This window comes from Callospermophilus lateralis, chromosome 11 (assembly GCF_048772815.1).
Source record: "Callospermophilus lateralis isolate mCalLat2 chromosome 11, mCalLat2.hap1, whole genome shotgun sequence".
NCBI lineage: Eukaryota > Metazoa > Chordata > Mammalia > Rodentia > Sciuridae > Callospermophilus > Callospermophilus lateralis.
The window spans coordinates 93943009-94087187 of record NC_135315.1 but is presented as its reverse complement, the minus strand read 5'-3'; the positions used below and the strand labels follow the sequence as shown (position 1 = coordinate 94087187).

The following is a 144179-nucleotide window of genomic DNA, read 5'->3' as shown; positions in this document are numbered from 1 at the left end:
TATGTGCAAATATTTCTTGATCTGATTCTGGAGATTCTGAGGAGTAGTACTGGAGATGCTTCTTCAACAGATAAATTTCATTTGGTGCTACACATGCTATTACAAACTTGGGGGTACTAGAAACTCCTAGAACTAAGATTTATGGCTCAAAGTAAAATCTAAAGTTAAAACTGTCACTGGTTGATAAATTAATCTCAGGATCTTTGTGTTAATTTCTGCATTACATTCAACAATTTTCTTTCAGATATGTTATTGGGGGATATGGCACATGTTAGACTTGAAACCACTTAGTGTAAAACAAAAATCCATAACGATGTCCATTTTCTCCAGGATTTAAGTAATGAACTTGGGTGCACTGTGAAACACACTACTGGCATCATTGAAAGACTACATACATTTGAAACATATTTAATTAACAAAGGGAAAAATTAATATCATTATTCTCCTTTTATAAAAGAAGAAGTGCTAGAGCACCTCATTAGTTTCCCATTTCCTAACACTCATTTCTACAATGGTAGTGTCTGAATAGTAAAGCCCACACCAATTCTGATAAGGTGGGATAACATCATATCAAAGACTTCCTGCTGTCTTTGTTTGATTTGCAATTCTCAGTACCTGAAAAAGATAATTGGGATGATAGACAGTAATCTAACAGATAAAGTACCTGAGCTGTGGAGGGTCAATTTTTACAGTTTTTCTTTCTGTTTTTTTTTTAAATTAATTATTGATCATAGTTTTGTGACATAATAGGAAGAGCTGCCAAGAAATTAGACAGGTCTGCTATGTCAGCTAAGATGAATTCTTGTTACATCAGAAAATCATTGTCTTAAACAATATTACACACTTTTGCATAGTTTTTAACTTATGTTGGACCAACTGCTTGTAACAATTCATCTGTCACTATTTCTGATGGTGTAAGTAATGTTGTTTCTGGAAAACCACATTTATTTTACTCGGAAACAAATTGCAGTGTCCATTAATGTCAGATGTAGTTTAACCTATACCTTAACTAAATTAATTTTATCTCTATTCCACATATAAAATCCTCTTCGATACTAGACTTATAAAACTAATCAAGATAAATTATTCATATAATTGAACAATGTAAAAATTAATAAAGCTTAAGTACTAATTGGAGGAACCTCCTCAGTTGGATTATCTATAAGTATTTGGTTCCTTTAATTTTTTTGAAATAAAAAATATGGAAGTAACTCATTCACTTTGTTGATTTTCCAATGCTGTTTTGTATGATCTTCTTTTCTGTCTTGTGATGGAAGAGTTAATAAACACGAATGATGTGGGGAAAAAAAGTTTGGAGAAAGTAGAGGGTTTATTTTGGGGATGATTGACATCTCATTTATATAATTAGGTATAAATTCATTTCAGAGAATCATTCTTCATAATGAATGGCTGAAATAAAAATAATGATCTTAGTAATTTTATGTAGATGAGTCTCAAAATGGCTGCCATTTTTGTTTTATTAATTTAATTACTGAATTGACTTTTTGCTTTTTTTTTACAAAGGAGGACATAAAATTATTTTGATTAGTAAGTATTAATTGTCCACTACTTATTAAAATTGAAATGAATTACTCTTGTGATTAAAATATAACACCAGTAGGAGTGCTTATTTTCCTGTTAGGATCGACTTATCAAGGTTAATGCAATATAACTCAGAAGTACACAACTACTCACATTCCTCTTTTTGCTGTAATTTTAAATTTTGCTAGAATACTTGTGGTATTCTTTACACAAGTATTTGCATTTCCCTAATATTAATTCTTTAGCTCTTCCCTATTCAGAAATTTAAGGGATTTCATTGTGGTGTTTGCAATGATCTTTTCACAGAATACACACTTATCCTAAGTGTCCAATCTGACAACATGTCCCTCTCACAAAAAGCTTACTTATTCTGGCAGACACACTTGTGGCTCTTCTCTGCTCTGCATCCTTTATTCCTATCAAGATAGTCATTCTTTAGGACATCCCCATCTAGAAAAGAAGTTAGGTGAAACACAGAGGAGGCAACTCAAGAAAAAACATGAAATCACAGAAGCAGTGTATCACTTACAGATCCAAGAGAAGACAGGTATCAAGAAGTTAAACATAACTCAGTAATTATGGGTTTTGATAAAAGTGAGTTTTGATATAGCTCCTAGTCTTGGTACCTTCTTATAGGAGTGTTCCTGCTATGCTAGGTATGGCACTATGTGAAATGTGACATCAAACATTGTATCTTCCTTGACAGTGGCCAGTGGTACTAGCTCTTATGTTCTTGGAATCCTCCACGTGGTGATGTGTTTCCTACAATGGATCCTCCTGTCTTTCCCTTCCACACCCTGATCTGTGACAGAAGGGAATAGGAACTGCCAAATTCATTAAAAGGCAATCAGACAGCAACTCTTTATTCTTTCCCCATCCAGTTTCCTTATACATTGTCAAATGGGTACTTTTCCCAACATAGGAAACATTTTATTAATATTGTTGTTCTAATGTTTCTCCTAATTCTTGAGGTGATTAATTCTTATAAAAATAAAAGGAAATCTTAAATGAATAAGCAAACAAACAAAAACCAAATAAACAAATATGTCATTAGTTATTTAAAATCATTATTCTTGTTTTCTTATATGGTAAGATAGAAGAAATTTAAAAAAGGTTGAAAGGAGATAAAGAAAGGACAAGGAAATATAATTTTCATTTCAAATTCTGTATGCCTTTCCTGGCATGTCACTCCTTAAGCTAGTGTCTCTCTCAGGCCTGTGACTCCTAAATTTCTGGTAAAATTGTAAATCTTAAGAGTTACGGCAAATTCACCCACTTATAAAAATTAAGTAATGCACTGACAATTACCCTACTAATAAATAGATTAGGTAAACCGAGATATGACATTTAAAGAAAACTTCAATTTAGACTATCCAATAAAATCTATTGATCAGATGATGGACCATATTAGCCTAAGGATCCTGAGAACAAATACAGGGATGTCGTCTTCACGTGACTTTCCATGCCCATTCCTCACCAAATTTCCTTTAAAAGAGGCTAAGAACCCCTAAAGTGTCTTTCACCCTAGAGATGGCCTGCATTCTCTCTGGAATGTGTAACCACTTTCTTAAGTACATCTTTCTGTGTGTCTCTGGTTTGCATGCTGGAATTCTTTTCTGTTGTATGCCAACTTGACCTGAGATAAGTTCCCACCCTTCCCTCTCTGGATACTCCTCACTGGGACTCTCTTCCAGTCACTCCATTAGTGACAGAATCCATTTACTATCTCCATTCATTTGGTTAATTTTGGCTTTAGACAAATTTTTAGCTAGACAAAGGCAAAATAATAAAGTCATTCAGATCATAGATTCTGGAACCAAGTAGAATTGGATAAGAATTAGAGGCCTGCATGAATAAATTTGTGTGAGCTTCCAAAAACTTTTTTTTTATTCTGGACCCCTACTTCAATGGAAAATTAAAATAACAGTGATTTTTTGTTTATTTTATCGGGATATTATGATTGTCAAGTAAAGTAATGTAATATTATTAGCTTAGTGAAGATCTAGGTTTAGTAATCCTTGAAGAATGATTTTTAAATCACTAAAAAAATGCTGACATTATTATAACAACAGATGATAATTGTAATAGTAACAGTAGTAGAAGAGGAGGAGGAGGAATACTGGGAGACAAAGAAAGAAAAGATAAAAAGAGAAAAAAGTTAGATGACAGAAGATACAGATTTCAATTGCTTTTTACCAAATTAAATAATTCAAAAAATAAAATTATAGAAATCATTTTATTTTATCTTAAAAGCTTTACTATTTTAAATTCATGTATTTCATTGCTGGGCCTTTTTAAAAAAAATTCATTTAATAACTGACAGTGTTTATAACTGTTTCAATATGAACAAATTGTGAAAATTAATCATAGAATTTTAAATTTCATTTACTGTTCCTTTCAGTATCAAACATCTTTGCTCTATGGTTTCTTAAAATCATCTTCAAGGAGTACATGTAAATTATTGGATGTCAGCGCCACAGTTTTTTGTCATTCTCTCATCCATAAGAAATTTAATGTCTTTGGGGTAAGCACAGTGTTATCCTACATTATTGCACAATAGTTGTAATAATAATGGGGAAAGAAATTTTCATGGGCCCTGTCTTGCCTGAAAACTTTACATAGATGGTGGAGGGACGTGGGCCTCTGATGTATCACTTCCTTGCATTTATCCCCTATTTTATTGCTGAAAGTCATAGCCAAGTAGGTATGATGCATGGCATTTTGGGTGACCCTGCTCAGGAATTAGGGTGTATCCTGCTGGGAATAGGGCGTATCCTGCTGCCTCAGGCGCCCACTCCTTTGGAGTTCCCTTTGAGTTCTTGCAGGGTTCTGAGAGAATTGGTGAGCTGGGTAGAGCCATTGTGTTCCCGGGAAGTGTAGGGAGAGTGCCGGTGAGAGTTCCGGAATACAGAGTTGCTGTTTGAATCTACAAGGTTTTGTGGTGGCTCGGTTATTTGTGCCCAGCCAGACTGTGGCATTTTATTTGTCTGAACCAGATTCCCACTGATTGCTACCAAAAGTCATTTTCATTTGGCAGCTGTTCAGTGGTCTTGGTGAAAAAAAATTGTTTTTTTAGTTTATTTCTCATAGAATTGTCCCATTTTGTAATGAGATGCTTATGCTAATTGTTTTCCTCCAGTAGAAAGACCAGGATTTATTAACATTCCAAATGAAACATGACAATTGCCTGTGTGTTTTATGTAAATGTTTGTGGCTATTAGTATGAGTGATGTTATTTTTTAAATATATAAACTTGATATAAACCTTTATCTTTACATCTTTGAATTTTGGTTTATGTGAGCTAGGCCAAGGTACCTGTGTATAATATTATGTCACATTGCTCTTCTTTTACTCTCTCACTCTTGCTCTTTCTTTCACTCCAACTTTCTTTTTCTCTCTTTCTTTTTGACTTAGTGTGAAATAAATATCCTTATTAGTGTTTAATTCAGATTTCTTTTTGTTGCTGCCTGATATTTTGTCAAAGTTTTATTGATCTCTGCAAGCATGATCTCTATAATAAACCACATCTCTCTGATGTTAAATAAGACATAACTGGGGACCAAACATAGGTGAAGCTTGGTGTTTGGGTTTTCATCTCTAATTCGATCTCTTCATTGCAGTAAGAATGATCTTGTTAAAACACTAGTAGAGTTTTGTCATTCACCTAAAATTCTTTAATGGCTTGCCATTGCTCTTGAATAAAAGACAAACCACTGATTTGGTCTTATAGCATGGTTTTCCTGTGCATCCCTCAGTATTTCTGCAGTCTTTTATTTTGTCTACCCACCCCATATCCCACCTGTATTATACTTTTTCAGTTTCTCAGATTCATCAAGCCCTTTCTCCCATCTAGGCCTTTATGAATACTCTTCTCTTGGCTACAAATACTCTTTCTCCACAATTCTAAGTGTATAACTCTGACTTATCCATCAGGTTTCACTGGAATCTCTATTATGTCTGCCTGTTATTTCTATTCAGAGTACATTTCATTGACCAAATCTTATTATGCGTTTTTGTAATTACTTGAGTCATTGTTCTCTCTAATAAATTTTAAGCTCCTTGAGAGCACAGGCCTTGCCTAACTGTTTTACTGTTATATTTGCTTTTTTAATCATTCTAGTACTTAGGATGCATTAAATACTCAATAATTTGTTCCCAATTGATGAATTATTAGGTGGATAGATGCATGGGTGAGATTAAGACTATTGGATGCTTATTCAAGCATCAGCTGAATTCACTTGTAACTGAATCTATCTAAAAGTGTTAGCATTAGTAACTGCTTAGAATCATAAATCTGCTTAATATTAATTTCTTCTTTCATTCAACAGTTACTTATGATGTCCCAAATAGTGTGAAAGGCATTGTAATAGGTTTAGCCATTTCAGTAATCAATAAACATAAAAATCTCATGCAGTTCACAGTTTAATTAGCAAACAATATCACATCCAAGCAAAACTTTTAATTATAAACATGATAATGATAAATGGACATTTTCACTGAAGGAGATATATACAAAGAATAAGTCACTTTTTCTCTGTTCTTTGTTTTTGTTTTTATCTGTTATTGGTCATATGTTTTCCTACACATTTTTTCATATGGTTTGTATTCAAGGGAAATTCTGTCAAAAAGCCAGGACACATTCATTTTTTGTTGTTAGGGTCAATTCTTTAGGGAGAGCTGGTGGTTTGTTCATGGACAGGGTTTCAGGAGAAAAGAAAGGTTATTGGCCAGTTTTCATGATGTCCTGTAGCAGCCACTATTGTGGAGTCGCTGTGTTGTGTAAAGGCTCTGTATTGCTCCTCCAGAGAACAGCTTGACAACACTGAGCTGAGTATCAAAATCAATCTTTTCCCTTTAATTGCTTCAAATCCTTTGTTAAGAAGCTCCATCCTCTTTGTATCCTACAGAAAACACAGATTAAATGCTTTATGTAGCTTTACAGTTTTTAACTAGCTGCACTTTGCAATTTTAGATTTATTCAGCCTATGGATCAATCATTATTTTAGCCTCTGTGAAGTTTTGTTCCTTTAGATATATATCATTTTATATGTTAATGTTATATTATTTTGAAGAATGGAAAACAATGATGCAAAAACAAAAAAAAAATAAACTAGTTTTTTGAATAGCACATGAACTAAAAAGAAACACCAATGTCCTTTTATTGTTTGTTTGTTTGTTTACTACTTGGAAATTTACTTTGCAGCCTCAGGTGGATCATCCCAACAAAGGTCTCTTGCAGAACACTAAAAGCAGAGTAAACAAAAAGGAGCAGGACAGTACAGAAATACTTTCCTTAACAACTCATAGTGATCCTTAGAGAGAAAATTTAAAAGATACATGTAGCTTCCTGAACATAATTTTAACCAAGTTCACAGTATACAATTTTTACTTGATATTATAATTTGTGATATTTTCCATGCAAAATTTCTACTGACTTTATAAAATCATTAGTTTAAATAACTTCACCTACTATTTTATATATATGAACCTAGGCATTTATTAAGCAATACATTTAGGAAACATATTAAGGTAGAGAAATAAATTAGATAGTTCATCTTCCAAAAATAGTGGAGGGGAAAGATATAATCACATGGTAGGTCTGTTGTAGGTTCTCAGAGAATTTCTTTCATGCTCGTTTTTTAGTGCATTCAGTTACATAATATTCCTGTCTAAAGGGATCTGTGTCTTATTCGTTATTAAATTCTCAATTTCTTCATGATCTAGGGATATAAATTTATCCTCAGGAACACTGAAGGGACTGTTTAGGTAACTTTCGGAATGTCTGGTCCCAGATTTTCCCTTTCTCTCTCCCCACCGTCTGTCTCTCCCTCACTCATACACACATGACAGGCATACATACACACACACAAATGCTTATGTGGTATGCTAGAATTCAGTCCAATATATATTTAAATGAAAAATCAAGTCTAAACTGTGGATACTCTGTATGTAGTTTGTGAAAATTAGAACTGTGTTTGGGCAAAAGAGAAAAATAATTCATAACTATAATTTTTCTACAAATGTTTCAAACCAAATTAAGTTAATGGTCATAATCAGGGACAGTCTAGTTTAGAATAATTTAGTTGGGTAGACAAAGGTAGAAAAATACCATTCTTTCTACAAGCTGTGTATATTAAAAAAATATTTCACACATATTTTGCTGAGATTCTAGATAATGGTAACACATATAAGAGAAGACGCTATTATATTTTTTAAATATTTGGCTTGGTACCATTGGTTGTCAAAACTTATCTAAAAATACCTTATGTGGCATATTTCAATTTGCAGAAAAAAGTGGACCATTAAGTTTGTAAAAGGCACAACCTAAATCTCTTACTTGATTTGACAATTGGGTGGCTGTTACCCAGCCCTGTTAATTTATATGTAGAAAAAAGCTAAATTCTTTCAGAGCCTTTTGATGCTGCTTTTGAAGTTGAGCTCAAATGAAAGTACCTATATTGGTTTAAGACATACATCATTGGAAGAAAGCCCATCCACCTACAACAAATTTGCTTAATGCTTGTTAATTAATGATCAGTTTACCCAATATGTTAACTCAAAAGTTCTGTTAATCATACTTTTATGCCATATATAGAAAGAAGGCTTGATTCCCTCTGCAACTATTAATATAACTGTCTATCAAAATAAGTTTTTCAGTTTTCACATACTTTAAGTTATTTTGTGTAAGTTAATTTATATATTATATACTAATTACTTCTTTAGTTTTATTTTTTTTGGCAATTTCAAACTTATAAAAGACCAAATACTTATATTCTTTAAGCCCAAAATCATCTCCCATGACAAAGAACATATATCATTCCATTGTTTTTAAGCTTCCTCTGATGTTTGGAGTTGCTCCTACTGACTTCTTTGGGTTTAGGACTCATAGCTGTGAATTCAAGCAAAGCACAGAGTTTGAATCTCAGAGAAAATCAAATGAATTCATGAACAAAGAAAGTTGAAACAGTATGCATTTTTCTAGTTACACATAAGTGATTACTCATTATTTTGTAACATATGTCCAAATTTTTAATATACTCAATTTCTTACTAAAGCACAGTAGCTGGAAATTTGTTTTTTCAGTAAATTAAAAGAAGACTTTCATTAGTATACTTATCTAGAAAAAAATCATAACTGTTTACAGAGTAGAAAAATACAGTAAAATATAAAAAATTTAAAATGTAAAATAACACATATGGAATAAAAACAATCTAATTCATATAAATTCTGACTCATGATTTTAACTTGATTGACAATTTATGTATATTGACTTTACATTACTTGGTTTAGGTATAAATTTATATTAGTTAATAATGTCAGTATAGTGTCCAGACTTTTTAAATAGGGTTTGGATATATCAGTGTGTGTGTGTTTGGGGCCCATTATGTTATTTATATGGAATTTGAATTTAAAGCAAATATTAGTAGATTTCATTACCCGGCATCATTACATCTTCCAAGGAATGGACTTTTGTGATTGTGATTCTTTAAATGTCTACTGGTAACTTAAGAAAGATAATATTAAACAGGAAAATTTGTAGATCATTTATTTGATACTTGATATCTCTCACATTAGGAGAGTTAAGAAAATCTCCTGACTGAAATTTAAACTCAGAATGATATTTTATTAAATATTATTTAAGCTTCAAATTATTATCAAATCCAGTCAACTTCTTAGCATTCTCTATTACTAGCAATCTATGCAACAAAACGGAAGTCCCTAGGGGTTATATTTCTGAGGAACTTATCTTATTCTCACAATGTTAGTATTATAGTATCTTGAAGTTTGGAGATTGTGTTTAAAACTCATTATGTAATCTCTTTATCTATGGAAATTTTTTCTTCAGGTGACAGTAAAATTCCAAAACAACAAAAACTTGTCCCTAAATTACTTAGATTTAAGGTGCCATGAGAATACAAGGCACAATCAAAAGCTGAACATTCTTGTGCATGACTATAATCCCAGATACTTAGAGGCTGAGGCCAGAGGATCACAAATTCAAGGCCAGCTTCTAGCACCACTGTTTCAAAATAAAAATAATAAGGAATGGAGGTATAACTTAGTGGTAAAGTGTCTCTGCGTGTAATCTCTAGTACAAAAAAAATTAGTCACAAAGATTTTAGTTTGTGATTTATGAAATTATTTAGCAGTCATATGCTTCTGTGTATTATTTCTATGATGAAAATATAATACAAACTTATACATAAAATTTAAGAATGAAATGACAGTCAATTGGAGGGGAGGGTACTGGGGATTGAACTCAGAGGCATTCAACTATTGAGCCTGTATTTTATTTTATTTAGAAACAGGGTCTCACTGATTTGCTTAGCACCTTGCATTTGCTGAGGCTGGCTTAAAACTCGAGATCCTCCTGCCTTAGCCTCCCAAGCCTCTGGGAATATAGGCATAATTCAATGCACCTGGAAAAATTCTTGATTCAGTACTGTAATGAGTATTTAAAGACACTACATACAGGGAGCATTTCTATTAAAGATTTTCAGAATTTTATACAAAATATATGAGTTCATTGTCCAAGAGAGCTTGTTTTATTTGTCCTTCATGATCTAACACACTTATTTCTTTATCATCTTTTTTTCCCAGAAAAATTTTTACCTGCAGGTACTTTTATGTAAGTGTATATAAGAATATTAAATATATCAAAGAGAGACTGAACTCGATGTTAATTTTTATCAAGTTTTTCAAAATATCATGGAATAATTCCTCATTTATTTTTGGTGGTTTCTATAATCTATTTTTTTAATTAAATATCTTAGCAATAAAATGTGAAGTTGTTTCAATACTTTTATAAACAATTTGAACTTATTTTCTAAATAATCATAACTTGGATCCAGATATAATAAATCATTAAATGTAAGGATAATTTCTGTAAATTTTCATTTCTTGTAAGAATACAATAAAAATTTTCAGAGCACAATCATGAGTTACAGACTATTATTAAGTCTAAATTAGTTTGATTAGATTCTTGACAGACAAGTGCTATTAATTATGCCTATCATTATTCATATGTATATTTTTATTTCAATTTTTATTTAACATATTGTTAAAATGATACATGTGCTTTATGAAGTAGTCAAAAATAAAAAAAAAAACTATAGAATAATGTTAAGTATCATCCCAAATCCATCCTTTCAGAATGAATGGAAATTTAAAAATTTTAAATGTCTGTATGTAAAAATGAATGTGTGTATAAAATTTAAATATTAATATATAACTGTAAAAGAGTATTTAAAATTGTCATTTGCCTTCATTTAAATTTTTAAAAGTATTTGAGGTCAAAATGAAGTTATTGTTATAACTTAAGCTATGACTTTAAGGAGCTGGGAAAATAGCAAATTAAATTCAAAGAAAGCAGTTGGAAATTTAAAAAGAAAAGAGTGGCCATCAATGAAATAAACAACATAGCAGATCAATGAAATTCAGAGTTGGTTCTTTACAAATATTGATAAAATTGATACCCTTTACCCACTCACTTCTTACATTACTAAATCTTCCTGGCTTTTTTTTTTAATTAGTGAAACATGAGAGTAGAATGCATTTTGACCCATCGTATATAAATGGAGTATAACTTATTCTTCTAGTTGCAGAGGATGTAGAATCACACCGGTCATGTAATCACATATGTACATAGGGTAATAATGTCTGATTCATTTTACTATTCTTCTTATTCTCTTACCCTCCCTTCTCCCTGCACTCCCCTCTGCTTAATCCAAAGTACCTCCGTTTTCCCCTACCCCCTCACCTTATTGTGAAATAGCATCAGCATATCAGAGAAAACAGTCAGCCTTTGATTTTGAGGGACTGGCTTATATCACTTAGCATGATATTCTTCAGCTCCATCTATTTACCTTCAAATGCTGAGATTTCTTTGTTCTTTAAGGCTGAGTAATATTCCATTGTGTATATACACCACATTTTCTTTATCCATTCATCTCTTGAAGGGTACCTAGGTTGGATCCATAATTTGGCTATTGTGAATTGACCTCCTATAAACATTGATGTGGCTGTGTTACTGTAGTATGCATAAAGCTTCCTGGCTTTTTAAAATCATTGTTGTTGTAAATTATATAGCAGGGGATCGTGGAATGAGTTATTGTCCAGATTTGTCAGTTTGTCTAGAGATTATAACTGATATTCATCATCTTCTCAGGAAATCATTGTAGATTTTTCTCATCCTCAGGTAGTATGTCTGCTAGTACAGGTTATTCATGTGGGGAGGAACATGGTAAACCAGCTGGTTTTCCCTGAAGAGTTCAAATCCTCATTGTCATGCCCATACCAACTCACTGTTATGTCGACTGGTGCTTCACAGCTAACATGGGCATGGAAACAACCTGGGGAATCCCACTGAATCCTGCAAATGCCAGACATGCTCTTACCTGCTCATGTTATTCTCCCTCAAATACTGTGTTGACTGCTTTCTGGTCTAAAGAAATGAGGAGTCTAAATTACCAGGTAATAGCCAAAGCTTTAGGTTTAGTAAACTTGCACTGTATTAATGAGGGAAGAATCCTAATGTGGGAACTAGGACTTTTAGACCCAAGGAACTTAAAGCTGTGTTACAGGAAAACATTAATTGAGTATGATGATGAATAGGGCCACTTCTACTTCCATTTCCCTGTTTCTGAACTCATATTTTCCCTAAAGTGTTATTCATGACCATGATGCTTAATTCTTTATAATGATAGCTTTAAGAGTCTTTGCCAGTGGCTCATCAGGCTTGGAGCTCCTGGGTGATATCATATATGATGAGATTATTGTATATTGTGGTCATGGGTCTGCTGATCTACACTTTTGCCACATCTTGTGAAAATCACAAAGATTATATTGAAATGTCCTAGTGAAATGGTCACATCCAGCACGACACTTGCCATTAAGACTACTATGATAAATTACTGGCAATCCACTGACACCACCATGTCTTACCTGTTTCCTTTTGGTCTCTACAGATGAATTGAATGGATAAATAATTATTCTTATGATCCCTGCATCCTTGAAATCTCCTTAAAAATCAGAAATTTCCACTTGAAATTATGTATCATTTTTAAAATTTATTTATTGGGGGAGAATTTGTCCACTTGGCATTTTTGTACTGTTAGTTCTTACTCTGACTCTCAAAGACCCAGTGTGAACATGCTTCCAGATTCTCAATAAACTCAGCTGAATGGTATATCTAAAACTAGAAACATGACAAGCTGTTGTATTTGTGGACCAATTGAACCTACTGTGAAATGGAATCTGGCCAGACTCTACTTATATCAACTCCACTAACTTCTTACAAGGCATCAGAATGGTGTCTAGGGCTCCCAGTGCATGAGCAGAGATCTCAGCCTCTGTGTGTACTATGTTTGCACTGAGAGAACCTTGAGGAGATCCTGCACAGCAATGAGTGTGTATTTGAGTTTTCAATATTAATAAATTAATTAATCAAAATTAGTGCCCATCTTGCAGCTCCTCTTATATATTTCAAGAATTTATAACACTTGCCCAATTATGCAATTAAACCATGGGAAATAGTATAATATAAAAAATATGGTCTCTAATTCATAAAATCTATCAAACCTGTGGATATCAAATTTGAAACTTAAAAGTTAAATGACATTGGGCAAGTAATTTCATCTTTCTGATTATTAGTTTGATTGTTAAATAGGAACATGCATTCCTACTTCATTTAATTATTTAATAAAATAGCATGAAATAATACTTCTAAATAATATTTTCATTTACTAAAGTAAAATAGAAGATCAATGCTTTCTTTCTTCCATAGACTTTCATCATATATCTATTTTTTGAATGAGTAATAACCTTCAAATAGGGTTGGGGCTATAGCTCAGCGGCAGAGTGCTTGCCTAGCATGCATGAGGCACTGAGTTCAATCCTCAGCACCACATAAACATAAATAAATAAAGGCATTCTGTCCATTTAAAACTACAAAAATTTTTTTTAAAAAAACTTCAAGTAATGAATAGTCTCCCTTGAAGACATTGGAATCCAAGTAAAAATAATAACTAATGAGATATTTTGATAAATCATTTCATCTAAATGGCCTTGGCCTTATCTTTGATTCCATAGCCCTAACAGGAGAGTACAGAATGCACATAAAAAAAAAAAAAACTCTTTTTCATTTATACTGAGTAGCCCTCCAGGGGACCACTGAGTAGCCAGCTCAAACGTCTTCTACTGAAGATACTAAACATAAAGAGTCAGGCTTTAGCCTCCTTTGACTTGTACACAACTTTTGAACAAAGAACAAGCCCAGAGAGAGATTACTGCATCAGTGAATAGTTATTTGATGAGCAAAACGAGCAAGAGAATATTTGTGGCTTAGATAAATTTACAAGAAGTATACTGCAGGTGCTGAATTACTGTAACCAACAGAGCTGGATAAATGCGCACACCTTCATGACATATTCCTGGCTTGCTTTCTGCTGAACAGTTTGACCAGTGCCTTGAGTAAAGAAGCCATAGACATGGTTATCAAACTTACCAAAGACCCTGCTATAAAAACATAAGTAGGAAGTAGCCCATCAAAATTATTCAAAATAAATATTCTAGTGCTTTTCGTCCCAAGGTATAGTAATCAGCTTTACTGACCATCATTTTTAATAGATTTTGTATTATACTAGTACCTCCTTTTCACAATGCACCATTTATAAATACTCCTTTCTTGGCTGGGTGTGGGGAGCATGCCTGTAATCCCAGAGACTCAGGAGGCTAAGACAGTAGGATCGATAGTTCAAAGTCAGCCTCAGTAACTTAGTGAGGCCCTAAGTAATTCAGTGAGACCCTGCGTCTAAATAAAACACAAAAAAAGGACAGGGTATGTAGTTCCGTGGTTAAACACCCTTGAGTTCAAACCCCAGTACCACTAAACAAACAAACAAACAAACAAACAAATAATCTTTTCCCTCTTTTCTAAGACTTCTTTTATTTCCCTCTTCAACTTGTATTTTCTTTTCTTTCTAGAAGGATCTTTCTAAAATGAAATCTTATTTTTTTCACTTCAGTATTTTAGACTGCTTGTCTACTATTATCAGCAGAAAAAAACTGAAAACTTTAAACAGTTGAAATTTCTTAGGTAAAATCTTCTTTATCTGACGAATCCTATTTAGTGTTGAGCCATAATTAAATATGATTTTATGTGAATTCATGAATAACTGTTTAAATTTTATGTAAATGTCTCAAAGACAGATAGGATATGTTTTATCTGTAGATCTGCAGCATCTAGCAACAATATTAATAACAATTTACATTATTCACTTACTGTATATTAAGTCATTTTTCCTCACAACTCTATCATATAAAGTGTGTGCTATTATTGTCCACACTGCACAGATGAGAAGATTGAGTATTCAATAAGTGTTTGTTTAAATCATTATCTAATCTTACACCATTAAGAAAGACTGTTCCTTATGCATCAGTACAATAAAACAAACTTCTACAGCTTAATTAGAAAGCAACTGGGAAGATATTTCTCACTGGTATATAACTGCCACCATTTAGCAAGACATTTCTTACCACTCAGTCAGAATTATCTTCAAAAAGAAATTGCTCATTGGTTTGGATAATTACAGGTCATAATGTACCAATTGTACACAGTATGGCAGATAAAATTATGATATAATAAAATTTGTGCACCAAAAAGAGGGAAAGTGGATTTCATGGAAGGTAAAAAGGCATGATTTTTAGGAATGTGTTTGCTATTTAGGAAGATCACTGGATTTTTCTACCTATAGAAAAGGCTTCTCTTTTAATAAAAGGAAAATCAAGGACTTCTATCAGTTTTCTAGTATTTGGCTTTTAGATGGCACTGATTCTTGAATCTGAAAATTTCTAGTCAGATGACTGATATTCACAGGGACATGTCTGTCTCTTGCTGAAAGTGTTAGAGTAATTACATGTTCTGCTACGATTCCAGCTGGGGAAGAATTGACAGCTTCCACAGAGGCTTAGTCAGATGTCTCAGATATTTAGTCATTCATTTCCAACACCTGCACTTCTAAAATGTCCACCTGCATCCTCATTATTAACACAGAAGTTCATTTTTTTATTTGATTATTAATAAGTGGAGCTGATATACCACTTAGGAAAAGCCAAATCAAGTAAACACATTTGTGTAAATATCCATCCAAACTAAATTTATTTGAAAAATAAAAGAACATTTATATATGATTTTTCTACCTTTGATCTTTTTATCCACACCACTGGATAAAAAGGTTTTATAGATAACCTTAGGATAACAAGGTTAATAGACTGGGAGACTATGGTATCTTTGTTCACTTTTTTTCTTATTGGGACTTTAAGAACTGTACTTCCAAATTGTGAATGGAATATATATTTTGTATTTTATATATGTACCTTCTATTTAACAGATAAAATTAATCCTGATGCTTTTTTCCTCCTTAATCTTTAGCTGAAATTAAAGAGTATGTTCTAATTTTTAAAATATTTTTATACTCTCAGTGATCTCCTGCACCTCTTCTTTTATTCATTTTGGGGAAACATTTGTGAGAAAATGGTAAATTTCATGTTGCATTATTCTCAGACACTCTGGTATGAACCTGCCAAGGACAACAATGTTGGCATAGAGAGTCATCATAGAACTCTCCAAAGATGAAAAATCATGGTAATAGCTCACTGCCAACCAACCTACAATTGTTTACCATTCCTCCAAACAATATCTCTTTTCTGTCTCTAATTCAGGATTCTGTCCAAGAATATGTGCCACATTCATTTCAGGTCATTTCAGTCTATAAGTTTCCTCATTTCTTCCAAATCCCTACTGTTCTTTTCATTTTAATAGGGCTGATTTTCAACTGTTGAGCACATGATGTTTCCTATGACCAGACTCAGATAATGCGTTCTTGTAAAGTTGGTGTCTGCCAGATATTTCCATGACAAATTATCAGTTTTCTCCCATTACAATGAACAAAACACAATGTGAGAAGATACTGAGGGACTTTACAAGTGTTCTGTCTCTGAAAAACTATCCAGCTTCAGCATTCATTGATGATGCCTGCCTAAATCAACCAAGATGCCATTGCTTGTCATTGATGATCTCCTATGAGCATAGTTCCTCTAAATTTATTATTTGGTAGTTTATCCCAAAAGAGCTTTTGTTTGCTATTTACACTTTATTTATTGTTTTGTATTTTGCTTGTTTCTTTTTCTTTTTTATTGATTTAAAAAATGATAAAGGAACGCATTACAATTCTTATTACAGATATACAACACAATTTTTCATATCTCTGGTTGTATATAAAGTATGTTGACACCAATTCATGTCTTCATACATGTACTTTGTATAATGATGACCATCACATTCCACCATCCTTGCTAATCCCCTTCCCCCCTTTTCCCTTCCACCCCTCTGACCTATCTAGAATTCATCTATTCCTCCCATGCTCCTCCTCCCTACCCCTCTATGAGTCAGCCTCCTTATAAAAGAGCAAACATTTGGCATTTGATTTTGGGGGATTGGCTAATTTCACTAGCATTATCTTCTCTAACTCCATCCATTTAACGGCAAACACCATGATTTTATTCTCTTTTATTGCTGAGTAAAATTTCATTGTGTATATGTGCCACATTTTTTTAATCCATTCATCCACTAAAGGGCATCTAGGTTGGCTCCACAGTTTAGCTATTGTGAATTGTGCTGCTATAAACATTGATGTGGCTGTGTCCCTGTAGTATGCTGTTTTTAAGTCTTTCAGGTATAGACACCAAGGAGAGGAATAGCTGGGTCAAATGATGGTTCCATTTAGAGATTTCCTAGGAAATACTGCTTCCCATATTGGCTGCACCAATTTTCAGTTCCATCAGCAATGTATGAATGTACCTTTTCCCCACATCCTTGCCAATACTTATTGTTGTTTGTCTTCATAATAGCTGCCATTCTGACTGGAGTGAATGATATCTTAGGGTAGTTTTGCTTTGCATTTCACTAATTGCTACACATGATGAACATTTTTTCATTTATTTGTTGATTGCTTGTATTTCCTCTTCTGAGAAGTGTCTGTTCAGATCCTTGGCTCATTTGTTGATTGGGTTATTTGTTTTTTTGGTGCTTAGCTTTTTTGAATTCTTTATATACCTTAGAGATTAGTGCTCTCTCTGTTATGTGAGGGGTAAAAATTTTCTCCCAGGATATAGGCTCTCTTTTCACCTCACAGATTGTTTCTTTTACTGAGAAGAAATTTTTAGTTTGATTCCATCCTATTTATTGATTCTTGGTTTTAATTCTTATGCTAAAGGAGTCTTATTAAGGAAGTCGGGGCCTAATCCCACATGATGAAAATTAGGGCCTACTTTTTCTTCTATTAGACACAGAGTCTCTGGCTTAATTCCTAGGTCATTGATCCACTTTGAGTTGAGTTGTGCATGCTGAGAGACAGGAGTTTAATTTCATTTTGTTGCATATGGATTTCCAGTTTTCCCAGCACCATTTGTTGAAGATGCTATCTTTTCTCCAATTCATGTTTTTGGTACCTTTGTCTAATATAAGATAATTGTAATTTTATGGGTTAGTCTCTGTGTCCTCTATTCTGTACCATTGGTCTACCAGTCTGTTTTGGTGCCAATACCATGCTGGTTTTGTTACTATTGCTCTGTAGTATAGTTTAAGTTCTGGTATAGTGATGCCACTTCTTCACTCTTCCTGCTAAGGATTGCTTTAGCTATTCTGGGTCTCTTATTTTTCCAGCTGAATTTCATGATTGCTTTTTCTATTTCTACGAGGAATGCCATTGAGATTGTGATCAGAATTGCATTAAATCTGTATAGTGCTTTTGGTAGTATGGTCATTTTGATAATATTAATTCTGCCTATCCAAGAGCAAGGTAGATCATTCCATCCTCTAAGGTCTTCTTTTATTTCTTTCTCTAGGGTTTTATAGTTTTCATTGTATAGATCTTTCACCTCTTTCATTAAGTTGATTCCCAAGTATCTTTTTTTTGAGGTTATTGTAAATGGGGTAGTTTTCCTCATTTCCTTCTCAGAGGATTTGTCACTGATATTTTTTAAAAAACCCTTTGATTTATGGGTATTGATTTTATATCCGACTACTTTGATGAATTCATTTACTAGTTCTAGAAATTTTCTGGTGGAGCTTTTTGCGTCTTCTAGGTATAGAATCGTATCGTCAGCAAATAGTGCTAATTTATGTTCTTCTTTTCCTATGTGTATCTCTTTAATTTATTTCTTCTGTCTAATTGCTCTGGCCAATGTTTCAAGAACTATGTTGAATAGAAGTGGTAAAAGAGGGCATCCCTGTCTTGTTCCAGTTTTTAGAGGAAATGCCTTTAATTTTTCTCCATTTAGAATGATGTTGGCCTAAGGCTTAGCATAGATATCAAATGATGAAGTAGAATACACCATCAGAAGCTTACCAACCAAGAAAAGCCCAGGACCGGATGGATACACATCCAAGTTCTATAAGACCTTTAAAGAAGAACTAATACCAATACTCTTCAGTTTATTTCAGGAAATAGAAAAATAGGCAGCACTTCCAAACTCATTTTATGAGGCCAATATCACCCTGATCCCCAATCCAGGCAAAGACACATCAAAGAAAGAAAACTTCAGACCAATATCTCTAATGAACATAGATGCAAAAATTCTCAATAAAATTTTGCCAAATTGAATATAAAAACATACAAAAAGATTGTGTACCATGATCAACTGGGATTCATCCCAGAGATGCAAGTTTGATTTAACATACAGAAATCAATAAATGTAATTCATGACATCAATAGAGTTAAAGATAAGAATCATATGATCATCTCAATAGATGCAGAAAAGCATTTGACAAACTACAGCACCTTTACATGTTCAAAACACTAGAAAAACTAGGGGCAACAAGAACATATCTCAACATTTTTTGCTATTTATATTCATTTTTTACTTATTTTCACATGAAATCACAAATTATTATTTCATGTAGCATTTTTAGATGTTCAAGTTGTCCAAATTTTTGGAGTCAATACTAACTACTTTATATCTTTTTCCAAATCTGTATAATTTCTTGATCATACGTACATTTTGGTAAAATAAGATGTTCCATATTGCTTGGGAATCATTCTGGTTCATATTGTTTACATTTTATACAGACATACGCACACATACATATACATATATATGTATTTGTGTGTATATAAAATATTAACATTAAACACATGAGTATATATATGAAATGAACAAGAGATCCAGAGATCCTTGGAGAAATATATTGATATAAAAATAGACTATTATATAAGTATCTATGTATATTCATATATGTGTATAAATTTTCATATTACCATTTTTATTTTTCACATTTAGCTATAAGTTTCCTGTCACCTCAACCTGCTCATTTATTTGAACAACTAATTTAATTGTTTGTCCAATATTACCAGTATTTCAATCATGCTAGGATAGCCATCTCCATGGATTGAACCCTACCTCCTCCCCCATCACAGTTACCTGACAATACCTTCATAATCTCTCATGTACTACCCCACCTCCCCAAATTTCTTTAATCATCAGATAAAATAATGACCAGAAGAATGGGAAAAGCAAACTATGTTTTAAAATACAAGAAACAGAAAAGATTACACAGTGGCATATTCTATAGAAACATCTTTAAAGAATTATGATAGAATTTGCAGAAATTAAGTGTATGTTAAAATAGAATAGTCAGGGAGACTCACAGGTTTTGGTTGGAGTAAGTTGGCAATTCAGTTGCTGTCAAATGATACAAGAAATGTAAGAGGGCCGGGAATTTAGTTCATTGGTAGAGTGCTTGCTTAGCAAATGTGAGATCATTGGTTCCTTACCCAGCAAAAGAATAATGGCCACAAAATAATGACAATGATGATGATGCAGGAACAATATCAGAATGGATGGGAAATTAAAATCCCTTTTTTGGATATACTGAGATTAAGTTGTCTATTAAGTATTTACAAGGAATTTTAGAGTAGGAAGTCAGATACATGACCCTGGATTTTAGGTAGGGGTGCCAGGCCAAAATATATATATATATTTGAGACTCATCAGTGTAAGGATCATATTTAATGTTGTGGATTAGATGATCTCACAAAAGAAATAATTGAATCCAGACAGAAATACTTTAGTTATTAGTGAGAGAACAGTAAGATGAGGATTGAGAATTACATTTTGAGTTAGGTTTCTAATCTGTTTTCATTGTGGATATAATACAACATATGTGTGGTAAGAAGACAAGACAGAATGGGAGAAATTTTAGACAGAAATATAAACAAATCTTAGGAGCTGTTTTACTGTATGTAACAAGGACAAGGCAGAGGCATGAGCTGCAAATAATTTGAGTGTCTTTTTTTTTCTTTTTATAATAAATTCTACCACAGGAGTCTGGTGATAGTCAAGGATTCACATGAAGAGAGGCAATTGCTGAAAGTAAAGAAGAGAAATACAGAGTAAAGCCCTTTCTTAGGAAGAAGAGCACAACACACAGGATTTGAACTTTATCTTGATAAAAGGAAATTACATTTTTTTAAAAATAACCAGACCAAGAACAAGTTTCATGGATCCAAATGCAGGTAAGTGGTTAGATTTAGAAGTACAACAGTAAAATTCTCTTCTTACTTTTAAAATTTTCTTAGAAGCAAAGACCAGCTAAAGTTAGGAGGGGGATATATTTTGGGTCAATAATAATAAAGGAAAGAGAAACTTGAATGATCTTCTTAGCGAGTGTGTGAGTTAATGATCTATGAAAACAGAATGGAATTTTGTTATATAACTGAAAGCATACTTGAAGTAGTAAGGAATTTAAAGTATGAAAAACATTATGTATTTGTTCATGTTTGAAATCAGAGAATGCAGAAAGTTGAATATATTAAGCTTGGGGCTTTTAACAATTTCACTGGGAGGAAAGGTGAGGAGACCAAGAATTTAATTAAAAATCTGACTTAATAATGAATTCTAAGTCAGATAAAATGACATTTTCATATATGTAGTATAAATTAGACCTCACAAGGTATAGATTTCAGCAGATTTATATTGACCCTTTTTTTTTTTAAATTGAGGGAATCGGGGTTCTAGAAAATTGTACTGAAAAGATAGCAGGTGCTCATGAAAGAAATTACTTGAAATTTTGATTTTGTGAGGTGGTATAGTTATAGTTAACATTTAGGTACAGCTATGACTGTAGGGATGTGGCAGAGGAGACAAGAGAAGAAGCTCTTTGGTCATCAGGAGGTCAAATAACTGAGAAGGTAGAGTGTGTCAGGATTTAAGACAGGAAAGAATGTGATAAATCCAGTTCAAAGTTAAAATTTTTCTCCACTTAAATATATATTTTACAAATAATAAGTGCCATGGATAGAAAATAGTGATTGAGTAAAAATGCTCCCTTGTGATCCCCTAATCTTCAAATAATGGTCTGAAATTAGTAGTTATGATGCCTGACAGTTCAGATGAACTTGGAGCTCTGTCTCTTATACACATATAATGAGGACTAGCCCTGCTAATGCTTGAGAACATTTCTCCACCAAAGAATGATCCCTTAATGCACTCTATATCCAAATACACATGCATGTTTTATGATCACAAATCACTTGTGCATTAGCCTAATGGACTGGATCTGTGTGAACACGGAAACAGAAAAACATGGAGCATTAATTAGGAGAAGAGTATTAGAGAAGTGGTAATTTGGCTGATGACAAAATATTCATTTCTACCAAGGAATTTGAGATGACTGGGGAAGGAGAAGAGATTGAGTCAAATCAGTGTATTTACAGAGTGCTATGGGAATGAGGTAATGATACTGAGAAATAATCTTTAGGGTGAGCCTATGCAATACATCAGGTAATTCCAGGCTAATTTGAAGCCAGGGATAATCAAAGAATAATAAAAGCAAAACCAATTAAAATTCCAACTGAACTCACACTGAAGGCAGGAATGCTGGTTTCCAACATAAAAACTACTCATCCCAAATTCTGCTGCTCTACACATTAGATCTAACAATCAATCAAAACGTATAAGACACACAAAAAATTCAAAAAATATAGCATACTGCCAAAAGACTAATCAATAATATCAAAGTCCAATGTGACTCAAAGGTCAAAACTATAAGAAAGGGATTTTAAAATTACTGACTTATGTTAAATGCTCTAGTTAAAAAAATGGACAACATATGCTAACAGGTAAGGATTTTAGCAGAGATGGAAACTAAAAGAAATTGCTGTATAGAGAATAAAAATGTTCACAGAGATGAAAAATGATTTTGATGGTCTCATCAGTAATCAAAAGCAGCGGATGACTTGAAGAGCAGTCAACAGAAATGACCCAGATCAAAAACAAAAATAGAGGAAAAGCAGAATGTAGCATCCAACACTTCAGAAGGTTTAACCTCTCTCTGAATAAAATCTGAAAAGGGGGAGACAGAGATAGACAGTACAAATATTTGAAGCAGTAATGGCCAAGAATTTTTGAAAAATAAAGCAGACGCCACACAGTGATACAAGAAACTCAGAGAACACTAAGAAGAAACAACACATCCCCCCAGCCTTCCCTGAACCCAATTATTTCAACTAATGAAAACCAAAGATAAACAAAATCTTGAAGGCAGTCAAAGAGGGGGAAAGCATCATAATTAAAGAATCAATTTTAAGAACCATCAATTGTATTTTCTCAGAAATATTTTGAGAGTTCTGAAAAAACAAAACCATAAGTATAATACAGAATTCTATACTGGTGAAATATTTTTAAAAAGTGAAAGAAAAATAAACATTTTTTAAACAATAAATGAGAAGTTTCATTACCAGCAAATATGAACTACAGTGAAATTTCCAGCAAGTTCTTTGAATAGAAAGAATATGATACGAAATAAATATAAATATCAATATGCATACTGATATACCCATAAAATGTTTATCAACAAATATACCCAGACCTACAAAAAGCAATAATATCACCATTAATAATTAAAATGAAGATAAATATAGAACATTTTGGCTTATTTTTTAATATCTCTAATAGAAAATTGAATATAGATTTAAAAAAAAACCGTTGCAATATGTGGGCTTCTAAAATATAAAAATAAAAATGTATTTTAGAAGTAGCCAGAAACATGGAAAGAGGAATTAAGAATATTTGATTGTAAAGTTCTTACAACACATGTGAGACAGTACAATATTTTTGAAGACAGACAATTATTAAAGAATGATGGCACACGCCTGTAATCCCAGCAGTATAGGAGGCTGAGGCAGAAGGATCGAAAGTTCAAAGCCAGCCTCAGCAACTTAGTGAGGCACTTAACAACTCAATGAGACCCTGTCTCTAAGTAAAATATAAACAAGGGCTGGGATGTTGCTCAGTGGTCAAGCCCCCCTGGGTTCAATCCTCAGTACAAAAAACATGTGTGCGTGTGTGTGTGTGCGTGTGTGTGTGTGTGTGTGTGTGTGTGTGTGTATTATAAGCACTACACAGTTACTGAAAGTATTCATAAAAAGGATAAAAATAACCACTCAATATTAGAGCTATAAAATATTATTAGTCCTTGTGGGAAGAAATTTTTTAAAAATCATAAAAAAACACTAACAAAGCAAATTAAAAAATACCAACAATATAGTAGATTGTGACTCAACCAAACCAGTTAACTATAGTGAATATAAATTAGCTAAATATTTGCATGTAGATAATCAGGTTTGATGAAAAAAGACCAACTATATATATTGTCTTCACGTTGAACATTTAACATACAAAGATACGTAGATTAAAAGATAAAAATGGGAGATGGTATAAATTAAACCTAAAGCAAAGCTAGAGTAATCACATAAACAAAAGGAGACTTCAAAACTTGAAATATTACTCTGGTAAAGAGGATCCTTATGTGGTGATAAAAGAGATAATTCAACAAGAAGAAATCACAATCTTAAAAAGTTTTTTGTCCTAACAACAGAGCTCCAAGTAACATGGATAAAACATTATAGAAAACATGAAGAAGTCGATTAATTTATAATTTTTACTCAATAATTAAGTTTAAGTAAATAGATTAACAAAATAGTAAGAATATAAAATGCTGAAAGGACATTACCAACTATGTCAACCTAATGGATGTTTATAGAACTTTTGAACCAACAAAAAATCAGAATACACACACTTTCCATGCACACATGAAGCATTTGACAAAGTAGGTGGTCTATAAAATAATTCATAAGAACTTTTAAAGGACTGAAGCAATACAAAGCATGTTTCTACTATAATTCTAATATAGAATTATATTATAAATCTATAAAAGAAAGATATTAAAAATGCCTAAACATTCAGACATTAAACATCATACTTCTAAAAAAATATGTATCTGAGGAAATCAAAAGAAATTAGAAATTGATTTAAAATAAACTGCCAGGAAGGTAAATTTGTGAGATGTAAATAAATTAGTATTTTGTGGCAAATATATTACTATCAGTGAGAATATTATTTAAAAAGTTCCAAAGTTATCTACACTTTTACAAAAGAAAAATAAAGTAAGTTAAGTCCTTTAAAGCACGCAGAGAGGAGAAAGTTATAAAGATAAAATAAAAATCAATCAAGCAGCAAAGAGATAAACAATAGAGAAAAATCAATGAAACCAGTTCTTATTCTTTGAAAAGATTAATAAGATAGAGTAAGAAATAAATGATAGAAAACAAATAAACAATCTGAGGAGTGAAAAAGGAGCTCACAGGCAATCTGAAAATCACTACAAATAATAATAATAACAATAACAACTTTATGGATCTCATGAACAACTTCATGTTCAACTTTTAATCTTAAATAGATGAATTCCTGGAAAGGCTCAAACAAAGCTCACTCAAAGGCAGTTAGATAACAGTAATAGCTCTTTATCTATTAAAGAAAGTGCATCTGTTGTTTACCATCTCCCAAGCCAAAAATCTTCCAACAACGAAAATCTCCTTGGGTCTCTCTATTCCAGATTCAGTTCACTTTCTGTTTCTGAAATATCATTAGTATACATCTCCCAACCTCGCTCCTTTGCTTTACTTGTGCCTTTTCCTTGAAATGTCCTTCTTTCAGGTATCTGGCTAATGATTCCTTTCCACCATGTCTTTGCCCAAATTATATCTTCTGAAACAGTAGAGCATGACCACTCAATATAATGTTGCATCTTTCCCCACCTTTTCCTTAATACCCCTAGTTCCCTTTCTTATTCTCTATTTTTTTTTCTATACCACATATAATCTTCTAACATCCTGCAAAATCACATATTAATTGTGTTTGTTCAATGCTTATCTCTCTTGCTCTAGAAAACCTACAATGCAAAGGGGTAATACTGTCCAGGCCTTGTGGCACACAACCATAATCCTAGCAGCTCAGGAGACTGAAATAGGAGGATTGCAAATTTGTGGACAGCCTCAGCAACTTGGTGAGGACCTGTCTCAAAACTAAGAAATTAAAAGTGAGAATGTAGCTCAGCAGAAGAGCACTCCTGTATTTCCTAGTACAACAACAACAAAATAAATTTTTTTAAAGGGACAAATAAAAATAAATGATTCCCTGGCATTATGATTTAGGCTGTTTCTATCTTATCAATTTGTATTGCTTTGATTAAAATAATATAAAATAATTTATATGACCTGAACCACTAAAGAGTCTAATATATTTTGACTGAAATATATTGTTGCTTATATTAGTTTAGTAGTTCAAGTTTCCATTGTCCTTATTCCCTCCATCACAGTTGCAAAATAATGCTTTAAGTAAAAACTGTGAGCTTCTTTTTTTTTTTTTTAACTCTAATTGCTTTTTGTCACCTTTAAGCCCACTCGAAGTCATCTGAATGATGAATCACGTGGAAGGAATCTGAATTTATGTGGCAGTGTTTTTGTATACTGGAAGAAAATAAATTCTCCACTACTATTTTATAAATGGCCTGACAACTAAGTGATATATTACCCAAGAAACAAAAAGAATGCAACTAAATTTGCTGTATTTCTATTAATTATTTCATTTTTTTCAAGATATAAACTAATGAAAAGAGAACATTTTATTTTGGATACATACATGATAAAATGATAAGCTAATATTTTGATTCATTTGTGAAATGTAGATAGATTTGTGTTTATGTGAAAGCCCAAGGTAATATTGATCCACATAAACCATTTCTGATCAGTTACATTTTTGAAAGGATAATATTCTTAAATGGAAAACAAGTATTTTCTTCAACCTCTTTTAAAGATCCCTCCAAGGGAATAAGCACATTCTACTAAGGTTACCCAGTGCCTTTACTTCTGAAGTTTTTATTTTTAATGATATTATATTTATTGTATGGAAAAGGTAAAATTTTAATAAAAGTAAAATCATCAGACACTTTCATATTGATTTTCAAGTTAGTTACCTCACCTGTTTATGGAAACTGTTATCCAAAATAGACATATACAAAATAGAATAAACAATCTCATAAAATTCTAAGTTTTAAATAAAGGTTTAAGCATTATTCACTGATTTTGACAGCATTTTTATTCCTGTTTTTATTAAACTTGTTTGGAAGAGTAATTATTCATTTTAAAAGGTAACCACAGAATGCAATACAAATATGAAATAGTGGCATGCTCAGGAATATTCCCAACACTCTGTGTGCAATGTCTTTGCTGGTGAGCATGTTTGTTTGTTTGTTTGTTTGTCTATTTGTCTATTTATTTATTTATTAAAAGGGAAAAACAAAGTTTTATTGCTTTGCTACCAAAGAAGAAACACAGGGGACTCCCTCTCCCAGAGTGATTCTCCCCATCAAGGGGAACAGAGGATTTTTAAAGAGTTTATCCAAACATTCCTGTTTCCCATGAGATTAAGAAGGGTAAGTTTATGTAGGAGAGATTAGGGAGAAAAATCAGGGAGGAGAAGACCAGAGAGAAGATCAGGAAGGAAAAATGAAGGATGAGAGGGGGAAAAAAGTCCATTTTACAGCAGCAATGGCTATATTCAAAGCGTAAAGTGGACTGATGTTACAGATCTCCACTGTCAATTTTTACATTATTCCTATAAAATAAAGGAGGGGGATACAACATCTCCCAGCTGCTTCCTGCTGAGAAAGGGCAAAGTTGGGGGGAAGTGACTTGATGCCCTTGTTCTCCATCAGGTGGGGCATGGACAGTTAAGGGTATTCAGCATCATGGAAGTTCCAAGGTATATGGTGGGAATTAGCAGGTGACTGGGCAAGGAATGCACAGGGCAGGGATTGTGCTAGGACAACAGTAAACAAGACTGAAAAGCATTACATTTTTGTAAACTATTAGCCCAAAAGCAATTATTATTTCAAACAGTTTATGATACTCAGGACAAAACTGTGATCCTAGAGATCTTTGTAATAGTTGTTATCAGGCACTTCCACACAAGAATCCTTCCTTTGTAGCCTCCACCTTTCTTTACTGACACAATTGTACATTTTAAGTTGCATTTTTTTAAAATTAACTTTCCATTTAAATGTCTATGAATGACTGTGCTTTGGATATATAATATATGCTTCTATATTTAACTGACATTTGGGGCAAGGGACAAAATGTGGGCTAGTTTCCTTAGATCTTTTACTTTCTTGACTTTTGTCTTTGAGTTTTGGGTTTAAACATGCAGCAGGCCTGTTTAATCAGTCTTAAAGTGGAAGTAATGGGTTATAACTTCAATGTCTATAATTTTATAGTTACCCCTTTCATTTAATTAGGATCACTATTAGTACAGGAAATCAGCATTATATCCTATCTGTCCTGAAGGTCTTAAATTAACTCAACACTGTTCTGTTAGAAGAACTACTTCTTCAAAACACTAACACGCAACATTTATAAAGGTTACAAGGAAAATGCAAAATGAACAGTAATATATCTTTAGTAGCAGTTCAGCCTCTACAAAGACATATTTACCAACTCAATTACATACAGGTTTTACTTTTTAAAAACTCTTTTATAAACCTAAATACCTTTTACAATTTACCTAAACCTTTGCTTAATTTTTGTATTTTTATCTCCTTTTATTTTGAGATCATGGCAATCTTTACAACAACAACAAAATATATCTTTTGAACACAACTTTAAGTAAGCTTAATTATAGCCTATTTTGGAGCAATTCTAACATGGAGAAGAATGGGAGGCAGAGCCTTAACTCAGGTGAGGGTGGCATGTTGAAAATCTTGAATCATTTTATTTCTTGAAGCCGATCTTCGCCTCTTTTCAAAAGTATTTTTTCTGTAAAGTTCTCATGAATTATTCTGTGAGTCTATCTGAATATCAGTTAACACAATACAACATTTAATCCAAAACACAGTCAAATAGAAAAGCTAAAAGAACTCTTAAATTCCTTTTTATGGAAAACATGGCAAAATATTTCAATGGTACACATTGTCAACCTTTGAACAAATCAGACTTTCCTTACTATCTTCTAAAAATTCATTTACATTTCTATCCTACTGAAAAGAGTAATACAAAATTTTATATATAACTTATTGATAACAGGTTAACTTCTTTCCAGTTATAAAACATAAAATGGCATAAATAAACATAAACCCAATTTATTATTTCTAAATAAATCTGAAGGAGACTGTTGCTACAGAAAAGTTTAGTTTGGAGAACATCAATTTGATAATGTTTCCTCCTGAGCTTTACATTTTAAAAGGCTTATGTACTTGACAACCATGAGTACATCCAATGTACAAAGAAGCCAGTAATGTTTAGTATCTCAGTTACACAGATATCCATACATTAACTACTTTTAACTTTCGAAGTAAAATTTAGAATTCATAGTGTATGGTACTATAATCATGTTTGCATATATATGTACTAGCAAAAATCAAAGGATAGCTTTGAATCTCTTATACATTTAAGAAACAATGTTAATGATCAGAAATAGACTTAGTCTGTTGAACCCCAATGCAATGAAAAGACCACCAACTCCAATTTTAAATCAAATTAAAGCAAGCTTGTATTGTGTACACAAAAAAGAGGTGATCAGCAGCTGTCTCTCCCTGTGCAGGCTGGAGGTCAGCCCTAGTTTTCCAGGAACAAGGTTTTATAGCACAAAGGGTTACAAAGGGGAGGGGTGCGTGTCTTGAGAACTTACAGCTAACAGGAGTTTGACAAACATAATACAAAGGCTGATAGTAGGTTAATGATCTATATAGCATGATACTTAAAGGTAGGGGGTAAATGCAGATCCCAACATCAGAATTTATGAAGTACCACTGAGGTTTCAGAGAGGGTTGTTATCTGATCAGGGGGAGCCAGGATTTATTAGGAGCCACTAAGGTTTTAGAAAGAGTTGTTATCTAGTCAGGGAAAGCCAGGTGTGGAATTCCAGGCAGAAATTCCAAACAAGTTCAGAAATCACAGTAATTTATAGTAAAACAGAAATTAACTTTTCATGACTTTGTGATGAGATGGCTCCCAATCTTAAAATGGAATTAGGCTGGGTCCAAGTCAAAACAAACAGATATAAGCCAAGTCTTCAAATAGCTGTTTGGCCCTTCTAAGATACAATGTATTAAAAAGGGCATTTATTGGTTACCTTTTGCATGACAAAGCTCAGACAAATATAGTTCTCAGTTGCATACATCTAGTAACATATATTTAGGGGGTTGACTCGTTGTAATAACCCAAAATAACAGTTCTTAATTTAACCAGTTACAAAGTAATAATTTAAAAGACTTTAAAACACATACAAGGGTAGGGGTTGTAGCTCAGTGGTAGAGTACTGTCTTGAACATATGAGGCGCTGGGTTCAATCCCCAGCATCACATAAAAATAAACAAATAAAACTAAAGATATTAAAAAAACACATGAATTCTAATTCCTTTACATCTTAATTTCTTTAATAAAACCTAACAGATATAAAAGATTATTTTGATAGATAATAGCAGATTAATTTTTTAAGATGTGGATTTGTTTCAGTACATTAAAATCTGACCTTAGAAAAACTCTTATTAAATAATTTTTACTGACTATGCTAATTATAGCCAACTTAATCATATAACCAGACTACTGAGATTTAACTTCCACATTGTGTAACTTACTTAGACATTCTACAACTTGTGTACATCCCTAGCTTTGTCCTTCCTTTCTTAGACTTGAGCACAAGAATATTATTTGACCATATAAAATACTTTCTAATTTGGAAACATTTATTTTTCTTTCTAATTTTGCATAATAAAAATATTTCCATTTTTATAACATTTTTATGTTTCTTTTCTAGTTTCAGACCCTTTCTTAAATTCATATCTAAAACAATCCTTCTGAACATTAACTGTTTAATTTACATGACAAATTTCATCCCAGGAGAGGAATTAGACAATGTGACACATACAAAAAATTGTGCCTCAATCTTTTTTTTTCCAATGTTGCATCCAAAAGGTTAAAACACAGGATATTGTACAGCCTGACCAGTCTCCCTTATCGTGAGTTTCCCACTGTCAATTGTACTCTGAGTCTTTATTCAGGCCTTTTTTTCTTATAGTGGCATTTAATGGAGGAGACTCTTCTCAAGTGTTTCTTTAGGTTTCCTTAAAGATCCTTCTACATGGGAAGATAGCCAAAGGTATCCTGACTTTACTATACTGTTTCATTTTTCTCAAAGCAGAACAATTGATGGAGTAAGGCACACAGTTCAGGCAAAGAAGGCAAGAGTTCCCCAAAACAAAAAAGAGCTTCCACAGCTACTGGGATGGTCCCTTAGTTCCTCCCTTTATGGGAAACAGCTCCCCTGGTTCATCTCCAGGAAAACTCACCCTATCTCCTAATTCTCCAGCAGTCAGCTCTCAGCAAGCTCACAAGTTCACCTTGACTTTTCTGCATAGAAGGGGGGGGTGGCCTAGAGAACCAGATTTGACCAAGAAAACGAGAGTAGGGGTTGCTCTTGTGTCTCCATTCGGTCACCATCCCCATGCCAATCCAATAATGAAGACAAGGTTTTGAGGAAAAGGAAAAAGAAGTTTTACTGCTTTTCTAGTAAAGGAGAAATACATGGGATACCTGTCCCAGAGTCTGTGATTCATAAGCATGCTTCATTCTTCGTGTTTCAGAAGTATTAATAATTAAAGAGTGCTCGCTACGAGCCTGCATAAATTTCACTGAGCAAGACATCCCAAGCCAATTGTTACTATCTAGGGGTGCTGGTTTCATTGTCTCTACTCATCAAAGAATTGAAGAACAGGACACAAAGATAGTAAGCAAGCAACAGGTTTATTGTAAAAGTGACAGAAACAGACTTCTCTGAAGAGAAGGGGTCCCAAGCTCAGAATCCAGTGGGGAGGTTTGGGCTTGTTCTTTTTATGGTCTCTGGAATTTCCTCTTTCCCTTATCTCCTCGCTGCCTACACGCTCCTCACTATTATTGATTGGTGTCCCCTCTGTTCATGCATCTGTTTTGGTTTTTCTATTGGATCCCCCACTTTGGAGCAGGAATAGGGAAGTGTCTGATTGGGTCTCCTGCTTGTGTCCAAGAGCACTTTTGTCATGCAGGAAGTTAACCCCATCAGAAAACCCTCTCCATGCTCCTTTTTGTGGTCCTGTCCCCAGCCTCCTCACTGGCCATCTTGCCTTGCTTTCCTATGCCCCTATATGACTCCTCACAATCACACATTTATTGGATAGATGTATTACATGTGGAAATGAGGTAGGCACAATGTCTAATCCATTCTGCCGGCTATGATAAAATCTCATCAACTTGGGTAGTGTATAAAAAAATAGCAGAAATTTACTTCTAAGAGTTTTGGAGGCTGGGAGTTTAAGATCTGGGAGCCAGCATGGTTGGTATCTGGTGAGGGTCAACTTTGTAGCTGCAGACCACCAACCTCTTGCTGTGTCCTCATGTAGGAGAAAAGGGGCTTGAGCGAGTTGCAGGGTCTCTTTTATAAGAGGTTAATGCCATTGGCTAACTGCTCCAAAAGGCCTCAATCATACTATTACTTTGGGGCTAGGATTTCAACACATGAATTTAGGGATGAAAATCAAATATTTAGTTCATTGCACACAGTATCTGTAAATTTTAACAACAATGCTTTTAAATTAGTGTATCCTGTATTCAAGAATCCAATAGTGGATAGAAAGTAAAATAACTATAGGCATATCATATTTAGCTATACTGCTAGAAAAGCTAAACTAATTTTACAGCATTTCTCCTTATGTCCAAATCATAACTAGAATAAAAAAGGAAAAGAGATGGTTGAATACCGTATAGCTATAAAACATACAAAACACATTGGTTTTCAGACTAACATCAGTTTGTTGGCAGTTCTAATAAACATTAAAGTACATTTCATTTTCAGATGCTATGACTCTGAAAAAGAATTCATTCATTGTATTTGGTCAACTATGATTATGAATATTATGATAATTTATAGTCTTTAGATTTATAAAATCCAAATGGAATGAAAACCAACTTGTAAATAATTGACCATAAATTGTACAGATAATGTAACAGAAACTTGAGGCTAAGCAATTCACTGCTCTCTGTAATAACTAAAATCAGTAATTTCTGTTCAATCTGCATATGTTAAGTAAAAGGACATCAATTAATATATTCTAGCCCAGTTACCTAAGATGCTGAAAAATCTGGAGAGCAAACTGTGAGAAAATAAATGGCTAAGGAAAACTTTAAGGCCTTCTAGACTCAGGAAAGGATAAAGTTCTATGGAAAAACAAACTTCACTTTGAATAATTTCTCACATTTGGAAAATGAATTCTATAAGTTCTACATTGTACAGAAGACCCATAAAAACATACTGGTTCAAAGAGGTTTTCCATGATCTACCAAACAATTCTTAATTTTGTATCCTGAAAATTGTTTCTTTTCCTCACAGAGCTTATGATGATTTGTAATTATGTCTTATAAATGGATATGGGAGTTAAAATTCATTTTTTTGACAGGCAGCTCTAATATTAGCTGAGAGAACAGTTTGGCTTGGTTTTGTAAGGTAGGAACTGAGATCTAAGCCATTAATGGATGATTCTTAGGGTCTTCCTGGAAGAAATCTTTAATGATGACTGACATGCCATTCTTAATTAGTCAAGGGAAGATTTTTTTGGCAACTAAGAGAGAGATGATGAGCAAAATGATTAAGATGATCGAAAGATGACGGTGATAGGGTATGACCTGTGGTATGAAGGGTCAGTCAGAAAAACATGTAACAGTAGTCAAAATAATTTGAAGATGCTAAATTTTGAATTTTATTGCTTAAAAAATTTTGAGCCATATAGTGAGAGTAACCTAGCACAGAATACATTAATACAAATTAATCATTAATATAATTTTTTAAAATTTATTTTTAAAAGCATGGCTGAGATGACAGCAAAGCCAAAGAAATTATACAGAGTTTTGATAAGACCAGATAGCAAAAATTGGTGAAGGTAAATTAGAGGTAAAGATTCTCTCTGGTATTATATACCATTATGTGGTCCCAAGAGGGGGCTAAGGATTAAAGACCATCAGAGTAGGATACCAAGGGCCTCAGTTGGCTGTGAGAATGGGCAAAATTCTCTCAATAAATACAAACATTTCAGGAGCTGAAACAGGCAAAACAGAAACATAAACAACCATCCTGATTATAAGACAATGTTTTACCTTTCATCTTAGTGAAGTAAAACAACATAAAACAAAAATGTCTTCCATGGATCCTTAGCTATAAGTTAACAGTTTAGGCTAAGGGTATGAATTTATATTACCTGTGTATTCCAAGTAAACTTAAACAAAAATTTAGTTAAATTTTCCTAGACTGGGGGTTGGGGATATAGCTCCATGGTGAGTATTCACCTAGCACTTGCAAGGCCCTAAGTTAGGCTCTGCTTTGGCCAGTTTTCTACTATTGTGACTAAATGATATGATAAGAACAATTTTAGAAGAGTAAAGCTTATTTAGAGCTCACGGTTTCAGATGTCTCAGTCCATACAGGGCAGGCTCCATACTTGGGGATTAAGGTGAAGCAGAACATCATGGCGGAAGGGCATGGTGAAGAAAAGCAGCTCACATGATGATCTAGAAGCAGAGAGAGAGAGAGAGAGAGAGAGAGAGAGAGAGAGAGAGAGAGAGAGAAAGAGACTCTATTCACTAGATACAAAATATACACTCCAAAGGCATGTCCCCAATGCCCACCTCCTCCAGCCATACCCTACATGCCTTTAGTTATCACTCAGTCAATCTCAATCAAGGGATTGATTTGATTTACTCATTGGCTCGCTGAAGCCAATCATTTCACCTATGAATTTTCTTGTATTTCTCACACACAAGCCTTTGGGAGATACCACATATCTAAACCACAACAGATTCCCCTCACTACTAAAAAAAAAAAATCAGAGAATGATCATATCCTTTATAAAGGTTTCAAAACACAAGAACACAAGAAAAAACTATACTTGCCTTCTGATAATGGCTTAGTGCCTAGACATGTGACTAAATCAGTCAAGGTCACTCCAGGAAAACTGGGCTGGCATGAAATACTGACACACAGACAAATGCCTTTTTCTTTGGGTTCAGTGATGTGACCTCTGACCCAGATCCCACAAAGGGGTCAAGGCAGGCAAGAAAGAGAGGGAGTCTGCCTCAAACCCACGTTTTATTGGGGAAGGCTGTTTGAAAGAACATTTCATCCATATAAGGCAGAGGAGTAATATTACAAGGGGCAGCCCACTCCCACTGGGTAATGCCCACTCACAAAGCTGGGCTCCTCTGCTGAGCAGAGATGGGGATCCACCTGCCTCCTACTCAGCAGAGCCAGTCTCCACATTCCCATTATTCAAAACTAGGGGCACTCAGCCCCTATGTGGCAGCTCCAGACAGCCTAGCATAAAAGGTGTAAAGCAAATATTGATAGAAACACAAGGAGGAATTTATAGAATCATTATTTTTAAATAAAATTTTGATACTTTATTATTCCACAAATTTGTATATAAAAAGATATCTTCTTTGTATGTACATTATTTTGAATCACATTTCAATGATAAATAACAAAAAAGCCTATAAAGTTTAGACCAGGTCACACAGAACACACACACTGCAGAGCCAGGGTGGCTTCAATAACCCCCAGTTCCACCATACTTATCTCTGAAACTTTTGAATCTTAAAACTTCATGAGATAAATCTCTGAATCATCTTTGCTTTGAAGCATACTTCAAAGGGTAGTGGGACATTCTTCCTTTGCCTTTTCTTGAATGTTTTCTTCAGAATCTTTCTCAAATACAGAGGTATTTTTTCATATATTTTCTGTTTCCCCTTATAAATTAACTAAGGGAATGTATTGTCCCTCTGTGTTATTTACTGCAGAAGAGAATAGATAGAAAGCCAGGCACAGTGGTGCACGCCATAATTCCAGTGACTAGGGAAGCTGAGGCAGGAAGATTGCAAGTTCAAGGCCACCCTTAGCAATTTAGTGAGACCCTAAGCAACTTAGTGAGCTATTCCCTCAAAATTAAAACTAAAGAGAGCTGAGGATGTGGCTCACTGGTAAAGCATACCTGGGTTTAATCTTCAGTAGCTCCCCTCCAAAAAAAATACCCCCAGAGAAAGTAGGAGCTCAATTTAGGGGGTAATCAATGCCACAAAGTTTTCAACAATGTATAACCATGTAGGAGAAAATTATGGACACATCACTGTGTGGCACAGAATGAATTCAATCTCAGCTATCTCAGAAGACATGCAGACGCCAGTCAACATTCACGGCTACCGTTATTTCTCTGACTGCTCTATTTAGGACTTTATTCTTCTTTTAAATTTTAACCACTTAGAAAGCAGTAACTATGTTGAATTTGTTCACACCAGCAACACAGTATTTTACCGTCTTCAAAGAATTTGGGATGCTTAATAAAATGTCGAAGACCAGTAGGTAGAAGAAGATAAAGGAAGACAATTTCTAGCATTTAGAACCTGCTTAAAAATATAGCAAGCAACTTATTAGGATTCCTGAGAAAAACTTGTATAAATATTTATCAGGAATATGACAATAGGAGTTATTGAATATATACAATAGAGATTGATTCTTGTTCTTTTCAAATAAACATTATAAGAAAGAGCCTTATAAGAAATTATATAAGAAAATCTTTAAGAGCTAGAAACTTTTCTGAATGATCTACCTTGCATTTCTGGCTAAGGGAGAAGAAGCAGTCAGTAGAAAACTGCCATAAAAGGAGGCACATTTGTGGGGAGCAGGTTGCAAAGGGAACAGCATCAGAGACAGAGGGAGAGATTAGACAAGCATGATTGCCAGGTCAGGAGTTCTCTTGAGAAAAAATGCCTTAAAACTCCCACCAACATCCCAATTCTGACTACAACAAGAAATCTTTTTTTTTTTAATATAAGGAAGTAATATTTATTTTTTTCATCATGGATCTGTTTTCTCAATTCATCTTACCTTAAAAAAATCCACTTTAGAAGGAAGGTGAGGAACCCTGACTAAAAATAACAGAAACTATTCTAATCATTTATTTTTTTCACTACTCAACAGGGGTCTCTATCACAAACACCACCAAAGATTGGCTGCCTGGTTTTATGTTTAAAAGTGTTTTTAGTAGAGATGTTTTGAGTTGAGCAGTCAATCATAAATATTGCTTCCATAAGTAGCTCCTATTTCTTATCGGATTTTCATGCTCTACCCATATCTGCCATTTCTCTCTCCATTTCTGCATCTCTGGGGACTTCATTATATGGGCTGTATTGATGACCCTTTCCCCTGCCTTGCCTCTGAGTCCACTCCAGGCGTTTCTAGGTATATTCCTTTATATTATATTTTGTTTGAAATTACCAAGGTCACGTCTTTGATAACAGTCGCCTCAGACTTCAGTGCTTTGCCCTTTCTGATGCTGTTTGGGGCCTTTGCTCCTTCATCACATTTAACCTTGCTCGCCCAAGCTAGTAACCCTCCGTCTTTTGCTTCTGTTCTCCCTCCTTGATTTATTTTCCATTTCTTGACATTTCAGAACGTGCACTTTTGCTTTTACAACAATAGGAGCTGATGACATATGATGCAAATGTAGTTTCTTTTCATCACTTATAAGGGCATTTCTCTTTTCTTTTTTTTCCCTGGTTTCTGGATTTCCCCAATATATTTCAGTATAACACTCCTGCGTGCAAAAGTCTTTTCTTCTACCATGCAATAAAGTTAAAACTACTATCACATTAAAAGTAGATTTTATAGATTCATTAAGATAGTTCTAGATTTTCTTTAGTTACCCATTAAAAAAATCAAAATACCATTTTATACTACTCAATTCTTAGAAAAATTTTACTTCTCATGTTTTATTTGGTGATTTGGAAGTAAAAACATTTTTAATGAATTAATACTACCATATCTGCCTTTATTACATGCATAGATACACATATGTTTATGTGTGTGTTTATGTATATGTATAATGTTTATGGATAATCATACATATAATCATAAAGAAGCCTTGGGAGACAATTCTAACAATATTTTTTAAAAATATTAAAATAAAGAACACTCAATTAGAGAGATGATTGTGTAACATCTTAATCAACCTTTCTAAGCAGAATAACAAATCAACTTTTAAGAATTTGCCATGGTTTTATACGGAGACTTGTACATTAATTACAAAATAATTTTCCAGTTATTATAAATTGAAATATGACAAAACATGAGTTAAATTCAGGGGACAATATTGCTAAACTTAACACCTGTTCTTTAACAGATTTTACTGTAATGATGATTATGGGAATAGGAATGATATAAAATTTACAACTATTAACAACTTATGTAAATTTTCCTCTAATAAGATTCAATTCATTCTCAAGTCAACTAAAGGCAATGAGCAAAAGTTATTATCATCACAAATATATTTCACTATAATTCACAAATGTAAAAATGATAGTCAATATTCATAATTTTGAAAATAAAAGCACAATATAAACATTAATTAGGTTAACACATTTTAGATTTTAGATGTAAAATACAAATTTAAATAATATATACCTAAGCAGTCTGCACAGCATCTGAATTTCAACAGTTGAAGTATAATGATATGATTTTTGTAATTAAAATAATAGTCCATTAATGAATGGTTTATATCCAAATACCATTTACATGCTTTTTCATCTATTAGTACTATAAAAACATATGGGTATTACTTTGCATAAAGACTAAGCACACACTGGATGTGGTGGCACACGCTTGTACTCCCAACAGCTTGGGAGGCTGAGGCAGGAGTATTGTGAGTTCAAAGCCAGCCTCAGCAACAACAAGGCACTAAGTAACTTAGTGAGACCCTGTCTATAAATAAAATACAAAAAAGGGCCAGGGATGTGGCTCCATGATCAAGTGCCCTGAGTTCAATCCCTAGTGCCCCCCAACCAAAAAAAAAGAAGTAAACTGAAATAAAATGAATAAATCTTGTATTAAAATGTATAGAATTGAGATTACAGCATTTTATCTTTATATTTTCTTGTCAAAATCCATGTAGTACAGTAGAATACACTGATATAGTAAGTACAAGATTCCTCTTTAGTATAAATAGAAAACCTTTACCTATTTGAATTTTAAACATTTAATTGCTTTTCAATTACTTTTAAAACTAGACATTTTAATAAAAGTCATGAATAATGTACCAGATCTTGTATTCTAGATTAAGATAGGTTTTTAAATGATGTCCTAAAAGGTAACACAAAGTTGAATTCTGCATAGGCAGTCTAACTTCACATCCAAGGACAGAAAGGACACATAATTCTTTGCAGTGAACTCTGTACACCCTGGTAACAATCTATTACTGTCAATATGAGGTTGAGTGAATGTCAGACAATGTTAGTGAAAACTGCATCTTTCACTTCTAAAGCTATCCTTCTGTTGATTTGAGCTGCATCAAAGATTACAATAGGAATTGAAGCACTCATAAGTAATTCCTCTCTAGACAGGAATATGTGAACTGTCCTTCTGGGAATATTTAATGTCAAATATAATACAATGATTCTCCCCTGTGCTTTCACGATGACTAAGCCTACACTGCTTAGTGGACTGACCACTTGTTATTATACCTGCTTTAAAATATAGCTCATTCATTAAAATAAAAGAAAAGAAAAGATAAGAAAAAAAAACAAGCCACAGAAAATAAGTGATTTAAAAATTCTCTTAGTAGTTAAATTCATTTCAAGGTTAAAGGTTTTATTTTAAAAAGAGAGTTGTGACCTCACTGCTATAGGGTGAGGCAGGCAAATGTTAAGATAAACACAATTGGCAGTTTTGATAGGAAGCGTATTTTCATATCTCTTCCAAAACACTTGTGAACCAAGAAAAAACAAAACAAAAACTACTTTCGGAAATCATTAACTGCCACAGACAATAAGAGATAAATAAAATAAAGTGATCCTATCTTCTCGTCTGTGAAGACACTATCTTCTAGTGTATTGTGTTCTTGGCACCAGCCCAGATCTTTAAGAACAGATTTTTTTTAAAGAGAGAGAGAAAGAGAAGAGAGAGAAAGAATTTTTTAATATTTATTTTTCAGTTTTCAGTGGACACAACATCATTATTTTATCTGTATGTGGTGCTGAGGATCGAACCCAGCGCCCTACGCATGCCAGACGAGTGTATTACCACTTGAGACACATCCCCAGCCCAAGAACAGATTTTAAAAGTCACAGATACCAAGGATTATTCATAATTGAGCCTAGGAAAAAAGTAGGAAACAAACTATTTCCCATAGAAGCAGCAGTTGGGGTATATGTGTGCCAGGAGTACCTATAATAAAAGCTAATTATTCACCTATTTCTCAAATCCACTGTATCATGAAGACTTCAGCAATGACAAGATCAGAGTTTTTCATGGTTTCATTATTTAAATATATAATATAAAGCTTAAGAAGTCAAAGAAAACAGAATGAGTTTTTTTTTTATATTTTAGACATGAAGGTAGAAATATTATTTTACAAGTTTAGATTTAGTCTTTTGTGAGACTGTATTAGTGTCAGTTTCTGACATTGTATTAGTAGTAGTATTAGTGAGGCTTGGTAGCATTCTTAGTAAAACTTATTCTAACTCTCCCACTTACAGGTGTGTGTGACACTGAAAAATACTGTGTGTGCTTAATTATTTTCTAGTTAAAAGAAAACTCAGGGTTGCAATGTATAATCTACATAGTTTCCTTCCTGGATAAGAATATATAATTTTGTATCCATTTGGAGTTATCCTAAATGCCAAAAGAAGAGAAGCTACCATATGAGAGGACAAGCACTAGTGAGAATGTGGTGCAAAGACAACTTCTGCATATAGTTGGTGGGAATGTAAATTAGTACAGTCATTATGGAAAAGAATATGGAGGTTTCTGAAAACATTAAAAAATAGTACTACCCTAAGATCCACAGATCCCACTACTGGGTAGACAGTCAAATAGCTGCATGACCATGTTCATTGCTGCTCTTTTTACAACACCAAAGAAATGGAAACACTCTCAGTGTCCATCAACTAATGAATGCATAAAGAAAATATGGTGCAAATAAACAGTGTTCTCCATAACATGGATAGAACATTAGATCATTAAGTTAAGTGACCTAAGTCAAACATATAAAGGTAAGTACCACTTTTATGTATATCCATCCAGAAGGCACTAATTAATATATATATTTTTTCTAATATCTATATATCTATCTATATACTTATATATATTACATATATATACCACATTTATGATGTATATCCTTCTAGAAGGCACTAATTTTATATATATATATATATACACACACACACAAAGATCAGTAGAGTAGAGGAAAAAGAAACAGTGGGGGGAAGAAGGGAGAGAAAGGGGGAAGTTCTGGAAACTGAATTAGACCAAATTATATTGCATGCTTGCATAATTTTGTCAAAATGAATCTTAATGTTAGGTATAACTAAAATGAACTATTAAAACAAAAGAAAAAAAGTTAATCTCGTAGAAGTGGTGAATAGAATGGTGATTGCTAGAGACTTGGGAGACTAGAGGGGAAACATTGAACAATAGGCGCTAAGTTACAGTATATAGAAGCAATCAGTTCTGCTCTGTTGTTTTACAGTAGAATGACTATGAATTATAATAACATAACTGTACATTTCAAAAACCTGGAAGAAATTGCTTTTAATTTTTTTCTTATAAAGAGACAATAGATTAGTTAGAGGTGTTTGACTTGACTTAAACACTTTACAATATCTAAATGTATTGAAACATCACATGTTACCCCCTTTAACCTGTACAAGTCTTATATATTTATACATCAGTTAATAGGTAGGGGGTTACAGGGAGGTAATGGGGAGTAAAATTGATCAAATTATGTTTTATGCATATATGAATTTTCCACAATGAAACCTACTATGCTGTAATATTAATATGTACCAAGACAAATAAATAAATTTAATTTTTAAAAAGGAGGCCTTTACCTTTTTTCAGATATTAGAGTTCCTTGTTCCAGTTTTCTATAATCCTGGATTATAGAGCTGAGAGAGCAAATACACACCTTTCCAGACCTACTTGTCAGTACGGCTCAATCTGTGATGCAAGTTCCACAAACAGGAACTTTAGTCTTAAAGTAAGGCTCCCATAAATGTAGGAGGAATGTGAGGCAGTAACTGAGAGATGGAAGTCTGATCCTTCTGAAAGCATGATGGTAAAAACATTTGCATCTTCTAAAACCACTATGATTGAGCTACTCCCACCAGTTTTCAAGTACTACTGAGGATGCTTGGTAAATTTTCACCACAATGGGTCCTTAGTATAGTGGGTAATCTTCCTGGGTAAATATCCTCAACCATTCTCCGCTCCTGAAGGCTATTCCTGACACCTTTTTATACTCAGTCTTTCTGTTGAAACCATGGTTTCTGCTGTCTTTAGCAAATGACCTCAACAAAATTCTGAAAGATAAGAGGTTGTTCACTTCCTCACTGTATAGTAGATATGATGCATTATGTTTGCTTCCAAATAAGTTTTTCTCTCCATGGGCTTTTGATTTTCCTATTTGTTGCTATGCCTGGTTTTATGTGGAGGTCCATAGAGATTAAAATCTCCCTGTGGCTGTCAGTCTCCCATAATTCCCAAGAGTTATTTAAAGTTATAACAAGACATAACATGATATTGTAGCTGGGAAAGATAAACAGAAAAAAGCATGGATGTATTAGTAAGCCCAGGAACTGATGCATATCTACATGCATCATTGATATATGACAGTTGCAGAAATTGCTACTTGCCTTACACCTCGCAACAAGTAAAAATCTTGCATTCTTCAATAATTCATTTTTTATATAGCTTATAGAAAATCTGCAAAATTGGGACATAGAACTTCCATATAACATTAACTCAAGCTTGCAAGTGTGTTAATGTTTTACACATTCATTCTCTTCCTCTTTTTCCCTATTACTTCCCATTTCCTCTCCCTTCATTTTTAAATGTATATATACACGCACACATACATGTTCATATGGATATGTGTGTTTATGTGTGTTATATGGCTCTTTGTGATCTTTGAAATGTTGATATTAAGCTGAAATGCGATATCCTATTACTCTTAAACGATTTAGTGATGGCTTAAAAGTACCCCCCCACACACACACACACACACTCTGGTCCAGGATCTGGTTTAGGTTCACTGCTACACTTGCATGCTATTTTTGTTTAATCCGCTTTAGTCTGAAACACTATTACTGAAATAATGCCTCGGTTTTCTTTCCATTTAAGGATCCTGAATTTATTTTAGGAATATATATCAGTTATTTTATAGTGTGCACTCAATGTGGATTTTTCTGGTGTTTCCTCATAATGATATTCAGGTTATAAATTTTTGGCCACGCTACCACATGAGTGAGGCCCTGGGTTTCTCAATGTGCTGCATCAAGAGGCACATAATGTGCTTATCTCTTGGCTGCTGTTACCTGCCTATCTATCTTTCTTTCTTCCACAGTGCTGGGGATCAAAATCAGGGCTTCATGTATACTAGGCAAATGCTCTACCACTGAGCTGCACCTGCAGCCTGCTGTTAGTTTTAATCATGTGTTTAAGGTGGTTTCTCACTGAGTTCTCCATTATAAATGCAATGTATCTCCTCTTGTAATTAATAAGTAGTTTGTGGGTGATAATTCCACCCACTAGTATTAACATCCCCTGATGATTCTTACTGATTGTTGCTATGATGGCTATTACCAAATGGTGATTTTCTAATTTCCCCATTCATTTTAATTTGGCATTCCTTGGCATTTCACTGTAAGGAAAAGTGTTTACCCTCTTTTCATTAATTTTCTGTTCATTTATTTGATTAGTGTGTATACATAAACATACGTACCCATATCTATATCAATACATCTGTTAATTTATGTACCTATTCATCTAACTATCTAGGATAGTGTATTTACGTACGAATTTCTAATCCCAATTGTATTTGAGGTTTATTCAAGTCTCTTCCCTTCTTTCGATTATATCTCCTTTCCTTAGCAGTGAGGATCCTTGAAACCATTACCTTCTCTATATATGCTTCATTGCTTCTATTTCCTTATGTAACCAAACAACTGATCACAACAAGCTGCATCCCAAATTCCTAAAACACTGTTGTCCTCCTGTCTGCTGTCTACAGATACCTGAGCCTCCTCACCCCAAGCTCCTCATCAACTTTTGCTCCATCCGTATGATTTTCTGACCTCCTAGGCCTCATCTGCTTTCTTGCTTATGATCACTTGAACCTCCAAGGTCTACAGCTCCTCAGGCTTTGCCTGCCTTTGTGGTCCAAGGGGGGCTTTCTCACCATCTTGACCATATTCCTTGCCCTACCCCATATGTTCTACCAATTTTTTTTTCAAGGGAAAGGAAGGAAGAGTAAAATGAAGAAAAATAAATGAAGGTCTCAGATGTTTAAAGAATCAAATTTACACTCAGATAATATTTATATTTATATACACATTCATAAATACATATATGTGTATGTGTGTGTGTGTGTGTGTGTGTGTGTGTGTGTGTGTGTGTGTGTCATTTGAATCTTCCTAAAATGTCATTTGGAACTTCCTAAAATGGTGCTATAAAAATACTCAGAATTTCTTCCAATGGCCCATTCCAATCCATTTCTACTTCATCTGTTCTGTGGTCCATTCAGAAAGTGGACTGGTGGACTACCCCAATGGGCTAATTTTCTTTTTTCCTTTTTTTTAGTTTCATTTGATCATAATAAGCCCTGGAATAAGACTACAGAGAATGAGGGCACTGATGCTATTATTTTTATTCTCTCAGCATCTTCTCTATGCCCCAGCCTCTAGTTGGCTGTGCCTCTTAACTGTAGGTCACAGCTCTCCAAGCTTTCTCCATACATCTCTCTCCTCCATTTTGGGAACTTTCCTTTCCATTATTCCTTCAGGCTTAGGCATACTCACTACTTTGTTTTAATCCATTAAGTCTCAAATTTTCAATTCTAAAAGGGCATAAGGGGCTAAATGCCTGGGAATGGTAGACTTTAGTTTGTATTTTACCTAAGCCCTTAGTATACACTCTTTAAAATCCTTTTAATACATCTACTTATAATTGAGCACACCATGTGTTGCTCCTTGGACCCTTTAACTGATACTTTAATTGGTATCAGAGTAACCAGAAGCAGACCATCACAACAGGATTACAGAATTGGGTTTCTTATGTGTTGGAGGAGCACAAGGATAATCTATTTGCTGAGAGAATTCAGCTAATCCATATAATCAGGTAGCATCATATTTTCTGAAATTATCACAAGGTTATACATAGGGTGCAGAACTATTCCATGACTGCTATGCCAGCAATAGTGGTAATAAAGATGATGTAGTCATTTTGTTTCTTTTCAGAGATAGTCTATAAATTAAATTATAAATTAATATATACAAACAAACAATTAAATTAATATATACAAACAAACAATTAATAACATGTGTTTATAATTCAAGGGCACATGATATCTTTGTAGTCACAGGGCAGTTAGGTTAAGGTCCAAGCCTAAGACATGATGGTTTGTTCAATAGTAAAAATATTCCCATTGGATACCTAAATCAGCCTACCATTTAAGCTAAAGTGAATGAAGAAATGAGATTCAAGAATAGGGGATTGTAATATTTGAGTAGACATAGACAATATGCAGAATTTGTTCCTCCAATTTCCTTCAAATTCTTTTGTTAGCACTAACAGCTCTTTTACTCTGCTAGAGTCTGAATCATCATCATTAGCATAAAACATTCTAGTCATGACCCTTTGGATCTCTCACCTCAAAAGTCGATCTCATTTCTCCTCAGGTATTATCCTCAACACATCTTATTATTGATTTTCAGGCCCACAATTAAATGTAGACACTAATGGAACCTGGAGATCATGGTTCAGGGTCTTCCTAAACATGAAATTAGATTATATATTTATAGAGTTATGAGATAATATCAATCAACACTCAGTTATGTAGTGAGGAGTATATGTAGGAGTTAAATTTAAGGCTCAGATCAGATAGATTTATCGGCAAGGGTGCATTCACCCAGAGTAAATGATTTACTGTGTTGTGCTCAGTCTTTTAGGAGTAGCATCACAATCTAGTAGTTTGGCTAATTAAATCCTTGACTTAATGATGGATATAATAAATATGGTGAAATTAATGAAGCTTCCTTGGTATTTTATAGAAAAAGGCATGAAGATTCAGGAAGATGAAAATATCAGAAAGTGCCTATTAGTTCAGACTTGCTCACCCATCTAACTAACTGTATTTTAACAGTTTGGGAGATAAGATTTCAGAAGTTTTATAGTGGTAAGGGAGAATATTAGAACCTTTGAAGGGTTTTATAATAGCTCCCCTCGGACGACTTAAAAAGAAAGAAAGGATTTCTGTAATATAAATAGGTTTTCTGATTTCAGTGGAAATAAAGGATGTCCGAATGGTAAAGAACTGGTGGAAAGAGTCAAGGAGAAGCCCCTAGAATTGCTCTGATTTCAGCAAAATAGTATTCCTAAAGAAATATCTCATTTTTCTAGAGAAATGGCCAAAGGAAGTGCCACCATTCAAGGTATGAAAGGTAAATGGACGTGGATTCTTTTTACATCTCCATTTAATGTTCCTGTCTGCCAGGTGCCAAAGGTCATAGATAGAACACAAATTCATAAAATCTTAATTATTAGGTTATAGTAACTTTATTTCCCAAATCAGAGTAAATAATTCCAGCATTGTTACTTTTTTTTGTCTCCACTTACAATTAGAAACAAGACAAAGCCTGATGTGCATCCAACACCAGTGCTAATCAGTTAGCTCACCTCCAACATGACCATGCCAAGCACCTCCAATCAAAACATATCCAATGACTTCCTTTTCTCTTGCTATACAAGGCTTTCTACCCATCCTAGCGGCATAAAATCTTATAATGGCAGCTTACTCTTTTGCTGTAGCAAACTGTTCTTATTGTGACTTCTGAAAGAAACATTAAAATGGCAAATACCAGAATCACTATTAATTAGAAAGTGGCTTTTAGATCTAGTTCGCGTACACACTAGCTGTGCGACTTCCTTGTTTTAAACCAGGAAAACCTCAGCATGACTAGCATTTTGATTGAGATGATTCTCTGTCATGGGGCTTGGTGTGTGCATTAAAGCAGGTTTAGGAGCACTCCTGGCCTCTCTTCCCATGAGATGTCAATAACATCCTATATCCCACTTTTGACACAACCAAAATGTCCCCAGACCTTGCCGTGGGATGCAAAGCTTCTTTTGTTAACCACAGTCTTCAGCCTGACTTTCCCTCTTCTGTAAAGTGACCCTAATGAAAGTGGAGAGAGGCTGTTTTTTAAAGGTGAAATGATGCATCTGTTACATAAATATTAGGTGTTACTGTTTTAGAGGCACATTTGTTTATTCACATTGCCTTTAAGAAATCTTCACTGGTAACAGGTCTCAGATGGCAGAACATGATGAGGGTGTTCAGGAGAAATGTATCCCCTTTTTAACTGCAAAATCAATAGTTAAGAATTTACAGACACATCTATGATTTGAGTGTGAAATGGATATTTGATCCAAATTACCACTGAGGTTTATTCTAGCTTTGCAGATCCTGTGGGAGGGAAATAAAAATAGTGTGGGATTATTCTTTCCAGAATAGTAAATACCCATTCTCTAGAAGCTTATTGATACCCGGTTGTTAGAACAAAATTGACTTGCTTTAAAACTTTGTGCTGTCCATGTCTATACGTGGTCTCACAAGCAATCTGTTCAGCTTGAAGCTGTAGATGTTTTCTGGATATTCTCCTGCAAAGATATTCCACCTTTAAGAAAACTGAAGGAAGTTGGTAGTCATGATTTTGGAGAAGATGACTTGGAGAAAGTATGGCTAAAATGGTCCATTGAAGACCAGACACTTAATTATTTGATGCAGCTAAATAGACCCCCAAAAAATGGAGACCAACTCCATGCACAGCAGGAGTAACAACCATATTGAAGGCAGAAAATGGAACAGTCCTATTGTGGGTAAATCTTAAAGGATAGTGAGTCTGGATCATTTTACATTTTTCTGAGACCTATAACTTCAAACACTCCTCCTGGAAATCTTAAAAGTTTGACAGTTTTCCTGCAGTGTTCTTTTTAAAAATAACAGGAACAAAAACATCTATGGGTAAGAAGAGATGTTAGGCACTCAATTTTTGTTCTTTTATTATTTCTTCCACACAAAAAGAGGAAGGTTACTGAATTCAATTGTTAGATGCAATTGTCTCTTTGTGCAAGTCATTTTTTGCATAAGGTCAAGCAAACAAACACAAAAGATTCAGAAGCACAGACAAAATGAGTTAAAAGATGAGGAGAGTTTAAAATAAATATCTTCTTGTTGCTAGCGACATTCAAGTAGTACACAAACAGGCTTTAAATGTTGGAAAACTGAGGTCCCAGAAGTGAAGGACATCAACTGAGAAAAGGTGACCTGGCTTTGGGGTTTACTTAACTCCCATAAATGAAATATGAACAAATAAACCCACAGATTTGGAGCAATGACAAAATATCTGGAAAATTAAAACATTTTTTTCCCTTCATTTTAATCCTGTGTTAGGTTTCTCAAGAAATATTTACATCCCCGGATATAGCATTTATGATAAATGCACAATTGCACAACATATTTAAAAAGAAAAAAAAAACAACTAAATTTTGTTGTTTTTGATGGACAACATTGGAGAAGAAACAATAGTTTTTCATACTAGAGTATCTGGTCCTTTAAATCTTGGCAGATAAAGGAAACTTCCATGAAAAAGAGACATTTTTCCTCTTGGGTTTAAATATAAAACGTTGCTGACAGGCTAATTATAAATGTCTTATATATTTCATGCATATGTGCCTCCTCTCTAGACCAATTTAATTCCCATTAATGCTAATCTTGTTAATACCACTCAGAGACCAAAGGAATACTCTTAATAAACTCTTGATTTATTTGAGTGATTTTAATGAAGGAAGGTGAAGAACAGACGGGAGAAGAGGAAAGTCACTATTTTACCCAGAACTGCATGTCTTAGAATATTTTCCAAATGTGAATGAGCAGTAGGTGATAATTGGTAGAAAGAGGAAATGGAGAAAGAAAGAATAAAGGGACCAAGTATCAGTCCTCCACCCATGAAAAATAAGAGAATTGTAAATGAGCTGTTAATTGATCATTTCTTTAGTACTAGCTCCAATGTTTAACAGTGTGATATTACAAAGAAAGGTAGATTTTCTTTCTTCAAAGAGAGAGAAGGAAAAGTGAGATTGGTACTTGTAGTTTCTAATTGAAGTAGGTCTCTCTTAAAAAAAAAAGGATAGCCAAAAATACAAGAATCCAGTGATTTCTGGCAAACTCAAGTCAAGTATTGGTCAGTTAAATTTTTGTGTCTCAAGGTATTTTGATCAGGCAATAGCTAAGACAGGCTCTCCAAAGAGGTTGTGTCCAGGTCTTAGTGGTTTTCTGGAGTACAAGTATGTAATGATACTGGATGCCATAAGGCTAGCCTGGAACTTAGAAAGCAATAAGAAATCTCTGTCTGTCCCTTTTCAGATCATCCTAAAACTAACTTCTAAACTGGAAAGCTTAGTTCTCATTCTCCCTAGAAAAAAGTGGCATAGAATAGAAAACAAATGGAAGATGGGATTTTGTCCAGGATTCATCATCTGGCCTTACATCATTTAACCTCCCTGAGACTCAGTTTCCCTTATCTGTAAAATCTGAGATTATGATCTCCATGTACTATGTTCTTGTACCAACCACTTAGTTCTATAAGGATCAAAACATGTATCTGAAAGCACTATAAAAACCTTGAAGTGATGCGCAAACATATAGTATTATTAAATGATAAATGACTTATGGGGAAAAATGTGGCAGAAGAAGAAGGGAGAAAAACACAAGGATGGATATTAATTTTATCAGGGTCTTGTATTAAAGAGAGAGAGAAAAGGGATGGTGGTGTGGGGGAGATTACCCTCATGATTTTCTTCAATTTTTTTAATGGAAATTAAAATGCATATACTTGATGATTGGGTATGTAGAACATAAAATAAAATTGAACGTATTTATGTGAGAGAAGGAAGGTTTCCTTTTCTGTTTATCCAAATGCATGACGTCGATTGTACATTAAGATGGGGCGGAGTAAACAATCATTCATTGCAAAAAAAATACTGAAACAAATATTGTCAGCACAAATATTAAACTGCCTTTTCTCTACCGATTGGTAAAAAAAATATATTATATTTCCATACTTTTTTTTTCTTTTTTTCTTTTTAAATTATTTTTGTTATCCATCCCAGCCAAAGTCGTGCCCGGTCATCTGGTAGAACTTCAAGTTGAAGGGCCGGTAGAACTCGCGCAGCCTCTGCACCACCTCCAGGGCGATCTCAGGGTGGGTCCTGCCCTTGGTCTTGCCCAGGCAGTGGGGTTTGCTGCTGCCCTCGGCCTTCTTCAGGCAGGGGAAGCCCTTGGTCTTGTTGAAGTAGAAGTGCTTGTCCGTGATGATGCGCTTGAGGCCCAGGAAGTCCTGCTCGCGGCCCAGCTCGCCGGCTGGGTCACTGATGAGCCGCTCGCCGCTCACGAAGAGCATCTGGCCGATGGGGAAGTGGCGCAGCCAGTGCTCCAGGTGCTTGGCGTAGATGCCGATCTGGATGGCGCTCCACGATGAGTCGATGAGGCCCGTGCTCCTGTTTTTGAACGTCAAGCTCTCGAAGGTGGGGATGTCGGGCCGCTTGGAGAGCGTCTGCGTGTAGTCCGAGATGGCCCGGGTCACCGGGTCGCGCACCACCACGATGAGCTTGGTGTCCTTGGACATGGCCGAGATGCGTGCGGGCGCCTCCCGCGTGACAAAGTAGCTGGGCGTCTTCTCCATGGTGATCTGCCCGTCCAGGGTCCTGGGCATCAGGTCCCTGAGGAAAGCAGAGAAGTATCTAAGTTAGTAATGGAAGAGCTTTACCTTTACGTACAGAGGTGGTTCCAAGGACATGCAGCTCCACCTGCAATCTGATCCAGACTTCCTGGGTTCCAACTGCACCTCCCATTTACTAACTGTGGAGAAGTCACCTAATCACTCTGACCTCTAGGTGCCGAATGCATAGAGTGGAGAATAATGTCGCCTTTTTCATGCAGTTGTTGAGATGATTCATTGAGTAAATATACCTCAATAGCTTAGAAACATGCCCCAGGCACAGAATAAGTACTCTGTTAAGGTTTTTATTTTATTTATCTTAATATTTATTTTTTTTTTAGTTATAGATGGACACAATATCTTTATTTTATTTTTATGTGGTGCTGAGGATGGAACCCAGTGACTCATGCATGCTAGGCAGCCCTCTACCTCTGAGCCACAGCCTCAGCCCAAGTTTTCATTTTTTATTATGGATCTACAATGCTGGGAGAAAAATAACCTTGGTCAAATTCTTTAGGTGAATCAGAATACTCTGCTATTTAACATGATCATGATGATTTTTGTCTTGTTAATTATTCCTGAAGAATAATATTACCAGTTAGTCATGTTTGAATAGAAATCCCACCAGAGTCTGGATGGAGCAGTAATAAACCCAATTACACTGCTATGAGATGATATTTACTATCCATGCTCTTCCTATCTACATTTTACTCTATTCCTGATAACTGTCCATCTTGCCCTTGACACAAGAACCCAGTAATTTCTCTCAGGGTATTACTATGGACAAAGCCATGATATTTAACATTGTATCATAACAGAGTTGCCCTCCCTTATCCACCATTTTTCTTTCTTTGGTTTCAGTTACCTGCCCTTGACTGTGGTCCAAAAATATTAAGTGGGAAGTTCCAGAACTAAGCAATTAAAAAACTGTAAATCATATGCCATTCAGAGTAGCATGATGAAATCTCACCATGTCCCACTCTGACTTGCCCAGGATATAAATTGTTCCTTGGCCCAGTGTAGCCATGATGTTTGCATTCCTATCCATTAGTCACTTGGTAACAAATTTAGTTAACAACTTGACTGTCACATTTGGCAGTGCTTTTGTTCAAGTAACCCCTATTTTATGAAATAAGAGCCCCAAAGTGCAAGAGCATCAGGTGATACAAATGAAAGTACAGATTAACTCTGGTACTAGTAACAGAGCTGCAGGGCATATAGGGAAAAAAAAAACATGAGCAGGAGAGAGAAAACCTACTTGCTCTTCCAATTTAAGTATGGTTCCATTAAAAGCATTATTTATTTGAAAAATGTGCTGTGTATTTTTTTCTAACATTAAAGCATTGTCTTTCTAATTCCAAGTTTTCTAAGAAATAGATGTTGCTCCAATCAGTATTAGATAAGATGAATTTGGGAAATTTATTAGAATGACTCAATGTGTTTTGTCCTTTGACCTACTGATAAAAAGAATCCCACTTATAAATATCCTTATATTGCATTTACATTTATTCCTGGAATAAACTCTGTTGTTGATGTGTGTTGTTAGTTGCATATCATTTTGGATTTGACTTGTCATTATTTTGTTTTGAAGTTTTCATCCACATTCATTAATGAAATATTCCTAACATTTTTCTTCTGTTAATAGCTTAATAAATTGTTAGACTATAAATTATTCTACATTATTCTACATATAAAATGGGTTGAAACCATTCCATATTTTTCTTTAAAAAATTTAACAAAATAATTTTCTATAAATATTTCTTGGCAGTCATCTATGAAGCTATTTCATATTCCTATTCTGGGGAATGAAAGTAGCAAAGATAATATGATCTTTAAATATTTTCTCACTTTCTTGTATACGTATTAGCCTTTTGCAATGCTCTGCCTTGTGTTTTGTTGATTTGGGAAATCATTTTTTCTAAAAGTCATTCACTAAGTAGCTAGAGTTATGTCCCCACTCTCAACCATGTTTTTGTATTTTTTTTCCTTTTCTTCTACCTTCTTGGTTCAATTATCTTTTCTAATTCACTGATTTTCATTTTTATTTTTCTAATGTCTCTCTTTAGTTTTTAAAGTTATATTTTTTATGGTTCTTCAAATTTACTTTATGGATACTTACCTCATTGATTCCAATTTATCTTTTGAGTAATAAAAGCATTTTCAGGCTATATTTTTCTCTTTAGGTACAGTCTTGGTCAAAAATCCCCAAAGCTTTGACTTACATTCTTATTATTATGGTAACTAAGTCAATATTTAGTGATTACATTTCACAGTTTTGATTTCCCTCTTGATTCAGGCAAGCATTATCCAGGGGTGTGCTTATTTTTAAATCTGTTGATTCATCATGTTATTAATTTTGTAATCAGTGTCTGCTATGCATTTGCAATGAAAGGACATATATTGTGTTGTGAGTTTGGCTTTGTAACTGCCTCAAATTTTGTCCCACTTACACACTTATGTCCCGTTTACACCCTTTATTGAGCATCCATTGTAGAAAATGTCAAACATAAATGTAGAGAAAATTGTAAACTGAATTACAGGTACCTTACATTCAGCTTCAAAAATTAAAAACTATCCTTCAAAAATTAAAAACTATGGCTTTTTTCATTTATCAATCCCTTCATTTCCATAGCCCCACCATGTCAACTGGATTATGTTGACAACACAGGTTAGCATATCACTTGGTTTGTAAATACTCCATCTGTATGATTATCTGACACAAATCCTGCAACTTTTATGATGACCTGTCACTGATAATCCTTTCCTCTTAATGACACAGTTTTTCTGCTACTTTCATTTTCTTCAGTAATTTTAATGAGGTTAATTTTATCTTTTGGGGGAGAGGGTAGAGAGATAATTAGATATTTGATTTCTCTTGCTTTTTTTAATGGTCAAAATAAATTTGCAATTTCTTTTGTTAACATAACGGTGATGTTCCTCAACTAGCCACATATGAAATATACCTTAAAGTTTGGGTATATTAAACAAAGAACAGGGAGTTTGAGAGGGGACACACATTGTCCTTTGTCACCTATGCATGCCTATTCCCTTGTATGACTCTGGTCCTAGAACTGAGAAGTTGGTCAGAGTAATCTTCTTTGTATTGTAATATCCTTTTTTTTAATTTTTAGATTATCTTCTTATTGCAGTTTGGATTTTAGTATCCAATTTTGTCTCTCACACAAAGACAAAATGCAATTCTAGCCATGCAGAGATGGCTGAAATTCTCTGAAATTTGTCCAAATGCATGGAAAAATTTCAGGCTATAAAAAAAGCAAACATCGAATACATGAAGTGATAAGAAAGAAAATTGTTGATTAAAAAAATATAATAAGTCAGCATTCCTTCTTCTTTCCTATAATCTTTGATTTTGACTACTTTATTTCAAGTCTTGGCCAAAATCTAAAGTCCTGATAGCTGATTTCACTCCGGATCTCCTGGATGGCTTCCCTTGCAGGGTGGAGGGGGAGAAGTACACTTACTACTACTCTCAGAGATTGAAGCTATAGATTATGCTGCCCACCTGCCCCCCCCCAAAATACTAAGATCTCTGAAAAAAAAGCCATACTTTAAATTATTTTAATAGAATAGGGAAAAGAGCTAACCCAAATAGGAGTTTGAAGAGGAAGCAGCTAAAATAGAATTTTAAAAGGAAAACACATGAACTATATACTCTCATCTGCAGGAGAAGGAGAACCAACTGGTTAGCATGGGGTGGGGGGAGAGTTGGGCTGAACTACAAGCTGCCTACAGGTTACTTTTTTCAAAAAGGATAAAGTGATAGTCTAAATAAATCCTAAACAAAGTTTAGATTGTAAAGAAAAGTTGCTTTTTTTTAATGGCCACACTGCAGGATTCTTTAAATTGTAATATCCTTTTTCAATTTTTAGATCATTTCCTTATTGCAGTTTGGATTTTAGTATGCCCCCAAAGTACTCATCTTTCACAAAAAGACAAAATGCACGTGTAAATTGCAATACTGCATTTCAGGTGTTTAGGAAAACTTGGAAATTGTCCTTTTTTTTTTAATCTGAGTAAGGCCCATGTTTTGACTTGACTCTGTGTAAGCACATGGCCCAGGATGGGCAATGAAGAGTCTGTTTCAGTAGAGAAAGAGGTTTGAAGAAATACCAGACAGGCTATGGGAGAACAAGGTGTGAGAGAAGACACATAATGTTTTCATGAAGGTAAAGCAGGTGAGAATTAAAAGGTGGGAAGATGAGGCCTGAGGAGGACTTTATTTCCAGACTATATAGTATAGATTATTCCAACTTCAGTTCTAAATTATGAAGAATTCTATAATAGGTATGGGGATGGAGAATTCTATAATAGGTATAGGGATAGAGGAATATTGTACAGAACAAAATTACCAAAAGAAATTAGAAAGGAATAGTTGATTTTCTTAAAGAAGTGAAATGTAAGAAGAGCTTTCACATGCAAATTAAGGATTATTACAAGATGAGTTATATATATTTGTTCTTTGTCTCCAAAGGGCTCAATGAGAATTCACCATAGCCCCAATTGGAAAGCAGGCTAAGGGTCCACCAACAGATGAATCATAGGCAGAAGGTGGTAAATCCATTCAAAATGAAATATTATTCATCCATAAAGAGAAAGGAAATTCTATCATATGCTATAAAATGGATGAACCTTGAGGATATCACACTAAGAGAAATAAGCCAGTCTCAAAAGACCAAATACTGCCTGGTTCCACTTATATGAGGTAGCTAGTCAAAACTATGGAGTCAGAAAGAATGATGGCAACCAGGGGCTGGGAATGGGGAATTGTTTAATGAGTACAAGAGCTTTTAGTTTGTTAAGACCAAAAGTTTCAGAGATTGACTGAGTAACAATGTGCACGTATTTAATGCTACTGAACCTAAAAATAAATTTAGCATAGTGAATTTTATGTTATATATAAATATATAATATAAAATATATATTAATATATAATATTATATATAAATATTTTAAATATATATAAAATATATATAAAATATATATAAAATATATATATATATATATATATATATATATATATATATATATATATATATATATATTTATCTAAAGTTTTGTTAAATAACAAAAAAGAACTCAAGAAAGGAAAAAGGCTTTAATGGCATTATAAGATTTAGTTACACAAAGGGTCATTTGGCCTTCCAGATAATTAAACATGAGAACAAGCACTAGAGGAAGCTGTGGTTTTTTTCTTTCCTCTTCCTAGACCAAAGAAAAATAAAATAATTCATGACATTTTGTGAAGTTGATCTGAAATCAAAAAATGCGGTCTGGGGCCTATCTCTTCCCACTGCTTCTTGGGTGACCACGAGCTAGTAATTTAATGTCACTAAATTCCGTTTATTCTTCTCCGCAAAAAAAACCAAGCCAAATGTCCAGGAAATCAGGATCTTAATGGAGAGCCATACCTGCGTGACCGTGGCTACAGAGAATACACCAAGCATTGTTTTTAAGAAAATGAAGTCCAGTGCTGTGATCTCCCCACTGCGGGGAGAACCCCATTCAGCACAGATAAGAAGGGTCCAGAGGAAGTCAGAGATAGACCTGGGGCATTCACACATCTGCCCATTTGATGTTTAGACAATGAAGCAGTCTGGTTTGAAGGCCATGAGTTGGCCGCTTTCTTTGGAAGGACAGAGACTAGCTTGTTACGGTGTGAGAGACAGGAGCTTAGTTTCTAAGGGGATACTATTTCCTTCCGTACACATCCATCAGATGCAAACGCCGTGCCACCCTGCTATGCTGCAGATTTCATTTTTGATCTGATCCACCACCCTGGGTAATCTCTGTGGGCCTCGAGTTGTTTGTGCAGCTGTCCATCTCTGGTGTGGGAAATGTTAGGACCAAGGAGGAACTATGATAGACAGGCTAAATAGACCATTCTTTTCTATTCAAGCCCTAGACCAAGTCAGTAGTTTAAGGTTGGAGTACTAAAATGAGGCTTTTCCTCTGACATGCTGCTCATAGGATGGACCTGCCTCACTGACGGTCTAAGAGTCCCATCCTTCCTTTGGATAAAATAGCCAATACATTAGTGCTGGCCACACCATGACACTTCTCTGATTAGGAGCACCATCCAGAGGAGCCTTCAGTAGATGCGACAAATATTTGTTATTTATCTAATATGTGCAATAAGTATTAAAAAAGAACCCACCATTGCTTCACCCTTCTTGAAATCCATTTGGGCCATTTCCACTAAATTCTCACTACCCCCATGTTTTCTTCTCCTTTCTCTACCCTCTCTCTAGAATTGCTATTGGACCTTTCTGTAAGTAGCCCCTCCTAAATAAATAAACAAATAAATATTTTTCCCTTATTGCATTTTTTAATAAATAGTGTTCTGTTGATGGGTCCTTCCCAAGGAAGAATAAAGATTGACCTCTGCCTCTTACTATTCATAAAAATCATTTTATATTGTTTGCCTATGTAAATATGAATGATAAATCAATGAAATGTTTGGAAGAAAATCTAGAATAACACGACGATTTTGGAAAAAAGCAGATTTTTAAGTTTTATTAAAGGAGTGACTATAATAAAAGTGACAAATTAGACTAAATTAAAAATAAGGACTTTTGTTTTATCAAATGGTACTACTAACTGACCAATAGGAAAAACTCAGAATGGGTAAAACTATTTAAAATACATTTTTCTGATAAAAGTCATCCATAGTGTGCAGGGATCCTATAAATTAGTCATAGAAATTTAGTCACAGAAACACTAAACAGCACAAGAAAAAAATTGAACAAGAACCTTGAATAACAACTTCATAGAAGGGACAATAATCAAGTGTTCAGTGAGCTCATGAAAAGGTGGGGAGTTACATAGCTGTCCTAGAGATCAGGTAAGTATTATGATCCCCCAATTTTTCTGATGAGGACGCTGAGATTCAGAGCAGCTCAGAGCATGTTGAATTTCTCATAGTCAGAACATGGAAGATGATGGGGATCCTCCTAATGCTGCTACAACATTATTTCTGCTAGAGCAGATAAGAGGTAGTCATCAGTCAAAGGGGCTCAGACAAAGAGTAAGCAGACAATGATCAGATGGAATAAATTCAACAGATGGAGAACAAGAGAGTCTGAGTTATCCAGAACATAGCTGAGAAGATCCTGAAAGACCAAAATTCTTAACACAATAAAAATGAGGTGAAGGAATTTACGTGTTTGGACTGGGGAGTCGTATGAAATAAGACTGAAGAAATGATGTATAATTATCGTCAGGGATGCATCAAATCTGAGGCAGGGTTCAAGTTAGAGTGGAGCAGGAAAAGAAGGCAGGTGGCCTTGCTAAATTGCTGAGGCTGGCTTTGAACACTTGATCCTCCTGCCTCAGCCTCCCCAGCCACTGGGATTACAGGTGTGCCAATGTGCCCCACCTAAACCTTGTAATATTGAAGAAGTTACTTTCAGTTTCTTCATAAGCAAAACAAAGCTATTGTCCTCAATGTATCTAGAAGTGTTCAACTCTAAGATCCCACGTGGGGCTTGGGACTTTAATCCATTGTTAATTTCTCAAATTTAAAGTTCTGCACAGCTTTGTAGAGTTTTGTGTTCTCCAGTGCAATTCCACCAATCAAATTAAGAGATTTGTATAAATAATTATGCAGGGCAATTCCACATCGACAGAATTGATTTCAAAAATCAATGAAGCCTGAAAGAATGTAGTTCAGATAATTGATGCCAAGAGAAAAAGCGCTGAGGTTAGTTCAAGTGAAGTCTAACTCGGCACTTCCCACGTGCTTGGGGGCAGGAGAAAAACCAGGAAGTCCATCAGCTTCGTGGTCTTAGTATATCTGATAAGGCAAGTTTGTGACAAAGGAGACCTGTGTCTGTATCATGCTTCCCCCATGCCTGGAACATCAAATAAGATGTCACTCTTGGAAGATGAAGTTCATGGATTGGGCTACAATAAAAATAACAGATGCAAGGCAGCCAGGAATTCAAGTTCAAAGGCTTTAGGAAGACTGTGATAAAGACAACAGCAAATGCATATTTAGTAAGCCTTTACCGTGGACCAAAGACCTGGTGTCATATTCCCTGAGTCTCCCAGCCACAGTGAAAAACTGGAATTATTTTCCTAATTTCACTGATGAGGACCTAGGCTCGGGAAGATAAAATGGCTTGTCCAAAGGTAAGTGGTCATGAATAAGAGAGAGAGAGTGAAAATGTAGGTCTGTTTAGTCTTAAAGTGCATGTTCTTTCAATATCCCCCAAAAGCCAGGCAACATGACCGTGACTCCCACCGACTTTGTCACTGACCGACTTTGACACTCTGAAAGAACACATTTGAGGACTAAGTACATGGCTTTCCTAATCGTTGTAGAATGCAAATCACCGTTCCCTGAATCTCACAAGCAACTAATACACATAACATGTTTTTCAAAAGCTGTCTTCTGTCTGTGAAGAATGTACTGCCAGAGGAACTCCCGAGTTGTAATGCAAAAGCAATTTACCTTGAGGAATAAATAAATCGGGCCCCATGTACACATACTTTTTTTTTTCTTTTTTAGTCTGCACAGTTCAACAAGAACTTGTGTCTGTTTTTGTAAGCCTCCAACAGCAGCAAATGCTAGAAAGAGCATGCTCTTTTCATGGCCACTGCATGAATGCAGATCCAGGGGGTCCCTGATGGCATGTGCCTGGGAGGGGAGGAAACTGTTGCAAACACAGGGCTGTCAGCCCACTGTCCCTGGAGCCAAGCCCCACTCACATTCATATTTCTTTTCCTGCTGTTGCTATGTGAGACCTCACTCAAAACGTGACTTGTGAGGCTGGAAAGAAAACTCCCATTAGGTGATGTTTGAGTTGGCTTCTGTAGGAGAGGAAGATTGAGGTTTCTGACCGGCTCCCACACTGGCCAGCCTGGATGTGCAAGTCCAAGAATCAAACTGTCATCAAGCTAAACATCCGATTTAGAGGCTAGACCCTTTGCAGTGCTACGGATAGTAGATTCCTTCCAGAACTCTGAAGGATCGAGTAACGAAAAGAGAGAAAAAAAATGGTTCTGACTCTCACCAGGATTTAAGATATAATATGCCGATTTTAGGAAAGCAATACAACGTTCCTTAAACTCCAGAGGAGGAGATACAGGCTGAGAATTCTTGATTGCTAATATTGGGAGGTTGCAAAAAAAAAAAAAAATAAAGGACAGAGAATGAATACATCTGTGGTCAGCTCAGGTCAAAAAGCTATCTTGAGAGGGAAGGAGTAAGAGTTACCTTGATGATCAGTTCAAGGAAAAAAATCGTTCATGTTGATTTTTGGAGTTTCCCAAGTGAGTCCACTCATTATCTCATTCATTGGGGAGAAATTTTATAAATAGAACCATATCTTACAAAGCTTATTGCTTCACCAGCATCATCTCTTCTATGATTACTTCATTGGAAAATTCATGTATCCCTAAGATTTAAATTATCGTTTATAACATTGTATGCACTGTCCCAAACTTTGTTTCAAGTGTGCTTAGGAACCAATGTGTTCCTTTTAGTCTACAGAGCCTAAGAAGCCCCTTGGAGAAGGGGCCTCTCCATAGTGGGGGCCTGTCTGTCTTAAGACACTAGTTATATTCGGAGCAAAAAGTAATGATTGTTCTTCAACTTACTTGCATTTTCTAAGCAAAGTGCCTTCTTATATTTTTAAAATCTGAGTGTATATCTTGCCTTATTCCTGTCCTGCTCCTGGTATTTTGAAAAATACTAGAATTCTTTTTTTTTCAGAGTTTATGATTAAAGAATTTCATAAGTACTCATAGACAAATGGAAACAAAGAAACCACAACACAGATAATGACAAATGAAGAGGTTGGGGAGTGTACCTTGAACTTCAGTGGGAGTGCCCAAAGATAGTAAAACTTAAAAGGAGAAAAAGATCTTTATACTCGGCTGAGTGTCATTCATTGGAAGTAATATCAAAACAACATTTTCAGATATGCAAAGATTCAAAAACTTAACACCTGTGTAAACTTTGGAAAAAAACAAATTTACAAGTTCATGTTAACTGAACAGCAGAGGGCTGGGGATGTAGCTCAGGGGTAATGAACTTGCCTAGTCTGCATACAGTCCTTGCTTCAAAAGCAAACAACAAACTGAACAACAAAAAGAGCAAAATTAAAAACCCCAGAATGAGGAAGTTGGAAGTCTGAGTACAAAAAAAAAAAAAAAAAAAAAAACAAAATCTAAAAATCATGTAGAATAAAAATAGGCCCTTATGAATTATTATTAATGCAGCTATAAAAATGAGTACAAATATCAGGAATGAAATAGAACTGTACTAGTTAGATCTAGAATCTAAAGTCTGGTATTAACAAGCCCTTAGAAGAGCGTGTGTGTAAGAGAGAGAGAGACAGAGAGAAATGGGAAGAGGATAAAGAGAGGGATAAATGAAGACATTACAAGCAGAAAGAGAAGAAGAAATCAAGAAGGTGTTTGTGTGTGTGTGTGTGTGTGTGTGAGAGAGAGAGAGAGAGAGAGAGAGAGAGAGAGAGAGAGAGAGAGAGAGAGAGAGAGAATCATCCAGAGACAGGAAAGTTCAAAGCCTGCTGTTTCCTAAAAGGCTCCAATGAACATTAGAACTAGGAGGAGTCTCAGAAATTCCCTAAAATTCAGCTCCTTAATTTCACAGATTTGCAAAGATCTGAGAACTGCCTCTTTTACTTTCTGTAGACAAATGGACTTGAAGCTGGCCTTAGATTCTGTCTCCTGACACTTAGGTCACTGTTCTATCTACATGTTGTCATTCTGCCTTAATTCTGGAAATATAATGTTCCCAGGGCTCCACCACCCTGAAGTTTCAAGTCCCTGAAATATAAAATATTTAATTCATCCACGGAGGTAAAATTCCCTGTCATGTTTTGAACCAGAAAAGTCATATTAAATGTGTGTCCTCACTTTAAAGGGAGAGACGGGTTTTTTTACACTTATCTCGTACTTTTAACCACAATATAAGGTCAACAACTTAGAAGAGGGAAATGGAATTCTAAGGGGAGGCACTCTCTCGAGTCCTTGGTCACTGCCACAGCAAACCCTCCCCACGTAGGCTCATCTTGGCTCCTGACAGGAGTTTTATAAATGATTAGTTCAAGAGCTGCGCTATCTGCTTTTGTGCTACTAGGGACAGCTGCTTCAGAATAGCGTCTTTTCATCAGCCTGGAATTATCAGGTCTCTGCATTTGTGCAGCTGAAGATAAAGGGGGCAAAAAAACGTGCTTTCCTTGTTTGGAAATCAACAATCAAAGGACAGTGGAGAAGCTAAGAGAGGACCATGATAAAGATAAATCTGAAATTTTAAAAAGGATCTTTGTTATATTTTGGCCAAGATGGGTATTTCTTTTTCTTTATTTTTTTCCTTTTTTTTCTGTTTGTTTTATTCTGTTCATTAAGATCTAGACACAACATAGGTGCTAAGTCAGAAGGTCTTTTAACTTTGAAATAGGAAAAAGTATCTTATAGGCATGATTTTAGTAGGGGTGTGGGTGGTGTGGGACTTGGACTACCTGGTTATTCTTTCTAAAATCTGCTGTGAGCACTCTAGTGAATATTTCAGCTTCCTTGAAAAAGAAAAATGATATACTTTGTGTCTAAGATCCAAACAGAACTTCTGGAATAATTTCACTCTTATGATAAAAAAAAAATCTCCAGAATAAAAAAGTCATTCTGAAATGAGGCACACAGGCAAGACAACCTTCAGGAAAGTAACCGATGAGTTGCATCAACACAAAGGGGTAAAGCCACCTAGCCATAAAAAGTCAGACAAGGTGGAGTCTAGTTTAAGTCCACAATTTAGAAAGAACCACAAATCACATACTCACATGCACAAATTCATTACAGGAATCATCACTCAAACATTAGCACCGTGCAACTTGCAGCCCTAAACAACCAATCTTGTGGCTAATACTGATCAGACCCCAGGGAAATGCTTCTCCAAATACCTTGCCTTGTAACCTTCAAACCGAAAGTTCTGAATGCTGAAAATGTGCACAGGTTTTGTTGCTACTAACACTGAAGAGGAACCATGCTTCCAGAATGCACAAGGATGTAAGTAAGGTAAGTGAGTTAAGAAGAAAAACAAATTTAGCAACTTACCAAGTGTTTTACATCAGGTAGCATGAAACCACTTCTCAGTATTCACTTCTCAGTATCATTTCCTAGTATGAATGAGTGTTCACTTCTTTGCTTCACCTCCTATTCTAGTTAATTGTCCTAGAGGAACCCACCCATTACCCCAGTACTCACAACATTTGCACATGGAGGCAGAAGGGCATTTCATATGGTGAAATGAATGGGGCTACCCGGACACTCATACATATCTGGGTCTTGGTGAAACAGGTCAAGCATGACACTAATTCTTTCTATGGGCAGCTAGATGGATTTCAAAACCTGAAACTAAGAACAGTTCTCATTTCACAAAAATAATTAGTAAGAATCACAATTTTTAAAAAATGTCATAAAAAGTCCATTTTAAATATTTGTGTTTCAAAATTTTATACAGATTAATTATACTTTGTATTTAGTCTTTGGATTTTGATAGTTAACTTGGAATATTTTTGAAAAAAAACAACTTTTGAAGACATGAACAAAATTTCTTTTATTTATTTATCTACTTTCGGTACTAGGGATTAAACTCAGGGGCACTCGGCCAATGAAGCACCTCCCCAGCCCTATTTTATATTTTATTTAGCAATAGGGTCTCACTGAATTGCTTACCACCTCACTTTTGCTGAGGCTGGCTTTGAACTCATGATCCTCCTGCCTCAGCCTCCCAAACTGCTGGGATTACAGGCATGCACTACTGTGCCTGGCAACAAAATTTCTGAAGTTTTACATTTATTTTAATTTAAAATTTTAATCAGAATATATTCCAGTTCATACACTTGCCCTTCAAAAAAAAAATCTTTTTGATCAAGGGTCAATGAGCTATGACCCACAAGCTAAATCTAGATATTTTTTTCTATTATTGGATGACTTCATTTATATGAAACATCAAGATAATTGAGCCCAGAGTGAAAAAAAAAAGCAGATTAGATGTTGCCAGAGACTGAAGGGAGGAGGTCATGAAGATGTTCTGGAATTAGGTAGTGTTGGTGATCAGCTATTTCCATAAATTATATTGAAACAAAGCCATACCCAATTGCTTATGTATTGTCTAAGGAGTTTTGAACAGGATTGAGTAGTTGTGACAGAGAACATATGGCCTGCAGAGTCTATAATATTTATTGCCTGAACCTTTTCAGAAAACATTTCTCCACCCGTGATTTAGACCATTACCGTCAATAGAATAAAATTAATATAAAAATCATGATTGTAACATAATTAGTATTTTGCCGAAATTGAGGGATGAAAAATAAATCGTGCTGTGTAAGTATATCATAGGTCATGATTTGTGTATGTCTTTATTTTATTACTCACCCAAACATTGCTGGCCATCAATGGAATACCCAAATGAGCAATAATAATTAAATTGAGTCATCTTTGGTATTTTGCCAACTTTCTGACATAAAAAAGAAACAATAGATTGAAGCCTGTTTTTTTTTTCTATTTTGTTGTTATGAAGAAATATTTGTCAAAATAGGAGAATAGACCGTATTTCGTTTAATCGTATATTAGCTTGATTTATGACTTTTTAAATGTTTAGACATATGGTATGTGAGCCTTCATCTACACTTTTGTCCAGGGACTTGAAAATGTTAAGGGTGGGCCTCAAGAAAATCCAACAGGACTCAGAGAAGCCATTATAATGAAAAGCAAGGCAGACAGATAGGGCTTTTGGTTCCAAATAAGCCTGAGGGCTGTCAGCAAATGAACTTCTCAAACAAAGCACTCCACTTACGCTCTGAGGTTCCACCACAGTGGAGATGTCACCCACATCTTACATCTGACTGACTAAACAGGGATCCCCCTCTCAGCACAGGAAAACAAAACACCACAAATTCTAGGATGAGACCAGAGAGAACACAGTTGCCTTCCAAATGAGTTTTCTCTTACTTAATTAAACATTTTTTTTTAAATCACACAAGTGAAAAAGGTCCATTAGAGGAAAAATTTTAGAAAATTCAGAGGGGCACAAAATTGTCCATAATAAAATAACTCACCCATCCATCTGGTGTAGCATTTTAAAATACACCCATCCAAATTTTGATCTATTGTAGATCTTTATAATTTATTTACTAAATAAAATGATATTATCTATATATTTATTCTAAATTGCTTTTGACCTTAGGAATAAATAGAAAACATCACTCCTACTATTAAATACATTTCTACCTCATTTCAAATGATTGTGCAGTATTCTATATACTAAGTGCCAATAAAGTGTTTAATGAATCCTATATTGTTGAATACATAGCTTGTTTTTGAAACCTATATTTTCATTCACATGTTTATTTCCTTGAAGTAGAAATAAAAGCATGCCTATTTTAAAGGCTCTTGAATCATATTGCCATGTAACTTTCTATAAAATTTTGTCTTCTAATGTTCCCATGTTATTTTAAATATTTTAGTTCTGTTTCAGTATATGTGTTTTCTTGTGTACTCATTAATACTGTGTTATATTGCATGATTGCTACCAGTAAAGATAAGGGAAACTTTTTTCAATATTTAATACTTATTTTTAATGCATGAACATTTTCCCAGATTACTTATGAAGAATATGCTTTTTAAGAGCTATTTCCTGGTTATGTTTTGGTTTCGTTCAGCTTAGTGTTTTACCTATTATTTTCCATTGGCATGATTTTTTTCCCCTAGATTTTAAACATTTTCTTTATATTAATGTCATTTACCCCTTATTCTGGTTTCTCATTTCTTATTTCTCTTTTGTTCATGGTGTTTTCAATTTTCTATGAATTGAAATTTATCCATCTTTTTCCTGTGTCTTTTGGTCTACCTCTATTATGTTTTCTGAGTGAGGGCTTCCTTAACTTAATATTAAGTAAATAAATATCTGTGTTTGATTTTATTTTTACTCATTTGGATATTCACTTTAAATTACGGTTGTGGTTGAATTCAAAGTATTTTTTTTTTTCTTTTGGAATACAAACCAGGTATGTACCCTTCATCCAGTATGCCACTGTGTCAGAAACTAAATTCTCTTATAACCCTCATTTTGTGCATGAACTTTTTATATTCTGTTCTATGTTCATTTTGGCACTAGTAGAACCCTCATTTAATGCAATTTTATACATCTCAAATCTAACAAGAAATTTTCTATTTATTCTACTTTCGCATGTAATTTACTGGATATATTCTCTTCCAAATGGACTGCAGAATTACAATTTTTTTCCCTTTATCTTCTTCACTTCCACTGAAATCTGAATTTCATAAAATGTCAGGACTAATTTGGAAAGAAAAGACATTTTTACTATACCAAGCCCCATCAATCTAAGAAAATGATATATTTCATTTATACAAATGTTCAGTTGAACTCTTATTTTAAATTTAAATTAGCATGTAGTAAAACTGACTTTTTTTGGAGTACAACTCTGAAATGCAAAATATGTGTAGATTTGTGTAACTTCTGCTACAATCAGAATATGAGAATTCCATCACTTATATCGTGCAATTGCTTGGTAGTCTTACCCTCCCCTCAACTCTTACCTCTGGCAAATACTGATGTGTTTTCTGTCACTATAGGTTCATCTTTTTGAGAATGTCAAATGAGTGGAATTTAATAACTTTTTGAGATTGGCTTCTTTTACTCAGGATAAAGTTTTGAAAATTTATTCAGGTGGCTGCATGAATCAATAGCTTGTTCTTTTTTTGTGGCTAAGAAGCATTTCATTGTGGAGATGCATTACAATCTGCTTATCTATTTGCTGTTAGAGAAAATTTGGGTTGGTTCCAGTTTCCAACAGTTATGTATAGAATTATTATAAACTTTCAGAACGGATTTTATAAGTAAACAATTTTTTTCTAAAGGCAGAAAAATAGCATAGAAAGGAGTTGTTGGGTCATCTGATAGTTATATGATTAACTTTATAACAAACTGCCAAACTGTTTTAAAGAATGGTTGTACCCTTTAGTATTTCTCAAAGCAATGTATGAGAATTTCATTTTTCCCACATCCTTGTCGGCACTTTACATTGTCAGGTACTTTTTGATTTTTTTTTTTATCTTAGCCACTTAATAGTCATGTAGTGATATCACATCATGGTTTTCATTATAGTTTCCTAATAGCTAATGATACAGAACATTTTTTCATGTGCTTATTTGCCTCTGTTGAATGTTTATACATGACACACACACACATGTGAGACCACTATATATTTCATATATAATTCATATATAATTTAGAAGTATTTTATTTGATAAGGGATTTGGAAATTTTTTTTTTTAGTTTGCAATTTTCTCTTTATTATTTTAACAGAGTCTTTGGGTGAGTAGAATATTTTATTTTAATGAAGTCCAGTGTATCATTTTATTTTGTGGATTATGCTTTAGTACTTATATAAGAGTTCTTTGCTTATGCTCAGGTTTGAAACCTAGGATGGCTCTGTATAAGCAAGTCACCCACCCTCTTATTGTGATTATTCCAAAATATTTTCTATTTTTTGCATCTTTTTTGATTGAGATATTGATGTTTCATTTATCTAGAACCTTAAAAATTACATTTTTTAAAGACAAAGACATTATATTTCCTATCCAGTGATCTTTTTGACACTCTTTGTCTTCCAATAAATCAAAGAGATGTATATATTGACAGAATTATTGTTAGTAATGTCACATGAGCCATGAGACATCTTTGGGGTAAATCTTTCTATCGGTATATAATTCATCATCAGTAGCCTAAACTAACATGTGAATCTTAAAAATGGGATAGGCAAGATATCTAAAATGTAGATGAAGATATGGATATGACACAATCTGTATTTAGGCCACCTGTTATGAAGTAAGAATAAAAGAATGAAAAATCATACTGAGGGTGTCATGACAGATGGTCTAAACTTAGTCCCCCATATCTGTCCTTAGATCTAAGTCTGACACTGGGACAAGTTCCGATCAATTTAAGTTATAAGTTCTTAACTTGAGTGCCAAGAATGAGTATCAAGAATCAGTGACCTTTCTTTCAATAAGTATATTTAAACATGTGACAATGAGCATGTGAGAAATTCCATCAGATCCTCTAAAAAGACCATCACATTTCAATAGAGCACATTTGCATTCTCTCCTCTATCTCCTCTCAAATAAAGATGCTCCTTAACTTATGATAGGAGATGTTCTGATAAGACCGCTGCAAGCTGGCAGGAAATGTCATCATCTGGAAATGTAACACTTAACCTATGCACCACCCTGGTACAGCAACACAGTACCGGTTGTTCACCTTCTCAATCTTGGGGCTGGCTGAGAACTGTGGCTTGCTACAGATGCCCAGCATTATTTAGAGGGTAACCTACTACATACACCTAGACCAGGAGAAGATCAAAATTCAAAATTTGAATTATGGTTTCTACTGAATGTGCATCACTTTTGCACAAAAGTCAAGAAATCATAAATAGAGCCACTGTAAGTTAGGGACCATCTGTATAATTCACTGCTCATGCCCATTAAATATTTATTAAGTGAATGAATAAATAAGTACTTATCAAATTGCTAGTATGTTGCTAATGACAGGCTTGATATTAAGTGCAAGATCTTGATTTAGCAAACATTTACTAAGTGTCTACTTTGGCCATTTATCCCCATAGAAGATGTAAATACATGGGGAAAAGAAATAAAAGACAATGCTCCTACCTTCAAAGAGCTTACACATCTAGTTGGGAGACTGACATAATAACAAATGTACCTCATTGGAGAGCTAATGTAATGGGGATGTTTATTATATTCACAGAAGGAGTACAGAATATGCCTAATGGATTTAGAGAAGGCTTCATGAATAAAGAAGTGTTTGATGCTAACAGATAATGAGAGTGGGCCTGTGAGTGGCCTTCAAAGAATCTGATTGCATAGACCATAAATTTGAGAAAATACAGAGTGAATCAGATATGGAAGATGGGAGCTAATCACCAATCATGATGTATGTAAATTCATCTTATCACAAATTTTCATTACAGTTTCTCAGGGCAACTTGGGACAGGGAAGAGTTTATATTTTGAAGATATAGCAGTGTTAAGGAATTGTGGCATATTCAGGGAACTATAAGTGACTCAGTCTTGCTGGACAGTAAATAATTTATAGAAAAAACAGTGCACGTATTATGTAAAAGACTGTCTGTCCATTGTAGTCCTATTTATAAAGTTCCCAACACAGGAAATATCTTAGTCATTATTCACCTAATCCATCTTTAGAAAAAAAAAGTTAAAAAGAAAAGAAAAACCTTCTGGAATATTCATATAATGTACAATTTTATAGTATTAAAAAGATGGAACTTTGTCTGGTTGTAATGACTTAAAAAGATCTGTAAAATAGTAGTAGGTCACAAAATAAGCCATGGGATAATAGGGTATTATCTTACATTTGTGAAAACAGGCAATAAGGAAACAATGTGTGTTAGAACACGATTCCGTGAGTCCCAAGTCTTCATCCTGCTTTTTATTCTTGCCCTTTCCCATGAACTTTGCAGCTTTTTCAACATGGGGGGATTTTTTTTTCATACCTTGATCTATAATTCATTTGTGTGACTTGCTTTGGCCAATGAAACATTAGTAATTATAATCTAGGATGAGGCTTGGAAAACCTCTTACATAGTCGGCTCTTACCCTTGTGCCTTGCCATCACAGTGAGGATATGTCTGGAACAGACTTCTGGAGGATGAAATACAAAGTTGAGTCACCCCTGTTATCCCAGCAAAAGCCTCCTTAGATCAGCCTTCAGCAGCTGAGTCCCCAGCCATGATCAGCAGAGCCATCTGGTTGACCCATAGCTGACTACATGAGAAACACCAGCTGAGATCCCAAGCGAGCCTGGATCAGCTAAGCCCTGCAGACTTGTACAATAAATAACTCTTGTGTGTCTCTAAGGTTTTGTGGTAATGTTATGGAACATAATTTAGTTATAGATAACTGATCTGCTGTATTTATATACAATGTAAGCTTACCAGAAGCATAGACAGATGCACACCAAGCTACTAACAATGGTTACCTCTAGGGAATGAAACCGTTAACCACTGTTGTGTTTCCAAGCAGTGAATGTATTGATACATCCTCAGACATAGAATTGCTAGTACTTTTGGTTTTATCCATTTTATTTCCTTAACTTATTCTTAAAATGCCAAAAGAAAAAAAAACTAGAAGAGAAAAACAAGTCAATCCTGGTAACTGCCTAGAACCCAAAGATAATGTTTGAGTAGAGGTAGTTTTGAGATTGTTTGTTGAGTGTTTTAGAATACATAGTTTTCATTCTTGTCTATAATACCTATAGTGAAAGTGTCCCTTCATCTCTATATTGCCCATTTTTTCTTTTGCAAAAATGCAAGTCACCCCTCTATTGTGGGCGGGGAGTCACCAAGTTCATGATTATGTCTATTATGACTAGAGAAGGCCCTAGTAAGAGAGTGTTTAAAATACCTGAAATGCTGTGCAAAAGTCTTACAACTGAGAGTGCTTAGGATAGTGATGATGACGATGATGGTGATGATGGCAATTATTATGTTGATGAAGGTAACAATGATTTTAGCCAATGAATAGCAGATCACCATAAGATCTATCAAACTCCTCTAGGTGGTTCTAGTTTGGCCTTCCAGATTATTAAAATAGTTCAGTTACTTTACAAATAACTGAGGTGTATGGTTATTTCTTTCATTCATGCCAACGGTCTGAGAGAAGATATGGTTACTGTTCAAACTTCACCAAGTTCAGGAAAAAAAATGTAATTGCAAATTATTATTGATTAAATTGGTTCAGTCACCCTACGTTAAATTTCAACAAATACTTTTAACTGCCTGCAAGGCACTTAAAATAATGGTAGGCATCTAAAATATCAGAGAATTATCTTCTGGCATGAGGCACAGATTTGTTAGAGAGAGTAGAATGGAAAAATTACAAGCAAATCGGTCAGATTTGAGGACCAGGAGGATCTAGTTTCATCTTCTGATAACTGTGTGACCTATAGTGTCTTAATTTCTCCATATCTAACCCTCAAAAGCCATTGAATGGAAATAATGAAGGTACTTTTGCTATAGAAGTCAAGTTTGTTTATTTGCTACCAGCTCCCTATCTTTACCCTGAAATTATTAAAATGCCTGTAAAAGAAACATGGAGACTTAGTAGGCTGGTGGAATTGACACTCTATATTTTTTAACCAGAAAATTTTGACTTACTACTAGCTTTCTTTTCTCCAGTATGTTTTTATTTTCTGTCTGCTTGAGTAATAATATAAACAAGATCAGATATACTTTATTTTGAACCATTCCATTATCAGCCAATCCTCTTAAATTTATGGTATGTTGGAGAGGAAACAGATCTGTAGAAGTTATGTCACACATTCACATATTGGGAGACGCTGGTGAGGAAACATAAAGTAACTTGTCAATGTTATACCGACCAAATAGAAACAAAAATCTTGGACACTAACTTTCAGGCCAGGGCAAGCTCTAAAATATTTCCCATCCATGTATGTCAATCAAATCAATTCATTCTGATTCCAGTTGACAATGCTGATGAATATGCAAATGTTTCCATTGAGAGTTTTTAGAAGATTGCTTACTTATAAGACAACCAGTAACTACATCCCTATGTATCCAGTTTGATTAGCGTTTGCTGTCACGACCTCAAACTTTCCAACCTCAAACACTTCATGTGCATCATTCCAAATTCTTCATCATTCGTGAAGATTCTATTGGGCTTTCCTGGTCCCTCAGTCATCCCTACGTGGTGACAGCTGTCCAAGGTGTTAGACCTCCCGGACTCCTGCTTCTTAATTTTAGCTCAAAACTTGCCTCTTGGCTGAGTGGGTCAAGACTACATTGGAAGTTTCTCCATTTTGTGTTCTGCTTTCAGATGCTTTGCTAATAGCCTCTTTCTTTAGAGGGGCACAAAAACTGCCTGAGATTCTCTGCCCCAGTAAGCAGGATGTTCTCTGCTTTCAGATGTCTCAGCCCTTCCCAAATATAGTCTTGATCTTGGGAAAAGAGGTAATTAGCCTGATGGGGAATAAACAGCCATTTCAGCAGTTTTCTCCCTACTGGGTATTGAAGTAATAAAGGCCCAGGCAGGTCAGAAAGAAGTTGAGTGCTGTTGAGTCTCAATGCCCCACTAAGCTCAAACATCAGCTCCTGGCACCCGAAGCTCATTAGTTCTAACCCAACACAGCTAATCGCCCAGAGTGATGAATCAGCTTTCATGGACACTTTAGTGAGGCATTCATTAATGTTTTAACCTCAAAGTGCTCTGTGTGGCCTTGAAGACCTGAGTTCCACAAGTTGACATAAACTTGAAGAAAGAGTAGGTCATCAAGCATTATAAATAAGGGAAAATGGGGCTCACTTTTTGAGGTCCTCATAAGGATGTAAATTGCTCTTACATATTTCTGTTGGAAGAACTGAGCATTATCATTACAGGTGATGTTTCTCCCTTCTTGGTAACCCCAGAACTGGGAGAAACATTTTGAGATCTGTGCACACCCCTGTCCAGGTTTCTCAACTTTGGTACTGTTGACATTAGTTGTGGGACTGTCTTCGTGCATGGTGGGATTTGAGAACATCCCTGCAAGGAGAATGCCAAAAGCATCCTCCCTTCCCCGACTTCCCTTTCAGAATGTTACAAGAACCAAAAATATCTCCAGATATTGCTAAACATCTCCTGCCCCCTGGTTGAGAACCACTGCTTTAGAAGATTGCAACCAATATTAAAAACAAAAAAAGACGAAGAATAAAATAAGATATAAAATATCAGATAACACACTATAAGAGTAAATATTGTTCCATAAACATGGGTTTTGTATGTATTTGTGTATTCATATAAATAATGTGGATGATGTAAAAAAATCTAACTTAAAGCACTGATAAGAGTATCTTGATTCTCAAAAAAAAAAAAAAAAAAAAAAACCCAAACTATTATTTACCTATGCTAAGAGATGGATTTTGTTTTCCACTTAGAAACTTTCTTTGTCATCAGTAATATATTGCATGCATTATGTTGTTTTTTTTAAATTTAATATGGATTTCATCTAAGTCTATGAGTAATTATTATTATTATTTTTTACCTTACTGAGACAAGTTTGAAAATAGTTTTTAAGATGTACTGATCTCACTGAACACTATGGCACATATCTGTAATCCCAGTCACACTTGCCCCAGGAAGATTGAAGTGGGAAGATCAAACTTTAAGGCCTGCTTGGGAAATGTAGCAAGACCCTGTCTAAAAATAAAGATGAAAAGGGATGGGACTGTGCTCAATGGTAACTGCCCCTGGGTTCAATCCCCAGTACCACCCTTCCCCAGCAAAAGTATTAATTTTATGAATTTTATTTTTCCTTTATTATTACTTTTTACTTGTGGTCAGAGTTTAAGCTTAATACTATTTGAATTTTCAGGAAAATCTTTTACATTTTCCTGTGACTAAATATATAAGTGTTTTATAAATATTCCACAGACATTTGAAAAGATGGCTAGTTAAAATTGGAAGCTTTCTAATAGCTACTTATTAAAATCTAGTATGTTTTTAGAGTTCCATATGTTTATTCACACTGTTTCAGTTACTCTGGCAAAGATTCAAATGGGTGTATTAGAATTATCCACCAGAACTCTATTTTCAAAAATCTCTGCCTGCTATATGTATTATATGCATATCAGTTTCCTGGTTTTGATGTTTTACTATAGTTACACTAGATGGTGACATTGTGGGAGGCTAGGTGAAAGGCAGACAGGACTATTTTTACATTTATTTGCAATAATGTAAATCTGCAGTTATGTCAAATAAATAAGTAAAAAAAACCCCATAAAATAAAAAACTGCATTTCTGACAGCATCAAAACTTCACATATTTTGAGGTTCAATGATCATATCATCTAGCACATTCAGGTTCATGAATATTAAGCTACAAACTCTGTGCTAGATTGATAAAAACGACTCTATTTCATTTAAAGTATTTTACCTTAAATTAAAAGTAGTCTGATGTTAATTGGACCCATCTTGCTTAATTTTTATTTTCTTTCTTTTATCTATTTGAGTGTGTACGCACACACAAATCTGGTAAGTCAGTTTTAGCCATCCTCACATTTTTAGATTTTACTGTATAGTGTTTTAATATGTCTGATATAAAATAATTCTCACATCTGTTTAATTCCTTTTGTGTTATATAATTTTAGTTCATTCCTCTTTATTTGGATGGCTTCATGTTCTTTACACTAACCATTTGGATAGCTAAAATTGTTAAGCCATAAATATTTTTCCCTTTAAAACTACAAATCTTAGGCTAATGTTTTCGGAAATAATATTTTGGGAGAGGCATCCAGTGCCCATTTCCTGCTTCTTCTTTGAGGCAACCCATTTTTCTCATCTAATTGATCATAAGGGTTTTCCTGTGTGTTTGTTGTCCCCTTTATAACCTTAAATTGCTCTTTTTGGAATCAAGATACTTTGGGGCCATTTTCATTATTTTCATATGGTATTCAGTTAATCTTTCACAATTGCAGGCTGTAAAATTGCTTGAAAGCACAAATTGGCTATTTTCTCAACATTTCTCCCACTTTACAATGAAACTCTATAACACAGAGGAACAGAAAAGACGGACACTCACTCTGCTTCCACCAATTGGTTCTGTTCTTTCAAATGACGGATTCTTATGTTTGATCACGTTTCTCCTCGCCAACCACAAAGGGCACCAGAGGTGAATCTATATTTATACATATTTAGGGCCGAAAGGTACTGTGCTTTTCTGAGTTCCTCGGGAAATCTGTCAGGGGAGAGGGAGGGAGAAGAGAATGGCTACCTTTTGTCTGTGATTTCCGTTGTCCAATTAAAAGTCCAATATCCCAGAAGGAGGAGTTAGAGTGTGAGTGAGAGCAGGACCTAAGGTAGGCTGCACTAAGCATCCAACTGTCCCTGACATGATCTCCCAGGAGGGTCCAAGATCAGTGCTACACCCCCAAACTGGCCATCTATAGGTCTGGGTGATGCTTCTTCATCCTGGACACTTGGTATATTATAGTTCGGTGGAAACTTTAAGAAGTAGGCCCCAGGGGCTCAAGTGGTAGTGCGCTCACCTAGCATGCGTGAGGCATTGGGTTTGATTCTCAGCACCACATAAAAATAAAATAAAGATATTGTGTCCACCTAAAACTAAAAAATAAATATTAAAAAAAAAAGAAGTGGGTCCCAGTGAAAGGTATAGAGATCACGTGGGCTCCATCCTCCTGACTGGATTAGCGTGTGTGAGAGTGGTTGGTTCTTACAGGAGTGAGTTGTTAAAAGCAAGGCCATGCCACACACTTGACTTCTGCAACTTCTGCCTGGGGCTATTTTTCTTTGTGTTTCTCTGCCATGTTGTGAAGCAACCAGAGAGCCCTAGCCAGGATGACAGCCCTGCTATTTGAACCCTCTACCATCAGAATTGTGAGCCAAATCAGCCTCTTTGTTCTGATTCATCCTTGGGTATTTTGTTACAGCCACACAACCAGACTAAGACCGTGCATGACTGATTTTTCGTTTCCTTGAGAAAGAAAAGAAAAACAAAATCTCTGTACCTGAGGGTACCAGACAGATGGATGAAGCAAGTGACAGGTACTTGCGAAGGTTGTTTCCTAGGGTGACTTTCAGGGCTGCTTGCTGCACACTGTGTTTCCGCCTCAGCAGTATTCCAAGGACAGGGGACCTTACTGCCAGAGATCTCCTGCAAAACTGTAGTGCCAATCCCAAATAACCTACCCTGTTTCCACTCCTGCAGCCATAAGAGCTGAGGCTGTTTGATGGTTAAGACGCAGCAAGCCCAGGGCAGAAACCAGATAGGCTGGGTCTGTGCCTACCTTCGGCTCCTCACGTTCATCCTTATAAATTGATTATTTTTTCCTCTCTCCTGTCTGGGCTTTAAAGACCCAGAACAGAGGCTTGCTGCCTCCACAAAAGGATACTTTAGAGAAAGAAGGGGGAGGGAATGGAGTTGAAGTAGAAAAAAAAAAAAGAGATAAAATGCTCAAGGGACATAGAGTTGATTCTGTCTAATTATACTTTTTAAATTCCCCTAATTGCTCTGTTTAATTATTGATGTGGAAAGAGTTTCCTTTGAGGGAGGAAGCTAATCAAGAGCCCTCAGGACCCAGCAGACAGACATCACCTGCTTTGGGTTTGGTAATTAAGACATTATCAGTCACTCCCGGGAGTGGGGCAGAGCCCTGGTGAGGAGTGGTGCTCCCCGCTCCAACTGCCACCAGCAAAGAGTCGGCTCACCACACAGTGCCAAAGAGTGCAGGCGGAGTTTTTGAAAATGCATCTAAAATAAGTGTGCAGCCGAGCCGTCTCTATGAAGGGTGACTGACCAGCAGAAATGGAAACAAACTCTGCTGCAATGGATTCCCATTCTGCTCACTGATTTTTCTTCCTTTCATGAACAAAGGTTTGTTCATGAACTCCCCACTCTTCTGTAGCGGATCTGGTTTTGCAGGTTACAGCTCCCTCTCATTATCTGTAATGGTTTGAGAACTTCAAGTCACAAAAGCCTAATGATTTGTGTCAATAAATGCTGTTAAAAAAATGTGTCATTGAACTACAACGCATGGTGCAAATAGCACTAATCATTTTCTCATTTTCTTACCTGACATCTATCAGCACTCCTTCCTCTTGGCCCCCTGGAAAAGGCAGTGCCTCCTGGGGTGACCTGAGAAAAGCAGATACCATGAAGCATGTGATCGGGATAGGACATAGCAATGGGAATGACTAGACTGACTTACTAGATTCTGATGTAGGATTCAGTTCAGTAGGGAATCACACAATCAAGGAAATCATAATCCAACATGAGCAACAAATTGTCTATCTGCAAAATGTGGAGGCGGGATGCATGATGTCCAAAGTCCCTTCTACATCCATATAACAGTCTAGGTTTATAGTCAAGAAATAAAAATTCTGATAGACAATAAAAGATGGGAAATATGGCAGACACAGAGGTGCACCAGCTACTCAGATGCCATCCAACTTTGGAACTAGAGTTAGCTGAAAGGTCTCAGCTCTTACAGCCATTAGGCTCCAACTCAGCACATGCTCTCCTCCAGGTAGATCTTGATCAATGACAGAACAAAGTGGTGGTACCCAGACTTTAGCATAGTACTGGGACTCCTGGCATGAGCCATCTTTACTCCAGAGTGCCTCACCAGGCAGGAAGAGACTGTTAAGAATCCAAGAGTTTTGCCCAAAGCACCATGCTTCCCTTCTCCTTTATAGATGTGCCTCCCCCCAAACACCTTCTGTACCTCTAGCTCCATCTCAGATCTACTTCCCAGAAAACTCAAATAGTGGTATACCGGTGAGTTGCAAACCAAGAGAAATACAACCCAGAAAGGGTGTCCTGAATCTCATACTGGGGGGACTGGAGAATGCAAAGTCATGAAGGGAGTGGCATTTGAATTTACCTTTGAAGAATCAGTGGGAAGTTTAAGAGGTAGAAAAAGAGAAATTGGGGCTTTTCATCAGATGGGTGAACACATGCACCAAGGAACAAAGATATAAAATTGCAGGATGTGAGGCCATGGGTAGAGAATGGAAAAAAGAGTGTGGACATATGCAGTGGTGGGGGTGGAGCAGGGAGTAACGCTTGGAAATATGGGATCCAATATAAACAGCTGTCATAAATGCCTCATATATATGCTCCTATTGGCTTGTAGACTCTGATAAAGGAAAATGGTAGCCCTGGGAGAATAATGAGCTACCCAAAGCAATAAAATATGGAGAATTCCATAGGATAGTACTTTTGACAGCCCTCAAAAAAAGATATTTTACTTCTATGTAGGTGGTTTCCTTGAACGAATAGCACCTGCTATTTGTTAGGGAAGAGAATGAATTGCTTGTCCCATGGTACAGTAAAATCAATCATATTATAACATCAATCTATCATGTAAAATTCACTCTCCAGGCTCACATTTTCAGGAAAGAAATTCAAAGTCTACTTCTCCAGGACAGAAAAAAGACCCGCTCATGGGGTCCTGGAATAATTTCCTTAACACCAGATCCTAACAATAAGGAAGATTTCTTTTTATAAATAAAGATTTGCATTGATTACAAAAACAAACAAAAAATAATGCCTTCCCCAAACTGTGCCAAGAACAGAGTCCTATGAGGTTTATGTGATAAATGTCACCCAATCGTTTTCATATGGGAAAAACTGTATGACAAATCCCATTTGACTTCTCACTGTGAACCCTGGAAACACCCCTTAAAAGTCAACTTTGTTGAATCAATTTCCCATTCATATTTAATCATGCAATCCTCCTATTTTTGAAACTTCTATGAGCACTATGGAAATAACACATGGAATATCTTTTGTGGGTTGACTTTGAGGAATTCAATGGCCTTTTGTAACAAAATTTGATAGTACTAAAAACACAAACAAAAAAAATAATTGCCTTCTAGTTTCACAAAGCTTCATCTCTTATTTTTAAACTTCCTACCTCTAGACCCAAGAATAAAGGTAGGACTTTTTTCCCAATCAGGTATTGGGATGGTTCTTCCAAGCGTCAATCAGTGGCGATTCCTGTTAACAGCAGGACCTGAGAGTATTCAATTGGCTGTTTCTGAGAAGAAAAACTTACAATTGGCAACACACTTTTGAATGTATGAATAAGATATTCAGGTCTTAGGGTTTGCTGAACTGCCAAACCATTATCTGTGGAAAGAGCTTCTAGAGTGCAAAATTCAGGCACATTTTATATAAAGTCATCTTCTAGTTTGTGACTACAATGCAATAATATTCATGTGTTCATTTTTAAGTTTTAGTGATGGAATTACAATTGTCCATTACTAAAATGATTACTAAACCATTCAAACCTATTCCACATAGCTAGAGAAAAAAATGCAAGCCAATGAGTTTTGCATTCAAAGTAAACTAAACACAACCCTAGAAGTTCCATGAAAAAGTCTGAGACTCACCTGATGGGGTAAGAGGGTGGTTAAAAAGATGGGTGCTAAATACTTTCCCCATTCAGTCAGTAGTAGTTCTATTATATGTTCAGAGTTGGCCACAGATTGTTCTTTAAAGAATGAGCTCTACAATTGAAACCACAACTGTAATTGACCTAGGGGTCTCTCTATCTAGTTAGGTACACACTACACATACACAGAGAAACAAATCAGCCAAGTCATCAGAAAAAAAAGGGGTATGCCTACAGGCTTGATATCTGCAAGAAATGTTTTATTTTTCATTTATCTGAACAAATACAACAGAGTTCCCCAAATACTCTCCTGCTCAGACATACACAATCCCATCTGAAATCTAGTTCTTATTTTTAGCTTTGAATAAACAGGAAATTGCATGGCTCAGTGCCTCCAATCATTTTTAAATATAAAGGATGTCTATAAATAAGTCCAAAAAAGGCGGCTACATAAGATCATGGGTTGAATGATAAAAAATCACAACAGAAATGACAACAAGGTAGCTCACACACACTACCTCTAATCCTGACAAAAGCTGAATGAGACAGGAATTATTATCTCCACTTTCCAGATGATGAAACTAAAGTAACTTGGGCACAGTTACCCAGATGACAAGGGGAGGTGGCAGAACCTGAAATCAAGACAGGCCGACTTCAAAGACAGCACAGTGACCAAGGCAGAGGATCACACCAAATTTTAAAAATTATGCATTAAAAATCTGTTAGAGATAGGACAAAATAGATTTTTCTCAATGCTTTTCAAGGATAAGCTCCCTTTGTGGGATTTGAGAGAATGTGCTACCATGCAAACTTTAAATTTAATTATATTCCTGAATCAGTCATAGCATTTCTCTGCTTAGTCCTCCCACTGGCCACAGTCAACATGATCCAGTTGGTCAAAGTGTAACAACTCAATCTCTCTGTGTATGTGGCTTTTCATTCTGTTGAGTGTGACACATGAGTACAAGGCAGGCACTGCCCCTCTTCTGTGTAGTGGTTTTAGGTCATTGACTCAATTCCCTTCTCTTTCCTTTTGAGATCATTTCAGGATGCGCCAGGGAGGGTCTTGATTGCTCTGCTATGTCTAAAAACAAACCCAATGGCTTTGACATCCTGATAAACACAATCGAGATGCTCTTGGGTGTTTCCATGTGGTCAGGTTTCCATGTGGTCAAAGAATCCACCTAGTGCAAAAAAATAGCTTACCAAAAAAAAAAAAAAAAGAAAGAAAAAAAGAAAAAGAAAGAAAACGAAAAAGGAAAGAAGAAAATCACAACTTCTCCTACAAGAATTTTAAGCAAAGCATGAATTGAGTGTGTTCAAAGAGTCAGTGACCAGTCATTAGACATGCTCAACAGAGTCAAGCACTTGCTCTTCAAGATCAAGAACCCAGGGTGAGATGTTTCATCAATGTTGCTTGTAGAGACAATTCCTATGTTTATTACCTCCCCTTCCATCCAAACAAAAGTTTGCAAATGGCGGCTATATTTGGGGTGGGAGGGAAGCCTACAGGGTGACGATCCTAATCATATTCCAAATATCTGATGGAGAATAAATAGGTTGTGTCTCCTTTAAAATTGGTTCAGACAGGAAAGACCTCCTTGAACGTTATAAACTTGAATAGGAAAAATGTCCATTCTCCATCCCCACCCCCACCTCGTTCCCAGCATCTTTGTTTGAACTGAGTCTCAAAAAAAAAAAAAAAACATGTAAATCTTGGCCCAGACTTAGCAAATCACCTTAAAAAGGAAGGTTAGAGAACTGTTTATTATTTGAAATGTCTCTCTCCAGACCTTATTTTTGATAAATTGGCTTCAGCTTCACTACTTCATGATATATCTCCCTTGACATTTAATTATACTTACTCCAAACACATTAAGCGAATCAGTCTGAACAGCTTCTTATTAATATGCAAATTTCTCCTTTGAAAACCCATGAATCTGTGAAAAATCTCTTTAGGCTCCCATTAAACCCACTCAGGAAGTTGTATACCTCACACAGACACTTGCTTCATTCATGGACTCAATGATTCAGCATTTACTAATTGTCCGAGTTATCTATTCTGGCCACATCAAGGGGAGGTGGTAGGAAACAGAGGGAGGACAGGGAACCAAATGGGATTCAGAAGCTGAACACTTAAAAGATGAATGACCAGAAGGCCAAGCTTGAATTAGTGGCTGGTAATTAGAGTTGAAAACCAAGCCTCTCTGCAAGCACAATCAGCCAGATGAGTTGAAGCAGCCCACTCGGAGTTGGAAAAGCCACAGACCCCTCACCAGTGATTCCTCCCAGTAATTGCTGTTCAGGATGGAGAGGGGGCCCCCGCTAAACTTGGACATGGGGTCTCCCCGTGCTCATAAAGATCTTCCATGCTCTATGCCCTTGCAAGGGCTGGCTGCACCCAGGTTCCTTTACAATTGCACTTGCAAACAGACTGATGGTCATCGAACAACATGAGAGAACACAAATAGCATTACCTTAGTTAGCAAAGGAACACAGGGAAGACCTGGAGTTAGTCAAGAGGAAGCTCAGAGCTCAATTCCACCAAAAACATTTTTAGGTTGACAAAGAGGGAGAAAGAAGCAAGTTCTAAAGAGGAAGTCAAAGTCACAAAAATCAGAAAAAAAAAAAAAAACAGCATTGCAGGAACAAGCTGAAGACCTGGTGACAAGGAGAGGAGTTTTCCAAGAGAATCCAAGGGCTGAAGAAGCCTCAGGATGAAAGTGAAACATGGTAGAAATCAATGCAGCAAAGGAAAGTGGGTATTAGGAATTTACAAGAGAGTGAAGTATTCTTCAGTATCTGTTGACAGGACACAAAAGATGAGGGAAGACAACCATTCTCCATAATCCTATCAGATAGAAGTCTGAAACTGGGGACTTCTGGGCAGAGAAGATAAAAGCATAAAAGCAGCATGTAGGAGTCAGATTTTTTTTCTTAATAATCTCTGTTGAATATTTCTATGAAATATTTGCAACTAAACAAAATGGTATTTCATACACATGACATGCATATGCTAAAATGTAAAGCATATGTGTTACTAGGTCACTGAAAATAACTTGTTATATTTCCACTATTTCCATCAAGACTCATCATTTCCACCTGCTATAGTATAAAGCATATATATATTTTTTTATGTGTGCTCTACATAAAGCATGAGAGAATCCATCTCATACATGCACATGATTTCTTGGTTAATCCTTAAATAGTCTTCTTGCCTTCTCTAGATATCAATTTCATTATTTCATTATTTTACCAAAAGAAAAGAAAGAAAGAAAGAAAAGATAGAAGAAAGAAAGAAAAGATCAATATTGCCTACTCCATACTTTTCATAAGGATTAAATTGAATAGGATGGAGTTTGGTGGGGGTGGGGGTGGGGTCCTTTGTGAACTGTAAAAAGAATTCCATTATTATACAGAGTAACATCTATACAAGTTGGGCTTTCTCATTTACACAGTAGCTTTATAAATTACCCCAAGTGCTGAACAGAAGTTTAACTGCTGAGAAAGGAAGAAAGGAACTAATATTTAACAGGTATATGCTACAATCTAGATAAGGTGAGTTGTGGAAGTTACCTCACTTTATCCTTACAACAACCCTGAAGGAGCAAGAGAATTTAAAAATAAATAAATAAATAAATTTTAAAAGCCACTGTCCTGAGTTCTGTCTGGAAGAAAAATGTCTGGAACACAGATCCTGCTTTAAAATAATCCCCAAACCTTTGAAGTGAAAACAAGAAAAAAATAAATAAAAATTCTAATAAACTGAAAAGCTATTTTTAAGGCATAAATATATATATATATATATATATATATATATATATATATATATATATACACACACACACACACACACACACACACACACACATATATAGTATATACATATATGTACATACATACACACAAACATATACTTTGTGTGTGTTTGTATGTGTGTGTGTGTAAGACATTTAATATGAGCTACATCACTGGTAATGAGTTTAAAACACATTATAAATCTAAAAAATATGATAGATGTAAACATAATATAAGAGAAATCTGACTGTATAAGGATAGAAAATTGTTATTTTCATGGAAACAAATTCCTAAAGCTTTGGGTGGGGTGTACATATTGTTCAAATAAATATGAATGAAAATGAATGAAATAGAAGACCAAAGCAAAAACAAACAACCAAAAACACCATAAAGTGACATTTATTATGGTATAGGATCATGCACAAAGTTCTTTTCTTGTTTGCTTAAAACTTCTGCCTTATATTTAATGACATAAATTGGAAAATCATGGACTGAACATATTAAGCAAGGACTGTAAATTCCAGAGCTTCTCTGAAAACATTTTAATGATGTATTGAAGCAAGGAAGAGAAAGAAATTAGGGTGAACTCAAGAAAAGTAGCCAGAAAATATACATTTTAGTAGTTTCTTTTTTTCTCAACTCAATAGATCCTGGAGCCATCACAGTATTAGTTTTTTGTTGTTGTTGTTTTTGTTTTATACAATAGCAACCTGCAAGGTTTCTGTTTCAGGGCTGCACAGACAGAAGAGCACAAGAGAATGGGTGAATGCACAGATGTGGAAAGTCAGTGATTCAAGTTCAAATCCCGTCTGTGTCACTGAGTAGCTGTGCTAACCTGAGTCTTGTTTCTACACATGAAGTTAAAGTTACAGTATTGCTGATAGAATTAGAGTAGATACTACACTTAAAGTGCTTGAAATAAGGACTACAAAATGCCTACTACTGTTATTAAACACTCTTGGAGGATAGGATACCTTGTGTTACACTTTGCAATCCTTGGGTCTTTGAATGGACTCACCCATACAGTCAGTTCTGATTATTCTAAATAGTTATGTGCGTGGACTTTCTCTCATCCAGTAAGGAGGTCCATGGAACAGGGTAGAGGAGACTGTGGCTGCAGGGTCACTAATCACGACCTCTGGAGACCAAGCAGGAAGCAGATCTGATTTTATTGCGCAGCTAACATGTATATATACTCAGGTAGTAACTAAGCAGGTTACAGGCAGCCAGCAATGCAATTTCTGGCCAATTGTCCCTGCAGCGACCAATCCAGGAGTGGGCTGTGGAGCAAGTGCAGAGATTGCAACACGCGGCTGCACACCCAGGACTGTGCCGCTCACATGCCTAGCACAGGGGAGTGGTTTGCCACTCAGACTCCCTTAACAAATGCCATGTATACAGTACTCCATGCACTTGTCCCCACACTTATGTTCTACAAAGCTACTGTGAACAACTAATATTGAACTAAATATTGAACAATTGATCCTAGAGAAAACACAGGCCTAGGTTCTTAAGAGCTTCTACTTTTTTGTCAACTGTTGAATTAATAACCTTCATAACCTTGCTTTATGTGTATATACTAAAAGAAATCTTATTTAGTATACATTATCGATTCATTAACACTGAGCCACTGCCAAAAGCACTACAACACATGCCTTCAGGATGATTATCTAACACACGCATTTTCTCTTCTAGTGTTTAAAGAGATTCAAGGCTGCACTAGAATATTCTGCTTAGGGGTCAGTTTAACCTACTTAGTCTCAAGTTTTCAATTCTGAGGATATTTCAATGAAAAGGACAGAGATACATTAAAATAGATTGTAAATAATAATCTAGAGTTTATTAGGTATATCATTATAATAGATTATAGTATAATTTTCTTCCTACTATCATTTAACTGTTATATAATTATGTCATATATTATAAACACTATTTAAAGTTTTTATAGGTGTTCCTCATCTGGGATAAAAGAACAAAATGGATTAAGCAGGAAAATTACCAACCAAAAGCATAAAAATATGAAAAACATGTCACTAAGTAATTTTTTAAAATAAGAAAAACAATTTATGGCATTAAAGTTGAGCAAAAAAGCAGACTGTCACCTCTCCTGCAAACCTCAAGCAATTTACTTTTTCAACTCCAAGTATATTCTCAAATGACTGTGAAAGTGCTGCAAATATTGATCCTGGAATTGCAAATCTATTTTAATTGAGTAGGCAAATTTGAAAATGCAAATCTGGGAATAATTGAGGATAGACTATGTTTGTTAGGTGGAGGAATAAAAGAAAATGTAAAATTTAAAACTTGAAAATTGACCAAAGTTATTATGGTAGGTTTCTCCTCCCAAATCAGTTTTCCCCTCTTATAAAAATGTGTGTAGGCTATAAACACACTCAATTCAATGACAAATAGCAAGTTGATATCATATGTCTTTTTTTTTTTTTTTTTTTTTTGCTAATGAATGGCTTCTGAACTTTTCCTAACTCACGGGCTACACTTTTGCCATGAAAACAGGAAAAAAGAACAAATCCACACAATTAGACTAGATTCTCTCATTAAGCCCACAAACTGAAATATCAGCAAATTTTTTTGTGTGACTCCAGAACCTTCACAGAATGTTTTAGGGAACCTCAGAGTAATGTATTTTGCAGCTGCTAGGCAGAGAAGGATATTTTTCAGAACTCACAAGTCAAAGTCATACACTTGGATTTGGCGATACTTCTATGGTTCAAGCAAGAAAAGTTATACTTCCAACCATTCTCATTTTTTTTCCCAGAAGTTCAAATTCGGAGCCCAAACTATATAGGAAGATTTTAGGTTTGAATTTCTCTTTTCACATAGATAAACCTGCCAACTTTACCTATAATGTCAGTTCCAAAATAAATAAGCTCATACTACTTTGTAATATTTCCCTTTGGAGACAAAAAGAGGTATATAAGTTGTTTTAAAAGAAAGGCTAGAACTAATTTTTAATGTACTGAAAGAACTTGATTTTCTTTTATACACGGGGAAATACGATTTTTCTTTGTTAATGTAAATCTTTTTTTACGTGTGTGTGCGCGCGCTCCATGAGACCAATGGCCACCAGATTTCTGTACCCTGCCACCTAGGTAACAAAGAGGATGCATGGACCCTCTGCATGATTCTTAAAACAGGAAGAGAAGTCCTTGGAAACTAAAACACATATTCCATAACATAAAGCAGGTCGAACTTGACCAATAACGTTGCTGACTGTCCCCACCAGTGCTCCACACCCCAGAGTAAAAGAACTGGTCACTTGCTATTGGCTTATCTGAATACACAAGAAATTTCTTGTCATACAATCATGAAGCCATGATAGATTTTCAGGGTTTGCAACCTGTGCCATTGTACAGACGCCACACTCAGACAGGCCCCATATTAAAAAGGGCTCTGTCTTTAATTTAATGCTCTGACACTGCATTCTTAAATTTATCAATCTTTTTTTAAAGGAGCCCTACATTCGCATATTGTGCTGGGCCACTCAAATTATTACCTGGGTTCTACAAGGAGCTCATGAATGTCTGAGAAAGAGTTACATGAATTTGTGATCCTATGCTTCACCCACCTGCACTAACTGATCTGATCCCATCTGTGAGGGACAGGACCTCCCCTGGATCCAGGATAGCTCTCATACACAGACGTGTGTGCTGTCAATTTTGTGCCTCTGGATCCATCCCTCTGCCCAGGTGGGTTGTGATCCAATCTCTCACGCACTACCAGAATCAAACGCACTGGAATCACAACTTCAGCTCCCCTATGCACAGGCTGAGTTTATCTTTATTTAAAGAATGAGTTAACAGACAGGCAGGTTAGGAATACAACCTTTTCCTGTATAAACAGAGTGGCTTTCGCTCGCTCGAGCCGCATCACGCGGCATATTTTATGCATATGTATTTTTATAAAGCAGCTAGAGAAATAAAGTGATCTTATATCATCTAAGAACAACAATCTAACTCTGTGTTTGGCAGGCTGCCCTGAAATCCTTCCCTTCACAGTTCTTCCATCTATCTCTCTCAGACTCCCGGGGCAGCCTCCTGCCTGTACCCATTACTTTGCACAAAGGTGAATAAATCAATGGGAAGCTCTTATTATCTTATTTTCTCTCTGTTCCTTCCTATTCTGTCCTCCCCATCTCAAATGGTTTGAGAGAAATTAATGTCTTTGTCTCTGGCAAATGTATTGCAACTATAATTCAGATTTAAAACACGCATACTAGCTGTGGCCAAACCTTGGGTAGAAGGTTCATTTTTCACATGAGTAATTGAATCCTTCCATTCAATTTTCTTCCAAGTATTAAAGGCAACTGATGCCTCACTGCAAACTCTTATAAAATTTCTACCAGACACCAATCAACGGAGGATAGAACTACCTCTGATACAGGGGAGGGGACAAGGGAGAACAGATGACAGTGGTAAAGCATTTTTCTATAGTTCACAGGTATGAGATTATTCCAAGGCACTGAATGTAATAAGAATTCTTGATGTCATCAGCCTTTATGTCATCATTATTTCTGTAAATTTAAAATCTGGGATTAGGTGACAACACACTGAATTTAACTGAATACAGAGAACAATATTTAGCAGACTGTTTTATCCTGCCAAGATTTTAGAAGGTGTTTTCTATCAAGAAATCTCTATCTGGTCTACAGTTGTGTATTTTAAAGGGCACATCACATTTATAGTATTTCTTCCATCCAAAAGAAGTAGTTCTTACTATTTAATGGTGATGGTTACATCCTACAACTGTGTTTCAGGGAACAAGGTTTACTGTGGTACTAGAAGGATAAGATACTCTAGGTTTCTACATAGTGATTCAACTTTTTCTTTTTTCCCCAGACAATTTTATTTTACAAATGATTGAAAAGACAGATTACTGTCTGGCTCCAAAATTCATCCAAATTCACTACGGAAGTAGACTCACCATTCTGTAAGTCATTGAAGTTGCCTCTTGTTATTTTATTAATGGTAACATCAGATTTCCCTGGAAGTTCATTCTGCTAACCCTGCTTACTCCTTAATTGTCCCTTTTTCCTATTTCTGGTCTTTATATGCCACCTTGGTAATGGGTCTTGAAAACCAACCACCAGTAAAATAAAATGGAGTGTGAAATTTAAGAAACCAGGATCTACATCAGTGACCACTCCTACAGAGCTAAGCACCACATCAAGGGATTCCAAAAGGCAAACTCCCCCAGCTCCATCATCTGAGCAGAAGGGAAGTTCATCCAAGGTCCACCACTGAGAAAGACCTTGGGGTTTGATTTTGGTTTTCATTTCTTCACAGTGATTCTGGGCAACATCAGAGGATGTCCAAGCAGAAGGCCCTATCTGAAGAGGATCAGGGAAGAGTCTACGAAGCAAAATCTGTCAGCATTCCTGTGGTTGAATGTTAGTTGCAGCTATAGAACAAAGCACCCCAAAACTCCATGCTTAATATATTATGTGACATTTATGTGCTGGTGATTCTGAAGCATAGGAAGGGTTGGCTAAGTGCTGCCCTGCTCCCTGTGATTGACATCACACACAAACACAGATAGGAGAGATTGCTCGTCGACCTGGGGAGACAATCAACCAAAGCAACCCTCAATGTTCTTCTGAACCCAGACTCTAGCACAGATGAGGATACTGAAGGTCACTTGGCAGAGTTAATGGTCGTGATCCATAATTTCACTCCACAGGTAAGAGGCGTTTGCCAGAGAACACCTTTTTCCTTAAACATCACTGTGTCTTTGTTACTATATCCTCATTTCAAATTGATTTGAGTTTCAAGTCTGTGCTATCACCAATCATCAATGTGTGAATCGAACAGTTAAACTTGTATAGGAATCTGATCATATGTAAATCCTCAGCATAGTTAAACAGTCAAGCTGAAAGAGAACAAAATTCCCCTTCATTTATCTTACCTTTCTCAATTCAAAAGAGACCTTGACTTCCAATATCACAGGAAAAGGAACACGTAAGCCAAATTTCCGTGGACAAAATAATATATGATTTTTCACTGAGATTCTAAAAGTCCAAAGGATTCTCAGAATATTATTATTTTGCACAGCCTTTACCTTCTTCCCTGACTTTAAAAACTCACTACCAAACATGTAAGATGAGATTCCACTCTATAAGTTTCCCAACTTGCAATTGTATAATGCTTTGGACCTTACTTAGTAAATAAAGTTAAGGTCTCTCCATAAAACATGGTTTATACTTGCAGGTCTAGACAGATTTATCCTTTGGAGTTCCAATGAAAAGGTTAAGTATAAATGAAACATGTTTTTGTACAAGACAAAGTAAATTATTCCTTTTTAATTTCCAATTGACCTCTGATTATCAGGTTTTTATGACAGATCACAATGTCCTCAAGCAATGATCTATTATGTTCTAGTGTTATATGTGTCAGTAACTAACTGCAGGACATCGGGCAAGATAATTTTCCTTTTTCTGAATTTCCATTAAGGGGTTTAGGGTTGAATGTTAAAGGCACATTATGGCTTTAGTTAAAAGAAGGAGTAGAATATCATCTTCATCAACATTTATTATTGCAAAATATGCTGTAGGTCAAAAGTACTTTCATGTAATTATCTCCCTTGATTTAAATTTATAGGGTCTCCTTACATCTTCAACATTGCAAGCCTTAGCAAATTCAAAATGCATGCTTAATTGATAAAAGATACTTTTTTAAAAAAATAGTTTGCCTTCAACAACGAGTTTTAAAATGCTCCTACAGTGGAGGAAATGTATTTCCTCTAATATCTGCATTATGTAGGAAGACCACACTTCATTTTCAAAATATTTTTCTAAACTTAATAAGTGTGACTTCCTACTGAACAGTCAGCTTTCCTGCACACATTTTTGCAGTTCACTGAGAGAAATTTCAATGTAGAAGAGATCAGATTCCTACACAAAAGGCATTCAATCTTTCTTCTTAGAAGATTATTCAAAAGTATGAAATGGAAAGGGATGGAGGTCTAGGGACCCCTACATTCTTATTGAAGCAGTGCAACTTCTTGTCAGTTTAGTTCATTTTTATTTTAGTGTAAAGTTTCCTTTGAACTTAGAGTTCTAAGGTCATTGAAAGTTTGAAAAACTTCTGCTTCAGGGAGCGCATGTGGATTTGTAAATCCTGCTGTATCTATTTACATATTGCGATCTCCCTCCTGATACTCTATAAAAGAATTTTTTTTTCAAATGAAAACTATGATATAAGCCATCAGATTGACCTCGTCTATCCCCAACGGCCTCCTTTAAGGTTCTACCCTGTGGTTTGAATGAGTTTTGAATGGATGCCAAAGATTTCCTATCTCCTCTGCTAAAGAGGCTAAGAAGCTAAGCCAGGGGGAGGGGAGAAATCCCAGCCATAACGTTTCAAAGGATTCTCAGATGTTAATTCTGACCCAAGTGCCAGAGTGATTCACTGGCGGGTGATGCAGAGTAATCTTACTTTGGACTTCTTAATCCATGTTCTATTAATGGATTTTAGCCACAGCGCCAAAGGTTAGAAATTAAAGACCCCATTTCCACCTCTTTTTATTAAATTATTCGAACCACATCCTGGGTAATTCATCACTGTCTCACTGGCTCTTGGTATGCATGTTGGAGAATGGAAGGACCAGTTTATATAATCACCGTCTCCAACTTCCAAACCTATTCTAAGAAAACAATCCCCCGAGTCCAGTTTCTTTGAGATTTGAAAGGGTGATTCTTCCAAATCTACATCCTGAGCTGCAGGACAGTCAGTTCCAAGACGCTCATGCCCCTTGAGAACTCTCTTTCTTTAGTAGAATCATATTCCTTGCCTTCGCCTTGACAAGTTTCAATGTTGTTTGAGGTTGAGCCTTTGAACATCTTGGCCAGAGGAGCATCTGTTGGCTGTTTACACAGTGTTCATTCAGTGGACACAAATCCTGACTGGCCACTTGAAGTAAGGAAATGGAAGTCAAATAGTTCACACAGACCCCAAAACCCTCCTGCACCTGTGAATGGTGTAGGCTTTCTCTGGTTTCTGTATATTTAATAAAGTAAACCGAAGAAATGGATGCCTTGACTTCACTGGTAACTGTCATGAACTCAACTGTGTCCACTGAAAATTGACACATCTAGGTCCTAACCCTCAATGTGACTGTATTTCATAGAGGGACTTAAAGGAGATAAGTAGGTTAGATGCAGACATAAAACTGGGGTCCTAATCTATTGGAATTTATGTCCTCATAAGAAAAGGAAGAGACAACAGGAGCATGCCCACATAAGGGAAAGGTCATCTGATGACACAGTAGGAAGATGGCCATCTGCAAATCAAGGCAAGAATGCAGGAAAGACCAATCTGCCAATACCTTGACCTTGAACTTCCTGCCTTCAGACCTGTGATAAAATAAATTTCTTTTAAGCCAATCCATCTATGGTACTTGTTATTAAGATACATATTTGGTTTTCCTCCTGTATCACTGCTCCAAAAACCCTTGAATCTCTGAAGTGGTCAGTGTCTTTTGCATGCTAATGAGATAACTCCTGACTGGGATTCCTAGACAGCCTTAGTTTGGAGACTGGTTGACAGGGCAACCAATAAGATCCCAGGGCTGAACCTTTCTACACCCCCAAAACACACTCTCCAGCCCTGAGGGGAGAGGGACTGAAAGTTCAGTTGATCACCACTGGTCAATGATGTGATCAATCATAATGAAGACTATTAGAAAGAAAGAAAGAAAGGAAAAAAGGAAGGAAGGAAGGAAGGAAGGAAGGAAGGAAGGAAGGAGAAAGGAAGGAAAGAAGGAAGGAAGGAAGGAAGAAAGGAAGGAAGGAAGGAAGGAAGGAAGAAAGAAAGAAAGAAAGAAAGAAAGAAAGAAAGAAAGAAAGAAAGAAAGAAAGAAAGAAAGAATTGATTCAGGGAGCTTTAGTTAGCTCAAAACATGGAGGTGCTTGGAGAAAGCATGGAAACTTTCTATCCCTGTCATGAACTCAACTGTGTTCCCTGAAAATTGACACATCTAGGTCTGTGAATCTCTTCCATTTAGCTGTTCATTTATATCCTTTGTAACACCTTTTATAATACAGTAAATAATAAGCAAGTGAAATGCTTTTATAAAAAACAAGTAGAATGTTTCCAAGAGACAATGAATCGAATCCCTGAACCTTCATCACAGTTCAGGCCCTGTGCTGCCTGGTACAGCCCAGCCTCTTTGTGTGCTCAGTCTAGTTCACATTACTGTGGAGAAGTGATGTCAGAAGGCTGTGACTCAGGTGAGCCATAAGGAGCAGATGGCACCTCCAAAATAAAGAAGTAGAAAACCTCAATATACAGCCAGCCATTTTTTGGTCAGAAGTAGAGGTAACAACCTACTAATTAAGACTGGAATCTGAATGGGTGACAGTCTTGTGGGACTGAGTTCTTAGCCTGTGGAATCTGATGGTATGAGTATGTACAGGTAGAAGAGTGTAAAACCTGAATAGGGTAGGAGGACACTCAGCTGGGGTCTCCTGGAGGATCTAGTGTTTGGAGTGTTGTGCTGAGTGGACTGCGGGAATAGGAAAAGAACCGTTTTCCTGTCTAACACAGCCCAATAGTGCGTAACTGCACAGCTTAGATACCTGAAATTGCTTGAAAGGGAAGTTTATAGGAGACATTAGGGCTGCTTTTTAAGTATCTGAAGATGGGGGCTCCTATAGGGAGAATCAGATTTGTTCTCTGTGCACCTAAAAAGAAATGCAGAACTGCTTGGAAAATGTAAATAGAAAGAGTCTGGCACAATTATAAAATAAAATTTCCAACTGTTAAAGCTACTCAAAGAAGAAGATGAATGGAGTATATACCCAAAGGAAATAAGAACTCCTCACATAAGTATCGGTTTCTCAGGATTTTGAAGCATCACATAGAATATCAGTCTACAATAGTAGGTGATTTTAAGGTAATAAGAGTAAGAAAACTTCTCATCAAGGACTATCTTTAAGTAGTTCCTGATCTTGGGAAAATTGTATAAAAGTCTCTTAATCTCAGTTTACAAAAAATCTTTTGAAGCCCATGTAATTTTGTGAAAATCAAAAAAAAAGAATGTTTTAGTGAATCACTATGAATAGAAAGCATCATCATCATCATCACTATCACCACAATCACCATCATCACCACCACTATCACCACCACCATCATCATCATCATCACACTGTAATTGGCATCCAATGACAATACCCCCAGAAGTGAAAAAATGATATATTTCCATACATATTAGACCTTACATGCATAAAATAAAAAAATATAGAAGTAATATCTTTTTCTTAGTTTGGGTTTGCTGGAAATATATAAATATGTGACCATTAAAAAGGGAATCATATAGAATCACTAAAAACCCAACTCTGGAAGTTTGTGCTATCTCAGGAGAATAACCAAAAGCCCAAGGAAAATTAGACAGAATTCTCTTTTCCAGAATGGGTGAGATGGCACTCGAACCAGTGGTAAGTGCAGAAAAGCACAGGTAGCACAAATTAGTCCTTCAGTTTTAAAGGTCTGGACACATGACTCCTTTCCTGTGAGTCACCCTTTGAAGAAAGAGCCCTCTTTCCGGGAGCAGTTTTCTCTGTCTCTAATTTCTTTCCTTCATCACGATTCAGGCCCTGTGCTGCCTGGTACAGCCCAGCCTCTTTGTGTGCTCAGTCTAGTTCACATTACTGTGGAGAAGTGATGTCAAAAGGCTGTGACTCAGGTGAGCCATAAGGAGCAGATGGCACCTCCACAAATGCAGTGTCTCTCTCACATCCTGCTCCTCAGCACAAGAGTTAATTATTATAAATGAGATGGATAATAGGATGAGCAGAGATCCAGGTTTTCCAAGGGGATCTGCAAAGCAGCATCCTCCAGAAAGAAATGCATCCACAACTCCAAACAACACAAAGGCACCCTGATTGGTTATTGTTTGTGAACATGGCACTCCCTCCGTGGGTGATTGTCTTAATCTGATTAATGAAACAATGATGCTAACAGGGTTGTTCAGCTTGCTGCATCCTGTGGCTGACCCAAGTGGGACAATTCCCCGTAGAGCATCAATTCTCAGTGCCCTTGTCAGATAATTGGTTATGAAAAGACGGATGCATGTGGCAATCTCGGGTGAAGGAGGCTGATGTATGTGCTGTTAATGATTGAAATAATCAGTTTGGTCATAACTGGTATGTGTGTTTGTCAAGTGGCAAGCTGGAGGAGAGCATTAGCATTCCTCAGGCACTCTGCCTTTATCACCAGGCTGGTGTCTGACAACTACCAAAGATCACCCATGAATAAATACAGAGTCTTACCCAGACATAATTAAACTGCCAATGCAGATACACCTAAATAAAATTGATATCTTAATGACACCAGATAGTGCCTGAATAATGAAAGTCGTGCCAGAGGGACTCGGCACAATGAATGGAGAGATCAGCGCTCACTCCACATGGAAGCGCTTCCCTGAACAACTCATGGCAGCATTTGCTGGTTATCAAAGTAGAAAATTTATTTCTGGCTTTTTCTCTTCCCTTAGGATGCCCTCACCATCTGAGAAGCTTCCCCCAGTCCTTCCAAGCTGTACTTGGGAGCTAAGTGTCTCTATGCTTAGGAGAGGAATTTTTGTGAATTGTCACATTGAACTGGGCTCCTGGGTTTGTGGTCCTGTGTGTCCTGTGACCTCCGAAGTAACACAATGGAGCTTGGGATATGAATGAGTATAGGCCTTGAGCCAAGACTGCAATACCTCTTCCAATGCATCCGTGGAAGAAACTGCTGTTGCTCATGTCCCTGTCTAGATAGAGCATCCAGCATAATACTCAAAAACTAGCAGGTGAGTGTGTAACTCCAGTCTCACTGTCGTGGGGACTGCTAGAGGGTGGAAGTACCTATGTGCATTCCTCTGCTTCTTACCACCAGGCATGCCTCTCCACTTTCATATGATTACCAGGCAGATGCTCTCCTCACCAAGATGTTGTGTGTTCTCATTTTCTGGTCCTTTATCTTTATATGTCACCCTTAGAAAAAAACAAATCTGTCTCCTGGACTTCATGACTGTCCGCTCTGATTTCCAAGGTCCTGCTGTAGATTTTCCCTGCTGAATTTTCTATGGAAAGTACACCCCCCCAGTCCTTTTCAACCTTTCACCTGCTCCCTTTACCCAAATCTGATCATTTATAGACTTCAGTTTTTAACACAGACAAGGAGGAACTTGGACAAGGTCACCATTTCTCAAACCATGTTTTCTAGAACACCAGGCTTCCCTCTACAGAGAAAGTAATAGATGCTTAATAAGTATGAAGAAATACATGAGCCATGAGCCTCTGATTTTTTTAATCATCCGTATGAAACCCCAAGACTATATTGTATGCAACAAGAAACAGGCTCATTTAATCATCATTTAACCACGGGATTTGTGTTTTGCATGTTGCCTAGGCACCCCTCTCAAAACACGTATTAGACTTAGTGACTACCACATTTCCTTCTGGTTATTAAGTTTTGTGACCACATCTCTTATACAGACACCAAACTCTCACTCCCATCCATCTCAGGGGAAGAAAAGGAGTCTTCAGCTTGGTCCTTGCCCAACCCTAGCATCGAACACTCTGTCTTTTTAAGTCCTATGACCATAAAAAGTATCTATTTGGTCTTTATAAGACCCTGTTCTTGGCATTCAGTCCCTAGAACCGAGATTTTCTGGAGGGATAAAAGTGCCTTTTGTATGCACTGCTTTGTGGCTAAGTACTCTTGAACAGCTTCAGAGTGGGGTCTGATTGCCAGGAAGACCAACTCATGTATTCTGGTTTGGATATGAAGGATCCCCCAAAGACTTGTGGGTTGAAGGGCTGGTCCCCAGTGCAGCAGTGTTCAGAGGTGAGGGTGTTTGGGAAATGACTGGATTGTGAGTACTCTGACTTCACTAGTGGATTAACCTATTGAAGGCTTTGTAGCAGATGGCATTACTGGGAGGTGGTGGACACCACAGAAAGTGGGACCTCGCTAAAGGATGTGGGTCCTTGGAAGTCTGCCCTTGGAGACTGTATTTTTGTCCTTGGTCTTTTTTCTCCCTCATTTTTTCTTGAAACCAGTCAACCAGGGGCCAAAACCCTGAGCAAAAATAAATCTTTCCTCTTTTAAGTTGTTTAATGCCAGATATTTTGGTCACAGTGATGAAAAGCGGTTTAACACAGCATGATTGGAGAACTGGATTTTTGAGCACCACCTCCAATCCATACAGAGGAGAGAGGGGCTAGAGATTGAGTTAAACATCAAAAGCCAAAGATTCCGTAAATCATTCCTACATAATGAAACCTCCATTTATGAAAACCCTAAGCTAAGGTTCAGAGATCTTCTGTATGGGTGGACATCAAGGTCCACCTTGGAGGATGGTGTACTCCTAGAATTTGTAGAAGCTTCCCTTCCACTAGGCCTTATTCTAAGCATCTCTTCCATTTGGCTGGTTCTGTGTTGTATCCTTTAAAAAAAGCCAGCACTGGGGAGTAACTTGATTTCCTGAATTTTGTGAGTTCTTCTAGTGTACTGTTGAATCTAAGAAGGCAGCCACAGAAACCCCAATTTATAGTGAGTCCGTCAGGAGGCCAGGAGAACTGTGGTTGACATATGAAGAAGAAACATTCTTATAGGACTGAGACTTTAACTCCTTTGATTGAACACGACCCTTAGATAAAAAATGTCAAGATTGAATTCAATTGTCAGACACCCAGCAAGTGTCCAGAGTTGGGGAATTGGTGGGTGGTTAGGAAAAGGTCAACCCCTTTGGGGTCAAATGTAATGTTGATAAACTCATTTCAATATTATACTCTTAAGTTCAAAGTCTCACTTTTCATGCTGTCATATTTCACATTTTCATTGTCTTAAATGACTTTGTAGCTATATTACTTTTACATATTTCAATATATTTTATATTGTTACCATCCAGTTTGGGGTCCTATAACACCATGTCATAGGTTGGATGATTTAAACAACAAATATTTATTTCTCACAATTCAGGAGTCTGGGAGGTACGAGATCAAGGTGTGGCCACATTCACTGTCTCTTTGTGATTTATAGATAGTCATCTCTTAGGGTTTTACTCACATGAATCTCCTCTCTTGCTCTTATTGAGGGCACTAAGGTCACCCTGAGAGCTCTTGCCATCACCTGATTCCAATTACCTCCCAGAGGCCCAACCTCTAAATATGATCATACTAGAGGTCAGTGTTTCAACATAAGAATTAGGGAAAGCCAGGTATGGCAGTGCATGCCTGTAATCCCAGCAGCTTTGGATGCTGAGGCAGGAGGATCACAAGTTCAAAGCCAGCCTCAGCAATTTAGTGAGGCCATAAGCAATTCAGTGAGACCCTGTCTCAAAACAAAATTGTTAAAAAATGGGGGTAGGTGGGGCACTGAGGATGTGGCTCAGTGGTTTATCACCCCTCAGTTTAATCCCTGGTACAAAAAAAAAATAGAATTAGGGGGCATGCAGACATTTAGCTCACAGCATGTCTCCACTAGGTTTCTCCATACACTGGAGAATGTTCAGATTAAAAAACCAACTAGAATTTTTGATCTCCAGTCTATTTTATTCCTAAACTTCATAGTAGTCCAACTCCTGTAAATAAACAGGTAATGTTACAGGATCCTTTATTCATTTCTTATTGATGACCTCGAAACACCCCGTTCCTCTAAGCCCATCATCTGCCAAAACTCCCACAAGCTATTGATGGATGTTCTATGAAAAGAAGGGTCAATTTTCATATGTATGTATATATATGTGTGTGTGTAAATATGCGTGTGCATGTGTGTGTGTGTGTGTGTGTGTGTGTGTGTACATGGAACATCAGATTAAATTAAAATAATTGTATTTCATTATTCATTTATTCTCGTGGACACTCAAATTATGTAGAAACTCATTCAGGGCCAGGACCAAGAAAAGAAAAGCGAGTATTTGCCTTGAATATCAAATTTAAGTTTAGGTGGGGGTAGGGGGTGGGAGAGAGGGCACCAAAAAGATTCAGATGTAAAGATAAATAAGAGGCAATATTTAAAAAATTCTAGTCAGTGTGGCAACATCCGTCATGAACAGACTATTAATATTTTAAATACTCCCAAGATGACCATTTATTTGCTATAGCAGCCGCCTCTGAACTGACAAGAGCTTTGTAGTCTGCACATAGCAGTAGATGAACTGTCCCTTCATGTGACCATGCTACTGCCCTGTTTCTCAAGAACTCTAACCTGCTCAGCCAGAGTCCTTCACTTTCAAACTCCAAACTCTTTTCCCCAATAAAATGAATTTTGCTCTTTAAAAAGAAAAAAAAAGTGGCATTCTTTATGTTCTTTTAAATAAATTGCTTATGCTTTCATTTTCATGTTTGTGTTTAAACTTCTTCCCACGCCAAGAATTTCATCCTTTATCTTCATCCTCATCTGAAACCCTTATCAATCAAGGTCCAACTACTTCCTCTGTATAACTTTACCATAGGATCTATTCTGTACACACGTAGAATTTCCTGTGAAAGTTCCCTTCCTGTTTTCTATGCTTTTTTTTAAATATTATTAAATTCAAGAGTTACTATGTAAGATTTCAGGTCTCAGCCTCCTCTATCCACCAAAGCGGCATGCTTTGCCAATGTGTGGACAATCTTATTTCTCTTTTTTTTCCCCCCTCTATAAAAAAGAGCCAACAGACTAGGCACTTACTGATTTGATTTAGACCTGATGTTATCACTGTCTGATTAGCAATTACTGTACTTGGTTCTTTAACATGTTAATTTCCCTTTGGCTGACCAGGGTACTTACAAGAACCAAGCATGTCAGGGCAAAATATGATTATGGTATTGATTGACACATCTTCCCCATTCTCAAGGGCAGGATGGACGGTGAGTCCAAGGGAGGATCTTTCTGCTTTTCCTTATATGGTTGACTTTGGCTGTATCTTGTCTATATGGAAATGTGTTTTCTCCAGAATTCTGCCTACTGGCCAAAGAGAGAGCGCTGAACCGAAAAATGATCAACTACTACAGGCAGGTCTGGAGAGCTTTTCCAAGTGTGGATAAAGACAGAGAAAAGTACAACTAACACTTCTCCTAATCCAGCATCAGCATCAGCTCACATACTTGTGAAGTGGAAATAGATGACAGTAGAGCGGGGGTGAAAGGCTTAATGCTTTGTACATTTTTCCTTTGCATGGAAATAAATTTGAGCCTCAAGTCAAGGAACCCATCACTCCCAGGGTGCTGACTTTTTTTCCTTCCCCTTGAGCATTGAGGGAAATTGCAATCAATTATCTAGAAAAGTGGCCTGTTAGTGTCATAAGTTCAAGGCTGCTTCCTGGTCTTTCCATGGTCCTATAAATTTAAATTCTCTTTCTTTTTTTTTTTTTATGAGGCAGAGTCTACACAATAAGTAAGGATTGCTTTGGCCCAAAGGCACATAGGAAATGTAGTTAGACAAGGGATTCCAGTGTGTCTTTAAGGTTGAGCATGAAGCTGGGGATGTTCCTCCTTTCGACAATGACAGTGAAGGGCTGGGATGAGGTGAATGAATTTAAGTGTGATGAGAGTCCAGGGCACAGGACACCCACCCGTGTCTCACCAGCAGCAGCCCTAAGAATGGCTGCAAGACTTCCTTGATAGGGCTGATACAAGAGAAGCTGCTTCCAGAGAAAAGTGGATCTCACAGCTGCACCCACTAGCAGTTTAAGCCATTAGAGGTCTCTCTGCTCATCCCAACAGCTTCACAACAGCATCCACAAGGATTCCCTTTTTGATGACATTGCACTTTCGACAATGACAGTGAAATGGATGTAAATACATACACGCAAACTAAGATCTTTTCTAGCCTTGGTTCTTCAAGGTCCTCAAGACCTGTGCACGTTGGAATACATTCCAAATTTAAAAATCCACATTTCCAAAATCTAAATGGAAGTTCAAATCCCCCTCCATTTCTTTAATTTGATTCATCACCAGCCAAATACCTGTGCCCATCACTCTTTAAAGCCTTCTTTTCTGAGATATCCCTGGTCAGATAATTGACTCCTTTCTGATTGCTCCTAGAGTTCTTTCTAGACACATGAAATAATACTGTGGGGTACTGGGGATTGAACTCAGGGGCACTCGACCACTGAGCCACATCCCCAGCTCTATTTTGTATTTTATTTAGAGATAGGGTCTCACTGAGTTCCTTAGCACCTCTCTGTTGCTGAGGCTGGCTTTGAACTTGTGACCCTCCTGTCTCAGCCTCACTAGCCACTGGGATTATAAGTGTGTGCCATCAGGCCTGGCCCAAAATATGTATTTTTTAAGTTCTTCATTCTCTAATTCTCTCACCCATTTCCCCCCTCACATATTTTCTTTAAAAACTATAAGTAGGCTCTTGGCTTAAATATCTAATTCTTTATAATACATCTCCTAAAATGATCCAGAAGAGCATGTCTTCCTTTGATACCCCTTACATAGAGGCGCTGTAGGGCAATGCATGATCTGAGAATATTTCTATCAATTCTCTAGGGAGGGATCTGTAAAGTAAACTAGGCATCCAGGCAAGGGGTGGATTGCAATAGGACATAAGGAGACTAGAAAAAAAATCACATAATGAAAAGGAGAAAGAACATTCTTGGAGACTTTTTGCCCCATAAACAAGATATTGTGGACATTAAACTGAAGGGTTTTGTTTTTCTCAGAGTTTCTACTGAATGGCCAGCCAGCATGCGCTTCAAACAGGACAGAAGCTTACCGATTCTGTCAGTCTAGCTGCAAAGCCCAAGGCCAAAGTCTCATTGGTTTTAGCAGCCCTGAGCCTTCCACCAATTCCAGAAAGGTAGCAGGGAATTTCACAGTGCTCGGGAGGTAATTGCCAGTTACTGCTCTACTGGTTCCAATTTTAGCAGCAAATGAGCAATGTATAATGTATCAAGCTTATTAAAAAATAAAAAATGAAGAATAAAAGTGCTCACAAGGGGGATGAAAAATTTGCGAAGTTTTACAAGATACAGTCGTTACCAGAGCTAACATCTGACAGCCGCCAGGCCCTGCGAGGAGCTGATATCTCTGTGACACTGTCACAGGATGGGAGCTCAGGGGCAGCTCCCTGCAAACCTCTGAATGGTGCAGGGCTGATTACTGCCTTCCTCACTGAGCGGGGGGCTAACTGGAACTGTCAAGTCCCCAAACCTTCCAGGGAAAACTACTTAGAAGCAAGCTCAGCCTTCCTTCAGAAGAGAGATAAGGCCAATGTTTTGTGTTTTCAAGCAGGAAAAGGAAATGCTCATTCAGATTTTTAAGACCTGCTGGGATAGGATAAGATGCCATCCTTGAGATTCTAAGAGATGTCACCTCCCGCCACCATCGCCTCCATCCCCACCACCTCTCCAACTTATTATCTTGAAATTAAACTGTGGCAATATCTTCATACCCCCATTCTACTCCATCCTGCAGGGAAGTGTGCCAAATTGCTATTCCTCAAGCTCTCTGATAACAGTGCTACTTAAACTCCTCCAGAGTCACCTGGCTGATTTGCAAATAATGTACTAACATTTCAATCTGGAACTCCAGTCTGTTTCCAATTGGTCCCACACTACCTACCTCCACAGCATTATCACCCACCTCTCCCCAGCTTATGACCTGCATTTCTGTTGATCCGAAACACCATGGCTCCTGGGCCCAGACTGAAACTTCTTGCCTCCTTACCGGTCCCTGTCTGCCTGGAGCTCATCTGCCCTCCATCCACTCCAGGAACCTTCCCCCCAGTGCTTTTACTACCACATGGTTCACAGTGCAGGGATCAGAACAGGTGCAAGGAAAAACAGAACCTCCCCTTGTTTAAAGGGGGGATGTGTCATATTGAACAGTGAGTCCTGGTGACTTACACAGATTCTTTTCAGCAACTCAGAGACACACACAATGGACATAATGCCAGATCCTTGGACGGATGTTCAATGGGTGCTGGGATTTGCCAGTCTCCTCCCAAGGTTCCACATCCCACAAGGCCCCTTGGAGTGGAAACAGCTTGCCTTATATCTCTCTAGACCTGAATAGAGAGTTTTCTTCAGCTGAATGTCAGACTACCTAAGAACTTGTTGATATGTGGCCAGCCATGGTTCCGATGTGTTCCCCAAAGTTTGTGTGCTGGAAACTCAATCCCCAAATTCATATGTTAAGTGTATTTGAAGGTGGGACCTTGGGGATTAGAGGAAGTCATGACAGTAGAGCCAGGAGGATGACATTAGTGGCTTTATCAGAAGAAGAAGAGAAGCCTGAATTAGCAAGCTTGCTCTTTCTTCATTATGTGATGCTCCATCATCTCATGATGCAGCACGAGACACTTGCCACATGCCCAGCAGGTGCCAAGGACCATATTTTTGCACTTCCCAAACCCCAGAGTAGTGCGTTGAATAACCCTTTATTCTTTATCAATTGTCCAGTCTGAGGTACTTTGTTGTAACAACAGAACTATGGACCAACACTTGGAGTTTAAGACCTAACTTCCACCAAAGACATCTATTTTATCTCTTACAAAGTAAATGTTTTGTTTCACAAAACAATGAAAACTAGAACAATATTTAACAGATGGCGCTGGGACAATCACCTAACTAAGAAATAAAGTTCCATTGGCACCTTAAACCACATACAAAAGTCAATTCCAGAGGTGTGAAGAGTTAAATGTATAGTTATATTAATTTAAGAATTTGATGAAGAAATATGCACACATTCCTAGAGAGGTGTTTTCTAAGCATAAAAGCCAAGGTTCAAATTATGAAATAAGAGATGCTATTGACTTCTTGATGTTTCCTTCTTCTCAAGTCCCTTCTACAACCCCATGCAAACAAAATGAAAGGAGAATAAAATTCTGGGAAGCCTTCCTTTTAGCACTGAACAGAAGTTAACAGCAACAATCCACATTCTGCTTCCAGATACCTCTGTGGATATAATCTAGATGGAATCAGGTTAAGGGATGGACTTGAGGTCCCTTTGGTAAAACAGTGTTTTGTGGTCAATGGTAAGTAGGGGCTACACCAGAGCGTCAAATTCCCTAGATCTAGGGAGGGTTAGAACATAAGGAAAAGTCATAGGACAAACAGAGAACCGCAGTTCTCAAGGGCAGCAATGCTTCTCCCCAGCAGGAAATCCTCAAAACCTTGGGAATTCTCCCTGAAAGAGCAGAGTATCGGTATTGCCAGTAGGTCAGACCCAGGCAAACAGCATAGCCAGAGAGAGGGAGCAGCTGACCCAAATTGAACACACAAACAATAAACTCCAGAGGAACAAGAGCACACGGAGAAAGCAACCATCCAACCCAGCTGATTAAAAAAAAAAATGAGCAAGACCCAGGGATGTTTCCCCGTGGGTGTGTGCTGAGATCCAGCTTTTCTTCCCCTCCTGGCAGTGGCTGAATCACTTAATTAGAATGGATTTTTTCATTAGCTGAACCTCCTGTTTATCTGAAGTGAATCACACACTCTACTTTTTGAGCAAATTAAAAGCCTGAATAAAACCTTGAACAGTCAAGCATGAGTCAACAGATAACAACCAACCTAAGTTCTAGAAAGAGAAGCCACAAGATTAGAGGAAAGGAAAAAAATCCTAACTAGGAAGAGACGGCCAAGGTATGTTTTAGAGGAAAAATAGAACCAACAGAACCCGAGGTACATTTTTAATAAGACTTGTCCAAAATTCACAAAAATCAAAAAAGGAGCTTTGTCAATACAAAGACAGAACTGGAAAAACTAACAGGAAGAATAGCCTAAGAGGTAGATATAAAGGAAAACGGGTCAGGTAAAATCATGAAAAGAAACTAACGATGCAAAAGTAGATGGATTATCAATGTGGAAGGCAAACTTAAAAGCATTTTTCTCCCAGGTTGCAGAGGAAAGCTATCAGGAGATAAAGACAGGAAGAAAGAAGGGCAGATGGATTAGAGAATTCAGCTTCACGATGTAGGTAACTTGAAATTCTGGCAAAAACACTCCAAGCCCTTGCATCTGCAGATAGAAAATGTTCACCATTTACAAAATTACTTGCAAGGATGATTATGCAATGTGTGCCATTAAACATTTTCAATTTCTTTTCTTTCTTTCTTTTTTGGTACTGGGGATTGAACCAGGGGTGCTTAACCACTGAGCCACATCCCCAGACCTTTTTATATTTTATTAGAGACAGGGTTTCGCTGAGTTGCTAAGTACCTCACTAAATTGCTGAGGTTGGCTTTGAACTCACGATCCTCCTGCCTCAGCCTCCCAAGCTGCTGGGACAAAAGGTATGCATCACCATGCCTGGTCACACCCAGCCTTTTTAATATTTGGAGACAGGGTCTCATTAAGTTATTTAGGGCCTTGCTAAATTGTTGAAACTGGCCTTGAACTTGTAATCCTCCTGCCTTAGCCTCCCAAGTAGCTGGGATTACAGGCCTGCACTACTGTGTCTGGCTGTAAATGTTTTAGATTTTAAGAATAAAAGCAGAATTCTACAAGTTAACTAAGAACAAGACAAAAGAAATTGTCTAAAGCCTTTACTTCATACCACCAAATACCATAAGATCAGGAATCAGATAATCAGACTGCAGAATTTTGAAGGAAATTACCTATGAATACGTTTTACAAAATTTCATTTGTAAAGGAAGATTTTTAAAAATTAACTGGATGTATAAAAATCTTTTATCCTTTTTTCTTTCATTTCAGAGTTGTCAAAGAAACTTAGGGCCTCCCACATACTAGGCAAGGGCTCTACTACTCAGCTACAATCTCAGTGCCTCCAAAGAATCTTAATGAAATGCTAAAGATATTACCTAAACTACAATGAATCCATAGAAATCAAAATAAAAATGTATAAAAATTTATGTAAAATTTTAAACAGAAAATAATAGTTAATTTTTTTAAAAATCAAGGAATGCAAATAGATGATTAAAAATAAAAGCAGATTCAGATGATGGTTACCACCAGGGGAACAGGAAAGATGGCAGAATCTAAGAGAGGCACAGAGAGGCTCACCTATAACTCTACCAGTTTACTTCTTTACACAAAATCTCCAACTACAGCTGTGTCTGAAGCCAATATGGCCAAAATATCAAGTCAGATACATGAGAGATTGTTTGAATCATTTGTATGCTTGATGCATTATATATAATTTGTTTTTTTAAAGAACTGAATAATGGGGAGACAGGAGAATAAAAGGCTTAATAATCAAATAAGCTGAATGTGAAAAATCTAAATTTTTTAAAATATCAGTGTGAAAAATTAGCCTACGAAAAAATCCAGTGTTATTTAAAAGTAATAAAAAATGTCTCAGGAGGTATCATCCAATGGCTTAATACTTGAGGAATAATATCAGTCTGTGTTCAGATTGTGCCTCTACCACTTAATGGCTGTGTGGCTTTAGGCAAAGGACAATGCCTTTGTCACTCCCCTTGTAGGAGGACTCATAATGATACATGTCTCATGGAGTGATTGTAACAATTATGCAATTCAATGAATAGGATCAGGAATACAGTTGTGTTAAACAATGAATATGAGTCACATGCACAAAGGAAAATGAAATGAACCCCTAACATCAGTACAGGTATTAAGAAAACAACAAAAGATAAAGAGCAATGTGCAGCTTTGCAGAGACACTTAAATAACAAGTCTGATACATGAGAGATTGCAACAAAGCATCCCTGAACAATTTTGAAAAGTAAAATGAAGAGCAAAGAAGTTAGATAAGCAGAAAAAAATCATAAAGTACAATTGTATAAGGGTAAGAGAGAGAGAGAGAGAGAGAGAGAGAGAGAGAGAAGATCAAGCAGAATTTAAGGTCAAATGCACTAAATGAGAGAGTCAACCATTTTGCTCAAGGCCAATTTAACTCTATTAGTAAATATCATATATAAGTATCACTAAATTATTAAACATTATAATTCTATTTTGTTCAAAGTGCAATTGCATGACAGGTGCCCTATTCAGACTCTGTCTTTGAACTAAAAGTACTTAGTACTTCAGGAAAAACTTTAAACATTTTCTCCTTTTTAAAAGAGAAACGAAAATGTGCGCATTAAAGTGACATTCCTCAAATTCACGCACTGAGGAAGTATTGGTGAAATTCAAACTTCAATCCCAGCCATACCGTTCAGCAAAGTGCAAAACCTTGAAATGTTTAGCCCATGGGCAATGCAGGTATAAAAGACACACTAAGAGACAAGAATCAAATTGCTTCCATATCCCCCGTTTCTGTTTATAACACATCTCAGGCAGAGGAGCACATTCCTTAATGCATAATGGAATCATCTTGGGAGATTTTAGAAGAGGCACTGATGCCTTGGAGCCCACGTTAACCCAATAAAATTCAAGTCTCTGAGGACCAAACTGATACACTGGCATTTACAAGCTTTCCAGGTGATTGAAATGAGCAGCCAGCACAGAGACCCACTGCCCTGGTGCACGGGAAGCTCAAACTTTGGGTGTGGTGTACTTTTCTCCATCACCACCAAGTCGTCTCCCTTCCTAGGAGGTAACAGGAGCCTCCATTTTTTCTTTGCCTCTGCTGCTGATTTTCTTAAAAGCATTCATCCTGAGATACTGCCAGGCCAGAACCATTCCTAAATGCATTGGCAACAACTGTATCAGACATGCCGCCAGGCTGGAGACACGGGAATTCCAACAGGTGACAAAAAAAAAAAAATCATACCAAATGGCAAGCAATTCACTCACACAAGCATCAAAAAGACAGAGCTGTGCATTTTGCCAGTGCCAAAATTCAATCACAAGGGTGCAGAGAGGAGACAACAAGGGGCAGAGAGAGAGGATATGGTGACCCTGATCTGCATCTGAATTTGCATCTCCCAGCCAACTCAGAAGGGCTAAGTGGTGATGGGCTCCCATGGGGCCAGGGAGCTCTGCTGGAAGAGAAACCCACAGTTGATAAAGTCACAGTGGAAATGTCCCTTCTAGACAGTGAGTCCTGCAAGCAAACACTACTGTTTTTACCCTCTCAAAAATACCTAAAAAACGGAAACAAATGACAGATTTGACTGTGCCTGTTCTTTTCCTTCTCTCCACCACCTTTACCACTGTCTTTTGGGGAATAACAGAATAGTAACGTTGGTTGTGTCTCTAGTCAAAAAGGAGCTCCCACAGCCTGCAACAGTTTATTGAGCTCCTTCCATGTGCCAGGAGATGAGTCAGACATGCATAGGTTGGCTGGGACAAGCCAAGCTCTCTCTTATGCCGGGGGCAAACGTGTCTGTTGTGCACAGACACCCTGGTCCATTCTGCAAACATTTAACATCCTGTCACCAGTGTAGCATATATATCATAAATATCATTAACCATGACATGAGGGGCTGCTGATGGAAGCAAAATTGCTTAAATTGTTAATGATATTGCTTAAATTGTTAATGATATATTTAAGCAAAATTGCTTAAATTGTTAATGATATTTATGATATATATATATATATATATATATATATATATATATATATATATATATTTATTTATTTATATACTGAGCTTTCTTCTGCCTGTTCACAGAAACATGCATTTTTACCCCTTGCGTAGAAGATAACAGAACTGAAATAGCTTGAAGCAGTTTGAAGGCAAGTTCTCAAAATGTTCGGGAGCTTTTGGACAGAGATTTCTATTTCCAAGGGCAATTATCCAATCGGATAATACTTAATATTTGATTCTAATTCATTTACATTTATTTTTATGACTTACAGCTTTGGACATGTTCCCTGACCATAGGATATTTGCTTCTTTGTTTCCTCTATTGGTGTAACCAAATTTATTTCAATTTTGTGTTATTCTCCTCTAGTTTAGAAGTTATTTATTTATTTATTTATTTATTTATTGCTATACTAGAGATTGAAGGGGTTGAGGGGCAAGCACCCTACCACTGAGCCACAACCCCAGCCCTTTTTATTTTATCTATCAATCAATCAATCTATCTATCTATCTATCTATCTACCTATTTATTTGAGAGTCTCTCTAAGTTTTTGAGGTTGGTTTTGAACTTGCAATTTTCCTGCTTTGTCCTGCCAAATTGTCAGGGATTACAGGTGTGCACCACCCCAGCAGGCCAAGTTTATTTTATTGTCAAAGTGGTTATATTTAAGAGGTTTTTTGGGGAGGAGAGCGAGAGTATGGTAATTAACTTAAAAAAATCTAATGCAAGTTTACAATCCTTCCATCAATACAAGGGTTTAAAACATTCTGGCTGTGGTCTCTACTCCACCTTGCACTTATTCTAACCTTAGCACTAGTAAAGATGTTATTCATCCAACTCATGTGTTACCTTTTATTAATTTTTTAGCTATTGCACATTTAGATGTATAAGCATGTTTATCAGTTTCTTGGTTCATTGTTACTTTTATCACAACTTGCTTCCCCTCTGGATTCAATTTTTTTTCTTACAGTAGCATGTCATTTAGTAATTGCTTCAGCAAAGGTCTACGTGCAGTTAATTCTCCTTGTTTATGTGAAAGATCTTCATATCCTGCCCTCTGCAAGTCTTATTAAATGAATCTTGGACCTATTCAGTCTAGTCTCTGTGCAAATCACCCTTTTATAGTTCCCATGTCTTTATCTCCTTGGTAAGTTTCTTGAATCTTTCCATTATTAATATTTTCAGGTGTTTTTGTTCTGCTCTTCAGTAAGTTGATCATTTAACTTTTCAATCTTACAAGATTTTTCTGATGCTTTAATCCACAATGTGTCCTAGCCCTTGCGTATTTCATTTCAACCTTCCAGATTTCTCATTTCACATTCTATTCAGTTCATTTTCAGATCTCTTTTTTGCTGATTTTTTTCAGCATGATTTTTGTATTCTAGTTCCTTAGTTCTTTGGACAAGCATGTGAATGTCTTTCTATGGGTTATATTTCTCACATCTGTCTTGGGGTTAGCTGGGTCTACATGGTTATCCTCATGGTCGGTTTCCTTCCTCACATGATTGAAATTTCTAATTGCGTACTCATCCTCGACTGTGGTGGGTCATTCTAGGGAAGTCTCTTGAGAACCAACTTGTGAAAAATCACCCAGAGCAGTTTTTGTCTTTCTTTTGCCGTTCACACCAAGAGTTTTGGTGGCTCTGAGACCAGTTCTTCATTGGTTTCTCATACTTCACAGGAAGCAGGAACCCAGACCACAAGCAAACACAGAGCTTGGATCTGGGGGTTTTAATTCTGTGGGGGGGTGATTTTGGTTTGTTTGTTTTGTCCAAAAGTCTACAGAGAAGGAGCAAGCTTCCTTGCAATTTCTTCTGAACCTGAAAAGGAAAGCTTTCTAATCTATGAAGCCAAGAGGTTTGGAAAGACATTTGGCTTTATGTTGAGAACAGAGTTTTGTCTCCCAGGACAAATGCAGGTTATTGCCAAATCCTACAACATCAGCCTTCAGCCCTAGGTCCTGTCTCCTGCTTCCTGAGCCGTCACTTCCTGTCCCCGCAGATCACCTTTCTTTGAACTTGGGCTAGTGTCCTCCTTTTTCTGATGGTGGTTGTTATATGTTATGAACTAGGTGTTTATTGTCAGCGGGTAGAGGGAGGAGGGAAGCAGATCCCTTCTTTCCCTAGATGAATCCATCTCATTGCTAGAAATGTTTCTGAGAGAATGAAAAGTCTGAATTATGAGGCTGTCTAGGTACCACATCACTCTGGCAGAGCAGGGTAGCACTCACCATCTGTATGCATTACTGTAAGAGAGGACCGATACACACCATGGTGTGAAATGGCACAGATACACACCATGGTGTGAAATGGCACAGGATGGTATCAGGTACACAGAACCAGAGTGAATCAGGTGATTCTCTGCTGGGGTCCTCTGGCAGGACCCTGCCAATCCTTCCATTTCAATTTATACAACAAGTAACAATTTTAACAATGTTCATTTTTTTTTTTACAATTATCAACGTCTAAAACTTCAATGCAAGAGACCAAGCCTGGAAGTAAAATTCTGATGTAACCTCAACCCCTGGAGAAAGAATGTGGAGCGAAAAAGAATGGTAAAACAGAAGAGCCCAGCCAAAGAATCTCCAAGCTATGTCCTTCTTGGAGTGGGCTTATCGTTAGCACTGGCTGTAACCTCCCTGTTGGGACATTCTTTGTTCAAATCCATCTAAAGTGGGTCTTTAGCCATTCCACACTCCACCCACCTTCCTGCTCACAGGAGCTTTGTCTTGGATGTGTAGGCTGGCAAGTCTATTTTGGGAGTCACCATTAATCCCACTTGGAAAGCAGCATAATGCAGAAGATAAAGAGTGAGCAGGTTAATAAACAGTTATTCTAACCTCCTCAAATTCTCTTATAGCTCAAAAGTGATAAGATCTTCAAGAATTAGTGACATTCGGATATTCTCCCCACATTTGAGAACCTCCAGCTGTTACCCCAGGGGGGATGCAAAGGAAAAGAATGATCTTAGGACCTGGAAGGTATAAATCAGGGTCGGAGCTACTATTATTCGACACATTGTCTCAGCTCTATGATATTTAAATTTCTCTCCCAAATGGCTGGGTTTTGTTGTTGTTTTTTTCCTGCTGCAGCCAACTGTTCCCAAAATCATTGCTTTTTGTCCGAAAATGATAAGAACAGCCTCTGTTTTGTTCTAATACACTCTTTCATGATAAAGATAATATCATATTATAAATGACTTTGGAAACAAGAAAAAGAAATCATCACTCATCTATAATTCTAGCATGCTGGTATTTCTCTGTATTCCTCTTTTTTGTTTTCCTTCTGGCTTTTATTTAAACATAGTTAAAATCATAATGTCTATGTATTTTTCATATTTACCAGGATTTTATGTTCCTAAGAAAACCCAATCTCTCTCTCATCACAACAACTCTCCATTAAGGGCAAGGTAAAAAGTTTAGCCATATTTTACAGAAGAGGAAATAGAGGCACAGGCATTTGACAGTGAATTGCCCAGGATCCCAGAGAGTCTGGGGAAGCTTGTGATTTTAAGCTCTCTCCTTAGATGTCTGCACACTCTAATATTTCATCTTACTCCAGTCAGAATGGCAGCTATTAAGAATACAAACAGGGCTGGGGTTGTGGCTCAGCGGTAGAGCGCTCTCCTCACACATGCGAGACCCTGGGTTCGATCCTCAGCACCACATAAAAATAAATACAATAAAAGTATTGTGTCCAACTACAACTAAAAAATAAATATTTTTTTTAAAAGAATACAAACAACAATAAGTGTTGGTGAGGATGTGGGGGAAAAGGTACACTCATACACTGCTGGTGGGACTGCTGGTAGGGAATCCATATGGGCTGCTTTTTCCCACACAAACTTACAGGTGATAAAAACTAGAGGCACAGATGGAATTAATGGGAGAAAAGAGTGGTTTTGAGTAGTAGTGATTATAGGCCCAATCAGTTCGTGGCCTATTCAGAAGCCATAAAGTAAGTTTTTTTTTTTTGTTTGCTTTTTGTTTTTGTTGGGTGTTTTTGTTTTGTTTTGTTTTGTTTTTTTGTAAGACATACTTCTGAGGGAAAATTCCAGAAGAAAAATAGCCACTCCCCCAAAGTACTATGTGAGATGGGAATAGTGAAATAAATATATAACCTCTGCTGAATACTGCTTTGACGAATATTACTTATTTGGATCTATACATTGTTTTATTTTGTTTTTATAACTCAATTTTCCCCTCTTAGCATTTTACATTGTTCTGTTGATTCTTCTTTTAGCAAATGCACTGCTCTTGAGATTATAGGAAGGAAATCTTGTTCAGAGGGCATCCAAGATGGTGTGGATTACCAATTTGCTAACTCCAGTTTGTCTCCATGGCTAATTGGCAATAATGCCCAGAAGGATCAAAAAAAAAAAAAACATAAAAAATGGGAATCCCCAACTGGATAGATAAGAGAAAGATATGTGATAAAACCAGTAGAGGAAAATGTTAAGAATAGAATCTGGGCAGTGGGGAGATGGGGAGATGGGTGTTCATGTAAAGTATTTAACTTGCTGTTTATTGGAAAGTTCAATAATCAAGTAGAGAAGATATACAATCAATCAACAAATACATGAAAAAAAATGTTCAGCATCGATAGCAATTAAAGAAATGCAAATCAAAATTACTCTAAGATTTCATCTCACTCCAGTCAGAATGGCAGCTATTAAGAATACAAACAACAATAAGCGTTGGTGAGGATGTGGGGGGAAAGGCACACTCATACATTGCTGGTGGGACTGCAAATTGGTGCAACCAACATGGAAAGCAGTATGGAGATTTCTTGGGAAACTGGGACTGGAACCACCATTTGATCTAGCTATCCCTCTCCTTAGACTATACCCAAAGGATTTAAAAACAGCATACTACAGGGACACAGCCACATCAATGTTTGTAGCAGCACAATTCATAATAGCTAAACTGTGGAACCAACTTAGATGCCCTTCAATAGATAAATGGCTAAAAAAAATGTGGCATATATACACAACGGACTTTTACTCAGCAATAAAAGAGAATAAAATCATGGCATTTGCAGCTAAATGGGTGGAGTGAGAGAAGATAATGCTGAGTGAAGTTAGCCAATCCCCAAAAAACAAATGCCGAATGTTTCCTCTGATATAAGGAGGCTGATTCACAGTATGGTAGGGAGAGGGGAGCATGGGAGGAATAGATGAACTCTAGAGAGGGCAGAGGGGTGGGAAGGGAAGGGAGGAGGCAGATGGTTAGAAATGATGGTAGAAAATGATGGTCATTATTATCCAAAGTACATGAATGAAGACACGAATTGGTGTGAATATATTTTGAATACAATCAAAGACATGAAAAATTGTGCTGTGTAAGAAGAATTGTAATGCATCTGCCGTCATATATAAATAAAAAATTATTTAGAAAAGAGAAGGGACAATAAAAAAATAATAAAGTGGTATTTTTTAAACAATATGAAGACTCCATAGGAAAATGCTTTTCTGAGTAACAAAATGCTGCTAGATAGATCAACCCCCCCCAATATCTCTTCATCTCACCCCTTGACATATCATTTTCCCCTCTATGCATTGCTTAGGGACATTTTACTATATTTCTGATCGAATAGGATCAGAATGTACTGAGATGAACCCATTTTTGAGAGGACAAAACTGAGTCCTAAAGAAGAGAGATGATGGATCCCAAACAGAGTCATCCTATGGCAAGTTTGCAACAGAAGTTAAGCTTCTCTGTCTCTTATCTCCCAGATGACACTTACTGGAAAGCATAGAGAGCCAATGCATTTGGAAAATGTACATGGAGGCTTTGAAAAAGTTAGGGTTAACAGGGATTACCCATGAACAAAGCTAGCAGAGGAGATGTGAGAGCTGCTACAGGGATTGGAGCCCCCGAGGTTGATAACAAAATTGAATTGGCTGCTATCGAACTTCTGGCTTCTGTTCCCAGTATCTGGGATCCCAGAGGAGGGGTTCCTGGCTGTATTTTAATTTGCTAAGGTCATTTTGTCTGCCTAGTCTTCAGACCTGAGCTCTTATTTTACAGGATTAAGGAGATGGGGTTTTCGACAGCTATTTTCTGAGTTTCTACCATGTGCCAGGCACCATGCCAGAAACCACAGGAAAATTTTTTTAAAAAATCAAGCAAAACAGACTCAAGGAACAAAACATCCTGTTACACACAAAAAGGAGAATTTAAAATTTTATATGTTGAATCGGACAAAGCAGATGACCCTTGACCACCATTTAGATCCTGCTCATTTAACAGGTTGGTCCCCAATGGGAGCAGAAAGGGTTTTTGTTTGTTTCTTTTCTTTCTTTGGGTATAGGTTGGAGATCAGGAGGTCCAACTGACTCTAGTAAATCTTTTACCTTTATATCTTGACTTTGGTCAAAATATTGAATATGTGTGAGATTGCTGATCCTGACCTCTTAATGGCCAACCATTCAATGTTTAGTTAGTTTGGTTCTACAGAGCCTCCTTCCTGCCCACATTTAAAACGTCCCCTGCCCTCAGTCCCAGGGCATTCTAGAATCCCTCTTTCAGATTCAGTTTCTCTTAGCATTTTAAAACATCTTTGCATAGCCCAATGACCCCACTAAGTTTTCTTCCAAGGCCTCTATCTTTAAACCTCTCCTTCAAAGCAGGTCACTCCAAGTCTGCATTGCAACATTACACCCCTCTCTGATATGGAAGGTTCCAGGTGGAACTTAACCATCCCCCTGGCCTGTTCACTCTGTCCACCTGGAATTGCCACCTCTCCATACACCTGCTTCACCCACTCCCATACTGCCACAGAGAAAGTTCAGAGTCATGCTATTTTCTTATTCCTTTTTATTCTCCCAAACCAATCAGACTCCAAAACTGGATGATCCTTCCTCTCCAGTCTTCCTGGCCCAGGTCTTCATTTACCTGTGAACCATCAAAGGATTACAGTCATCCCTTGATGGAGTGCCCACCTTTGGTACCCTCTTTCCTCACAACCGACATCTACCCAGATGTTATAGATTTAAGGTTTGTATTCCTTTAAAATTCCAGTGTGATGGTATTGGGAGGTCAGACCTTTGGAGGTAATTAGTTTTAGAGGAGGTCACAGAGTGGGGGACAAGATGGGATTAATGCCCTTTAAGTAAGAGTGCTTACTTCTGGTTTATTCTCTCTGCCATATGAGAATATATCAAGACAGTGGTCTGCAAATAAGAAGATTGCCCCTGTTGGACATTAAATTACTTGGTGCTTTGATCTGGGATTTTCCTGTCTCTACATCTATAGGGCATAAATATCTGTTGTTGTAAGCCATTCACTCCACAGTATTTTTTGTTATAGCAGCCCACATAGACTAAGACAGTTTCCATGGTGGAGCTTCTACCTCCAATATTCTGTCCCCTCATTCAACATCTCTCCAAATTACTTCAGTTTGTCCATACTGTTATATAAATCTTCCTAAAACATTTAAGGGTATTCAACAGATGAATGGATTTTAAAAAATGTGATATATACAAACACAATAGAATATTACTCAGCCATAAAAAAGAATGCCTTTATGACTTTTGCCAGTAAATGAATGGAGCTAGAAACTATCATGCTAAGTGAAATTAGCCAATTCCCCAAAACCAAAGTCCAAATATTCTCTCTGATATGCAGATGCTAACACACAATAAGGTGGGGGGGGGAGAATAGAATTTTATTGGGTTAGTCAAAGGAGAATGAAGAGAAGGGAGGGGGATGGAAATAGGAGACAGTAAAATAAATGGGACTTACCTTTCCTATGCTCATATATGAATACACAACCAGTGAAATTCTACATCATGTGCAACCACAAGAATGGGATCCTAATTAAAATAAGTTATACTCCATGTATGTATAATATGCCAAAACTACACTCTACTATCATGTGTATTCATGAAGAACAAATAAAAAATAATTAAAAAGAAATTTAAGGGCAAGTGTCATTACTCTACCCAAAAAAGTTCTCTATATCCATATTAAAAAAAATCTAAAATTATTCCCTTCCCACCCCATTTTGCAACTGATCCTCCTGGAATTTCTTTCCAATGTCTGTTTACCAAATCTTTACCATTAAAAATAAATAAATAAACAATATCATTGGCTTCAAGAAGTTTTTTCCCATATGCCCAGCTCTCTTCCATGCTCTGGATTCTGAAATCCCCTGATACTTGTGACTTGCACCTTTTACCTGGCATTGCATAGGCTGTGCTACCCTGAGATTCTTTGCTGATCTTTGCATAAATTGCAAAGATTTGAGGTGGGGAGTGCTTTTAAGGGGCTCAGGAAAGTTGGATAATGATGCTTGGCGTTAAAAAGGAATGAAATTCTCAGCCTCGATCGTGATTTCATAATTTTTCCAAATTGATAAGACGTTGGAAATGCAACTGCTCTGGTTAGATAAAAGCAGAGACTTTTTTTCTTGGAAGAAGGAGCCACAGAAACTCTGGACTCATAAATTGATATCTAGTTGATTCTTAGTTTCAACTAAGTAGGTTTGCTCTTTCCATCTCTTCCAATTGTAGAGACTTCTGTTGGGGGGTGGGGAACAGAAAGGAAGGAAGGAAGGAAAAATCATTTTAGCTCAGAGTTTTCATACTATAGGTTAATAGATTTTAACTCCTTCTGCATTCGTCTAAAGGATTTCTTCGTAGCACAAGACCATGCAAAAAGTTCTCAAGGAATCCAACTAACCGAAGTTAAGAAGGGAGGGAAAGTATGAGCCGGCTGCCAATTTAACTATTTCACTTCCTTCCCTTCTAGGCTGAGGAGTAAACACAGACAGACTCCAGGTGGATTGGGAAAGCTGGGAAAATCTCCCAGGAAAGCATAATAGAAAAGTTCTCCCCTGCCGAGGGGAGCCTACTCACAGCAAGCACTCCAGGAAGCAGATAAAGGCCTTCGCCCTCACAGGATGGTGCCTAACTAGCAGCAACAGGATCCCCTGGGAGCTCCTTAGAGATACACATGCTCTGGCCTTACCTTAAGCCACCCTTATCAGCTTCTCTGCGACTAAGGCCCAAGAATTTGTGGTTTAATGAACTCTCCAGGTGATTTAAACACACACTCAGGCTTGAGAAGCAGTGCCTTAGCAAACACGTGCTGGTTGTATTAACCAACAGCTGCATAACAAGGGACTCTAGATCTTAATAACTTAAGCTAGCAAACATTGATTAGCTCACACCACTGTGGAGGATTAAGGATCCTGGAGCAGTTCATGTGTGTAGCTGTGGCTCAGCCTATCCCCCTTGAGATGACAGTTGTCAGCTTGGGCTGCAGTTGCAATGAAGCTAAAAACTAGACTGGAAGATCCATCTCTGGCTCATACACATGGCTCCCAGGAGAAGGTTAGAGTTGCTTGCCACGTGGGCCTCTCCAGAGGGCTGTCCCCAGACATCCCAGCTGATTTTCCCACTCCAAGTAGCCCCAGACAGGAGCACCCCCAAAACCCAAAGCATAGTCTTTTATAAGCCAATCCTAGAAGTAAACATGGCATTAGTTCTGTTCTATTCTATTTGTTTTAAGTGCGTCACTAGCTTCAGTCCACCCTTAGGAAGAGGAGAATTAATCTCCACTTCTTGAAAAAAAAGAGTAACAGATATAAATATGAATATATTTATATTATACATATTTATATATTGCAATATATAAAATAATAAGAACATTAGTGGTATGTAATAGCAAATATAATAATTATATATCAGCATCAGGATCAACTGGGACCTCCAGGTGATACATATTTATAATTATATATACATTATAATATATCACATTATAATAGAAGGGATATGTAGAAAGAGAGAGAGGCATATCATTAAAACCAACTCAACAATGTTAGAGGTGTCCAGCAACCTTAAACTGCACAAGGAATCTAGACTTTTCATTTTAATGTTACTTAAAAGTGATCACCGTGAGAGGCTGGGGGTGTAGCTAATGGTACAGCGCTTGTCTTGCACAGGTTAGGCTTCAACCCACACTTAAGAAGAGGAAGATTAATCTCTGCTTCTTGAAAATGAAGTAACAGATATAAATATGAATATATTTTATTATATATATTTATATATTATGACATATAAAATAATAAGAACACTAATGGTATATAATAGCAAATATAATAATTATATAGCAGCATCAGGATCACTTGGGACTCCAGGTGATATATATTTATAATTATATTTTCATTATATATAATTATATATACAATATAATATATCACATATTATAATAGAAGGGATATGTAGAAAGAGAGAGACATAGCCTTAAAACCAACTCAACAATGTTAGAGGTGTCCAGCAACCTTAAACAGTACAGAGAATCTAGACTTTTCATTTTAATGTTACTTAAAAGCGATCACCATGGGAAGCTGGGGATGTAGCTAATGGTACAGCGCTTGCCTAGCCTGTGCAAGACCCTGGCTTCAATCAGCACCAGCACCAGCATCAAAAAATTGAACTGGTCACTGTGGGTGATCAAGAGACATCCTGAGAATTAGTTCATTGTTCCTAGAGCAAGCAACTACTCTAAAGGAATTTTTTTTTGAGGGGGGGGCAGGAACTTGATTAATGTGATTAATTACAATTTTCGTGTCCAGCACCAATGATGTGGCAGGTATTTTTTTGGTAGGACGAGCTCTCCAGCAGTCTATTAATTCATGCAATTGAGGTTTACATAAATTCTGATTCTGGTCTGCATGAGCTCTTGCAAGTACCTCGTCCTCCAGGCCACTATGGGTTCTCAGTTTCCAATGTGTCTATGGGGTTGTTTCCTAGCCACCTCATTAAAGAAAGGCTGCCTTTCCCTCTGCTTCCACACTACCCACCCTTTAGGTCTGAGGAAACCTGCAAATCTAACTGCCCCTCCTAAGAAAGAAGGAGAGAGTCCCGCTTACATGCTCTCCCCAGTCCATATTCATTCAACATAGTACAGAACATATATAAGAATAGCACAGTTTCAGGCTTGGAGGGAACTGATCGAAATCACTGGATTTGACATTCTTAATTGGAAGTTGGAAAAAACCTCAGTCACAAGGTAATCAAGTGTCTTGTAAAATCTAATTTATGACAAAGCCAGGTCTAGATCTCACTGGAAAACACATTATTACCATAATCAATATGATTGCCATTTGCATCAAATTCAGGTGTGCACCAACTTTTATGTCTAATGACTACCCGAAGAAAGCCAAGAAATTTTGATAAGTTTCTGTTTTATGTCTATAACAAAATGTGTACTTACACAAAATAATATATACAGGTGCTCCTCAACTTTTGATGGGGTTACATTCTGACTCATCATAAGTTGAAAATACCATGTAATACACCTAATCGACAGGACCTCATAGCTGATTTTAAATACTCAAGATAGTTATATTAGCCATGGTTTAGCAAAATCATCTAAAACAAGCCCACTTTATAATGAAGGGTTGGATATCTCATGTACACACAGATGGGCATTTTGTAGGCATGACTGGATCTGAAAACACAAAATCAAATAGCAAAAAAAAAAAAATGCTGTAGAGTCTCAATGTTTCCCCATGTGATGGGGGGCAGGGCTGAACTGACAATTCAGGCTCCCTGGCTCCTTAGACCTGCCCAGCATGGTATGAGAGGATGGGATCACAGGGTCACATACTGCAAGCCAGAGAAAATACCCAAATTCACAATTCAAACTATGATTTCTCCTGAATACATACGGCTTTTACACTATAATAAAGTCAAAAAGTTGCAAATCAAAACATCATGATATAGGTACTATCCATATACATGCAGACGTTCTGAGAAATCTTTTAATACCCAACACACACACACACACACACACACACACACACACACACACGTACACACATATTGGTAAACAAGTTCTCAAAATTGGTATCAATGTAGAAATCAATCAAACATACTTCCACACAATCCAAGTGAGAATTCGACACAACTTTTTCAAAGGGCAAATTTGCAAAATATCTCCATAATCTTTAAAAAAATATAAGTACAGTTTTAGTCAACCACGTTCTTCTGAGAAATTATCCTAAGAAAATATAATCATGGGTGAGCATTAGTGATTTAGTTATAAGGAACACACTGCAGCAGTATTTTTTAGCATGAAATATTGGAATCAAGTTAAACAATGGATGCTTAAGTGACTTATGACACATCCAGATAACAGAATCATGCAACCTTTCGATTTTTCTTTTATAAATGTTTAAAATCTACTTTAAAGACAGGGCTTCTGCGGTGTCATCTTAAGGTTGATTTAACCCAATCTGGAGTCTGGATCCCTTGGCTTCTCTTTCTATTCATGTCACAGTGCTCAGTTCGGGAGAAGGACTTGGTCATACTTAATGAATGAGTATATGAATGCATGATAGCTAGATTCCTAGCATGACACTGGATGCACCCAAATAACAAACTTTTACCCCAGGAATTATAAAGATTATGTCAATATAAACAATTATTTGCAAGTATGGTAATTATCTGAGTTTGAACTACCTCATGTTGTGAAAACAGGCATTGATTCTCCATTATTAGTGATATCCAAATTTTTCATTTGTACAAAATATGCAAGCAACTTGTAGCTGACTGATGTCTAAATGTCTAGAAAAAATATTTTATTATTAGATAAAATGAACATTTTTGACCATATCATACAGTGTATATTTTAAAATATCTATATGCCTGACATTGAGTGTGTTATGTTTTTTAAAAAATCAAAACATTCATATAATGAACATATTTTACCATTTAAGTGAATGTTTCCATCTTTGCAGCTTCCCCATCATAAAGACAGGCAAACTCTATCATAGTTTTGTCTGTACAATATCAATGGGAATATAAATTTATATAATCATTTTGGAAATCAGTTTATCAGTATGTACCAAACATCCTTAGCCTTTGAACTCGTAATTTTATTTCTGGAAATACACTATAAATAACTCCATAGTAAAATAAGCATTACAAAAAATTCCATCAAAGGCACTGTTTCTAATAGCCCTGATTGGAAAGTATCCAAAATGTGAAATAAGTAAAATATGATATCTTCTTAAGAGAGAATTTAAAAGTCATTACAATATTTACAAAAGACTTAACAATAGAGTAAAAGAATGTTCATGCCACATTTCTAAGTCATAATTACAAAAAGTTGTACGTATATTATTATTCTAATTAGGCTAAAAACAATATACACACATCACTAGAGCGAGACAAACTGTGATCCACAGTAAAAATGCCTGGGAGCAAATACATTTAGCTGGTTGTAAAGGTTGTCATTTTTTTGCACTTGCTACGTTTTCTGTAATGGATGAGCAAAGACAGTCATTTGTGTGATAATGCCAATGTATGCACTTCTAGTCACTGGTCCATATAAAATTTTGCAAACTAAAAATCTTAGGGTTCATGGGAAAATACAGGGTTAAGGTATGGTACTTAACAACTCTTTCATTCCCACACTAAAACCAAAAAAAGAAAAGATCTAATAACAATGGGAGCAAAATTTTCACATGGTAAATGGTTAAGCAACCTATAAATACTATAATTACTATGACACTTTGCTCTTGAAAAAGCCCTAAGGTTTTCATGTGGAAGTGGGAACTGCAAAGAATGCAGCTCGTGAGTTACTGTGAAGTGATGGGAGGAGAATTATTTAAAGTTGCACTTTACAAAAATATTTAACATTTAGAAGACATCATACATGGATGGGTATGACTTGTAGCACACACAGTGACCAAGGCATATAGGTGTATGTTTGTGTTTTCCTGCATGTCTGGGTGCAGTTGGATGCAGTTTTCTGCATTCATCCCATGTTTTCTTGTGGACGAACATATGTAAGACACATGCAAAATTCACGTTATGCTCCAATGGTTTCCAAGTTCACAATTTCAAAACTGATATCTTCCTAATAAATAAATTTTAATACAAGCTAATAAAATAAATTTTCAAAGTTTCCCACACTCACTACACTATCCCCCAAACAACCAGTCACATGAAAAAAGAATCTCCTGGGCAAAGAGTAGGCAAAACAAGCAATGGAACAACTAAATATTTGACAATCCAAATAAATTATGTTATATCAATATTTTGAGAACTTATCTTAAAAACATTTTTATGACAGGAATAACTATAGGACTGTTTTAATAAACTTTGTTCTATCATATAAGCACTGAACTAAATGACCCCCAGGTCATTTCCAATGCTAATAATGAGATTTAATGATAGTGCACGTTTCACTTCATAATCAGGCACTTTATTTTTAGATAAGAATAAATAAGTTCAGTTCCCAAAGGATGGAGATTTGGTACAAACTCCTTGATTTTCAAATAAAAATAGAATGAAAGTAAATTCAGTCACACCATTCTGAGACTTCATAATTCTAATTAATAAAAAAATGCTTAAAAAGGCACTTTATTGTAGTTGTCTCAAAACTAAGGTGCTAATATGTGAAATATCTCTCATTTTCACTATTTTTTACAAACACAATGTTATTACACAGTTTAAATTACTCTCTTCTAGTAAGGGAGAACATGTATTTTTTTAACTACTATTTTGGCATTTCTGGGTCAATAAAGTACAACCCACAGACCCACACCTAAATGTTACCTGAGAACAGTGTGAAGTCTTCCTCTCATTTTAAAATTACCTTGAGTTAAATAAACACATACAAGAAAGGTCTTTTCTGAAGAACAGTTTGTCCAACTAAACACTTCCTTTTTTTTTCCTGATGGATGTTATAAAAGGGGAAACAACTCGTTTGGCAAAGTATAGTACATCATCACTCAAATCTGAGTTCAATAGTTCAAATTTCTAGAGGCCTTGGGGAGGAAGAAAAAGAACTTTCTGTTTTCAAGAAAAATGATTTTGCCTGAGCTTTCAAAACCGAACCAGCTTATTCTACAAAAGTCTGATAACAGACACATATAAAATGTAAGATGTAGAAATCAATAGATTTCAGTTGCTTAAAAATCCGATGGTTAATTTTTTTTTTTTTCAATTTCCTGTTTTGAAGGGCAATGACTTTCTTTAAACCTTTAAGTCCCGGTTTGCATATTATGATAATAAGTCTATGTAATTAAGATGTCTAAATCAATATACTCATAAAGCTGTTTAAATTAACTATTGGTTATTTGCTTTTTTAAGAAATAAATTTTAGGAGGAATAAAACCAAAATACAATCAATCCATTTGTGTAGCTCGCTGAATGACCAAAGGGTTATGCTTAGGGGAAAAATATATATATATATATATATATATACACACACATTTCATATCTGACAGATTTCTAAGCATTTCATAATAATCACATTTTTATATTTGCATAGCACTGCTTTCTCATTGGTTATAATACTTGATTAAGGATTTCCATGCTTCTTCCCACTGACAAATCAGTACTCTATTAGAAGCTGTATTTGAAACACTGTGACCGTCTTTCCAAATGCCATATTTTTAAACTAACACTGTCATCCACAGAGACCCTCAGCATGCACAGGTTCACATGGCTCACGTGTAAGTTTCCTGCACAATTCACGTGTAAGTACCCTGCACAATTTTGTAGAGGTAGATCATTGAAATTCCTGGGACAACAGGACAGCAATTCATTTTCCAGAAATAGGGAGAAATGCTTCTTTGTGAAACACAGACCCAGGGAACCAAATGACAGCGGAAACTGAAACGACTATAAATTGAGGCTACCAGGACATTCACTAAAACCCGGGACCACAGAGAGGCATGAAATTGGGGAGATGCGAGAGAGTCAGGACGCGCATTTCAACACCTGTGAATTTCAGGACTCATGAAACTCTCCAGAGTTATCCCCGTCAAAATATCCAGGTGGACCACGAAAAAAATCCTGGAACTGCTTTTTAAACCGACCTCCTTCCTGGTGGCCCCTTGGTGCTTTTCTGGGTTGGCCTGTGAAGCATTTGATCAGTGGCATGTTTTCTTTTCTGTTCTAATTTCCTACTTTCCCCTCTTCTCCAGTTTTGTGGAGTTTCTGGTCACGCAGTGAAACATTTGAAGTCCTGTCACACGTGTGTAGAGGGTCACCTGGAGGCTGCCTCTATTTTCTATCGGGGTATTAGAGATGGAAATATATATATATTTTTTGCACTTATTTGTGTCAATTTAAGCCAATAGCTTTTTTTCTTTTTCATCTCTCTGGGCCCCTCTTCCCAACTCCCTCATATCCTCCAAATACATCCCCCCTTAATCTGTCAGCTAAAGACTCCCTGGTAGATTTTTGAGCAGACTAGAAGGCCACTGATAGGGAAATGAATGAATTATTCGCAATGTTCCAGTCCCAGTCACTGTCAATTAAATGAGAAATTAAACCCTATCACCAGGTGTGCTTTGGGGGCACAAGCAATAAATCTGTGAGTCAGACAATAGGGAAGTCAATTGGTTTGCTTTAGTTTTTTGCATTCTCAGGGATTTTCTGTTTGTTTTGTTTTTGATGCTTTCTCCTCAATACCAACATTTTCAGAGAAGAGAAAAGAAAGTTTCAGGAGCAGGGACAGAGTGTCTGAACTTTATCCAGGTATTTGATGCTCACGGGGAAGAAATAAGTATCCATGTTCTGATGGACAAACAGCCAACAGGTGAGGCTTCAAAGGCAAATTTCAATTTTGTGTGTGTGTGTGTGTGAAAGAAAACATAAAGTATTTAAATTTCTTCACTGTCTCGTGGAACTTTCAATCAAGTATTTAAAAAAAATAGAGATGCTTAAAGCAAGTTTGATTTTCTTTTCACTCTTGTCCCGGGATTGAGAATAGGCTGGTATAGTACTACTTTGGAAAGGAGCGACTACTCTTTTACGAAAATACTCGAGAAAAATAAACAGGCATATCAGATTCCTGTGTTCAATAACTAATGCAGGAAACCATCAGCATCCGCCCCAAGAGCACAATCAGCAATTAATAGGAGAGAGAGAGAGAGACAGAGACAGAGAAGAGAGAGACTGAGACAGGATCACCAAAGACTTCCTCACTGACAAGGTTAACACTCTCAAATCTCTTTTCAGCTTTTCCTTAGAGCAGTTGATACAACTGAACTTGAAACTATCCTTGCCCCCACCAACAACCTGTGATAATTTTAAATATAGCAAAAAATGGTTTTGATAACTATACAACAAACACCTATCTCCCCATGAACTTAATTCTGAATGTGTATTTTTATTCTTTTATTGACACATCTTTCTCCATCCTTCTATCAAAAATTTCAAGAAATCCATCCATCCATCAATCCACTTTTCAAAAGTAAACCATAGGCATTGGTACAGTAGCTTTAAACACTTCTGAAGACAGGACATAAACTACAGAAACCTATCTCCCTTTGAGGCCAGAATATAAAGTCTTTCCACCGTCCCCATGTTCTGCCACACACCTTTGCTCCTCGGCTTAGCTGACAACTGACACAACCTCAGCAACCATGTCCTGTGATACCTCCTAAGTCTGACCTTATTCACAAACTTGAACATCCCCAGGGCACTTTCCATTTCTACAGTTGTTTAGTTTGTTTGATGCTATTATTCCCCTTTTTGGTTCACTATCAGAGGTATAGTTACTAATAAATATGCCTAAGCTGATAATCATCAAATATTCTCCAGTTTCTCTCCTTTTCCTCATTGCTAGCATTCCATACACAGTTTTATAGTTCCCAATAATAAAACATCCAGCTAATCTTTCCCCACTTCCCATGCTCCCTGAGTTGTGTAAGTCCCTGCCTCCACCATCGATAATATCTTCTAGATTCTTCAACAGCCACCTACCTGACTATGCATTCAGAAGCCACCTTAAGGATTAGGTTCCCTAAGCAGAACCAGGAGGTCTGTGAAACAGTCCTCTGATAAAAGGCTTCAATATTTCCCAATGCTGCCTTTAGAGCTACGTGGAGCCAATATGGTAGCCAATGGCCTCATGGATCTATTGGGCTCTTGAAATGTAGCTAATCCAAATAAAGATGTGATGTAAGTGTGATGTGCACTTTAGATTTTGAAGAATTGGTATGAAAAATGCAAGCTATCTCTTTAATCGTGTTTAATTTGACTACATGTTATAGTAAATTTTAGACATATTCACTTAAATTATATTTTGATCACATATTGAACTATGTTTTGACATTGGCCTAAATTATAATATTGTTAAAAATTAACTTCACCTTTTTATTCTTACCATTTTAAGGTGGCTACAAGAAAGTTTAAACATACAGTTTCCATTACATTTCTTTTTAAAAAAAATATTTTTATTCAATAATAATTGTATATATTTATGGAATGTAGTGTGATAATTTGATACATTATACAAGGTGTAACAATCAGGATAACTATTATTTCCATCTCCCTAAACATTAATCATTTGTGTTAGGAACATTCAAATCTCATTTCTACATTCTGCTGATGGGGTCTAAAGTCCAAGACCCTCAAATATTCCATTTAATAATCCTCAAAACTCTTTCTCCCATCTTGTTTCCCAATTTGATGTACCTAAAGAATGCTGAAGGAAACCACATTTTTGGATTGTTTCTGTATGCAGAGATCAGGGGGAATAAGTGTAATATACTAATCCTTTCAAATGATCCGCATGATGCCCCAGCATCCAAATGAAAAAAAAAAAAAAAGAAAAGGGTGAGTAGAGAAGATCTGTAAATGAAACACTCTCAGGTATAGAGTCATGGACACTCTATGGATTATTCAGCTTAAAAACATAAAACACAATTTCTTTGGTGCTTATGGGCCCATTCCAAAATAGAATGGTTGTAGTTCGAGTCACTCATCACACTGATAGAAAATGACATCATCTCAAACAACTCTGAATATTTCCAAAATTTCCTCCTATGTCTCTGCCCTGCAGTTGCAGGTGGAAAATCCCAATTCACTTCTCCCACACAACAGCAGGGGACTCTCTCACTTCTGAATGGACCTGGAATGGGAGGTTATTTGCTTATGTTGTGTATTCTCTCACTTCCCCTGGATATTTTTTGGGGGTGCTTATCTGAAAGTAAGTGAAATAATACAAAGGAAGAGTGGACGAGCTGTGTGAGGACTTTAGCTTATCCCAGAAGTTGGCAAACAATAGCCAGTGGTCTTGTGGTGTTGGTGAATAAAGTTTTATTGGAACACGGCCACACCCATTCATTCATTCAAAAGCAGAATTGCAAAGCCTAGTATGTTAATTATCCGCCTCTTCCAGAAAAACATTGCTGACTCCTAGCTTAAGGGGTTATTTACAATTTTTTTTTTCATTTAAAAACAGGTAAACCCAATATGTGACAGGTAGGTATAGTTCCAGGTCCCAAGCATGCAAGGTTGACAAAGAACCTAGAATTCATAGCACAGAAAACTCATAGTTTCTAAAGAGTCCTTGAAACACACTGACCTTAGCCTCTTCAAACAGAACTTGTGTTTACACTATTCAGTGTTTTTCAAAAAATTTTTAAGATCCGCAATAACAGGCAGATTATACACCTAACCCTTTCTGTATATGCAAGTAACAAACAGAACTAACATTTTTCAAAGTAACCTTTGCCTTGCTTACTACACAGGATCAACTCTTATATCTCTACAGATTTTACCTTTACAGTAGTACCATTAAATAAAATAAAATAAAATAAAAAGATTGATTTCTTATGCACTGATGTCCTGTGATTCACAGGTTGAAAAAGTCTTGGTGCAGGACAGCTTTCTATGGTCTAACTCTGGTCGTCACCACAAGTCATAATGATAAACTAGTAGCTGTTCAGCTTCAGTTGAGATGGACTCACTCATTCCTTGCAGAATTTTTGTTTTGTTTTAATTCAGGTTTTTAATAGATGCATTATTTTCGAAAATGTTAAAATTTCTGTATTCTGATGTTCTTTTGGAAAAATCAGAGGACATGGAAATCATAAGTCCCCTTTTTTCTACCCAGTAATCATCAGTTGGAGCTGAGGAGAATTTTCTCCAGTGCTTGCTAACTTGCTACCCTTCGCCACAGGGCAAATGCACCTGAAAATCCCAAGAATTTTCATCACAGTACATTAGCTCCCAACGAACCTCCCCCCATACAAATATAAAACAGATCCAATTTGTTTTCTTTCCATCATTAAACCCTCGTAGGGCATTCTAGTAGACCCTCTGGCTTCAGAGAAAGGCTTTTTAACAGATACTGTTGTAATCCCAAGGCCTCCTACACCAAGAAGAAAGAGTAAGGCCCTTTAGAAAGAAAAACAAATGGCCTTTATTTCTAAAAAAAAAAAAAAAAAAAAACTAAAATAAAATAACCCACAACATTTGATGAAAGAAACTACAAGAATAATTAGAGTCCACCAGGAAATTAAAAGAAAAAGAAAGAAAAAACAGATGCGTATTTTTGTTTACTTAAATAGTTTTGTTTGTGACATAAAATCAGGGCTTTTTGCTGCTGCATTTTCTTCCCTCCCACCAGAACTTTTCAAAACACAAAGTGTGTGCCAACAAGGCTTCAGTTAAGAAAGGTGATGAGGAGAGCCAGCTCTTAGCTCGGGGCAGATTACTTTATGTAGCTTAATCCAGTTCCTTCTGTTAAATACCCGAATTTATCGAGAATCTGCAAGGATTTATGACCGTAACAAACACATCATATTTTTGACTTTGTCATTCAAACCAGCCTGGCAACTTTGATATTTCCTAGTGAAAGAAGAGATCGAATCCAAGTAAGAACTCTGAAAAAGGGAAAAGGAATTTTATTCCCATAATTTGATTGATTACTTCCTACTCTGAACACCCAAGAGAGAAAAAGAAAACTTTTTCCTGTCTGTACTTGGATTTCTCCCACTAATCTTTTACAAGCAGGCAACAACCATAAAACACAAATTACTTACAAGGATCCAAAGGCCAATCATGCTAGCTGGGTTGCAAAATCTATATGCATCAAAATATTGAGGAAAACATCTGAGATGAAAAACAGAAATCTAAAGATGAATAGACCCCTGATATGACTCCATTCAATGCTTTAATTCACCAGTTCTGGGAGAAGAAAAAGATAATGCTGTAACTGATTTCACTCAAGGAATATGTGTATCATTGTTGCAAAGCCTCCAAAACTTTTATATATATATATAAAGTCAGGGCACACAAAGTTTTTTCCCATGTATAGTCTCTTTGGTCTTTTAAGTTTTGCCAAAGCACCCCTGCTTCTTTATATGTAAAAATTGATCCTTATCACTAAGATACCTACTCTGTCCAACATGCTATGGGTTTGCATTTCTGTCTCACTGGAACTAAAGGATATCAACAGCCATTTCTTCAGGGACAGCCTGGTCACTTTAGTAAGGGCTTGGTGCTAATAATGACCAGCTGTCAGGAAATCATTTAGATAAAAGTTATCAATAACAAAAGCAATGAAGATAGGATAGTTCTTGGGGGCTGTGCCCTGCTTGGAGGGATTAACATATCTAAAGGATAAAAATTGACATTTTTTGTCACTTTAGAGATATATAAAGAATGAGAAAGACAGTACTTAGCCTGGAGAATGTTCACTGGGTTATCCCTGCAAGTGCAGAAGGGACCACAGACCACTTGGTGAGACCAAGCCCATCAATTCACCTTGCCCAGTTACAGGAGCCATAAGCATCCTGCTGATTTTACTTCTTAACAATATTTTGGCTTCTTCCTGAAACAGTTTAGAAGTTGCTCATTTGGTCTACTGAAGAGGTCTCTGTAGCAGTTACTTCAACTTTTAATGAATCAGTAAAACAATTTTGACAACAAAACAAAAATAAGATTTCTCTGGTGGGCCCAACAGGATGAGTTCTGTGATCAGATTAGAGAAAAAAAATGTTGACAAAAACCAGGTGACTTTGGTTATGCCACATAATAGGCCAATAAACTAATGTGGATCTTTAAACTGTTTTTAAAATTCACCTTTTTAAACTGAATTTTGATGTGTTGCCCAATTTTCTAATGGAAGGTCAAAGATCAGGGTCAAATGTATCCTAATCAACTCTCCAGCATGGGACAGCCTTTCAAAGGCCACTCTGTTTGTGGACGCTGATGGCTTGCTATTTGGGGAGGAACTATATATGGGAAATTCTGTCAAAGAACATCATAGAATATTCCTCTAGGGAAGTACTGCCATTTCCCAAGTGGGTGGCTCTGGATTCAGCACCAATTGTATGAGTTTTTTAATTCTTTGACTTTGGGATTTTACTTCACCATTCTGAGCCTCTGTTTTCTGATATATAAAATGCAGAAAATGATAGAACTCTTTAAAAATATTTAATACGACTAATAATATCATTCAGCAGATCATTCAGCTTCATTGAGTGCTTAGTGAGGGCTCAACATATTTAGTTATTGTCACTTTTCACCTAAAATGATGGATTTTATCAGATATACATTACAGGGTTCAAGTATTTTGCTATTCTAAAACTGATTCAAAGGGTACAAAGAACAGCATATACCCACTAGAATGATGAAAGAAACTATAAGTGGAGAAAAGTATTAAATCACAGAAATTATTTTTTATCTAAATAAGCATTTGTAGCCAATGCCTTGCATAAAAGTGGTTTATAAAATTGATTCAATAAAGATAAGTGAATCATCTAATACAAGAAAATACTGTTAGCTTCCTGGAGTCTCTAGATGGAGCGGGTGTTATTTTGCTTAAGTGAAAATATAATGTGGAGAAAACTATTCTTACAGTTGTTATAAATATTAAAGGGGAAATGTTTGGAGGGAGATTTTCATTTCTCTGCTAACCCAAAAGCCCCACAACACACCCTTGTGTTTAAAAACAGAAGGAGAAATTGCTAGCGTGGCACCTAGAGAGGGGACTTGGAGTCTGGCATAGCTGTAGGATGCTCAAGACCTGGTCCTGCAAGCTCTGGAGTTTGGACTCTCTCTTCTTCCCTCTCTACTGAACACCATAATTGCTCTAGGTCTGTTTTGTTCCTGCATCTGGTCCATAAGCCACAGTACTTAAGTCAAGGGTTTAAAAACCAAGTCTGGGAAGTAGACAGAATGCTTAAGTAGGTTTGGAAAAATCTCGATCATGATGTCACCTTAGCCTTAAGGAACATCCACAGCCCTGGTTCCAGGTTTTCACTGCAAAAACCAGCTTCCCAAATTCATTTTTCCTCTGACCCCTACTTGGGCCCTTTTGGTTCTCAAAGATCTTCCATTTACAGGAAAGGTTTTGCTCTCCATCACTGGAGGGAATCAATCAGAGATGGAGTTCTTTTATACCTTCTTCATTTTACATTTACCAATCATCTCAGAGGAAGAAAGGAAAAAAAAAGCAAATTTCTCTATGCCTGTTTCAAGGATATGAGAATGAATAGGTGGGGAAGCCACCAGCCAGGTTTATTATGCAATTAGCTCTGAGGGAAGAATCAGCATGTCTGGAAGCAACAGGTGCTTCAAGGAGGTAGGCCAGCAGGCCCATCCCAGGAGTCTTCCCAAGGAAAGCAGGAACACAGAATGAAGGAAATTAGCACAGAGTATTTCAGCATGAGCCTGCCTTCTTTGAGGCTGGTTAGGCTCTTCCTTTACTGTTGTTACTTTTGGTTTTAGAATTAATTTACATATTAAAATTGCAAAAAAAAAAAAGCACAGAGAATTTCCCTATACCAGTCACCCAGACTCCCTTAAGGTGAGATCATCTTATACTACCTTGGGTACAAATATGATGATCCAAACAAAGACATTTAGCTTAGTACAGTAGGAGGGCATGTTCCAAGGCCCCAGTAAATACCTGAAACTACAGATGTTATTGAGCCCTTATATTTTTTCCTACACATATATACACAAATTTAATGCTGTTCCCATCGTAACTAAGAACTTATCCCACCCTGTAGCTATAACTCGTTTATTTTGAGCAACCGACACACTGATGCAAATTTCCTTTTTCTTCTTCACAATTTCAAAGGTAGAAGCCTCATTCTTGCCATATCACTTAGCAGACTCCATATCTGATATTTCCCCTGTTAAATTGAGAATGTTCACCTTTTCACTTAAAGAAAGCACTTTGTGGCTTCTCTTTAGTACACACATAGCATCACTACTCCTATATGTTGAGAACTTTAGGTACATGAAAGGTTACTTAAACACAAACACTATGAGACCACAACAATGGAGCTAGAAAGTGAGGTAACTAAAAGTAACTAACAGGCAGGTAGTGTATACAGCATGGATATGCTAGACAAGGGACTGAGTCCCAATCTAGTGGGACAGTGTGAGTAGCATCTCAGAAAGGCAGGAAATTTAAAACTTACGAATTGTTTATTGCTGTAATTTTCCACTTAATATTCTCAAGTCTGTGGTTGACCACAGGTAACTGAAACCTCAGAGAGTAAAACCTTGGATAAGAGAGGGGGGGACTACTGTCTAATACTGTTAACTAAACTACACACATCTTTCATATTTTCCCCCCTTTTTCCCCCCACAAATGCCTAAGTTCTTTTTTTTTCATTGTTGTTGTTTAAGAATCCAATCAGGGGTTATCCCTATATTTATTTACTCATATTAATGAGTCACCTTTGTTTCTTCTCATCTGAGAGAGTTTATCAGTTTTAACTTGCTTTGCATGATCATGAAGCTTTTGAAGCGTACTGCTGAGGTACTTTGTAGAATGTTCCTCAATTTGGGTTTGTCCAATGTTTTCCTCATGGTCAGACTGGATTTATGGATGTGGGGGAAGAGTAGTCCACAGAGAGGAAGCATCATTCTCTCTGGATTACACCAGGGAAACATGACCTCAACATAACCAGGGATATTAACCTTGGTCACTTGATTAAGGGGGTGTCTGCCAGGTTTCCCCCAATGTAATGTTTCTATTCATCTCTTTCCTCCTGTCCTCGACTTAACCTAACCATCACCCTGCCTCCCAACCTACTATCCTTAGTCCCGGGACTGCAAGCTTAGAAATTCCCTGCTGTGGAACTGCTAGAGCACTGTCCCCTGAGAAGCTGTCTCCTTGTGCAAAGGGCAGGATTATTCCACAGGGTATCTCAGGTGCATTAAGGGTTAAAAAGGCTTCTGTTTGCTGCCTGTTAGGAAACAGGGGACCCTCCTCCAGAGCCTGTACCACACAGGGGAAGGAATAAGTCTGCATTAGTGATGTTGAAATAAAATCATCTGGAAGTATTTTCATATGAAGCCGGCTATCAGAAACAGAGGCAAAACACACTAACAAAAGTAATCTGGGGCATATGGCATTCCTTTCCGCCAAACATATTTCTAATATAAATCCTCTAATCATTTATATCTTGGTTTTCAGTTTTATTGTCAAGTCAAGTATCTTTTCTTTCTTTCCAAATAATAAACTCCCTTCCTAACGGACATGAACTATCCTTGTGTGAAAGAGGCAAAGTACAAGCTCAGAGTGCTAGGAAAATAGACTTGCTATGGGTACTACCAGAACAGTTTGTTTTGTTTCTTTCTTCTTCTTTTAAATGAGACTGCAAATACACCCTGATGGAGATGAAGTTTTCCAATTTCTCCCTCTGGGGAGTCCGTGTGTGTGTGTGTGTGTGTGTGTGTGTGTGTGTGTGTGTGTTTGGGGGGGGTCTTTGATGCTCCCCCTACCACTAGGTGGCACTACACATCACATTCAAATTAAGCTGCTCTCTGTGAACAAGATTTTGTTTATAACCTTGCAAGTTTTTCTCTAATGGCAAGGATTTAATGCATTCTTAATAATCATTTCCCCTTTCCTTTTTCAAATTTACTGTTACCAGACAACTTCTGAAATGAGCCAAATCTGAACTCTGGAATATAGTACTCAAGTGATCTTAGGATCATTGTAAATTTTCACTGAGCATGAATAGTTTTGAGAAATAAAAAAAAAATTCAAGGGTCACATCATTACAGGCAAGAATTTGGAGAGATTCTTTGATTTGCTGAACTCAGCATTTGCCTCAAATCTAAATTTTGGCTTCACATAACCTAAATTTTGGCTTCACGTAAGTGTGTTTGTTAACTATCTTCATATACTCCCCAAGAGATTTTAAAACTGTATCAAATTAGCAAAGAATTTAAACTGCTGACAAATATTTCAAGACATTCTTAGAATGACAAAGACTAGGGAGCTAAGATATTACTTTGTGCAGTTTCCTCCAATTACATATAAAAGTCATATATTTAATACAATCTATTTTCGCAATTATGTAAGCAAGAAACAAATTTCTAAAAGCTTAGGGTCTCATGTCATTGGGAAGCATAGATCAAGCCATGGTGCTTTTTTATCAGCCGAGTTATTATTACTTCATGGTGGAAGATTTCCCCCTAAGGAAAAGAACTAAGAATATCAAGTTCCTGAATGGGCCTAACAATTTGACCGATGGTAATTGTAATTTGTGATTGTTCAAATTCATTCCAAATAGATCTATGAGGCCCCTTGTGTGTTTTTTATATCAGGAAGGTTTGTTTGCTCTGAGACTAACACTCTTCTCCTCATTATGTGAGCATCTGGTCTATGTAAGTTTAGTCCCTGTTGTCATTAATTGCACAGGCTTATTTTATTCCCATGACCCCTCCAAAATACAGACTTGGCACTTATTCTTCCTTGGCCAATCAAGATTTATTTATATGAGACAAATATTTTGGCCAGAGTGTTTTCTTTTTGAGGGGAAGGCAGGAGAACACAATGCTATAGTGAGCTTCTACCCAAAGATGCCTATGCTTTCATATAAAGTATATTGGTATACCATAAACCTCATCATAATAAGGGAATGTACACTCACACAAGGTATTCCAATTCTGAGATTCACCAAAAATGTCTTTAAAGCTAGTTCCATATCCATGATGTCTGATATTGCTTAGAAGTTCCCCAACCAATTCATGACTTTACTCTTAAAAATTCCATTACATTTTACCTACCTTCTAGGTATTTTTTTGTTTTGCACACACATGCATGTGCGTGAGGGCATGCGTGTGCACACACATGCATGCACACAGGAACTAGGCTGATTGACTTGCATTCCATCACTACTGGGGATGAGCCCAGAGTTGAGGTGGAAAAAATGACAACATTTTGACACATCAACCTCTTGCTGGGTTGCAAGTGTCTAGTCACTAAGAGATTCTGAGAACTACATGCAAGAAAGAAGTTATACCCTCTTCTTCCATGAGCATGGATGTGAAACTGAGGGTCTAAAGCAATTTCTTCCTACCCTGTTCCCAGCTGTTAGCCTCTCCCAATGTTCTTCCCTTGCTCTAAGGTCAGCGCCTTAGGACTTCAGTCCATATGGCCTTGCATGGGTGGCCAGCCCTGCAGCTCCCTTGGCTCCAATTTCATTTCAAACCCTTCACACAGAAGGGCTCTCGGATCAGGAGGGTGGGAAACTGCACATGGAGGTACTCTGCAGCTGCTCCCAGCTGCTACAAAATGCCGATTTCTCCTTATAGGAATTGAAAGTGCCTCTGCTCAATTTGTCTCTCCAATGGCCTCGAAAAATAAGGCCATGATCACTAGAGACCATAAGATTTCAAATTTTGATGAAGTCAAGGGAGTACTAACTTCATACTCTAAGCTGAGTAATCTTTGATCTTCCTATACACTGTAAAGTGCTTCTAGTGATATTCTTCTCTGCTGAAATTGTTCAGACTTATCAAAGAAATGAAAATATACGAAGTAGACATGCCAGAATAAGAAACTCATGAGTACTTCCTATCTTATACCAAAATAAGAGACTAACGGGTCATAAAGTCTACTTATATATGAGCTTATATGTACATAGACACACAGACAGATAGAAAGACAGACTCATAGTAGGATTTTTGCATTTGCAGGTTCCTAATTCACAGATTCATAATTACAGATAAAAAATATTCAGAAACTAAGCCAGGCAGTAGTGGCACATTCCTGTAATCCCAGCTATTCAGAAGGCTGAGGCAGGAGGATCATGAGTCTTAGGCCAGCCTGGGGAACATAGCAAGACCCTACTTCAAAAGACAAAACAGAAAACAAAACAAAGTCTCAGAAAAATATTCTTAACTGTTCCAAACATATACAGATGTTTTTCTTGTCATTATTCCCTAAACAATACAGTATAACAGTTGACTGTTACAACATCTTTACATTGCATTTGATCTTTTAAGTATTCTAGAAATAATTTGAAGTAGCATGTACATAGGTTATAACAAAGTATCATGCCATTTATAAGGTACTTGAAAATCTGAGTTTGGTATACATAGCGGGTCATGGAAAAATCCCCCACAGTGTGCCTATGTGTGTGGGGAGGTATATACACATTTAGATGGATATATATATATATATATATATATATATATATATATATATATATATATATATCTTTTAACTACTTTATAAGTAAAAAGTGTCTATTATCTTAGGATTAAAAAACATACCTTTTAGTTGGTGCAGGTATAAATAAGTAGAGAAGAAATTCTTGTTCTTAAAGTAAGCTCACATGCTCTGGAACTACAGTAGAGGCAATTGGTCTAGACCTCTAGGAAAGATCTTGACATTTTTTAAATGAATTAAATAATTTTCCACTTTCCTTTGTGAACCCACCACACATACAATGGAAATGGAGACTATTCATTGCAATAGGATTGCTTTCCCATGACATGCAAGCCACAGACATTTGTTGTACTGATATCATAGTCTGCTAAATTAAGTAATGAGGAATGTTTTTTAAACCCTATCAGAGTGGAGTTTCATATCCAGTGAACTCCACTGAAGTGTCCTAATTATTATTAACAAAGTCCTACACATATAAAAGTTTGCCAGGAGATTTTTTTAGGATATTAAAACATTTTAAATCAATAAGAATAATTTTTTTCTTTGGAGATCTCACCTAACAGACTCATTTTCTTTGTTTTTAATACAAAACAAAGAGCTGATGACTCGACTCTAGAGATGCAGTTTACAAATAATTTTATTCTCTTCTGAGTGACGGAAATTTATTGGAACATCTCCGTAACAGGCATTTCTAACTTTCAAACTCCTTCTCCAAGAGCTTTTCTTCAAACTTCCTAATAGCAGTGTCTCCTTATGAGAACAGTAGGGGCCGCTGCCACAGCAAACTATTATGGCAACATGAGAGATTCCACTGAGCAAAAAAAAAAAAAAAAAAACACAAGGATTCTCCCAAGTCAGTGAGTGCCTAAAAATATTTTTTTAGATATTTTTCTTTTCCATCATTAACTTTAGGGAGCAATATTGGGATTTTTCTTTCTGTTTGTGTGAATGTGTACATGTGTGGTCTTTAGGGTGAGTAGAAGTCCTATATTGCAAACTTGGGGCAACTCAGGAAGGACTAACTGAATACCCTATTCTGGAATATTAGTTAAATATAAGTGGTGAGAATGCATTTACTAGTTAAGAGACATTCTGTGTGGTACTTTTTTAAAAAAAAATATAGCTAAATCTTCAGTCTTTCTTACAAACATTACACTCCAAGTTCAGAGCCAAGATGAAAGAGAACTATGGGGAAATTTCATTAAATAATCACATAATCCAGGCTCCATAGGTTTTTTTTTTAATAAAAGTTTTCTATGTAATTGAGTTAAGCTTAAATTTATGCATTCAATAAAAAAAGTTGCAAATGGTAAAACAAAGATATTGCTCCAACACTTGGAAAATTAAATTCACCAAACCATGAAGTCTACTGTGCAGTTATTTTTGTAACCACCATAAATTGTTTTATAGAACTCTTCTGCCGGCATAAACAATCCAAGCAGAGATTTTCTTTACAGCATGCATCCAGTTTCCAAAGGAGAGGCCTCAAAGTTTATGACTCTTTTTCTTTTCTTTCTTACTATCTCTTTCTTTCTTTTTTCTTTAATACTTGTGTTTCTAGTTACCTTGAAACCTTCCTGTCTTACATTTGTTCAAAAAGTTCTACAGAAAATAAGATCCAGGTCTGTAGATATACTGTGTCCTCAAATACTCATTGCTGGAGTGAGAAGAAACAATCCTACTTTGTGGAAATAAAGTTTATATGGTAAAACAAAAATAAAGGGGTTTAGTACTAAATATTTCACCATATTTAATAGCACCTCAGAGCCCAATGTTGGATTAGATGGTTCAGACTGTCCGCTTGAAATGTGTTCCCTTCTAGAACTGTACGAACCCAAATTCAATGCACGCTGCTACAGATAAGAGTTTTAGGGGTCTTTATTCACTCTTTCTTGTGTCCTTGATGAAAAAAACAGAGCTGCCTTTGTGCTAAAAGAAGGACCTGTTGTTTCCAGATTCAACAGGTCATTTTTATAAGAACTTCCCAGAGGATATAACATAAATGACAGAAACACAAGGGGATAGTTTTAAGTGGCCGATGATTTTAAATGATATATATTCTATATTAAGGGAAGGTTGTTTGTTTTTCTTTCCAACAAATGGAAAGTTACTCTTTTAAAAGCATTCAATGTTTGGATATGATTTTTAGGACCAAACCTTTCCTCGTGAGCTAAATTACTATAAATTCGGCTTTTGAAATCAATCTGAGGGTGTGCTTGACCCCTCAAGTAAATAAACTTGTCAAATTATGTCCATTTCTGTTTGGTGAATGAATGGTTAATTGAGCAGACTTTTGGAGTATATGTAAATTGTGTTGTAACTCTTGATAATATTGTTTCAGTTAAAATAACAAGAATGAATATTTTATGAACACAATAAACTTTATAAAGTAAAAGTTGTAGTCCCATAATTTCTCCTTGTACTCGGAGGGAAGAAAAAAAAAGTCAATATTTTATGGCAAACAAAATCCAGGTAACACTACAATTTATGAGTTTGGCCAATTCCTTTATTAAAGGTGGCTGAAATTTGTAGAGTTTGACAAATTGAACATTAATGTCTAAATGAGACTTATTTCCTAAACTGTATTCTCAGAGTTTTCCACAATGTACTTTTTTACTTTTCATACCCTCCCCTACCTTTTAAAATTAGCTACCTTATTTGTAAAAAAGGATTGCTAGAAGCTGCTTAGAAAACTTTTTGCTAGTCCAGAGACAAAAGTTCCTTTTCCCTATAAATATCAAAAGCCCTTTACCGAACTCACTTCCTCGCCCCAAACAAAAGTGATTACCAAGGAAGCTTCTTTAAAACATGGTGACTGGTTGCTGGCACTTGCTGAGACTTAGATTATCCAAACTATGTCCACTCTCTGCCACTTGCACTGTGTTTCTATATGACTTACCACCTAGGATAATTATCTGGCAAAGCGTCAAGGTAAATAAATACCTGATGATAAGGATTGTGTTAGCCAAAGGGAATTGCCCAAAAGATAAAGAAGAAATAAAAACAGATTTCCTTGGGAGAGGTAACTTAGTAATGGTGAACAGGTTTCTAACTATGGGGCTTGGGAGGCAGTGGGGGGAGGTTCCCCCACCCCCTTTAGCTAAGTAAGCGCATACTTTCACAGGGCAGGAGAAAGGGATGAGACTGGTTTTGGAGAAAGGGAATCCCAAGTTCCAAAATTATTAAGACAAAAGTTTCCCTCCCACTCGCTCTCTCCTTCAACACCCACCTCCCCGCTCCCCCAGAAGAGAAGGTACTTTGAGGAATGGGTTTCATTTCCTCAACTTAGAGACGGGTTTGCCTTCGGCAAGAAGCGGGGAGGGAAATGTACTAGGTTCCAAAGGCTCTCCGGAGTCTCCACCAGCCCTGCACCCCTGCGCTCTGACTCTCCCAGCCAGGGCCTGCGCCCGCTCACCGATACCAAGCGAGTCTCTTGTGGTAGCTGTGATCGAAGAAGTGGGGTTCCGCGCCCACAGCGCCCACGTCGGGGTGTATGCGCAGGAACTCCAGCAGAGCCCGTGTGCAGCCCTTCTTCACGCCGATGATGATGGCCTGCGGCAGCTGCTTGCTGCCTTAGTCCAAAAGTAGAGCCAAGGTCCCCGGCGGAGCCTCCGCCACGCTGCTTCCCGCCCCTGAACCTCCGGGACTGGCGGCCAGGCCAGGGGTCTCCTCTACCCAGGTTGCCTCATCGTCGCCTTCGTCTCGCGGCAAGGGAGGACGGCGTCTCCGCCACTGCTGCAGTTGCAGGAGACGCTTTCTGTGCGCCACCGCGGGCCACACCGCTAGCTCCCTCGGGCCTCCGGCCAGGACGCCGCGACCTGGGGCCCGCCTCCTCGCCGCCGACCGACAGCCCCACGACCCCCAGGGTCTGGCAGCACTCGGCCAAGCAGTAAAAGACGTAAAGGGACGTGAGCAGGGAGCAGAGCATCAGTAAGAACTTCCGGAAGATGCTGCGGAAGATGCTGCGGGACAACGGCTCGATGGAGGTGGGGTGGGCGCCGGCTATGCCCGGAGGGGCTATCCTAGCAGGAGGCGACTTGGGGCAGCGCGCGGGCCATGCTAGGCCGGTACTCCGCCAGGTGCCATGACATCCCCTAGGCTGGCAAGCGCTCTGGACCCAGGCCACATAGGCTGTGCGCCCCTGCGGCGGTGCGAGCTACCCTGGGAGGCGGCAGCCGGGCTCCTCCAGGGAACCGAGCGCCACGAGCCCTGAGCGGGATCCCTGCCTCCAGTCGAAGGGGAGAAGAGGGGGGACCGATGCCGTGCTTAAGAAAACATCGTCTTAGGTCTTAAACTCGCTTAAGTCCTGAGGCTTGGGGGCAGCGCTCACGCCCCAGTTCCCTAAGAGTCGCTGGGATAGTGGCGAAGAAGAGCGACTCAGCCAGGATCCTGAGCGTCCTCTCCCGCGGATCTCCCTCAGAGGTCGTGCATTCTGGGTTTGGTCCCCGTAGAAGGGACGCGCGGCTCCAGGGCCCCTGAGCTGCGTGCACTCCAGACAGCGTAGAGCAACAGTGCCCCAGACCCTGCTTCCTCTAGTCTCCTTGCCCGACTGGGCGCGCCCTCTAGGTCTGGGCTCGGATCCTTCTGGTGCGAGGTGCCCCCTAGTCCCTCTGTCCGAGTGTGACCCAGAAGGCCTACGCCCCAAGGCGGTCCACCCAGCTTGGTGCGCTCCAGGAGGCTGCAAACTGTTCTTGGGCCCCACCTGTGAGCCGCGTGGCGCAGGCTGGCTGCGCGGGACCTGTCAGCTGCTGCGGTCCCAGTTCTCGCAGGCGCTTCCCTGCCGCCTCCCAGGCTGCTGCAGCCACACGTGGGGCGCGGAGGGCAGCAAACTTGGCGGTGACGTCAACGGCCCGGGTGGGACCAGCCCCTGGACCAGCGCGCTGGGGCGCAGACCGCGGCGTAGGGCTGGGCCAGTCGGGCGGGCGGGGTGAGATGGAGAAAAGGTGGCGCGGGCTCCACAGCGGCGGCCCAATGGCACTGAAGAGGGTGGGGGCGATAGGGGAGACGCCCCTTCCTCACTGATCCAACTCACTCCCAATTGTCTTGCCCCTTTCCAGACAGCGGAACTGGGGGCTGCCGGGACTCCAGGATTGTCTGACTGACAGCTAGAGCCATTCCTATCCCTAGGGCCTGCCTTCCACCCAGAGAGCCGCTCGCTCGTTTAGGGGTTGCCAAACCTTTCCAACTCTGCTCAGAACTTTGCACCCTTGATCCTTTCCAGATTCCCGGCGTTCTGCCTCCCTCCTGCTTCTGCTTCCACATACATCGGTCAACCCCTTACCCCTTCCCATTGCCTTGATCCTTCTATCTCCTGAACCTTTGGAAGTTTTGTTTCAGTGGTGCCCAGTATCATGCTGCACGCCACGTCCCCATTTGTCTGGGGCAAACTGAATTTATCGCAACCGCTGTCCTTTGCGGACCCTTGAACGAAGTCATTTCTTCTTGCAGAATATATATATATATATTCCCTTGAATTTATTTAGAATGATCCAGGATCCTTCAGAGCCTAGAAAGTGAACCAGTAAATAAATCAAAGACAGAAATTAAAGATTAAAAAAAAAAATCAGCTCTGATTCCAAATCCATATGCCTAGTTTTTTTTTTTTTTTTTTTATGAAATGTCTTTTAGTTAATGTTGTGTGTATGTGTTTCTGTGTGTGCGCGAGCGCTCGTGTGCTTCAAGGGGTTAAATGCCCTTTCATAAACAGAGATTTCCTCTTTCTCTTGCCTTCCCTGACCCGATATCCTATATCCTCCTCACTCCCCAGAGAGCAGGTCTGAAAAGGATACCTACCGCCTTGCTGTTTAATGGCGGGAGGTGGCGGGTGGAACCCGCATGGGATGGGGTTTTTGTTCCATTCCTATTTGTTCCTTTTTTTCTAAGCTTCCTTGTCTCCCCAGGACACTTCGCAATATGGGTGGTGGCCTGGAAGCTTCATTCCAATCCCTCTAAATTGTGGAGGCAGTTTTCTGTAGAGGCCACAGCTGCAACACTACCCAGGTGTAAGGAAATTCATTAGGAATTCCTGTTGCCCAGTGTTGGGGCTTGATGGCTTTTCCCTCATTTTACTTCCTATATTCTACTTGGCTATGGAAGTGGAAGTCGCCTTTAAAGGGGAAACCTAACTCGGGGCTTGGATGGAAAGGATGTATTTGTTCCCTGCTAGAAAAGTACTCACTGCTGGATATGGTTTTTATGTATAAACTACCATCCCACCATCAATGATTACATTCTGATGTTATAGACCTTTGGACTTTTACGAGAATGAACAGCAAATCCTGCAAACTTTAATATCCTCTTGTGTCCTAAAATTGGATATTGACAAACCAGTTGAGATTTAATACCAGCTTTAAGTTTAATACATTCCCAAACTTTTCTCCAGTTATTTGAGCCTGATTTGCTAAAGGAAGAAAACCAAGACCATCTTAAATTAAAAGCGTGCAATTCCATACATGCTTACAAACATGGCTGGGTTTCCTCATCTGGAAAATGTTGGGCTCAAAGTTTGTTTGTAGCTCCAATGTGATCTGATATGGTGTGTTCCTGCTTTCTCATTGTAAGCGTGAGTATTTCTTTTATGTGGGTATTAAAGACTCATACTGGGCTGGAAATATGATTCTCACCACCCCTCACACATCTAAGGCAGCTCTGTGAATTATAAGTCACAAATATGTGCCATGTAGGTAACTTAAAAATTTTGACTGAATTTTGTAATCTAAAAAGCAAGTAAAAGGGAACAGGTAAAACTACTTCTCATCTCTAAATGTGTGATTTTAACATGTAGTCAGTACAAAAATTATTAGGTCATTTATGTTCTGCTGTGGTTTGAAAGTCCCCTCCAAACCTCATATTAAAATTTAATTACAGGAGCTGGGATTGTAGTTCAGTGGTTGAGCACTTGCCTCTCATGCATGAGGCACTGGATTCGATCCTCAGCGTCACATAAGAATAAAATAAAGATATTGTGTCCACCCAAAACTAAAAAATAAATATTTAAAAAAATGTAATTGCCATCATGACAGTATTAAGAGGTAGGAATCTTAAGAGATGACTAGGTTATGGGGACTCTCCCTTCACAAATGAATTAAGGCTTTACTTGCCATCCCTTCTACCTTTTGCCCTGGCATGATTCAGCATGAATGTTCTTGCCAGATGCCAGCCCTTTGCTCTTGGACTTACAAGCCTCCAGAAGAATGCTCCAAATAAGTTTTCATTATTTATTATTTACCCAATCTGTGATATTCTGTCATAGCAGCAGAAAACAGACTAATACTCATTCATTTTTTTTCCATCATAAGTCTTTGGAATCCAATGTATTTTATATTTCCAGAACATCTTGATTGGATCTGGCCACCACATTTCAAATGTTACATACATACAGGGGGCCAGTGGCTACTCTGGTAGAACACAAAGATGAAGATGTTGTTTTGGTGGCAGGAGTATATGTGTTGGGTTCTCATTAGAAGTCAGACAACACATTTAAATTAAGCTAATTTATGGAGAGTTTATTGACAAAAATAAAAATAAAAATGTTTACAAAGGAGTAGCAAAGACAGAGTCTGACTATAATCCTGGTCTAGAAGCAGGGAGCATGTAAAGGCATAAAGGAAAGGAAAGCTAATTGAAACTAGAAGGCGAAAGTCACATAGAAGCAGCATGCTTCACTGTGAGACAGCTTGCTGAAGTCAGTTTCCTAGGGGGAAGAGTCAGGAAAATAAATGTTCTTGACATGACAGTAGGGGATAGGTGGGTGGTGTTGCATCTGATCATGACAAAACCCAAGACGAGGGATTAAAGACTTTCAATCGAATTATGTATTGTCTTACTCCACAGTCTCTTAGAAAAAATGCTTTCTTTCATGTATTCAGAAGTATTGATTAGAATGGAAGCAAGTCAGAGCTAATAATTATTATGGTTCTTTAAAGGGGGGAAAAAATGTCTACCCAAACACCGGAAAGTACAATAGACTTTACCACCCAGTTTCTTCCTGTTTTTCCTTTTCTCTTTGTAATTCCATCTTAAAGCCTATCTCACTCCTCAAAAAAGCATAAAGCTCTCTCTTGGTTGGCTTCTCCTTGATGAAGTAGGTGAGGTTTATATTCAGGGACTTTCAAATTGCCTCTCTGTCCCCTTCTCTACTCCTTAATGTGATGTCCATTCCTGAGATGTCACTCTAAGTCCTCTAAGGCATCTGAATATCAAATCCTTCCCAGCTTGGATATTATGGATCCATTACGCTGTTGTGAAACAGGTTATTTATCTCTTCTTACATCTTACCACATGGGGTTTACATTCTAAAGTAAGGAATATGTTTTAAAATGACTTCCTCCCACCTGCTAAAGTATCAATAAGGCACTTTCATTTAAAAATGACAATTTAATATGTAATATAAAAATTTACAAAGAAAAAAAAATCACTCCCCAAATTTCACTGATCTAAAAACTCAAGTGATAAGCTTAGTTTCCCTTAAATTTCTCATCCCCCACCCCCAGCTCTCTCTCTCTCTCTCTCTCTCTCTCTCCTCTCTCTCTCTCTCTCTCTCTCTCTCTCTATATATATATATATATATATATATATATATATATATATCGATAGTGCTTTCCTGGACTTTTTACCTTCCCTTCCCAGGATATGAGCTGATCTAAGAGACACCTGTTATAGCCCTCCAACACCCCATTTCTTTCCTCTTTCTCCCCCAGTTTCATTCCTACCTCCATCTCCTCTCAAGGCATCACACTAGCTAAACTGATTTGGAAGCCAGAATGCTCAGGAGACCATTTATGTCATATATCCAGGTCAATTTCCTAAAGCATGAGGAGAGGGCAATATGGATCTAGGAGCTCTCAATATGTCCTGTCTGTGGGGAAATATGACTTACAAGAGTTTATCATCTTCATGAGCCAAAACATGTACACACTGCTTAGAATGAACTACCAGATATTTTTGCT

General features: G+C 36.8%; 1 pseudogene; it reads right to left on the bottom strand.

The window, feature by feature from the left end:
* Positions 1–50219: 50219 nt before the first annotated feature.
* Positions 50220–140346, bottom strand: LOC143388754 (heparan sulfate glucosamine 3-O-sulfotransferase 3A1-like; annotated as a pseudogene).
* Between the last annotated feature and the right edge of the window lie 3833 nt (positions 140347–144179).